Genomic DNA, 144,179 nt, shown 5'->3' with positions numbered 1-144,179 from the left:
TGATCAAGATTATAGCCTAGCTGATGCATTGCTCATCTCTGTGCTGTTCTACGTGTTCTGTATTCAGCAAGGATGGGCACCCACATTAAAGGCTATTCTGGGTTAAATCTGAAGCCCTATCCTGCAGAAAACATTTGATAAGTGGATTTCTTGCACGCTCTCAGAAGGACCGTAAGATCTACAGGCTTTTGGCAAAAGTCCCAAAACTGAATGCAGAGGTCATGTTTTATGTCAGGATTGACAGCTCACATCCCACAACAAAACTTGATTTCTTCATGTTTTTCTCTCATTTCACAGACAACTAATTTTGTGGTAGAAAGGTCTGGAATATCATACTGAAACCTGTTCTGCCTGTCAGCTGAGCTGCTCAGTCTCTGATTGCTATATATCAGAGAATATAATAGCAGCCACTCCCACATAAAATAAACTGTTTATTGTCTATCAGAATAATATTTAAGCCCTTGTGAGGCACAAGGATTTCTATGGTCTAGTTCTGCATCTCTTCTTTTGACAACTGATTTCAGTGTACTCATGCTGGTGCAAATAAGATCAGATCTTTAGTGTAGAATGATTTGAAATGATGCAGGTTGTTCTTATATTTTTGCTCTTTGGCTGAGCTCTGTCTTTAGATGTGGGCTCTGCTGCAAAGATGAGGCTGTGTCTGCACATGTTTTCATAACTAGGTTGTTTTGTGATACTGGCAGTCTTAAAATAGCTGAGCAACATGATATCCTCTCACATTCTTTTCTGAAGCTGATGCATATGTAGTGGGATCACATATTTTTTTATATAATTTATCACTGAAGCAGGGAAACTGTCTGAAAATAATCTGAAGTACACCTCCACCCACACAAAAAAAAACCCCAAACCAACACCCCCCCCCGACCAAAACCCAATACAACAACAACAAAACACAAACCCACAACAAAACAACACAAAAACAACAACAAAAAACCCACTCTGAAAAATAGGGACGTTCCATGGAAAAAAAGGCAGTTCTGAAAAAATCCCCGAAAACCTTACCTCACTTGATTTTCTTTTCCCCACTGGAAATATTAAACCAGGAATTCCTAGCTCCGTTTTGCCTGGATGATGAGGGTAGCCAGATCTCTCAGATGTGGGCAGGTCTCCATTGCTGATACCTAGTAACACACCACTTGGCCCATGGTGCCAAATAGTGCAAGCTGCCACCCTTCATTTCCATGCTAAGGCAATTTACTCTGGTTTATGGCATGAAAATTTTCTTCATCAAATGTCTCAGTGAAAATGGCTACTTTTCTCCTCATTTATGGGGAGATATCTTATTTTCTAGAGAGCTGTCTGTAGCTTGGTGAACTGCACAGCTCTAACAGATGTCTTTTACTCCTTGACAGCTGTGATTCTCACAACTGCTCCCCTAGATTTGGTCTCAACATGAAAGTGGAAAATACTCTTCAAGGCAGGGTTTTTGTGTTCTTGCTCTAAAGCACTTTTTGTAAAACCTTGCTTAAAAAGTAATGTTTTGGTTTGGTATACTAGGTGTAAAATGTTTGGGTAAACAGAGATATTCTTTTTTCATACTATTCCTGCTGCCCACGAAGCACAACTGAGTTTATCCCCACATGTAGACAATTTCAGACTACCAGGATATTTTAGTTATGACATATGAATATATTCAATGATTGATTGTTTCACAGGCATTGAGTAACTGATTCAGTTACTGCTAGAAATGAGCAGAGGCAACAAAGGACATATGAAGTCTTTTAGCTATTAGCAGTAGCTACCTTTGGATGATGCTCTGTTTGCATATTGTAAAAAGTCTTCTCTTTCTGATAACTTCATCTGGCAGTATGTGTCCTCAGAACTTGCTGAGAATATGGTGCTCAGTGTGCGAGAACCATCCGTGAATCACTGGCCTGTGGCCGGCCTTCGGCAGCCGAGACACAAGAACAGGCAATGGGAACAGGAACTTTCCAAGATAAAAGGGAACAAGACTAGTTACAATAGAGCTCGAGGGCCAGGCATGCTGCCAACTGCCCAGTCAAGGAGGGATAGAGGTCATGAAGACTATGATAGGAGGAAGTAACAGCCCCGGAAGAGAGTAGTGACCCCCGGAGTGCTCCTGGCACAGGCACGCTCCAGTCCATCATCATGCTGCAGAAGTGCAGACGTGAAAATTTGGAAATCCCTCCTTCTGGTGTGTGATGGCCACATACATCAGAATGAGACTGCAAACTCCCCAGATAAAATGCCTGAACCTGTGTGCTGGGACGAGGCACTCAGAACACTGAGGACCACGTTGCCTCTGCGGCGATGCCCGCTAAGTGTTTTGCCTGCCGAACCTCACCATGACCAGACTTGGAGCTGGACTCCTTGCCTTCCAAACACTTCTTCTGGGATTGGTATGTACCTTCTCAGCTTTGCACTGCTTTAGCTGAACATATCTGTAACTAATAGCAGCAGTTGCTTAATAAACTAATATTTTCTTTGAACCTACCTGTGGGTGTGCCACTTTTCTTTATCCTGGAATTCTCAAACCCTAGAACACTCAGATATACTTAAAAATCACATTTTTTCAAACTTGTCAGAAGAAAACACTGGACAGGTGTCTTAAAAAAAGGAGAGGGAGGAGTAATGGAAAAAGTCACATTGTGTTGTCTTTGCTTATACAGCAGAGCCTGTAAAATACTTAATTGAAGTTCCCCTTCTATGTTTTTGGGTAGAGAAAAAGTTGCAGGCAGCATGAGAGGAAAAGTATTTGCCTTTGTCCTGGCACTCTGGACATATAACAGTAGCACAGTGTTAGAGCAATCATAGTACCTGCACCAGAGACTAGGTTTGCAAAAAAGTTTTGAGGGACAGAACACCATATGTCCCCTCACATATCCTGTGAAGAATCAGCTGTACATAGAATTATACTTGTTTTATACCAAGTCTTTTATCATGCTTCAAAGTCAAAAGTTGCCAGTAGTCCATAAGATACAGTAAAATATCAATGTCCTTCCCTAATAATTGCATAACGTTGTCATCACACATGTGGAATGAGGTTTACTTCCAATTTAGTGTGCCTTTTGCTGGACAAGTTGTAAGTTCTAAGCAGTTAAAAATCCTCCATGAAAGAGCAATTTATCTGTAGGGAGTGTGCGACCAGCATGCCATCATGAACTACTTGCTTGCATTGACTGCCAGCAAGGCAAATAACCAGGTATGCCATCTATCAAAGCAAAGACATAAACCTGGAATGGAAATTTTATTACTTGAAAGGATGAGGGGGATAAAAGACTCTCAAGAAAAATGTGTGATGTAAAATTGAGAGACAGTTTACTGCTAAGAGTCGGTAGGGTCTTTAGGAAATATTACAGAGAACACAGAAACTGAAAAGAACATTACTTTTATCTGAGGGCCTGATGGGCAATTTCAAACAAGGTTTCATTTTCTTTGAAGATTTATGGTACGTTTAAAGAATAATTGGAGACCGAGATGCACAGAAGCTTGGGTCTGTCTGTGATTAAGCAACAGCTGGGCCAAAGGAATGGCTTTTTCTAGAAGTCTGAAGGTAAACAAAAGGCTTCTGAGAAGCCATTGGCACCCCAAGTACCACAAACCTGGAGTGGAGAACTGTGGCAGGCTTTTTTTATCTTTGTTGCGGGTAATGGAAGAATGCTTTATAGACTATTTCTTAGCACTTTGCATGTAAAATAAAACATGAACAGGAATAGTAACAGGAGTGGGACCTGGGTTATAGCGTTCATTCATCCTTAGCATTTATTTCGTGCTTCACCAGAAATAACACAGGAATAAAAATCCCTTTTGTGCTCTCCATCTGCTGAAGTGCAGGAGCTTGCCAGGTTACTTCCCTTTTGAGGAGCAACTGAGGGCATGATGTTGGTCTGTGTCTTTGGTGTAACCCATTCTTACTACTTTGTTTTCTAAGAAATGGTATTTCCTTGATGTATTTGCTGCAGAGTAATTACAGAAAATTCACAACACACTTATTTTTCAAAGACCAAATGATTAGCATGAATGTTAAGAAAAGGACTTTCTTACTCTAGTGATGTGAGGTGTTGACATCACTACAATATCATACCAATATGATATCAAGGCCATATTAACATAAAAGCAACATCATCCTAGTTCTTGTGCACTGCTGTTCCTTAATCTAAATATGCTGCTTGGCCCTGTTTTGCTTTGACTGTGCACAGCATATTTCTCTGTGAGTGACCTTCCCCAAAGGAGCTCACTGCAGTTTGGTAAAACTGGAGGCTGATTACTTCATCCTCTAATTCAGACATTTCCCAACAAGTGCTACTGTCTCATAAGCATACAAGAGGGAGACACAAAGGGCAGGGAGACTGTCATGGTTTGAGAGCCCCAAAATCCAATTCCCTAGTCCAAACCCCCTCCCACATCTCAACCCAGTGTGAGATGGGTTTCCAGACACCACACAAGACTTAAAATGGGGGGAAAAGGGAATATATTACAATGACTGTACAAATAAATACTACAATACATTATATACAATCTTAGCTATCTCTACCATGACATAAAAGTATTTACAATGGATCAAATCTCTTCTCCCCTCCAAATAAAAGTCCAGGAGGGAAGAAGGAAATGATCTTTTCTACTTTCAGAGCAGCATTGTCTTCAGAGTAGCAGTCTATCTCTCTCTCTTCTGTGCAGCAGCTGTAGCTGGATCTCTGCCAGTATACACAGGGGGTATCCAAGCCCTTGTGGCCCATCATCTAAAGTGAGGGTCTTCTCTTCCATGGGCTGCGTTTCCCAGGACAAGGGCACTTCACCACGTCATATCACAAAGCGCAGGGGTCTTCATGACGGTCCTTATCTTCAGGGGATTCAAGTTCCCTACAGAGCTCTTAGGCTCTGATCTCAGGCTGCTAGCTTAGCTTAGCAGCAGCGGCGAGGGGGGCCAAGGTCATTCCCTCTGCATTCTTTGTCCGTCCTGGTCCAGCTTTCCAGGATGCTTTGAGCTTCTCAGCTCCTCTCTGCAGTGCATGCTGCACTTCACCCCTCCCTTCTAAGAGGTGAGGGGTCTCCAAGGAGTTTGGGGGGTTTTTGGTTTCAGTTCTTACCCAAACTCTGTCTCTCTGCTGCTGTCTCTCTCTCTCTCCCTCTCTCTCTCTCTCTCCTTGCAGGAGTTCTCTCTGTGTCTCTTCATGCTTGTTTGCTGCTAGTTCTCTCTTACCCCTTGGCTCTCTGCCACAGTCTCTGGACGCTGCTTCTGCTGCTGCTCTGTCTCTGCTCACTCACGGTGGAGAAAACTTCTTTAGCTTTCTAGCCACAGGTACTTAGCCCAGTTTTACACTGTTCCAAGTCCCTGTAGCCCCCCTGCTGGGGGCTGGGGGGGCCAGAGCCACCCAGGGGGCTCCTGCTGTTTCTCCTCATGGCTCTACAACATGGCTACTTCTTCAACAACAACAACCACAACTACCTTCTTTTCTATTCTGCTTGTGATATATTTATATTTTGCAGAAGCGCTCATTGGTTCAAACTTCAAGGGAAGGGTCACCACCCCCTGGGGTTTTACCATTTTATAACTTCAGGGGGAAAACTGTTTCCCCTCACCACAGGGAGGGATGCAGCAATTACTTTCGGTTCCTACTTTTCCCCCTGGCTATACCTGGCTTAGGTGCAGCATTCATCCCTAGACGCAGTAGCTGTCCTGACCTCAAGCCATGCACCTGCATGCTCTTTCAGGGTGTTCCTCAGTGACAGTGCTCACATCCTGCACACACAGAGCACAATTGGCCTCTATGCTACCCCAGAGAGTTTTGAAAGCTCTTTGCCAGCTGATGGTTGCAGATTAGCTGAGCTGCTTTGGCAACAGCTGAAGGTGGGGAGAACATGTCTGGGTGGTTTCCAGGGCTTACAAGACTCCTGGCCCTGGGAAGGGTTTGAGCTCTGGCTCTGCTGCCTCCTCTACCACAGAGAGTTATTGCAAAGGTTTGAAATCAGTGTCATAAAAAATGTTCAGGCTTGGGAAAGAGTTTTGAGGTCAGACCTTAAAGGAGGGATAATGCCCTTTTCCCAAGACTGTTGCTTTCCCACAAGTGCCTTTACATAACTATTTGATGCTGATGCTGATAAAATAATCAAGGTGTTACAGGCAGGCGGCATTTGAGGATAAACCTGTCAGCTGATCTGTGAGTGACTTCAGTTGAAAGCTGTGTCATGGTGGGGTGAGCTGTACAAACCATGCTCCAGAGCCAGCAAAACCCACCTTTTCGACATAGAGAAGTGTTACAGTGATTCACAGGACCAGAAGTAGGTTGTGACCTGAGAATCACTTTTTTAAGCAAAGCTCTCAAAATGTGAGCTTGCTTCATGGAAAATCAGTGTGGATTGGTTTTTCACCTCTTCAAAACAGCTCATGATTTGATCTATTAATACCTGTGTGATTACAGGAAGAGCAGTACTCTGGTTGGGGCTGCAGGAGCACTGGGCAGGGGTATCACCCCTTCCCTCAGTCAGTGCAGCCCAGCCAGCCTTCCCACTGTGGGGCACTGCCAGTACCCACTGTTGCCCTCCCCAAACTTGCTGAGGGTGTACTGCATCCCAGTGTCCAGGGCACAGGTATACTTTACTATTGCTAATCTTGACATTTGTTCTTTTATTTTTTATGTATTTTTTACTTTTAAAACCACCTAAATCACCTAAATATTTAAAAATACAAGTAAAGCTTATTAAAAAAAAGAAAGCTTAAAATTAAAGGCTATATCAAACTTTGATAGCTTCCCTGCAAGATATATTTACTCAGTTTTAAGTCTCAGAGGCTTTCATTAAAATTTTGAGATAATGACATATCTCCGTGGTGGGTACTTCTTTATCTGTAGTACCCAGTGTAACTAAGCATGGGATAAAATTTTTATTATCACTATCTGTTGTGGGTTTACTTGCTTTTTCCCCCTGGAGCTGAAGATGGTCAGTTCCAGCGGCGGCTGCAGGTGAGGGGGTGGCCAGGGCTGGGACCGGGCCCCTGGGCAAGGTGTGCAGCAAAGCACAGAAGAAATTCCAGCCACAGAGACCACGTTGCAGCCTGTGGTGGTTTGGAGCTGGCTCCCTGCTAGGTCTCTAAACCCTGCTGCTAAAGCAGTATATAAATATATTTACGCTTATATTACATTTATATACAATTACAAAAACTATATACACATAAGGAAAAAAAAAAACCGTAACACCTGAAAACAGAAAGGGAAAAGGGACAAAACAAACAAAAAACCAAAACAGGTATACACACTCAATGAAGAACTGGTCAAAGAAAATCTTAATACTTTCCTTGAGATAGCACAATCGTGCCCAACGCCGCTGCCAAGATACCGGACCCTGGATCGGCAGAAACAACAGGCCCAACTAGGCCTCAGTTCCCCCACAACAAGGGAGACTGGCTGGGGGAGTCTGCTGTCTGCTAACCTCATGGGAAAAGAGAAAGAGGCTTCTCTCTCTGTCTATTTATATGTTTGATTACATAAAGGAATAGGATGGAACACTTCTTTCCTTCCTTCCTTCCTTCCTGGTTGCCAGGAAGGAAGGCCTAGACTCAAAACCATTACATAGCCAAGCTCATGCTGGAGCAGGTGAATGCATGAAGGAGACAGTCATCCATGGGAGGCCTAAGAGGGAGTGAAGTCCTTTGGAGAATTTGCAACTTGGAGAAAGAGAGAGAAGCCATGCTGAAGCAGGTTATTCTGGGTAGGACTTTAATGAAAACCATCGGGGTATAGAGACTGAGCCGAACCCCAGAACCTGCAACCTGAGGGAAGTGTGGACCCAATGTGGAGGGGTCCCCCGAGAACTTACTCCCCTGGGAGGGACCCTGTGGAGCAGGGAAAAGACTCAGAGCTTTAGCTTCCCTGTAACCTGTGGTGAAGATCATGGTGAAGTAGGTTTGTCCCCCTGCAGCCCATGAAGGACCAGTGGGGGCAGAGACCCTCTGCACCCCAATGGAGAGAGACTTTAGCTATTGCCCTGAGAGTAAAGAAGAGACTTCTCCTCCTGCACTGATGCAGGAGGGCCGAGGGGTGATCAGAAATTATATTTAAGACTGTTTATTTTATCAACATTCTTTGCAGCTTCTTTTTCACCTATTAGAACAAGTAAATCCTTGGAAATACATAGGATCATTGGAACTTCATCACAGAAAAAGTTGTTTAAAATTGTCTTATTTTATTATTCTTTAGTTCCTATCCTGTTAGCAATAAATTTTGATATCTTTCCTCATGTCGAGTCTGTCTTGCCTATGTGAACCTCTCTCACCTTTTAGCAATTCTGTGGGTGGGTTGAAAATCCAACCAGAGTAAACCCACGACAGAGTGGATGCATTAAGGAGACAGTCACCCATGGGAGACCTAAAAGGGAGTGAAGTCATTCGGAGAATTTGCAACTCTGAGAGAGAGAGAGAAGCCACACTGCAGCAGGTTAGAGTACAGCCTAAAGATAACCAGGGGAGGTGGAGTCCCAGAGTAAAATGCTGACTTGCTGTTGGTTGTTGCTGGTGATGTTCAAACGCAGAATGAAAGACAAAATGTGAAATGGTATTTTTGACAAAAAATAAAACAGACATAATAAAACAAACCCAAGCAAAACATGAAAAATGTCAATATTGGTTATCATTGAATCATGCAATCATAGAATATCCTGAGTTGGAAGGGACCCACAGGGATCATTGAGTCCAACTCCTGGCCCTGCACAGGACATCCCGAAGAGTCACATCATGTGCCTGAGAGCATTGTCCAAATGCTTCTTGAACTTGGGCTTGGTGCTGTGACCACTTCCTTGGGTGAGTTTTTGCTCAACAAAATGTTGTATAAATATTATGTTCAACTTCAGATAACTGGAAGGGCAAATTTTTCAGGAATGTTTGAGATAGAGAGCCTGGATATGATGACAGAAAAGATCCTTTGTACTTCTGTTACAGCAGCTTTTCTTGGGTCATTTCTAGCCACAGCTGGAACGTTTGGATGTGAGAAATATTTCTTGTACCACCATTCCTGGGCCATCAGCTCAGGCTGCACTTCAACAAAGCACATGCCTGGCTTAATTTCTCATTTCTGATACGTGAGGTATCTGACTGCTGGGAAGTGCCTCAGCCCTGGGCCTGCCTTAGTCCTGTAATCAGTGGTGTTATTCTTGGCCACACAGAGGGGAAAATCCCATGTCTCTGTTTGGATTGTGGGAGAGGAAACTGTGAGCAAATGAAACCTTCCTGTTCAAGGGGGACCGGAGACATCCCATGCTCCTCACCCTCCATCCTGGAGCAACCAGACAGCCCACAGCTTCAGGGTAACAGGTTGTGCTATCAAAACATGAGCTACTACTTGTCATTTATCTCTCCAGCATATTTTTAAGCTTCAGCCACAGTTAGTGTTCCACACTGTCTGGCTTTTAATCTGCACTTTTTGTCCTCTCCCAGGTGAGTGACAGAGGCCTCTACAAGCAAAAAGAAACACTGATTGCTTTGGTCTCTTCTGCTGAGCAGTTGCCTTTTAGCTTTGATTCCTTTTCCTTTTTTAAAAACAGTTTCTTTTGCAGTTTTTTTTTTTAGTTTGCACTGCACATTGGTCAGTCTAGTCTTCGCCAGATATATCCTTCCATCCCTCCTTCTCTCTCTTCAGCCTCTAGGCTTCACTGTCAATACAAAGCCATAGAAATTGACTTATCAAAATACACCTTCCCAACTTTTGGTAAGACAGAGAATGATCCAAGAAGTTTTTCCAGGCTTTACAAATAAGACGTAGTATGTTCAGTATGTCATTTCTACATGTGATTGCACAGATTTTCTGCTTTATCATTCAAACAAGTAAGAACATTTAAAATTCCTAATAAAATGCCTCTAATAAAAACAGAGAACATTTCTGGAAGTTTGAAATAGAATCATACCTACTGTTACTGGTCAGTATTAGTTTGTCTGAAGGGGGAAGTGTTTGACCAGTGATTAGGGCTATTCTTAGTGCTAGTTCTTACTCAAACTTGTAGTCAGTCAGGTAGAGCTGGGTAAGCACCAGTAAAGAGTTCCAGCAGATAACACAGAATTCATTCACAACTGTTATTGTTTCCAGTAGCGCTCACTACTTCATGGCAAAAAGAAACAAGGCTGAGTGACAGTTTTCATTTCCTGGCAGCGTGCAGGATAAGCTTATTTGAAAACAAACATATTTTTCTAATCCTTGGCTAAGAAAACTTGATATCTATTCCTACGCATGATGTACTTTCTCCAGCAGGCTTTCCTACATATGTTGCAGCCAGACCTGTTACTGCACATATTGTTGTAAATAGATTGTAGTGGTCTGGCTCTGTTTCTCTTTCCTTTTTATTTTTTCCTTGTTTCCCTCCACTCCCCTAGCTCCCCCCCCCCCCCTTTGCTCTAGTTTATATCTTGCCTGCCTATATAATAGCAAACTGATGCATGGAAAAAGAGGGTATATATATGTTTCAACATCGTCCATTTTATTTTGGCACTCCTTTTTGGATCCCCAGGGAAATTTGCTGTGTGATGACACCTGTCTGCACCTGAGAGATGTTGTATTTTCTACCACTGACCTGGAAGCACCAGGCAATCTGAAAAAGAATTCCTCCTCACTGCCTTCTATGACTAAAACTTACATTTTCATAGCATGACATCAGAACGTGTTTTACTCACAACTGGAAGATATCACTACGTGGATGAAAGCAATTTTTTTTCCTTTCCTCCTGAGAGCTGGGCTAAAATACCAAAACCAATGAAAAGCTGCATATAGAAAATAAGGAAAATTTTTCTTTTTGCAACAGCCTGTTCACCCAGCTTAATACATAAACCTGTGATAGATAGGAGGTTTTGTTTCAGATGCATGATTGCACCAGTAACATATGGCAATTTCTTAGTCTACTAGAAATGTCACAATTATTTCTTTTCTTTGTAGAACAGACCATCTTCCTCTGTCAACATGTTCCTGATTGACTATTTTATTAGCTTACGTTATTGTTACTTTGTACTTGATTGCTTTATAAGAAGCACATTTACTGTCTGACTACCTTAGAAATGTAATTTATATATTTTATTTTTTCTAATTTCTGTTTTAACATATATTTTACCATTATAATTATTTATTAGATATAAATATATGACATATTATAATAATATAAGTAGAAGAAATTATATATTTCTTCCATTTATAATTTCTAAGAAAAATACATTAGACTGCATTAGACTTGCAAGATGTGAGTACATGTGGTCACCCATGAACAGCACGAACAAAGGCAGTCAACAGTGAACTTTTACACAGAGTAAGAGCCAGACAGCTGATAGACCAACACTTCTGTGGCATTTGCTTAACAACGTGCTTAAGACTTGACTTTAGCTGCTATTGGTTTGGTGGAGAATGGGTCAGATGGCTTTTTCCATCCTGACTATGAGAAACATTTGTAAAAAAGTATTCTGGAATTCCACTTCTCTGGTCTAGATCTGAGGCAAGGTCCCAGCTACTGTCTCATGGGTCAGTTTGGGCAGGTCAGTGGTACAGCACTGAGCAGGATGTCAAAGGCAGGCCTGTAGATGATCGTGTAAGTTTCCCTGCATGCTGGAGCTGATAGGAGACAGCACTGGCAGGTACTGGGGGTTAGGCCAGGCAGCAGTGCTAAACATTTCTAAATAAAATGCAGTTTTTTATCTGGAGTGTGTCCATCATGAGATGTGCTTAATGAATGAGTAACAGTGCTCTCTGCACTTTCGACTAGGTCATCAAGCAGTTTCTGGTGCAACAAGGACAGCAGTATTTAAGAGCTGTTGCCATTGAGTTATCACGCAAGGCATACTGGTAGCTGGGTGGTCCCATTTCAGCCAGAACACTCTAAGAATTTGAGGATTTGTGGGATGCCTGTGCGTGTATGTAAATGCCCTTCTCTAATTCTAACCATTCCCCCTTCCCCCTTCTCCACCCACCAAAGTTATTTGTGGCAGCTGTTAGCACAGAAAGGGACCACTTCATGAGCTGAAAGCACTGTGTGTATATTCAATATATATATGCAGACCTCTCTTCTGCATACTCAAGATTTTGGAGGTCCTACATCCCTAAAATACTTGTGGGGTTTCTATAATGGAAAATGAAGCATGGTTAAACTGGCACAGGCTTATACTGAATATTGCTATGTTACGTGGCAGTTACTGGTACCACACGTGTGGGTCAGTGTGCCTGGTTGTTCCTTCTGTGTGCAGTGTTGTAGTGGTTTGAACCAGGTTTTCCCCCCGAAGCTAAGAAAATGGTAAAACCCCAGGGGGTGGTGACCCCTGGAAGTTTTGAAGTTCTGTCCAATCTGCGCTCCTGCGAAATGTAAACATACCACAAGCAAACAGAAGAGAAAGTCAGTTGTAGTTTGGTTGTAGAAGTGGTAGCCATGTTCTGAGGCCACGAGGAGCAGAGGGCAGAAGCCCCCTGGGGGGGGGCTTTGGCCCCCAGCCCCCAGCGGGGGCCTCTGGGGACCTGGAACAGCATAAAGCTGGGCTAGGTACCTGCAGGTGAGAGCTAAGAAAGTTTTCTCCACTGTAAGTGAGCAGAGACAGAGCAGCAGCAGAAGCAGCGTCCAGAGACTATGGCTAAGAGCCAGGACAGATAAGAACTGAACCAAACAGCAAACGGCATGCACCGCAGAGAGGACTCTTGGAAGGAGAGCTGAGAAAAGAGAGTCAGCAGCAGAGCTACAGAGTTTTGGGGGTAAGAACTTAACCAGACCCCCCAAAACTCCTTTGAGACCTCCGAGAAAGGAGGGAGATGGACTCCTATTAAGGAGAGGAGTCTTGGACATGCAGCACTAGAGAGAGAGAGGAGCTGAGAAGCTCAAAAGCGTCCTGAAGCTGGACCGGGACAGAGAGGAATGCAGAGGGGGGTGACCTTGGCCTTTCCCCCCCCTCGCCACTGCTGCCAAGGTGGCAGCCTGAGACAGAGCACAGGAGCTCTGGTAGAACTCTTGAGGCAAAGGCTTTCAACTGAATGCTGCCCAAGATGTTCTGACTCAGGGGTGAACCCCCCTGAGGAAGGGACTTTCATGAAGATGCCCCTGCATTTCGTGATATGCCTGTGGTGAAGCGAGTTTAGTCCCTACTGGCAGTCCACAGGTGAGACCTTTGCTTGGAGTTGAAGGAGAGCCAAGAGGAGTGAAAGGACACCCTCTTGTGTCTTGAAAGACCCTTCGTTTGGAGACGACGGGCCAAGGGGCTTGGAGATCCCTTTGTGTGTATTGAAAAGAAATCCAGCTACAATAATCCAGCTATCAGCTGCTGCATGTGAAGAGGACAGATGACTGCTGCCTTATAGAGACATTGCTGCTCTGAAGAAGGGATCTGTCCTTCTTCCTTCCTGGACTTTTATTTGGAGGGGAGAAGAGATCTGATCCATTGTAAATACTTATGTCATGGTGGAGATAGTTGTGATTGTGTGTATAATGTATTATAATATTTATTTGTACAGTCATTGTAATATATTCCCTTTCCCCCATTCTGAGTCTCGTGTTTTGTCTGGAAAAAACCCACATCTTATACTAGGTTGAAATGGGGGAGGGGGCTTAGACTAGGGAATTAGATTTTGGGGATCTCAAACCATGACAAGTGGTTATCCCCTAACAACTAGCATCCCAAGTTGTCATATGTTCTGAAAACACATTTCAATGAAAACATGAAAAAAGCTGTGTCCTTCCATGGATAATGAAAAATTTAAACATAGACTAAAGGAACCTCTAGACTGGCAATTGCATCAGCAGCTGCTGACCCTTCCAAAGCAGAAGCCTTCAGATCAGTTCTTCAAGATAGGGATATGCCTTGCATTGTAGCTATTTGTGGTTCCAGGCAATGGGAGCAAAACTGTGACAAGTGAGCATATGATGTATGCAGGATTCCTTTGTTCTTGATTTTTTTTTCTTATGAAAAAATGAATATAGAGACTGAAAGAATATGCATTTCCATTAAAGAGTAGAAGCACAAAACCTGCTGGCCAGTGTGACTGGGTGTAAGAGAGGGAATCAGCACTGCTTTTGTCTTCTTTGGTAGTAAGCCATTCCATGAATTTTGACATAAGTTAAGTATACCTAGAGCCTTGGTCTAAGGCGGCTCATCGAAGCTGACCATGGACTGTGGTGCTGTCAGATGCCCAGTGCCTCTACTGCCTCTTTGCTTAACAGAGGACAACCCCATCCTTGGCTGTTCCCTGAGGGGGATCGTCGTAGTTTCCTAATGGCGCCTGTGCCCTTTCCTCATCTCTCTGGGAGCTAAAGCTTGTATGAGCAGCTGTGAATTGCCCCCCTGCAGACAGCTGTGCTCCGGAATGTCTTGGGCCATCCTACCCTGGCTTCAGTTGCTGCCTGTTACTCTTTGCCCACAGCATTTGGAGGCCCCTGCACTTTGTTTCTCACTCCCAAAGTGGTCACAGAGGCGATGCTCCTGAGTCCGGGCTCCCTCACCAGGAATGGTCCTTTCCACAGGAAGGGTAGGCAAGGCCCAACCACAACCTGTGCCAGACCAGCCACACCAGGCAGAGCCGGCGTCGTGTGCCAGTGCTGCTGCAAGGATGTGGGTGGAGTGAGAGGCTGTGGCTTGCCCAGGGAAAGTCCTGAGCCCCACGGGGGCACCTAACACATGTAGCTGATGGCTTGGGCTGTAGGCAAACATAGTGCTGTGGGATGGAGGATCCATTCAGAGCGCAGAACTGCCGTGGGAAGGAAATGCTGGAGCTGCAGTGCCTGGCCGTGGGGCGGATGTTCTGTGGGAAAACCTGCTCATCACTGTGATCTCTGGGGGTCATTGTGAAGGCTGCCAGCTGGGCTAAGCTGCCACTTCCCCAGCCTCACTTGTTTGCTGTGATGGTGATGCGGAGTGCTATTGCTACATGTAAACAATGCCTGGATTCCCAAAATCACAAATGTATTGAATTAATTAATTTGTAGAGCATCTTCTTGTGCCACCCTATAAGGGCTGGGAGAAACCAATAACTTGCTGATATCAGCCAAGGTTTGCCCTCTGTGTGTGAAACCAATATATATGGATATTAACAGTGAGTACCAAGGAGGAGGGCAGTCAGGCAGGAAAGTCTGCCCGGGGGTAAGGAGAGAGCAGTTACAAAGGGGTGTTTGGTCTGGGTAGCACCTGGGGTCCCCAGTTCCTGCTGTTGGTGACCACATGACCAGCTCAGGCACCTGGAACGTGCTGGAGGTTTCTGGAAAAGAAAAGCTGTCAGGGTTACAGGGATGTTACCAAGGCATGTTTAGTAGTAATGCATAAGGACTGGTCCCTTTATAGTTTGTTGCTGTAAGCAAATTTTATCTTATGTGTTTCCCCTTGAAATCACCAAGTCAGACAAGAAAATAAAGCTCTGTAGTTCACAACTGCAAACCTGTAAATGTTACTGAAAAACCAGCACATGGTGGGGGCTGTCGCCAGTGGAGGACTGTCAGTCTCCACTGACCTGGGCGTAGTCGCCTGCCTTTCTCAGCATTGTTCCTCCTGCACTTTGAGCTGGGGGGGAGGGGAATTCTCACCCTGCAGCTCCCACTGCCCGCAGCCCCCCGCTTGCCCCTCCTACCCCACCCTCTGTGCGAGGCTGGCTGCCTTCGGTCAAAAAATCTGCTGGGCTTGGCACAAACGCCTTCTAATGCAAATATCAGAGGACTATAGAAAGCCTCTCTGTTCATGTCGGTTCTTCTGAGCCTCGCTTTCAAAGTGCTGACTGTGTTGGTTCTTATCGTAAGTCAGTCTCAGCAATTAACTTTCTTTTGATCACTTGGGCGTGTGCTTTTTTTTTTCTTTTTAAGTGCACTTTTAATAGCAGATGAATGTAGTGACCAAATACACAACCCTGGGATTTTTAATTTAAAGAATATGCTACTTAAGCAGATGTTATCAAGCTTCTCCATACAAAAATATAGTTTTAAATTACAATTTTACAGATGAGAATAGTAATGAGGATTGTTACCTTGAAATAGGCAATTTAGGTGTGTAAGAACATGCAAAAATTGGCATGCAGATTTTAAATATGGTATGTTAAAGTCTGATGTAGTTTACTATGCTGTTTCACATTAACAGCTGTATGAGTGATTGATGAACTTTTTTACCTACACAGGTATGGCACTTGGATGCTGGTGCCCCAAATGTGTAGCTAAGTAAGTGTAGGCCAGTTCTGCACCTTGTTTCTAAAGACTTTTACTCCTGGCAGCCCTGTGCAGCCATCAGTCTCTGCTATTGAGTCCAAACAAATACAAAAGAGTTTTTTACTCATTAGGAGACAGATGCTCAGTGAGACTCACTCCCTGAGCTTTTGTGCCCTGGACTTTTCTTTCTCCCTTTTGACAGCACTGCACATCACAGAATGCTGCTGTACTACTCCAAAGGCATTCTGCTCCATGGATTGCTGAGTAAAATGTGAGTGAATCTATAAACAAAATTAAAGCTTTGTTTTAATGTGAAGTTTATCTCTTGCTAATAATGTTTGCCTTTTGCAAACTCAGCAGACTAGAGCATGTCTCATTGCTCACAGTAGTCAGGATTGTCAGTGGTTTGTTTTGTTGAGCAACATTACATTTCTGAGGTTACCCCTCATGAGTAGCAAGACAGGTTTTTTTGCTGCAACCATGAATATTGAAAAAAAAATCCTTCTCAATCTGGTGATTTAGATCACAACCTTGTTGCAGCATGCATGCAGGCTGCATGTTTAAAATAGCATGTGGCAGATGTGTTGCTATAAAATTTTTGATGAAGAGGTGACCAGAATGCTCAGCTTTTCATGCTGTCAGTGACAATGCAAGGATAGCACTTGCATGTGCTTGTACCTACCCCAGTTGGAATTCTTGAATACATTCGCTTGATGATGTTTTTGATATGTAGATTAGTATTTTTGTTATTTGATAAAGACTATACATAGTTCAGACTTGTATAATTAAAAACTAGGGTTATTTATGTATAGTACTTCCAGTGTCCTCTTTTGAGACCCTTAGGTATGATCCATAATTGCTGAGGTTCAACCCAGACATAGTTCCTCACTCTGGTGCTGCTCACTGCAAAAGGAGGTTTCTGTCATGCAAAACTCAAGGTTTCCTTGGTGTAGGATCTCTCTCACAAGCATGTAGTTTGTAGCCATCCTGAGAAAATTGCCTCTCTTGCTTTGGGTAGCTATACAAATCTCAAAATCTAATTTCATAGGTGGTGGCGTCTCACAAGTGTTTTCTTACATTGTGGTAAATGCAATTTAACTTAAGACCAGAAGAACTTCTATATGAATCAATTGAAGGTCCAGCCAACCCAGTGTCCTGGATTACAAGTAGTTACAAGCAGTGGCTTGCAAAAGTGCTTAAAGAGAAGGATGAGGAACAGAGTTGCAGGAAGCGATTATACACACCTCCAGTAACTGATAGTTTAAGAATTTTTTGTGTTAAAGTTTGGGTCTGGAAAATTGTATCTAACAGCCACCAGTAGGTTTATCCTCTACAAAATCCCCCCCTTTTTTTAAAATTCCTTTTATGCTGTGGCCTCCACAGCTTCCTGTGGTAATGAGTTCCGCACTCCAATTAAGAAGCTATGTGGAAAAAGCATTTCCTTTCCTTTAAACTGGATAATTTCTTTAAGTGCCTCCTTATCTTAGTATTGTGAGCAGTCACGAAAAATCATTATCTACAAACCTTTCTTTGTGTCATTTATCATTTTGTAGTCTTCTACCATATTCCCTTCGTATTTTGTTTTTATAATATTTTATTTGATTTTCCTGTCTTTTGAGCTTTGCCAAATAGTTCTCTTGAAGAAACCTTAGACTAACTTGCTTTAATCAGAATAACAAATTAGAATGGTCAAATGAAAAAAAAAATTATTTAGTCTCTTCTTTTATAGAAACTCTTCCAAACTTTCATCATCCTATACTCTGTAGCTTTTTTGGTTCTACATATACAATGAGGTGGGTTGGTATGAACATTGAGCTCTGATGTTTTTTGTGTACCAGCTTTCCTACATGGTTTTAGCTATCACAGTTTATGCATATCTACATAAGGTTATGTGTTCAATCATGTATTTTACACTCACTAGAATTTCATTCTTTTCTTTCTTCAGGTCACTCTGCTGTTCTCTGCTTTGATATTCTTCAGCACATCTCCACAAGCAGTTTTAAGCTGGGTAAGCTTATTTCAAATCACTTTGATTATTTTGACCAATTCAAGTCAAAAAGACTGTAAATTGGCCTCTCTACTGGTTTGCTGAATGTATCTGGGCAGTAGTAACATGTATGATTTAAATCATTAGTTGTTACCTTTTTGATACATCCTTCAGATGTAGATTTACATGAAGACTGTGAAGTCTGTGCTTGAATAATGCAATCATCTGCAACTTGCCTGCATTGTTCAACCAGGTCTTAATACCAGTTACTCCTCGAGCGAGTCAGAGAAACCATATGAATGTGACTTTCCTCTTACCAGGCAATCCAAGTGCAGACAGGGAAAGAGTATGGCGTCTTAAGTAAGAAAAGTGTCTTATAATCTGTATTAGTTCCCCTAGCATAGAGGAGGCACACCTCTGCTGTTCTTGCTTAAACTGGTTTTGTAGTCACCTTTCATGTGAAAAGGGTTGTTTTCCATAGCTGGGTTAGACTGTGTATCATTAGGAGTTGATGTATATACAACTGGCCAGCCAAAGAGGAGGAGCTGCAACATAGCATGATGACTCTGGCTTTTTTATTTGCTTGTTTACAACTAACTTTTACAACCCATCATTATGTTTGTGGTTGAATTTGGAGAGTATGGGTTTTAAGTTACTTACATTTATTCAAGTGGATGAGAGGGCACGGAGGGCATGTCCTTTTCTGTGAAATGTTACATTATCCTGGAATGGGTAAAAGGAGTTCTGTCAATATTAATGCACCTATCTTTGCTCTCCAGAGGCTTGCATGCCTAATACATCGTTAAATCTAGTGAGAGAGAGGTACTGGCTTTTCTCTTTTTGAGAGCAGCATATAAGAGAAGTGATTCTGAACTGTCAGAATCATTCTGTGACAGCATGTACTGTTAGAAGTTACTATCTTTCAGCATTAAAAGCAATATAGAAAGTACAGCAGCCTGAAGAAAAGGTATTTCAAGATCTTTTCCCTTCTAGTGGATAATATTTACTTTGTTTTAGTTCAACAGGTTTTTAGAGATCATTATGTTTAATTACAATGAATGTAACTCTTGTACTAACAATGCTTTCAGATTGAAAAAAAAAAAAATTACATTTTTTACCATGACAGATTATAAGTGAGTTCACTTATGTATAAAAGTGGAGGATCAAAATCTTTCAGATCATTTTTCTGTTCCCAGGCCTATGTTAAACACTGAGAAATATAGGTCTGTAAGCTAAAGAAAACAGTATCAAACACAAGAAGTTTGAAAAATCCAGGGCACAGCTCTTTTTAAGGGAATGATTACAATTATTTACTAAGAGCATGACAGAAATATTGTGACTTATGTAGTACTGGTGGACATCACAGAAAAAGGTGATTTTTGCAAAAGAGATTTTAATGAAATCAGAGTGGTACAGATTGCGTTACTTTCAGCTAGGCAGGTTTTCTAGCTGGCCTGTCCAGTACATGCATAATTTGCTTCCAGTTTTTACCTTCTAGAGAAACCTGTTGTTCACTCCTTCTATGATCCTAAGTGTATCTGCACTCCTGGAAGTACTGGTTGCTAAGAATAACAAGAGAAAACAGAGCCAAAGGGCATGATGTGTTAATTGTTTGCAGAATGTTCCCGGTGCAAATTTCCTTACTTCCTCCATGAGCTGGAGCTTTTTGTTAAATTAATGGAAGTTCTCCTTGCTATTTCCATAAAATGCAGGTCCTTTATCTGAACTGAAACTCCTTTGTGGTTGCAAGGTGTGGGTGGCAGAATGCTGAAATGCCTTTCAACTAATCTTCCCAGAATTCTGTTTATGGCATGATGCAATAGACACAGTTTTGGCATTATACTGTCAGCACAACTGTCATGTGGGAAATCTCTTTCTAGAAATATATTTATGGGAATGGCATAGAGATAGCCCACTGGTGCTTCTGTGATCTGAGGTCTCCTTTCTGTTAGCCATGGGTCTGCTGATGAAAAAGATGACAAGAGAATAAAGGTGTGAGAAGTAAAATCTTTCAAATCAATGGTAATAGGGGCCCTGCCAGCTCCAGAGGGAGGATTGTGTATTTTACATAATTAGAAGAGATGAAGATGATGACAAATGGAAGGATTTTAATGGGAGAGAAAACCAATTGGTTTTACCAACTGTAAAGGTCAACTTAAAGGTCACCTCACTGATGAGATGCCTTCCTTGTAGTTTCTATCAAAGCTGAAAATTTATTTCTTCTAGCATTTTGGGTATGCTCCTTGGGCTCTCTAAAGCTGACAGTACAATAGTGTTATCAATGAGAACTCTGCAGAGTCCCAACTCTGTTAATTTTGCTCAGTATAAGAAAAAAGAAATTGCTTCTTGAGCCCATTCCTGAGTTTCATTTAGTTTGGTCCAGGCCCTCATTGTCAATGATGAGTGCCAGAGGCTCTGAAAGAAGTTGGCCTCAGTGAGAGATCTGAGCTAACTTCCCTCTCCCAGCAGTTAAACCTTGAATGTGGAATCATAACATTTTACGTAAGCTATAAAAATAAGTGCATTTTTAAAAACCATGGGTTTAGGTTTTTAATGTTTAGTTTGCTAAATACAGCCTGAAAATTTAGGGTTTATCAAGCAAGTACTTGCCAGTGAATTGTATTCCCACCCCTCACCGTTCAGTACACAGAAGTAGAGGACCTGTGACAGACCACCCACTGGAGATTCAACCAAGTGATGTAAAATGTGGCACAAGGAACTCAAACTCCATTCCGAGGCCATGACCTGTTTAGGGTGTGCTTCGAAATATGGCACATTTTAAGGCAATCTCATGTTGTGTACATATCATTAGTAAAGTGACTTCAGGCTCTTGGAAGTCATGAAGTTTGACGCCATGTCATTCAAGGTTTTTATTACTGTTTCCTAAACATTATTACTGTTTCCTGTACACTTTTTGCCACTGTCTTTTAAAGTTTCTTTTAAATATAAAAGAAACCTTAAGCCTTACTTATTTTCTAAGTCAGCTTGAACTTCAGGTACCAACAATAAAAACACACCAGAAATGCAAATCTTGACAAACACTATTGGCTGTCTCTGCCAGCTCCGTGCTCTTTGCCAGTGCTGCCTCAGTCAAGGACAGCTATTTGAACAGATCTCTGTGCTGAAATATCTGGACTCTGTGAGCCTCACCGTTAGCCTGTCTCGCATGCATGCTCATCCTGATTACAGCGAAGGCATCCTTCTTGTCATGTGTGCATCAAACCCTTCTCCTTACGTCTTTGCGGGCGTGAAACAACTGCCATTATCTGATTCTTCCAGAGAAATGAAGTTGAGGTGCAAGAGGGCAGCAGTCGTAGACATTGACAGGCCTGACAAGAAAATGTCTTAATGCAAACAGGAAATAAAACTGCATCTGTTAACATTCCTGAGGAAAAGAGTGTGTTGAGAAAATAGGGCTCAGAGGTAAGGCTCAGAGGCTAAGTAAATATTTTGTGGAATGGAGATGGGGATAGGGGGCTGGGGGTGGAAGGGACACAGAAGAATTGAGTTGCCTACACTTAGAGTATGAAATGAAGAATTTTTTTCTGTCTGCAACTGGCTTATATTTCTTTCTTTCTTTCTTCTGTATCTTCTTCTCCCAGATAAGGTGTTGGTCATATGGCTTCAAAGATTTTAGTGCACGCAACAGCAAGCCTGTGTTGGTGGTCTTGGTTTTCCACGGATTATTTACAATTTTGTGTAATCACAGTGGTTGATGGAGTGAGGAAAATGGGAGGGATGGGTGGTACATATATATTGCAATGTTGAAACTAAGTAAGGTATGACATAACTTCAAGTCAGTCAAGCAGGAATTCCCATTCTAGCTTGGAAAGGCCTAGTTTTGGTCCTTGTACAATCCTACATTGAGATAGGTTTACTGGAAAAAGAAGAAGGATAATTTAAAAATCAAATGTTCCTGTTACCTACAGTGTCTTTGTGCTGCACCGGTTTAACCAAGCTATGTTGATGTTACAGGTCAGTCAGTGCCCATCCTGGAATGAAAGTCTGGCAGCCCCTCTTAAGAATTAGCATTTCCTCATTGGGGATGAGAGACAAGGGTCATAAAGTAAAACGGATTTACCTGTATAGTTTATCTTATTTTCCTCTGTTATGTTTGTATGTATGTGTGGTACTGTTTATTTTGCAGGTGTGTCACACTGAAAGTTGAAAATTATTTTAACTATGGGTTAGCCTATTTGCATTGGTGTCTTTTAATTTGTGATCTTCAGTTACCTTTGCAAGTAGGTAGATTTAAGGTCTTAAAGATCTTTTGAAATTTTTTCAAGTTCTCTTCTTTATTCCTGTTCAATAACCAAGAAATATTTAGGAGTCAAAAAACTAAAATGTTGTCTTGTTGTTCTACACTGCTTATTTGGTACCTTGTCTGTTTGGTGTGTTTTTAAAATCTTTATGCCAATATGCTCTGCCAGCTACAAAATTGTTGGCATTCATTTAGTGAATACTGACGAATTTTTTGGTTGGCTCATTATCCTGTTTACACTAGAAGTGACCTACTTGGGTGGCAGCTGCTGTGTGTGAGAAGTGTGGACAGTAACTTACGCAGACTCATGGTGCATGGTACTGACCAGACATGGCCTAAAACCACCCTGAGCTGGACTGCTCAGCAAGAAGTTGTTGCTTCAGTATTTCAGTGAGTCCTCCCAGGAGAGGCAGGCATATGACAGATTTCCAAGACCTGACAAAACCTGTCCAGGAAGGTAATATTTGAGATAGACAGCTTCATTTGTGTACTTGCTGTTTTGACCATTCAGCTTCATTCAGAGCCCTGCAATTCAGTAGTTTTGAATTTCTAGTTTAGTATCTATTTTACTGTCTGGCAGAAATTATAGTTGGTCTCGGTGCATTTCAGGAAAGTGCTGTGGAGGATGAGAGGAAATCAATATTTTCATGCAGTAAATGTTTCTTTTGAAGTCAGAGCTCTAAATGAAAGTCATAGTTAAACCTCAAACACTGGTTTGATAACAAACTACCTAAGCCTATCAATAAATCAGCTTTTCTTCTATGAAGAATTTTTTCCCTTTGAAATTGTTTTACAAATAAGCTCATCTCATGAGATAAAGAGAGGATAATGTTTATGCCAAAAACTTCACAAGGTCTCCTCCCTGAGTGCAGATGAATTGACTAAAGTACCTTTAGAAAATGGATTTTATATGGAATATGAGACACCCCACTCTCACCCATGCTATTTAGAAACTGAAATCCTGATTTATATTCCAGAGTGACCTATGTGTTGGTGAGTGACCTTATTATGTTTGTTTTATTGGTCTAATGATCAAGGATCTTTTTTCCAAAGAGCTATAGAGCTCTAATAAAGAGCAATGATCTTTTTCAACCTCAGAGAATAGGTCAAAGAATGTTCTTTCTTTTACAGTTCCATGAGAGAGTGAAGGTCTATAATCTGGACTGTGCAGAAGTCCATGTGCTCAGAACAAATCTTTTGGCCCAAAACCTCTGAAAACTGTGCTGGACTAGATTAACAGAGAATATTCTCCGAAGCAAGGAGCAAATTACAGTTTTACCCTTAAAAATATCCCCAGACACCTGAAAAGGTCCCTAAGCTGCCTAAAAATCCAATAGGGCAACAATATATCCTATGTAAGGAAGATCTTTGTCTGTATGATATAATTCTAAATTAAATGAATTTTTCAAAGTAAAATCTTTTATATTAAGCACAAATCATTTTGTATTTAACAGCATCCAGTAAGATGCTGTCATCTTTTATGTAGGGAAACTAAACCCAGAAGAGATGGGGTGCATCTGTCTACTCTGAGAACCATACCAATGAGATCTGGCTCCATATTTTTCTATAAATGTTAAGACTGATTTCTTAATTCCAAATCTCTTTCCTCCTAAAGAGAAAAAGGCAAATAAAAAAATCTAATCCTTCCTCTTGGGCTCAAAACTGTGCAGCTGATTGATACTATTATGCTATGTCTGAGATATAAACTAAAAAAAGTCCCTCATGTAAAGACTAAAATTGTCTGATTAAGTCTTTAATGTGGTGTCATTACCTGTTAAAAGGGAAGGACTTAGGTTAAAGGCAGGCCTCTTATTCTGTGAATTCTTCTTAGAGAAATAGCTACAAAGTTATTTGTTAACCTGGCAACATCAAACACCCTGCAAGCCCTACGGAGCTCTGAGGATCTGCTTACAGGCAGAATCCAAGTGTTGGATTTATCCACAGCATCAGCCCCTAAGATGTCCTCAAGAAATTTTACCCTTCCCACAGGCTAGAGTTTGCTGTCAATTTTTGGTATTCATGTAAGTGCTTGTGGGAAGAGATATGCATGCTAGGAGATGACATTCTGCATTACTGAAGCTCTTTCAGTCTTTTTATAGGTTCTTCTGTCTCTTCTCTTTGGTGGGAAAGCTCCATTTCTCGTGTTGAATTTGCCCCTTAAGCTGTAGAGGAAGAAAGGCTTGTGATGGATAGAAAACAAGTAGGCAGATATGATTCTATATTTTTTTCCTATCTTGACAGTTTTTAAGTGATGGAACAAGCTTTAGGTAACAGCTGAAACTGAATGTTTGCTCTTTATATCATTATTGACTGGTAGTTTGTGACTTTGCAGGCATTATTCCACATCTCATTTTGAAGTATTTTCAAAGTATGACCTGTTTTTTAATGGTAACTCTTTAAGATATTAAAACATAAAAACCAGACAAGAGCTAACCAAATAGGAAAAGGACCTCTCAAGTCTTTTGCTATCCGATATGCCTTATTACAGGTCTATAAGGGTCTTCACAGTATTTTCTGCCATTATTGTCGGTAAAGTTTCTATGCAATCAGAACTGGATCTTGATACAGACTCTGCTTAAACACTCAATCCCAATCTCCTATCGCATTGTAGGGTAGGGTTTGGTATGAGATGCTGAGTAATATCCCTTTGAGAGTTATGCTGATAAAAACCAACGGGACTGATTTACAATCTGACTTTCCAAGAGGAATTACTTGTTGCATACTCTATTTTATAGTTTGTCCTCTTTGCTGGAATACAGAAGGATGAAGCCCAGCAGTCTTTAGCCTTCCAGTATCTTTTGGCACCTGGGAAATGCAATGTACTACCTAGCTTTCTGAAGCAAAAATTGATAGCACTGTGACTCATATCAGTGAAAGGTGCAGACAGATTCCTTTCCCTCTGGAAATATGAGTATGTTGTGTGTGTAGGTTGGAAAGAAAGGGAATGAGGACAGGGAGAGAGCACTGAACTCCTGGAGCCTGGTTCCTGACTTACTACTGAAGACAACTCTTGCCAGTATCAAGCTTTACAGTGAAGATTATAGCAAATGTTTGACTGATTGTTTATCTTAATTTCTTCATCTTACTGACCATTTAGATTTGCATTTGGAGTCTGTGCCCTCATGACTATCAGTCAAGTAGTTCACACCACATTCTTCTGTTCACAGCCACTACCATTGTTTCCTGAGTATGGCATTACTCTATTGTGAGAGTTAAGTATTTCAGACCTGTGTTACTGCAGATTAGCCACTTAGGTTCTGTTTTGACAATGAAATTACTAAGTTGACAGATCCCAGAAGAGAAAAGGCATGGGTAGTTTTAGCAGTTATAAAGCTAGGGTATGTACACTCAAGACTCAGAGCTTAGTGATTTCTGTGAGTACACTGAAGCAATCTTTTGTGCATGTGGGATTTGACAACTCTGCTAATTCAGTGTAAAAAACCCAGTTTTCCATTTAGCAAAGAAATCTCTCTCGGGAGAGAGCAGAACTGATATCAGTTTGAGTGGGATTTGGTCTCTTTTTGTGTTGTGTTTCAGTTCTCTGTTATGTTACATAAGGGATGTTAGTTAACTAGGTTGTGTTAAGTAGCAACAATAGTTCAAAACAGGCTGGGGGTGCTCCAGTGCAGATGGAACCAGCATATTTCTGAGGTCAGTGCATGAGTCTGATTGTCCTTTCATTGGTGCAAAAGTAATTTATTTCCACTTTTAGAAGAGGAGAGAGTAGAAGACTCTCACAGATGGGAAACTTTGTGATGAACTTGTTAGAATGGCTAGAAAGGATATTTCAGGCAAAGCTTCAGCATCAGGGAAGCCGCATAAATATTCTTGGGTTTGGGGAAGAGGAAAGACTGGTGGGAATGAAGAGAGAATACTTAAATGTTGTTTTGTTACTTCCTGGAAAGAACAGTTATTATGGTGTTGAAATGCTTCATTTGTGAGCTGAAAGTTGTGGACTATAATCAGTAACCTGAAATATTTTATATGTCTTGAATTTTGGTAGAGTCTCAAGTTCAGTCCTCACCTTGTTAGAAAGATTTGGTAAATGATATGTGCCCTGGATATAGATCCTATGTTTTGGAGTAGATTATCTCCTAGGTAGAGTAGGTAGAAAAGATAAGGAATATAATAATGAATATTCAGCTACAACCTCTGTGATAAAGATTGTTTTGGCCCATAGTAATATTAAGATCAAGAACTGTTTGAAGCCATAAACAGATTTTAATGAGTGTAATATGAAAGATTTGAGCTTGAGTTTCTAACATAAGTAAACATAAGCTCTTACACTACTCTCCATACTGAAAACCTGGAAAACAATTTGATTGTCCAGTTTATATGAAAGATTGTAATGGTGTCTACACACATTCAGCAGGCATAAATGAAAGCCAGAATTATTAAATTATGTATTTATATTTGCTGAAGTTATTTGCCATGTGTCTTCATTTATATTATGTAATCCCAGTATTAGGAAAACCCTATTCAGTAGCCAGAAACATACTTATTTTTTAGGCAAGAGAGCAAGCTGCAGTAATATCCATAATACATATATATTTGCCATTGTGACTAAGTAGTGTGCCAGTTTTCCTTCTCACACAAAAGCATTTTTTTTATTATCATGTCCACCCTTCCTTACAATTTGCCTTGCAAAATTGTTATGTTGCTAGCTGAAAGGACAAGGGGAGCTACAACTGCCCCGGTCAGCAAGGGAAAAGGGTAGAGCACTCCAGGACACCAGGGTGAGAATAGTGTTGTAACCTTTGTTATGGTGGGGGTGAAATGCAAAAAGAGGCCAATAACAAAATGGTTTCTGCCTTATATAAGGTTGGGTAGGGAAGGCACTGAAACAAAAGGAGGAGTTAAGGCGGAGCATGCAAATTATAACCATAAAAGGGGAACACAACCCTGTAGGTAAGGGATAGCCTTATAGGGACAATGCTGCAATGCAGCATACATGGACCAATTGGAAAATAGGGTATAAAGACACAAGGAATAGGGCACAATCAGGGTACAATATGAAAGGATAATAGAATAAACTAAAGAACAAGGGTGCAAATTTTGTGAAACAGTTCACAAAGCCCAAGTTTACTTAAATGATGTCTTCTTTCAATCTTAATGAATTTCCACTTCCAATATTGTGATGGGGGGAAGCAGTTTTTCCCCCTACAGTTATAAAGTGGTGAAACCCCAGGGGGTGGTGACCCTGGAAGTTTTTACATTTTATCCAATGAGTGCTTCTGTGAAATGTAAACATACCGCAAACAAACGGAAGAGAAGCTTAGTTGTAGTTTTGGTAGAAGAAGTGGCCATGTTGTAGGAGCCACGAGGAGAGACAGCAGCAGCCCCACTGGGGGGCTGGGCCCCCCCCAGCCCCCGGGTGGGGGCTGCAGGGACTTGGAACAGCGTAATGCTGGGCTAGGTACCTGTGGCTCAAAACTAAAAAAGTTTTCTCCACTGTGAGTGAGCAGAGACAGAGCAGTGGCAGAAGCAGCGTCCAGAAATGGTGGCAGGGAGCCAGAGAAGATAAGAAGCGACAGAGGCATTACAGCCAAGTAGGAGAGACATGGAGATGTCTAATGAAGAGAGAGAGAGAGCAGGACTAAACTCTACACAGAGTTTTGGGGGTAAGAACTGAACCAGACCCCTCAAAACCCCTTTGAGACCCCTCTTAAGTTGGATTGGTGGACTCCTACTGGATGGAAGTCCTAAAATGCAACATGCAGCACTGGAGAGAGAGGAGCAAAAAGCTCCGAGAGGAATGCAGAGGGGGGTGACCTTGGCCCCCCTGCTGCTTGAGGCAGAGCACAGGAGCTCTGCAAAGGGGCTTGGATCCCCTGAAGATAAGGACTGTCATGGAGACCCCAGAGCTTCGTGATATGACGTAGTGAAGTGACCCTTGTCCTGGTGAACACAGCCTACGGAAGAAGACCCTCGCTTGAAAGACGAGTGGCCGAGGGGCTTGGATATCCCTCGTGTGTGCTGGCAGAAATCCAGCTATCAGCTGTTGCATGAGAAGACGATAGATGACTACTGCCCTAGAGAAAACTGCTGCTCTGAGACTGGAAAGGATCTTTCCTTCTTCCCTCCTGGACTTTTATTTGGAGGGGAGAAGAGATTTGATCCATTGTAAATACTTATGTCATGGTAGAGATAGTTGAGATCGTGTGTGTAATGTATTATAATATTTATGTGTACAGTCATTGTAATATATTCCCTTTCCCCACTTTAAGTCTTGTGTGGTTGTCTGGAAAAAACACATTTTATACTAGGTCGAGATGTGGGAGAGGGTTTGAAGATAGAGAATTAATTTTTTGAGACTCTCAAACCATGACAAATATACAACCACACAATTTTCCTTCTGTGTCCAATCTTCATTTTTGCCCCCGGTTGCTGCACTCTGTCTTTGAAGAAATGCAGAAATGTTAACAGAAATAAATATCCATAGAACAAAGGTGTCACTGGAAAGACATCTTGTAATGTTTTAGATCTTGGAGGGTCTAATTTAAATAATAAGTAGATCAGAACTCTTTGTGATAACTACATGTATGATTTAAAGCGTGTAGGGAAAGACAGGTAATTAAAAAAGTAAAATAACTTGCTGAGTTTTCTGTGAGTTGGTGAGAGAGTGAGTTTCTTACTAAACTCTGAAGAAACCGGGTGGAGTGCTGGCCTTCTTGTATTCAGTGGCTCTATGGCTGTGGTGGGTTGACCCCGTTTGAATGCCAGGTGTCCATCAAAGCTGCTCTATCACTCCACAGCTGCTCAGGGAGAAAAAATATAATGAAAGGCTCATGAGTTAAGGACAGAGAGAGATTAATCACAGATTACCAACATAGGCAAAACAAACTTAACTTGGGGAAATGAGCTGAGTTTGTCACCAGTTGAAATCAGAGTAGGATAATGAGAAGTAAAACAAATCTTAAGAACACCTTTGTCCCACCCCTCCTTCCTTCCTGGCCTCTACCTCCTCCCTGCCCAGTGGTGCAGGGAGATGAGGAATGGAGGTTACAATCAATTCATCAAAGGTTGTTTCTGCTGCTGCTCAGGTAGAGGAGTTCTTCCCCTGCTCCAGTGTGGGGTCCCTCCTGCAAGAGACAGTTCTCGATGAACTTCTCCAGCCTCAGTCCTTCCCATGGGCAATGGTTCTTCATGAACTGCTCCAGCATGGGTTCCTTTGCATGGGTACAGTCATTCAAGAAGCCCTTGCTCCAGCGTGGGTACCTCACAGGGTCACAGGTCCTACCAGGAAACCTGCTCCAGTGTGGGCTTCTCTCTACGTGGGTCAGCAGGTCTCTGCTAGACGCCTGGTCCAGTGCAGGCTTCCTGTGGGGTCACAGTCTTCTTTCAGGCATCCACCTGCTCCAGTGTGGGTCTCTTCCACAGGCTGCAGGTGGATCTATGCATCCCTGTTGACCACCATGGGCTGCAGTGGCACAGCTGCTTCACCATGGTCTGCATCACAGGCTGCAGGGGAATCTTGTGCCTGGAGCACTTCCTCCCCCTCCTTCTCCACTGACCTTGGTGTCTGCAGGTTGTTCTCTCCTGTAATATCACTCCACTCTTTTCTGAGTGCAAGTATATCTGTGCAATAACTTCTTTTCCTTCTTTAATATGTTATCATAGAGATGCTACTACCATCCCTGATGGGCTTGGCCTTGGCCAGTGGTGGGTCCATCCTGGAGCTGGCTGTCGTTGGCTCTGTCAGACATGGGACTCGCAGCTTCTTAGAGAAGCCACCTCTGTAGCCCCCCACTACTGAAACCTGGCTGCAGTAAACAGGCAACAGATCCTGGGAATTGAAGCATATAAAAACAAAAAAAACAATACAAACCCAATAACAATAGTCCTGGTGGTTTGGCCTGTGCTCAAGAGAAAATGTGTGGGAAAATTAAATGATCTTCAGGTTGACTGAAGATGATCTGATGGAGAATAATAGGTAGGTAATTCAGTGATTAAATTCTTTATAAAACTTATGTTTTTCCACGAATTAGTTGCTGGAAGTCCATCACATGAGCACATTCCTGAGTTCTCCAGGAATGATTGTGATATGGTGACAGAATTTGGCACTTTCTTAGTGTGGCATTTTGTCTCACTTTTTAAGAGTGTATTCAGGTTTCCAAATTCATGGACACGATCCTGTCATTGGAAGCTGTCGCTGATAAATGGCAGCAGGTAAGCAAGGAAACATGTTCTGCTTTGATTACTACACAGGTTTTGTGGCTATAGCTCTGGAACTCATTCTAACTCCCCAAGAAGGCTGGTCACCATTTATTTTCTTCTTGTGTCAGGAACATCAAGCAATGAAAAAAAAAGCCTATAGGACTGGAAATCTTCAAATATGGCATAAAATTTTAAGAATCAGCTAATTTGTCTAAGAATGAGAGAATCATAGACTCTTAAGGTTGGAAAAGACCTCCAAGATCATCAGGTCCAACCTTTGACTGAACACCACCATATCAACTAAACCATAGCACTGAGTGCCATGCTGAGTAATTTCTTGAACACCTCCAGGCATGGTTAGTCCACTATTTCACTGGGCAGTCCATTCCAATTCTTGACAACTCTTTCAGTGAAGAAATTCTTCCTGATGTCCCACCTGAACCTCCCCTGGCACAACTTGAGGCCATTTTCTCTTGTCCTGGCATTAGCTGCCTGGGAGGAGAGACTGACCTCCACATGGCTACGACCTCCTTTCAGGTAGTTGTAGAGAATGATGAGATCTCCCCCGATTCCCCTTTTCTCCAGGCTGAACAACACCAGCTCCCCCTGCTGCTCCTCTTATGACTTACTTTCTAGATTCTTCCCCAGCTCTGTTGCCCCTCTCTGGACACACTCCAGCACCTCAGTGTCTTTCTTGTAGTGAGGGACCCAGAACTAAACACAGTACACAAGGTATTACCTCACCTGTGCCAAGTACTGAGAGACAATCACTTCTCTAGTGCTAGTGGCCACACTATTCTTGACAAAGGCCAGGGTACCATTGGCTTTCTTGTCCACCTGGGTACACTGCTGGCTCATGTTCAGCTGCTGTGACCAGTACCCGCAGGTCCTTTTGCACCAGGCAGCTTTCCAATCACTCTGGCCCAAGCCTGCAGTGCTGCCTTGGGTTGTTATGACCAAAGGGCAGGAGCTTGCACTTGATCTTAACCCAATTTACTTTCCAGTACCAAAATGATTCCAATGGATCATAGGACTTCATGACCCTTAATTCAGCAAATAGCAAACAAACAAACAAAAAAAGATATTTTGAGACAAATTTTTGTTTGACTCTGAATAAGCAGAATTTTCTTCCTTATTAGTGAAATATTGTAAATGCTTTATTTATGTTGAATTATTACATTCACATGAAGGTTTATAGGCGAGCTACAAAGGATTTCCAGTACATTCCTCTCTAAGGTAAATGAGTCATTTTGAAGAAATTTTTAATGAGTCACAAATACATGCAATGTTTTACATATGAGTCACTACAAAATATGATCAAATATTATTTTAATTTTCTTAAGCAGGAATGTTGCAAATATATGACTGTCATAGTGCATTTTGTGACACTGTCTTCTGGTTATTTACTACTGTTATTATACCTATTGCTAAGTGTAGATAAAATATTATAATAGATATGTCTCAAATTTATGAATAAGAAAATAATGGAGTTCCTAATTTCAGCTAGTTAGGACTGGGCTGCTGTTGTATGACATTGAGCAAGTTATTTCACATGCTCTGGTACCTTGTCTGTTTCAATCACCTTAACCTCTCTCTGAAATTCCAGCCAAAACAAACTCCATTATTTCATTTCAGTTTTAGGGCTTTATTACTACTGTCAAGTTTAAGAATTTGGTATTCCTTTTATATATAAGCCAAGAGCATTAAATAACCCCAGTGAATACAGTATTATCTCTCGAGCCCTCACTCCTTAAGATGATGATGTTGAAATGATTATAGCAGCCAGATCCAGGACTGACACAAGAAAGGGCTGATTTCTGTAGAAACTACATCCTGACATCCTCATTAAGACCTTCCTTCCTGATAGCCAGTGGTGTGTGGGACACCCTTTGTCCCCTTTCCTTGACACAACTTGTTGAAGAGGAATGTGAAGGCTGGGTGTGATCTTCCCAACATCAGAGTGAAAGGAAGTAACATACCAAACAGATGATGGCATAAGTGCTGCTGAATCTAATTCCACCCCTCTGGTCACTACTCAGCAATATTTCAAAAGGCTATCGTTGTAACAAAAAGCCCATTTAAGATCTGTCAGTATTAGAAGTGAAGATAGAAGGAAAACTAATTAAGAACTGAGTTTATTGGTATGCTGCATGTTTTATTTTACTGGATAAGCTGTGCTTAGGCACTTTCAAGTTCAAGAGGTAAGGAGACTTCTGCACCAAGGATATACTGGGAAGTGCTGATTACAGCCCCTCTTTATAGAGCTGGGTAAACCTGTTCAGCATGAATAACAGTACATAATCTCCAGACAGGCATTATTCTGAACTCAGTAGTGTGATTGTTCCCATTCCTGATGGTGCTATCTTTGAGGGAGACCATGGAAGTTGAGGTATTTAAATATTTTATTAACCCTCCCCCTGCAACTCTCTCACGTTTCTCATATCTGATGCTGCATTCATTTATGTGTGAAACACTTACAGCTACCCAACAGATAATACTTTTTGACACCACCTTCCTGGAAAGGAGTGATTAGTCAAACAGCACTTCTGATGCATTCCTAGAGGTAGAGGTGTGAAAGGAGAGATAACACTGTCTGTTTTTCTAGGCAGGTCTATCTCTGCATAGTTTTGTTGCTTTCTGACTGCACTTCACACTGCCTTCAAGTTTCCTTGGCATCAAGAATATCAAGGGGATTAAGCAGAGGCTTAAATGCATTGTGTGGGCATCAAATAAATAAGCATCTATGTCCTTGTGGTAAAAGGTGTGCAGAGCTGACCACTTGTAGACCCACTCCATGTAGTGGTGGTAACCACTGAGCCAAGGAACTTTTTTAAATAACTGTCCCTGTGGCATGTCTTGTCTTTATTGAATTATTGTGACAGTTACGGAAAGACCCCAAACCCATGCCTGGCAGTGTGAAAACAGGCTGCTAACTTAAGCATTTAGCAGTTGAAATTTAGTCCGTCTGTGCAATGGCAGGGGAGATATGTGGTGAAATGTGGTGAAAATAAAGACACCAAGAAGTGGTTGGGCCTCCATTAACTATCTCCTGAGAGAAGAAGACCTGATTTGATTCAAGCCAGTGACTTGAAATGATGAGCCAGTCATGCTGTGCAAAGAAGGAGCTGTTCACTACCCCACAACCACACACACATATTAGCGCCAAGTGCTCATTCACATTTGCTACCTTCTCCCTACGCTTTGGTACAGTCTTTATAATTTGTCTCTCTGTTTCCAAACACATATTTTAGGATCCTGTGTACCAAAGCTCAGAACAAGAAATCGTTTTTCACAGTGTTACACAAAAATCACAACAGTAGCTATGCATTTTATGACTGCTCCAGAGTTTTTTGAAGAAGGAAATTAGCTCTGCACTCTTGCACAACCTGGTTGTAATGATGATGCGGTGTTTATGAATGATGAAAGAAAATGATTTGGCAAAGAATTAAAAAAAAAGTGAAGATGAAAAGTACATTAAAATTTCCTTTTTAATCTTGAGAAGATGTATAAACCTAGCAATATTAAGATGATTGCTTTGGGTTACTATAATTTGAATATCATTTGATCTCAATTTAAAATATCTGCATATTTTTGTACAACAAACTTTGATAGCAAAGTCAGTGATAATGAGAGTTTGATGCTTTACTTATGGACACTTTTGCTCGTAGCTCAGTGATGCCACTCTGAGATATCTTGTAATAATTTGTCTGAGAAGAAATCACCTTATAACATTTAATCATTACTTCTTTGATGTGTGGTGTGGTTAACATGCTTAACATACCTGATTCAAATAACTTAGCCTTGATAGAGAATTATCTCATCCTTTAAGACATACTGATTTTTGCCACAGCAAAAAGAGCTTAAACTCTGTAATGCAAATATGTAGAACATGCAGATTTATATACCTACCCACAGATACACTAAAGCTTTTTCAAGAATCGGGACAAATAATGATACATAAACCCAAGAAATATTAATTAGAATAAACCTTTTGCAAACTTACTGGAAGAAATATAAAAAATAATACAATATATCATGAAGGTACAACATATTGTACAAGGCCAGCTGCAGGAAATGTATGGTGTATTTACTGTGGGTTGAAATTCCATCTCTAAATAACATGATTTTAAAATCTGCATTACAGCTTCATTTAACAGCTAAGGTGATGACAGGAACCATAAAATAGAAGGACGGTAAACAAGATAACAGGAGTGCTGAAAACACAGTGACAGTGGAAAAGCTTAAGGAACTACGGGTGAAAAGGTACAGGAGAAAAAGAATTACTGTGTTACTTCTGAGTAGTACATGCAACCCATTTCAAGATGCAAGTAAGGCAGCATTAAGGTTTTCTATTTTCTTTTGCACTGGAAGGAGTGCTCAAGAGAAAAGGAGTCATTACAGAAAAGCCAGATTAATTGTTTCAACTGGTACTGGCCATAGAGAAGGGGTCTTGCCCACCAGTCTCTCACTACAGAGGGAGAGAATATAGAGTTTTGACTATCAATTTAGAGGTAAATTTTAAAAAGAAAAGTTTTAGAAGGCACTGTTAAAATCATTAGTAAAAAAAAATAAAATAATATTCATGTGATCGAATGGAATTGGGTAATAATTACAGATGAATTCTGGTATAAATATTTACGTCACTTAAACATAGTTCAGTAGGCACAGAAGATAATTAGCATGGTGCTCATCTTTTAAAAAAGTGTAGAGAAATATCATTGGAGACATATACCGAAATGGCTGCCACCTATACCCTGCAAATTTATAACTGTAACAAAATAGTGGAACTGAACATTAACTATAATAAAATAGCAGAACTAAACCTTTATCACATATACCTTTGCTACCTTTTGGAACAGAAATAGTGTTTTTTACAGGTAGTGCCTTGCAAACCTACTAGAATTCCTTGATGGAGTAGAAAAGTTTTACATATGTAGATCCAAATTATGAACCTGAGTATAAATAAAAGGCTCTGACATGGTTCTTTCTGGAAGAATAGTGCATTCAAGTTCTCACAGGACAAGAGAACTTATTTTTTTTGTGTGGAAAAGCAACTAAGTACCAGATAAGAAATAAGAAGTAATAACAGAATCATCTTTCCCAGCAAAGATTGCTAGCAGGAATGAAGGTCCACCTCAAGCTTCTCTAATACTGACATGTGCTGACCAGCTTACTGTTAAATGATCTGGTATGAGTTGGCAAAGTTTGCAGATCAGACATAGTTATTAGGCAGACCAGTCATAAGATGATGCCACAGGGTTTCAGAAAGGTCTGAGAGCATTGAAAAACATGATGATAAAAGGGCAGATTAAATTTACTGCTAGCAAGTATGAAGTAATGCATATGGGAAAAGAATAGCTATTATTATGAGTTCACAACAGCCTCTAAATTAGCACTCTATAAGGAGTTTCTTGAAACCATTGTTTTGTTATGGGTTAAACCCCCAGTAATAACATCAGAAATTATTACTGTCTTCTAGTTATATGGTGTAAGTGTAAGCAGGGGATGGTTTCCAGGCAGAGGTATTAGCTTTGTCAGTAACACAACTGTGAGTGTTCTCAAATATTAGCACATAAATAGAGAAGAACAAGAAAAAAAAAAATCTGTCCTGTGCTACTGGTTTATCTATGCCTCAAATATTGCATGGAAATCCTTTTTCAGAAAAGTAGCAGTAAAAGTAGAAGATAGGTTGAGAAGGCTGTCAAGCTGAACAGATGTATGGAATCAGTTCTGTCAGAGGAGAAATAAAGTGGGGCACTTCATCTCAGATTATAAGAGGTAACACATAACTGTGAAGGACCTGATAGAAATGCTGAAGTGTAAAAATGGCACAGAGAAGGTGAGTAAAGCATAATTTCCCACAGTTCAAGAGACTGATAGCATCATGTAAAGCGTTATAATTAAATGAAATGGAAACTACTTCTCAAAAAAAATATATATAATCAAATTAAGGTGTCTGTTGTAATTGATTTGTTAAAGGTATAAATGGATGAAAAAAGAGCTTGGGCAGCTTCACAGATCATAATCTATCACTGGCACAACTTCCAGCTTGACAAGTCTCTAAATCACTAACTAAGAGAAGCTGAGAAGATATATCAGCAGAAAGGTCCTTGCCATATTTGTCATGTTCCTGAGCCCCAACTGCTGGCTACTGTCACAGTCACTGTGGTGGGGCAGATGAACTGGTGTATTAAGCCCAAGAAAGGGAATAATTTTAATATCCATCCCTGGTAGTGAAAAACACAGTCAAAGAGCCCTTATTCTGCCAGTATTTTAGCACTATGACTCATTTTTTACCTAATGCAATCTTCATGCCAATTAATCATAAGGATTTCTGAACAAATATTTGCATTTTAATAGGAAAGATAGAAATTTATATGTTGAATACATTCACGATTCTTCCTGTGCTCAGAGGAGCTGACTCACCAGCTGATGCTAATATCCACTTTGTACTTAATATGTTCGAAATACAAGGGTGTAAAATTACTCACATTGCCACTTCATTATTTTACATCCTACTGCTGTGAGTGAATAGATACAGAAAATGACAAATGACAAATAACAGAGAAGAGATTGTGAGACTTTTCTGTTACTCTTTCTAAAACCATACAGGCACAGGGACAAGAAGGTGTTGCTTTCATAGCAGATATTTTAAGAGAGAAGTAGCAAATATTTTTATTGGTAAATTTTAAATATTTGCCTTTGAAAATACTGAGAAGGTAGTTTAGGAGCTGGAAAGGAAGTGCAGCTTTCCTTGAAGCAGTATTTGTTTGCATTTGCCTGGTAAATCCAGTCTTTTTAGATTCTAGATGTCATGAAATCAAAAGCTGTGTTAATGCAATGTCACAATGCCATGCTAGAAAATCACTTTCTTAGTCACTGACCTTTGGAGAGGCAGTATAAGTGCTATCTCCTGGGAAAGTCATGAACCTAGAAAAGCCTGTTGTTTCATAGCATACCTCTAAATGGAAAGAACCTCTCTTGTACTTCCTTGCATGCACAGTGGTGTCTAGGATGGCATCTTTAGACCAAAGCACCTAATGGTCTAGCTATTGCATAAGGGACCAAACATGTCCAGAACTGGCCACGCTTTGCAGTAAGAGAAAGATGTCTCAGTAAGGAGGAAATTTCATTGGATTTGCTATTGCTGTGTACTCTGCAACATCATTTACATTGCATTAAAGAGAGCTGTGCCAAGAGCTTCTCCTTCTAAAGAGGGGACTTTTGGACTTTGCACTGGACTGAATAACTTTGCAGTCTTCAGAGGCTGTGCAGAATTACACCCGAAGTGTATAAATGAGAAATGCTACATACCTACATACATACTTAAATGCTCTCTCTCACTAGAGGGAACTATTGATGCCATCAAATTGCCTGCAGAATGACAGGGCACTCTGATGACTCTCAGTCTACAAAATGGCAGGGATTTGCTGTTGCAATAGATTAGGGAATAGCCTATTCTTAGGAAATACAAAAATCTCAAGAAAATCTCCTGAAAAATACAGTCCTTCTGGGAGACATGAGATGGTGATTCCTACTAAGACTCTATGGTAGAGGAAGATAACTCACTTGCGTACACCTGCTTGAGCGGAGGTGAGTTTGCTCCTTCCAGATTCCCTGCCTTTCCATGTTTACAGTTTTCTGCACGTGATGAGTCACTGAGTGCAGGGTTGCAGCTAACGACTGTAATGCATGAGGGACTTGTGGGAATCTTGTCTTCTTTCCAGGTCCATGTCATAGTATGTTAGGCTAAAGAAGTGGAGAGAAATGACCCAAGAGAAAACCTGTACTAGGGTTGCACCAGCTTCCAGCACCCCTGGAGGAATGAGAGGGTAAGAAGAGAAGCTCATGTGCCCTCAGATGATTATGAATTCTGCAGGTGTACTTTTTTTTTTATATTTTCTTATATAAGGGTTTTTATGATTTTATATTTTTAGAGCTCCTCGAGTAAGGGCTGTGATTTCATAATACTTCTAAGCAGTTTTGTGTAGTGCCCATCAAGTACACTGAAAGCTACTAGTGTTTGTAATGCTAGCATGTGCAACATGCATGTTGTAGAACCAGATAAAATTGTCATCTGCTTGCTTTGAGAAACCTAGGCAAAGACCTTCAATACCAGAAAATGCCTAAGTTTTAGTGTGACCTGAAGAAAGAGTCTTATGTCTTGATCTCCAAACCACAGCTCCTAGCTCCCATGAGATGGCTTTCGTGTTAATTGTCTCTGCAAGATTATTTCTCAGGCTCTTGGCACTTCTGTTGGCTTCCTTCACTTCTTACTCAAGCCTAGCATTGTCTTTTGGTTATTCCTGGTATTCATCTTCCTACTGCTTATCTTGGCCTCTATGTTTCTCAACCTCCCTCAACAGAGTTGGCATTACTACCTTCCCAAGCTTTTCTCTTAGAAGATCTGACAATTTTTTTCATCTCCCAAGGCACATCTATTAATCCCCCTAGCTGTTTGTTTATCTCTACTGAGTTTCTCACCTGTTCATTTCCCCAGAGCTGTTACAGCTCAGCCCTTATTCCAGGACACTTCTTACCCGCCCCCATACTTATTCTTTGCTTACTTTGTTATATATTCTATCTGCCCATGGATTTAATCTCTCATGATCCGCTTTTTCCTCTCCCAGATGATATAGTTATAGTGGAGTGTCTATGAGAAACCCTGCTTTGCCAGTTCTAGTCTGTCAGAGAAACTAGTGTAGCAACTGGGGATGGGCTACACAGGTACTTACAAGGTCTGCCATGTTCAGAGAGTCCATAGATGGTCTATCCAGGACAATAGATGGGCAATTAGAACACTCCAAATGTGGGCCATGAATGTCAGTAGGACAGGAAATGGGAGACTTTATAAAGTTTATTACTATAGTTGTGTACAGAGACTTTTTAAAATTTAAAGAAAAATAAGTGAAGGTAGATGAAATTGTATTTTCATCAGCAACATAAGATATCTCTAGCAAGGTTTCACATGCCACAGACAGCCTGTCCCAAAATACATGTCTGCCTGTATCCAGGCTTGCGCTTTCATTTGTGATTTCACTTGTGCCCTTCCACAGCTCCAGAGAGGGAGATGACTCTGCTGAGCCCAGTTCCTCTGGGAGCTGCAGATGCATGTGCCCTCTGTACCCTTACCAGACCTGTTGGTGATATTGCTTCTTCCATCTTCAGAGCTGTTACCCTTTTACCAACCACACCAGCATCTTTAGCACTAGGTTCAGCTACTGGGCAGAAAACCAACTTATGGGCTGTAAGTCTGAGCAACTCAAAGGCCTCTCCAGGAGAGTAGGCATCACTGCAAATCAACAAAATGCAAGGGTGAAGAGGTCGACTTCAGTCTTTGCCTGGGGCCTCTGTGAACTTTGCACCTTCTCTCACTGTTGCATTGCAAGCTCATGTTGTTCAGAAGAGGTTATGTACTGAACTGTTTCTGCTTGATGCACTGAGATCAAAACTCTGTTCGCTTTCATTTTTTTTCCATTCTGCATCACAATTCTGTGATCGGCAATTGTTTCTTATTACCTAATACAGTCTGTATTGAAGATAAAAGATCTATGTCAAGGACAAAGGCTGTTAGTTCTAGCTAGCTTCTTTTCAGACAAGAGAAAGGATTTTCTGCATCCTATATTTTCACTGTAGCATACACTGAGTCCTACTCTGATATCAGAGTTGATTGTGTTCAGCACTTGGAACTTGTGTGGGTTGTGACTTTGCTTATTAATGAAAAAGCAGCATCACAGCAATGGCATTTGTGCAGATGAATCCCTCTGCTATGATGAAAGAATTTATCTTCATATCCTAAGAATGCAATTGTTATGAGTCAAGTTCTGCTAATCAGAAACTATAAGCAGCCTAGCTCTGATGAGCAATAACAGGTGGGGGAATGCAGGTAATCAAAAGAATGCAGCTTTGCGAGCAAAATGCCTGAAAATATACAAATGCTTCTGGCAGCATATTCCCAGTGTTCATAAAAATAAGTAACTACAAATGAGTGTATTTTATTTTTATCATGTAGGAGTTGCAAAGCACAGTGACTCAGATGTACAATTAACAAATTTTATTATTGGAGACAAGAATAGCATGCAGTCACCCAACAAAATGAAAAACATTTGAATTCAACCTTTTCTTGATGTTCTCCTGCACATTGTCATTTCTTGCTTTGGGCCATGTCAGAAACTCTAAATAAACCTTTCCTGGAAAAGCAAGTTTTTTGTCTGGATAGATCTCCTAAATTAGAGGCAGAGCAATAAATTTCCACTTAGAGGCTTTGCTCCACCTTTTCTCTGATAGCAAGAGGCTAAGAGAAGTTACGGCTGAGAAATAAGCAGATAAAAAGCCAGATGGCTGAAGATGTGTCCCATGCATTGTGGCAATGTAAGCGCTGCTTTTACAGATAAAGTGTTAGCTGCAACTTGATCCTGTGATTTGTAATTTTGTCTCTTTGGCAATGCTAGGTGGACCAGCAAAGAAAGCAAAAGATCAGAGCAAAACCAATCTACAGCTGACTCTAGAAGGTTTTGGAGGATTTTTCAAGGGTCCTCCAAAACATTTTAAAAGACCTTGCTCTTTCTGTGAATATCCAAATTACAGAAGTCATGAAGTTATGATAATGCACTGACTTCCTTCATATGAAATGTAGGGGCTTTTTGCCCTTTAACAGCATTTTCAGCAATATCAGGGATAGGATTCGCAAATATATTACTCTAAGTTTGCAAAGTTCTTGAAATTATGAGTAAAACAGTTTGTTGTGGGTTGACCTTGGCCAGATTCTAGGCATTCACTAAAGTCACTCTGAGCTGGGAGAGGTCACACAGGCAAAACAGACTCAATGTGGGGTTAATACTAAAATTTATTACTAACAGGAAAAGATATAAAGAGTGAGAAATCAAACAGTCTTAATCACACTTTCCACCCACCCCTCCTTCCTTCCATGTTCTCCCTCCTCACCCTGCAGCAGTGCAGGGAGACAAGTCCACCCCTCGAGCAACAGGTCTTCCAAATCTGCTGTCCCATAGGTCACTCTTCCATGGGCTGCAGAGGGACAGCCTGCTTCACCATGGTCCTCATCATGGGTTACAGGGGGGTCCACAGCTCTGAGTCCTTCCTCTGCTCTGTGGGGTCCTTCCCATGGGTAACAGTCCTTGATGGACCTCTTCAATATAGGTCCACCCCTCAGGCAGTAGTTCTTCCATATCTACTGTCCCGAGGGTCACTTCTCCATGGGGTGCAGGGGGGGACTCTGCACCCTGATGGTCCTTCATAGGATGCAGTCCTTCATAGGGTGAGCTGTACTGATGTGGATCCCCCACAGGCCCATGGGTCCTACCCAAGAATAACCTGCTCCAGTGTGGATTTTCCTCTCCACAGGCCACAAGTCTCTTGAAGGATTCCGCTCCATCCTGGGCCTTCCACAGGTGTAATAGCCTTCTTCCATGAATCCATCTGCTCCAGCATGGGCTTGGCTGCACCGCAGTGGGCCACCCCAGCCTGGGCCATGGCTCAAATCAGCCGAGGGGGAAGGGAGGGCAGTGCCCACCGGCAGGGACCACTCTGCTGCACTGGTCTAGCCCGTAGGGCAACCCACCCCCACCCTCACAGTTCACCTTGGGAGCTTTGGCACTGTTGGTGCTGTTCGGCTCCTCGGGCAGGATGGGCTCCAGCACAGGCTGCTTGTGGGGTGGGCCCGGGGGGCTGCGGGGCTGCTCTCTGCGGGGCTGCACACCCTGGCCCCAGCCCCAGCCCTGGCCCTGGCCCCAGTCTCTCCTTCGCAGGGGCGTCCGCTCAGCTCGGCTGGCACTGCCGAGAGCAGTATGGGCAGCTCGGCTGGGCCGCCGCTCTCTGCTCTGGGCTAGGTCCCGAGAGGCCCGGGCTCGGCTGCCGCTGCCCCACCCTCCTCCCATGGTGGGGGAGGTGGTGGGGCCACCCAGGAGCTTTGATCATCTCTCCCCTGGCTGGAAAATTCTTCTGCGCAACAACCTTGTTCTTAAATATGTTATCACAGAGGCGGGATTATTGGCTCTCCTTTGGCCAGCAGCAGGAAGTCCCTCCTGTAGCCAGCTATCACTGGCTTCCCGGGAGGGGGGGGGAATTCTAGCAGCTTCTAACCAAAGCCACCCTATGTAGCTGCCCCCGCTACCAAAACCCCAACCACCTCAATCCACGACACACTGAAAGATAATGAATTACCTATCTTTTGGATGTAAAGTGTTTCTACTTGTTCTACATATGCATATTAGGCAGTCACAAGGGATGGGTTAAAATTTTTAGTGATTAGTAATAAATCATCATCTTAAGCCATTGTTCAACAATTCAGAAAAATTGAACTTTTTTATGCCTTGGGGCCTAATTTTCCTCACTCATAAACATAAATTGGTCATCTTTAACGATAATATTAAGTAGACAAACTGGGCAACATAATTCAGTATGACATGAAAAACAAATTCCTCAAATCTATCCATTTCACAGTCCTTAGCTTTGCAGAGGCAGTGGCTGAACAAGCGTCTTGCTCGCCCTCCTCTAGCCACCCTTTGCCACAAGGTCTGCAGGTGTGGAGCTCCTCCAGCCCCTTTCCTCCCAGCAGCTCCCTGGTCACGAACAGGACTAGGGAAGTGATCATCCCACTGTACTCAGCACTTGTGAGTCTACACATTGAATCCTGCATTCAGTTTTGGGTCCCTCACTGCAAGGAAGACGTTGAGGTGCTGGAACGTGGCCAGAAAAAGCAACAGAGCTGATGAATTGTCTGGAGCACAAGTCCTATGAGGAGCAGCTGAGGGAGCTGGGCTTGTTCAGATTGGAGAAAAGGAAGCTGAGGGTGACCTTATTGCTCTCTACAGGGTGGTGAAAGGAGATTGTCTCTTTTTCTAGGTGACAAGTGACAGGACAAAGGAAATGGCCTCCAGCTGCAGCAAGGGAGAAAAGAATTTCTTCATGGAAAGGGTTGTAGAGCACTGGAACGCGCTGCCAAGTGAGGTGAGGGACTCATCACGCCTGAAAGCATTCAAAAAGCTTGGGCATATGGTGCTTGAGGACATGGTTTCAACATGAACATGTGCTATGTTGATGATTGGACTTGATGATCTTAAAGGTCTCTTTCCAACCTTAAGGATTCTATGAGTTTCAGGCAGACTTTGCTGGCCTCTGCTCCTTGGAGGTGGGAAATTTTAGCCAACAATGCAGGAAAGTATTTTAATGCTGAATAGAACAGCCTAAGTTTGAAGAGGCAGAGGTTTCATCAACACCGTTCTCCTAAAATCCCTGCTGTAACAACAAATTGAGGTCTCTTTTGCAGCAGCCTTCTGGAAATACCTGAGCTCCATACTCACCATACTCACTAATCTCTGTTTCTCAAGCACACACAACCAAAACATGCTTTAGTTCCCAGAAACAAACTCTCATGTCACGCTTTATGTTTCACAGAGGAGATTTCACAGATTTTGAAAGACTTCCAAAGCAGTAGAGTAGTCAGTTTGGGTTTTTTTCTGAACTCTTGATTGGAATGTCTAGACCAGGTTTCTACACTTCCCAACAATCATAAAATTATCTCAACAAAACACTGTACAAACATGACTCTCTTTCATCTGGAAAGAGGAGTCTGGAAAGCTGAACTTCTGTCTGCAACTTCTGAATCTCCACTTGCAATAAACACCATGTTTTTTGCTAGTGAGCATTGCAAATGGCAGAAGTACATAAAGAAAACTTGTACCCTGAACTTATATTGATCCAAATGTCTTATAGCAGTTTAAAATGAGTCCTGTCCTGGCTGCAGCACTGCTTTGAGAAATGATATTGAGCTTTGTGCATGATTAATGGAAGGAGCATCCAATGGTGCATTTAAACTCTGATGGAGGAGCAAAGAGGTAAATAAGGCTCATTATGCCTGTCAAGTAAAGGTAGTTGTTAGGGATGTGACAGGCTAAAACCAATATAGTCTACATAAAGAAAAAAATATCCTTATAGTTTGGACAGCAGAAAGTATTATTTTACAAGATTGCCTTCTTGTATCTGTTATCCCTGTTTTGGAGTCAACAATATTACTGCAATTTTTTCTTAATGAGTAGTTCAGTGTCTCCTGGAGTCTTAGAAAGAGCTTCTGAACACGTGAAATATTTGGTGCCCCGGTTCTCAAGAAGAGCATTTTTCTGTTTTGAAGAGCTTTGAGGTCTCAACCTGATAAATTCTGCAATTCTTTTTTCAAGAAAAATTTTTTCGAAAATCAATAATTCAACAAACTGGAAAGCCAGGCTGCCAGGGTTATTCAGCTATAGCTCTTGTGTTGGTCAGGCAGACTGACATGAGCTGTGGCATAGCTGCTTGGGCATGGTTTGCATATTGTCTGTGGTGGTGCAGGACCCATTTTGGGATGAAAGACTGTGGGGGTTGAGGACCATGAAGAAGAACAGTATCAGAGATGGAAGAAAGCATTGCAGGAATCCATAGAAGAGGAAGTTTCAACGTAATGGACTTTCAGCAAATAAAATGGACTGATGCATGAATGCGCAGGTTTTGATGTTTGTTGTATTCTCCTACTTTGTACTCCTACATTTTTATGAAAAATCCCCTCGGGTTGTTTACTTCTTTTACCGTCATGTTCTAATTGGTTGTTAGCTGCCACAGTGTAAATGTTCCATATAAGGTCATGCCTCTCCCCTTAATCCCTTATAGAGATGTAACCTCTCCTTGTTCTCCCTATTAAAGCGAGTTCCCTTCTTCTTTTTCCCTGTATGTCATGTTTACATCCCCAGTTCCAGAATGTTCCTTTCCTCTGCTATATAAAGGGGAAGCCATTTTAGTAAAGAGCTTGCTTACTCACTTACTCCAGGACCTACATACCTACAACGAACCCTGAGTGAGTGTCCCTTATTTCCCCACCGGGCCATAACAAAAGACCTCTCTGGGAGCCGAGGTGAAGAAATGGCTGTTGTTCAATTTTAAAACTAGCCCTAATGTGGGTTCGCTATATAGAGACATCAGTGTTGACATGTAACCTGAGGTGAGGAGGAAGGACTGCTAAATGCAGTTTGACAACGTAATATGCTCTTGTGTAAGCGAAAAGGAATATGTTCAACCCTCAAAAATAACCATGCAGTCCATGAAAAGACAACGTGAATTTACAAATATAAGTGAGAGAGCAGTTGAACTGAGGTATTGGAGTTGTGGCATCTACTTGAAGTTTTTTCTCTGCTTACTCTTGATCTTCCATTGAAATTTGCCTGGAGTGTGCACAGTGGGGCTGTGAAAGAGGAGATGAGCAAATCCCATCTTCCTGATGGAGGTGTCAACCCTTGTTGGGCTGTTTGGTGAATGGGTCTTCAGCTGAGGACTCCCACAGTTATTGCCCAACACAACTCTTATTCTGTATGTCTCTGCACCTGTTCTAACCCCCTAGACAACAGATATGGCATTGTCTCGTCTAGCAAATGCATGGCTTACCAGCACAAGGCAACTGGAAGCTGGGCAGCAGTGTACTCTGTAAACCATTGCTGGAGAAGTGCAAAGGGATTGCTCATGTGCCAAAAAATTCCAAGCATCCCAAGGAAGCTTCTCCAGCAACATGCAAGGACGCAGTCTCCGAGCTTATGTGCCCTTATTGTATGCACCAGCAGTAACCTCCTCGCCATTATCTATTTTTGTTGCATATGTGCAAGGAAATGCTCAATACCTTTTGAATATTGTGGTTTACACCAGCATTATTCACGTCTTTTCCCAGGCCTCTATAAGCTGGGAAAGTCACCTTGTGTCCAACCAATAGCGGGTGTATCCTGCTTTAGCTTTTGTCAGGGAGCCAGCATTTCATCTCTCAGCAGGCACATTGCAGTCACATAATGGAGGCAGGAACTCAGCTGAAATAAAGCAATGCTGAAAGCTTGTCAGAAATGTAAATGATATTGCACCTATTGTCAGTGATGTATCCTCCATTGTTCTCACAGTTGTTTCCCAGCTGAAAAAATGCTGGAGAGCCTGCATGACGAAACCAGAGACTGTTTACTGTAACATGCTCTGTCAGGAACAGCTAACTGATCTCATACTACAAGAAGCATACATCTGTGGGAAGGAAAATTGAGTACTGAAACCCCGTGTTCGTAGTGCTGCAAAGCTGCAGTCTCAAAGTTTCCTCTGGCTGTGTCAGTATCACAGGGAAGACTGAAAATGCAATTTACCTCAGTCAAGGGAAAGGTGGTTCCTGCTGATCTGTGCTGGAAGTGAAGGTAGAAGGATCTCACGAGGTTTGTTCCAGAAGAGGAAGGATTGCTCAGCATGGGAAAGAGAAAGAACAGGAATAAAGACAAGAGTCAAGCAAAGAAAAACTCTAACCCCAGGAAGTTCACAAGGGGTTTCTGCATAAAGTTTGTTTAGCTGTCATTAAATAATAGAAACCTGAAAAATGGTGGGTTTTAGAAACTGAGAATAAATACCTGGTATGTCAACAGATGAGTTACTGAGAGGTGAGATGCCTTTTCTGCAATTATGTTACTTTCAGGCACCTTGTTGTGAATATTTTGCTCTATTTCAGTAGTGTGATACAATCATTTCCCACAATGCTTATAACACAGGCCTCTGTCATGAGCACAGGGCTTGCTTGTCTGTATGAATTTGGCTGAGACTGACCACAGAAGAGAGCCTAACTTAGAATTTTCCAAATGTGAACTTGGAGGTGTTGGACATGCTTCTTATGCTGAAAAAATAGGAAAGTACTTACTGAGCTTACTGAACATGTTTTTGCAATAGTTCTTGTTGAAGTGACAAGTGTTTTGATCTTTGTGTTTTTAAACCATTTAAACTCAAATGGTTTAAAAACTCAGATTTCAAATGGGGAATTGCTTTGGAATAGAAGATAAAGATTTAATCTTGGAAATGTCACATCAGTTGGTTTAATAAATGTAAGTCTCTTAAATAAGGTTTTCTTTCAAAAATAGAGAGAGCCTTCAATAGCTGTTCCTTACTAAAAGTAGTTTCTGTTTTGATGAACCCTTGCTTTTTTCTGAGAACTAAAATATTTTGTCAAAAACATCCAATGTCTTGAAGCTACAAGCACTTGTGTTCACAAACACCTCAGATACTCAGTCAGTATGTCACAGAAGAGAAGAGAATAAGCTAGTAGGTCACTGCCCCTTGGACAATTTTTTGGCCTGTGGCTACTAATGTAAAAACATTCAGGGTAGTTGCCAAAGAGAGACAAGGGAGCATAACTTCCCAGTTCTTCTTCTTCCTCTTCACATTTGCACAGCACGAAAAATAATGCCAAGGAGGGTTTTTTTATTTCTTTCCCTTCCACTTTAAAAAAGTTTCTTTCCCTAATATTTCCCTTTTCATTCTTCCCCAAGTTTCTTTGTTGCCCTCTCTCTACTGGTTGGTATTTCAGTATATCTCAAAAAATTTAGTTCTAGCTATTTCATTCGGACAACAGCAGTGGTGAACTTAAATGCAAGTAATGACATCGTGTATGTACATCACAAAAGTACTGCTCATTAATTTTTAGAAGATTTCCCATGAGGTAATGGCATGAGTCAGCATGGAGTCTGTACAGCACAGACATAATGGAACAGGTAATTTGAGCAGAGATAAGCATGATTTGTTTTGTGTCTCTTGCCTTTGACCAGTGCTCTGATCATACCAAGTCTTTTTTTTTTTTCTCAGCAGTGCTGATTGCAAAAATGGTAAAACTGTAGGGATACATTTCCATATCTGCACATCCCTGGAAGAAATTGTAAGGACTAAGCCAAGAAAATTAGTTACTTTTAGGTACCTGCCAGACAGTGAGTGCACAAAGTCAAATTTGGTCTGTGGATAACTTTTAGCGACATTGGCGGAGGTGACTTGTTTGTTCCTCGTTTGGTAGGAGCTGGTCTGGGTATATGAAAATTCTTTGTTGTTAGAAAAATTCTTTTCTTCTAATCAGAAATACCTCCTTAATCTAATAATGCAACACATGCAAATATACTCTGTGTATCAGTCAGGTCTTTTCCTCTTTCCTTTTAACTACCTTTTGCCTTGCTGGGTTTAAATGGAACCAATCTCCTCTGAGACCACCTCTACTTTGGGCTCCTTGAAGGCAGGGAAACAAAATGCAAGGTCTTGCATTCACATCAGGTTGGTATTGGTCTTCTTGATCCCTCACCTTTCACCTTCCTATAACACAATAATAAAATATAGTAGCTATTTCTTTCACGGTAGAACTTCCATGACATTGGTTGTAAGCCTGAATAGCAGGGTCACTATGCAGACATGTACTTTACCTATTCATGTACATCTCAGTATTGATTAGTTCATTATATCACAACATTAAATATTTTTTTTTTATGTAAAACACATTCTTCTACTTATTTCCAGAACCCTGCCGTGTTACTTGGGTTCTAGAGTGAGTCACTTGTCTGTAATTTAAATTTTAAACGTGTCATCAGACAGCTGTTTAGCAATACCTTTTGCAGATATCTTTCTGCCTCCCTCTCATCTGCCTTTAATCCACTGAGTGGGTGTTTGCCTTTGATTGTAAGAAAGTTCCCAGATGTATCACCTTTCATTTCCAAATACCTGAAAGGTAACTTCCAGTCATCTGACCATTTTACCCATCCAGACCAAACTTAAGGCAAGATCTAGAAAAGGAGATTCTGCAGTGTTCCCAATGATAATAAGATTTTTTGGCCATTTATTGACCTAGTAATATTGCATAAGAAATTTTACAAGGGATTTTCCTTTCAGTTTGTGTGGATGAAATTGTCAGGTTGGGAAACTATAAATTAAAGAAAATGGGAGAGTTTACTTCAGTGTTTGAGCTAAGAAAGAAATCCTCAGTTCCTTGAGGAACTGGCAGTAAGTCAAATTGCTTAAGAATTTGCTTAACCTGACTTTTTCCACATTAAGAATAAATCATAGTTGTATTGGTTAGTTGAACATTATTTTGTGATTAGAACTTTTGGCATATAATGAATGGAAGAAAGGAGGGAAATGACCACACAGAAATGCAATAGAGTGTGAGTATACAGTAGCACTAAACACTTCAGGCTAAATGTGTCTGGGTTTGCATTCACGTCCTTGGACATGAACACATTCTGGTTAAAATGATTCTATTTACCTAAACTGAATGGAAGTCAATAATATTAATTGAACACATATGGAGTTTTGTTATATGAGCTAGTGAAAAAAAGGAAAGATAAAAAGGGCTTTGGAAATAATGTAGAATGATTCTAAATATTTTTCTCATTCAACAACAAATATCATCATTGAGTTCTCTCATCAAATTTAACTGAGCCCCCTCATGATCATGGGTACTGTGGAGCTGTATTTATAATGCAGAGAGTCCTGTTCAGCTCTCAGCCACCTTTTTGCAGCATTGTAGAGCTTGTTTTATGCCACAGTGAAACCAAATGTGACAGAAAAGTTTTATTGTGCCAACTGCATCTGTCAACAGGTGGTCCATGATTCAAATACTTAACATCCTTGTATTTAAAACCAAAACAGCTTACAAAGAGAAGAAGGGAAGAGCAAAAAAATGGTGACTTTAGCCTTCTGCTAAAGTCTGAGTGTTGGGATTTGTTCATCTCCAGCTGCTGTGCAATACTTTCTTCAGACTGGTAGACAAGGTGTTTTCTTCATGCTGTTGGGTCTGAATCCCAGGAGGGAATGTGACTGTGTAAAAAATCTGATCAGTAAAGCAAAACTCTTGAACCTGAAAGAACAAAGCCATGGGTATCTGAAGCACAAGAGCAAGCAAGGGGCTCTTTGAACCTAGGCACAAGACAGCATATGTAAGGAATTGCACACTCATGAATTTTGGACTTTTGTACTTTGTCCTGACACTGGAATAATTTACTAGCCAGAATCAAGGTTCACCCCCTCACTTCATGGTGAGCAACTCTGTGCCATTCATGGTGCCCATATGGTAAGGGGAAACTTTCTCCTCTCCTCATGGAACCCACATCTACTCCCTTGTGGTCTCAGAGTCTGCATCCCTTTGCTGTTTCCTTGCCCTTGCCCTCTGTCCTGAGGGAGCATAAGCTCTCCTTCTCTGCTCCACAAACAGCCCACCCCTTGTCCCCTCACAGTAGAAGTGGGGTCTATTCTGCCACGGGCATTTAAAAGGAGAACTGGCTCATGTCAGTGTGGCAGAGAGCATGTTAAACTTGGTTGCTCCCACTGTCTGTGTTTAGGAGCAAGGCCAGCACAAGGGACAGCAGACAAAGGAGCTGAACCCATGGTTGCACCAGGAGGAGTAGGACACATGCAGGTGATCCCAGAGACAACTGTGCTGAGCAGATGGCAGCACTCCTTTTCTCGGAGAAGCACTGACTGGTGAGAAAAGCCACATGGAAAATTATGCAAAGAGGTAGAGCGGCACTTTTGCAAATAAAATTGTGGGCAAGATGTTGTGATTTGCATTGGCCCTGGGCTGCACTGTAGGCTCTGTCTCACATTTTCCCATGAAAGTAATAAATCTAAGGAATTCTGCAGTGGCACTTACCTTATCATGAAAATGATAGAACAAATCCTAAATAAATGCCATCCTCTCTTTCTCTCTTTCTATATCTGCTGTGTAAAAAACATCAAAATGTAGTCTACAGACTGCTTTCCAAAAATATAAATAAAAACCACACTCGGGCTTCAGTTTTTAATTTATTGTTTTATTTCTTTTCTTTTTATTTGTTTGCTTTTATGTAAAGAAGGGTGAGAAAACAAAAACTGTGAGTCTTATATTAGGATATATCTATATGTTTTTTCTCTTTTTCACAGAAGTTATGAAATAAACAAAACAAGGTCAAATAAAGTTAATGAAATTTAAATTTAGCCCTAGTTTCTTCTAGCAGCATAGACAGCTTTTCCTTTATGCCTGTGGATTTTTTTCCTTAGAAAAATTAAGTGGTCTTAATAATTAAGTAAATCAGACAAATGTTCTTTAAATCATTGCAAGGGGTGGATAAAGAGATTTCCTCTTCGATACTGGCAGAAATTATTCAAAAGTTCAAGGGAAGAAGGTTCTACAGCTTTCTTGATGAGACAGTCCTGAAGCTCATTAGTGCTCATTGAGTCTTTCCTGCTCTTCAGGCCGATCCTTCATTTATTTTCTTATAGTGAGCTATTAATTTGTGATAGTAGAGTATAACAGGAACTAGTCATGTTTACAACAAGTCAAAACTCTATGCAATATTGCAATAGCTCCTAGTGTTTTCTGCTATAATAGCCAATAATTCTTGCTGACTAAATTAAATTTTTATCCTGCTCCATATGGCAGCACTTTCTTAGGAAAATGAAGTTGTTTTACTTGGCTTGAAATACGAGTAAAACCTAACAGAAACCTTTCCCTTTTTTCTCTGTCTAAGCCTACTTGCATGTGTAGTAATTCTGTACAAAGGTCACTTCCAATTTTCTTCACCCTGAAGGCTTCCCAGTAAAACCTCAGAAGATGTCCTGACAAGCTCCGCTTGACAACTTTGCCTGCAGTTTCACAGGGATGATAACACCACTGTGCTTGCCTGCCTGGGAACCTGGCAAAAGCATGGCTGTGCACAAAGAAACTCTTCACTCATTAAAACATACAGAAATGTCACAAAAAGAAGACTTTTCCACTTATTTCCAGGTAAGATTCTAGAGAACAGAGACAGAGGAAGAGAGGAGAAGACCTTTAATGCATTGTCTATTATAATAATGATTTCCATAGGACTTTAATCATAGCAAATATCGAGATTTTGAAGATCTTATGAGCTGTTTAATCAGGCATGCATGTACACTATCACCTGTTAACAGCATGGAAGTTGGAGACCCAACCAGTGTAGGGATGCAGAGTTTGTGAACAGTGGTGGTGTGAAGAGAAGTCCTATAGTAATCTCAGTGACATGGGTCACAAAAATGCTGGCACTGCTGTTGGGAGTGAAAGTCATCTGACTTAAGTGGAAATGCACTTACCTGTTTTCCAAGCCAGTTTGGCCTGGAGCTGTGTTCCTCTGCAGAGTGCACAAACCAGTTCTTCCTGTGTGAACCATCCCTTGGGAGCAGACGGGTCCTCACTATGATGACCCTTGGATCCCTGCCCTCCCGTCCCAGATGCTGTGCTCGCTCACCACTATCCAGCCTCTGGCTGTGACATACATGTCCTAGAGTTGGTTTTTTGCATTCTGTTTAACTCTTCTTTTCAACATTACCTCAGATTAATGAAAAGAAACTATGTCAGTTGGCACTTTTTAGCACACACTGAATGCTGTCTTGAATAGCTCCCATAATATTAATGTAAAATGTCTTTGTCCTCAGGGCATTTGCTATTACCAGAATGTTTCTCCCTCCTCCTGCTGTGTGAAGCTCAAAACTGCAACGTATGCTGCAAAACACATTTCTTTGTTTCTTAGCTCCTACACTCACATCTTCACCTGAGCTTTACCAGTGTAGCTAAAATCAGTCTAGGGCTGATATTCAGCTCTTCTGCAGGTATTCTGACGTGCACCTGGGTCTGTCTGGTTGAGTGCTCCTAGCAGTCTTGCAACTGGTTAGATCTCCCTGTAGCACTTGCTTCTCCTTCTCCACAAGTATGCAAAGAAATGCTTATGTCTTCAGGGTCAGGGATTTAGCAGCTGTGACAAAATCTGGTTAATGACAATGTGAAGTGGAATTTGTGCACTGAAGATACCTGGACAGCAGGCAATGAACATCTAGGGTGGTGCACATGCATGGTCCTTGGGACAACAGATGGTTTTTGGGGTGCCCTGCTCACAGAAGGCATCACCGCTGCTGGTGGCTCACCACTGCTCTTCTGCCTCATGTTCCCTCACAGAACAGTAGCCTGCTGCACATTTCATATGGTGCTCCCTTGCCTCCCATAGTGACCTGGAAAAACAGGTGGGGCATTCTGAGCAGGTATTCTTACCTAGTCCTTGTACCCACACACAAACCTCTCCACCAGCAGAAGACTGGAGGTAGCAACACTGGGCAAGGTGCTTGTGAGCCTCAGGAGGCAGTCATGTCTCCCACTGGTATGCCAGGAGTTGGCAGCATGAGTGATGGCCCTAAAAATCTTCTTAATTGGTTTTTCTTCAAGAGCAGTGCTCTGCAAAAAGTGCAGCACTGAGAAAGGAAAATCAGTGGGGGCCTGTGGTTGAGTTAGGGATTCCTTCGCACGTGTCCTCTGACAGAGGGCAACCACATTTCAGGGCTTTTATTTTTTTAAACCTCATATGAACACTTAATTTTCAGGTTTTCTGATGTTTTGTCTTTGAGACCTAAAGACTATTAAAGATATGGTTTCTCCTGCTCTGTGAGTGGTCACTAGCTATTTCAGTCCAGGAGGAAAAAAAGTTCCTTTAGTAAAAACAATGTTAACTCATTCTCAATGCCTTTTTTTAGCGGGTATCTAAAAACAAGTCCTAACTGTGGTCCCCTCAATATCTGGAAAAGTAATTGCTTCTTAACCTAGGTCCTTGGAAATAACAAACAATATTTTTGCTATTTATTTTTCAGCCTTTTGAAGGGTATTGACAGTTTTCTGTTACTAAATAAGAAGTATTTCCATTCAGGAGATTGAAAGTCAGGAATTGTACCAATCTGTACTCATAATAAAAATGAACAGTGCAAAAGAGATTTTAGCAAGTCTTGTAATAGCTTTAAGTACTGCATTTTGCAAAGCGGTGATTTTGCTGGTTCAGTAACACTTCATCATATATTGAAGAAAGTCAGTAGGGTAATACAAGGACAGATAACACTTTATCTTTGCAAAGAGGGTATGCAGGGCCCACAGAACTACTATACAACTGAAGTTCGTTAAGATTCGAGGAAATTAAAGCCAAGCCTCTGTTCCGAAGGGAATCCTGGAGTAAAATATTAATCTGAGAGTTGTATGTTAAATACACAGATAGCTGAACATGTTAAATTATTTTATGGAGTTGAGGTTTTTGAAACGACTTTTTATTTCAAGTAGTGGGAATATTGGAAAATCAATGCTACAAAGTCTAGACAGAATTATAATGATTTTGTCTGAAGTGTGCTTGCACCTCCTTTGCATTCATTTACAAGGAATGTGAAGACTGTTGACTGTATTGCATAAGCCTTCACTGAAGCACTAGGAAGTCATCTCCTTCCAAGTCCAGGAGGGCCAGAATCTAAGCCATGTCTGGTTGTAGCCATTTCCTGCTGAGGCTGATGCTGCTGAGCATCCTTCTCCCTGGCAGGATGCAGATGGCCCTGGCGATGGGAGGCAATGCACCCTCAGCATGTTTGGATGTGGCAGCCAGCTGGGAAGGACTGTGAGACACTGGGGAGCTGGGCTGTGCAGGGTGCCTGGGCAGACAGAAGAAGGGTTTGTAGTATTAGTGTGTTGATTGTATTTATTAAACAAATAAACACAACTCTTCCCTGTGAGCTTTTTTTGCTTACCCCTCTGACTAGAAAACAAACCCCAAACCCATGATTTAAGAGACCACTGACAGTGTAGCAAACAGTATACAACTCTTGAGTTCCAGTTACTGTTTGAAAGCTGACATAATGCAATTAGGAATATTTTAACCATGTGTTTGAATAAAAATGAGGAAAGTACATCTTAGAAGATATCTAGTGAGAGAGAAATTGTTCATTGTGAATTATTTGCTTGATTCTGTTTAAGAATTTATACTCATCTGAAATTTGGAATCAGAGGGAGCAAGGAAAGTATACTGTCATCCAAGATCAGTTTCTGTTACTGGAAAAAGCCTAACTGAAAGGAACTTGGAACAAGGAAAGCACTTGAAGAAAAATTATTGACAGCATAGTGATGATCTCTCTCTTGTCCACCCTTGTTTCACTATGCAATTCCATTAATTCCTGTGACATATCCTGAGTAAAATACCTTGTACTGTATTATTTTGACTTGCATAAGAGAATGAAGAGGTCAAGAAAAGGAGCATCCCACTTCTCAGCCTCCATTCTTCAGTGCATAATTGACTGTAGGTGTAATATGGGAATAACTCTTACCTTCCTCAGACTATTTTAATTAAACACTTCCATTGTGTATCTATGTGCATGTGTATTCTTTTTTATTATAAAAGAGATTTATGTGAATTTCAGTCATGCTGAGACCTTTTATTTCATCCATAATTAAATCAGCATTACCTTCTTCTGTTCTAAAACAATAATACTGTCCCAGAGCGAATATTTAGTTTTCAGTGTCAAGATGTGCGAAATCTGGTGCGGTACCAGGTAGGAGATGAAACCTGCTGTGGTTTCTGTGGTAAGTGTTATTCTCTTCTATGCATCCCCAGAGGTGGTGGGTTGTGCTAATTCTAGTTGAGGAGTTCTCTAGATCTACTAAATACTCTGAACCCCACTCTTTGCGCAATATAAATTTTTGCCCATGTTGAGATGAAGCATGCTATGCTAATTGAATTATCTTCAGCAAGCAGTTATGTCCCAGGTAAACGTGTATGGCTGATAGTTGTAAATTGCAATGTAATGAGCAAGTTTTGATAAACAACATGACTCTCCAAAAAGAAAATCAAGGTGAGAGATGTGTGTGGTTTATGGTTTACTTCTTTTCCTCCTGAAGACCTGTTCAGCATGTGGCAGCACAGGACTGACTTTCTGTGTTGCTGTGGTATCTACTTGGACCTGAAGGTAAGATATCCACCCGCAGCTGCTGGCAGAGAGGTTCCCAAATGGGACTGCTGTGCTTAGCCACAGTCAGTTATGGTTATGTTTGTATGGTGCTTCTAAGCAGTTTAACCATTAAGAAAATTACTAAAAAGCTCATGATAATTATACAGTTGCATAATATTTCTCATGTGGATAAGGTAATTCACTTTTCTTTCCTAAAAATAATTTTACCTTTTCCAATGAAGGAAATTATTTTATGTCAGCCGAGATCAGCAATGTAGAGCCACTGATCACAAGTTGCTGATTTAGGACAAATCCAGAAATTCTGGGCTTTTTTTCAAAGAAATATTTCTTTGACTGTTTCTTGCCAAGAGTAAGATGAAAATGAGTGTTTCTTCTTCCCAACCGCACCTCAGCTCCACAAAGGCTTCACCCTGTCCAGGAAGATGGTTCTCCAACAGTTCTTTTTTATTTGCAGAGCAAATTGTTTAGCAAGAAGTTTCTACTGTCTGCCCTCTTTCAAAGGGTGAGGGGAAGTGCTTTTTTTCCTTTTTTTTCCTTTTAAACTGATCTTATCTTGAATATCACAGATGAACTTGTGTTTCTGCTGACTTTCCACAAGAGACTTCCCTCAGCCCAAATACCCAGTTGTTTGGTAATTATGATTACTGGGCGTTACTTGAACAGTTGAGGAGGATATGGCCTTGCCAGTTGGCCTCAGGGAAAAGGCGGAGTCCCAGGTCAAAGGAAAATGTTTCTGTGAACATTTTTTTTTCCTCTGAGAAACTGAGGTTTATCCAAGCAGGCATGTTGTGAGAAACTGAAGAGGAAGGAATTTTTATGCCTTGAAGCAATTGCACAGAGATGACAAGAATGAAATAATCTGAAGGATGTCTAACTTTCTCATAATGTGCCCATGGAGAACTTGAAAGAAGGCTTCCTTCTTCCGAAAAGACCAGCCTGTGTACATCCAGCCATCTTACACTGATGAGCTTAAGTACAAATGTTCAATTCCTGTAAACTGAAGAATCTGGAAATAAGATTCCCAGTTTACAAGAATTGCAGTAAAAATGGGGAGGCAGCTGAGGTCAGAGCAGGAGAAGCCTGGACTTGAACTGTTTTACTGGACTTCTTGTTTGACTTCAGGGCCAAAGTCATGGCTTCTTCTGATGAAAAAATCAGCCAAACCTTCAAGAGCTGTCAGGACTCAGCAAGAATTCTGGATAAGGTTTTTGCAAGTGGTTTATCCTTTGAGTTTAGACTCTTGGTTTCTTGGGTACGCACTTGAATAGTTAGAATAGCTTTGTGCCTTTATTTTGGCATGAATGTCATCCGCTCTATTATCAACACCAACACTTCCTGTGATTGAAATTACATTTGGGACATTCTCAACAACACTAGCACTACCTTTAAATGTGTGATAATGAAACAAAACAGCAGTTATCTTTTACAATCCTTAATTCTCTTGAGTGAAAATAGCTAGGAAGCCAAAAGTACCTAAAATGTACAAAAATAATCCTATAAAGTTGTTAATGCTTCACTGCTATGATAGTTTGAGTCTCAGCTCCTATCCTTGCAACTGTTGTTGCTACTTACCATTATTTATTTATTATCTTAGGAGGCTAAAATGCAATTAAATCAGCAAACTATAATGACATCAGTTGATTTTGTTCAGTATATTTCTGGAAAATATACACTCTGCTTGCTTCAGGTAGATCTTACTGCGAAATGGATATTTGGGGTATTTTATATGGATTTCAGTTTCATACAGCTTTTTCTGATAATATGCAGCACTAATCTTAAAAAACAAAAAGGCTTCCTTATTTTCAACTGTACAGTGGTAACAACCTGCTTTATACTGAGTCTTGCCTGAAAAACATACAGTAGCTGGAGGCCGTGGAGATAATTTAGTGTGCTCCCTGTCAAGGATTTTTTGGCTTCTCTTAACAGTAATTAAGACTTCTCTTGAGGCTGTTTTAAACAAGGGGTTTAACATGCATCAGTTTTCCTTACTTTTCCTTGATTTTTGTGGGAGCTGGAGGTAATCAGTGCGTACCCGGGAGAGCTTTATCAGAGGCTGTTGATTGCAAATAGTGCAACATTCCTCTGCCTTGGGAACAATTACCAGCTTTGGGAGAGACCTAGACATCAGGAGAACAACAACAAAGGCAAGCAGTTGGTGTCAACTTTAAATTGCAAATGAAATTAATCAGACAGTCTACATCTAGTCCTTGAGAGAGATGAATACTAAACCCCATGAATCGTAGAAGTCCTACTGTCAATGAAACAGCACTGATGCCAAGAGCATGGCTGACAAAAGCCCTCGAAGTTATCAGCTCTTGCTAAAATGCTAATACTTTGGGGACCCATCAAAATAAGTATGCATGCATATGATGTGTGTAGACTTGGCTGAGCTATATCTCTTCTGAAAGGAACACCACCAGCAAGAAGGCAGAGAGGACACACACCCGAAATTCTTTCTCCCTCTTATTTTTATGCTATTTGTTATGGAAGTATAAGAAATTTCATAACTATCATGGCATATTGTGTAAGGCAGGTGCCAGTATCACAGCCTTGTTGGGTTTGGTTGGTTAAGCTGTGCAGTTCATACTGCTTGCAAATCTGCTCTCTTACGTGCTCATAGCAGTAGCAGAAAGCATTTACTTGAAGTTATTTTGAAATCTGCAGCTGAGCTTGTGCTTAGTGATACAGCCCATGATAATAATAGGAAAAGGGATGTTTACTGTAGACTATCAACCCCATTCATCTTGGCCCAGAAATTGCACAGGGTGCCAGCACTGCCACCAGTTCACACAGCAGGGCGGGAAGCCCTGCCCACCCAGGCAGGTGGGCAGACAGCCAGGCAGGTGGCCTTTGTCTTGGGGAGACAGGTTGAGCTGGAAAAATTGCTTAAGCAGACTGCACGCAAAATAGATGGTCTTTTCCTTAGAACTGGTACATGCACTGAAATAAGCAAGGGATTTCAAAAGCATATGTGAAGTTCCATGGAGCTGCGTAAGTGCTAGCAGAGAGTGTACTCTATGAGATCTAGTCCTGACAAATGCAGCTGCATTTTCTGGCAGATCTTGTCTTGATGGACATGCAAGTAAAATATAACTTTGGGCAGCACTGTGGTTTTTGTAGCACCCCCGATGTCTGGCACAGCAGCACAGTCATTTTAACATCTGAGCTGGACAGTCAGGCATTGTGAGCCCCTGAGTGTGCTTGTCAAACTTTTACCTTTTGCAGCTCCTGACAGAGTGAATGTATCTGTGAATGATGAGCTCTGAGAGGGCTCTCGGTACAAGCCCATCTCTAGCATGATGCCTGGTCTGGCTCCTAAGTGTTGTGAGAAAATTCTCTTCTATCAATTTATAGAAACGGCAAAAAAAACTTTCGCAGGACAAGGAAACTTACAGAAAAGGATCCTTTATTTGCAGCGCTGGGTGCAGTCCCAAGCCGCCCGCCTGGAAAAGCATGCCCCTCCCCGAGCCCGTGTCTTTCTTATACTCTTCAGTTACCCAATATCTTGAATATTCAGCAGGTAACAAGTATTTTACCTTAAAAGGGTACTTTTCAAACTGGCGGGTGGGTGTCACCCTCCCACCTGATTGGCTCCTCACTTGTTTGGTCCCACCTGATTGGATCAGGGCATACCCCCTGTACAGTTTGATTGATTGGTGACGTACCCCTCTGTACATGTACAGGGGGTCCCCCCTGTACAAAAAGACACGTGGCTGATATTGTATCCTACCTCGGCCGCAATATTCCCTTGGTGTACAGCCCTGACGGGGCCTTTCACCTTACAATCTTCGCGAGACGCCTGAAATAAAATTAAATGGGAGGTAAGAAGGAAGTCCCAACACCCCGTTTCCTACTTACATAACTTTACTTATAATAAAACCAGATTATTTTATTTCTCATAATCCCCCCTTTTTGTCTTTATTCATGGTTTTATTATAAGTCTCTTGTTTTGTTGATTGTCTTTAGGTCTTCCGTGTTCGTTCCCACTCAGTTAGTATATCTTGTGCCTTATTCATCTCTTTCGTTTGCTTGGCAAGTTCCCACTCCAGCAGTGCTTTCCGTGCTTTCTCCATGCCTTTCGTCTGTCTGGGGGTTGGTCGCAAGATCATGATTTTCTGGATTTCTGGGTCTCTAGCTGTAGTGGTTTTCGGGTCCATTGGCATGGCAGTTAATTGCATCCCTTGGACAACACTAGAAATTAATCTCATAAAACATGGGATTAGACAGGGTATGAACAACAGTCCAGAGACAGCACATAATAAAAAGAATCCCACTTTTTTCCACCATACCCCCCCAAAGAATTTAGCCCACCATTCTCCATCAACTATGGAGTTCCATTTTTGAACAGGGACATGGGTGATTTTTCGGATGTTGGAGGCTATTTCCATGACAGCTTCATAGTTATCATCAATTTGTAAGCAGCAGTCTGAGGTGTTGAATTTCCCACAGACTCCTCCTTCCTCTGCCAAAAGGTAGTCTAGGGCCAATCTGTTTTGGTATATGGCTGCTCTACTTTGGCGCTGTTGTTCAGCTATTAGTTCCAATCCCTTTGCGGTTTGATTTATAACTATTTCTACTACAGCTTGGAGTCGTATAATTCGGTTGAGCATATAAATGGGTGTACGGTAACCCCATGTACCATCTTGTGCCCATGTGGCTGGTCCATAATACTCAATAATTCTCTCAGGAGGCCATTCTTCCTCCCCCCATTTTTGGGTTCCCCCTATTGAGTGTTCTTTGATCCCAATGTAAGGTGTTCTCCCTTTTACTTCTCTTTTTTTTCGGTTAAGGGAGTCATATAACGGGACTCCCAATTCATCTCCACTCTCTAAGGGCAATAGGAAAAATCCAGGCAAAATTATTCCTATGGTACAACAACCGCTCCAATTTTCTGGTAGGACTGTATATGCCCTTTTTCCACAAATCCAAAAAAGTCCATTTGGTGCTTTCCAAAAATGTTTGGACAGGCTATCAGCATTTTCCCAAAATATTGATATTTCCGTTATTCCGGAAAAAGGGTTTACTTTGGTTTTATTACATTGATATAGTTTTTTGTTCGCATCCCACTCACAGTTGGGGCTCTTTTTTTCTGACCAATAGTTAGTTGGGGCTTGTGGGAAATACCCACTGTGAGTGGAGTTGGTTTTTAGGGTTCGCTTGCAAGGGGTTTCTCCGACTGGGTACGCAAAATGTGGTCCTGTTCTCCGTATACAATCTCTCCCTATTACTGTGGAGCTTAATATCCATCCTTCTGGCCTATTCACTTTATTGTGAGAAAATGTGTAATTTCCTTTGAGTATTTCTTGGGCATCCAGGCTAAAACCTCTCCAGGGCCATTCTTCTGCCATTAAAGGCCCTCCGCATACCCAACATTGACTTACTCTTAACCCTTTTGCAATTTTTTCTGCTAGATCAACAAATAGATTTTGTCCCATTGCCGGGAGCTCAAAATTTCCATCTATCTCCCCTGTCAGTTCAGAATATAGGTTGCTTAACTGTGACAGCGGGTGGTTCTTGGATTGTTTTCTCTCAGTATTTTCAATGATTTCTTCTATTATTATTTCAGGGGCCCCCCATTCACTAGTGATATCCCAGCAAATCCATGTTTCTTTTACGGGACAACTTTGTCCTAGTCGTGTCCCTTCTGGTCCTAAGTTTTGTGCTATCCCATAGCGTCTGTTGCCTATCACACAGGTTTCTAATTTTTCCTTGTCATAACAAACTTCGTTCACATACTCATGTGCCATAAAGATGGTTACCGCACCTGTTTCATAGTATGCCTTTTGGTAACATTTTTGGCAGTGGTCATTGGCAACAACCACTAGCAGGAGCGCAGCTAAGATAAGCAGAGGTCCAGTATAGCATATACTTCCACTGTCCATGCCTATCGGATTGCAGCCGACAGCAGGATGGGAAGATCTTCTTGTGGCAAGTATAGAGGCTAATCTGGTCTTGCCCTCTATTGCTCTCTATTGCTCTGTCTTTGCGCTCGAGTATAGCTTGGCACTTAATAGCACAAAAAATTTTGTTGGTTGGTTATCTATTTCCTAATGCGCAGTCGTTCTCTAAGAACTATGGGTCTTAGTAGCGGTAGTCACTCCTTCGTGCTGGGTCTCTGATTTCGTTTGTTGGGAGTGGTGTTCCTTGGCTGTTGTCCTCTCCTGGAGACTGTAAAAACAAAATTTTACTTCCGGGTTATTTTCAGTTTTGGGTACTCTCCTTGGCATTTCCACTCGGGAGTGGAGGAAGGGGGTGTTATAGGCCCTTTGACTCTTGTACTATGGGTCCACCCCTTCTCTATAGTTCGTATTGCTGTTTCAGTGGTTAATACCACTTGGTATGGCCCCTCCCATTCTGCTTTGAGGGGCTCTTCTTTCCATGTTTTTATCAAAACCCAATCTCCCACTGAAATGTTGTGTATTTTCATCTCTAGTTTAACAGTTTGGGGAAGTAGTCCCTGTTGCCTGAGGTCGTCTAACCTCTTGGCTATTGTTGTGACATATTCTCTGAGGTATTTTTCGCCTAGTTCCAGAGTTGGACTTTGGTGGGTTTTATGGCACGATGGATAAGGCAGCCCAAATAACATCTCATAGGGAGATATATTTAGGTCTCTTCTGGGGGCTGTCCTGATCCGGAAGAGTGCTAAAGGTAAACATTTTGTCCATGGCAACCCTGTTTCCAGGGTGATTTTGGTTATGGTTCGTTTCAGAGTTTGGTTCATTCGTTCCACTCTCCCCGAACTCTGGGGGTGCCACGGGGTATGATGTTGCCACGAGACCTGTAGAGCCTCGCACGTTAATTTTAAAATTTTTGAAGTGAAATGTGATCCCCGGTCCGAATCTATGGTTTCGGGTAGTCCAAATCTGGGAACCACTTGCTCTAATAATGTTTTAACTACACTTTGGGCCGTGGCTTTTAAGACTGGAAATGCTTCTACCCAATGGGTTAAGTGATCTACAATTACCAATAAGTATTTCCATCTTTGTACAGGAGGAAATTCGGTGAAATCTACTTGCATTCTCTGAAAGGGTCTAGTTGCAAGTTCTCGCCCTCCAAGGGGGCGAGCTCTTTGTACCCTTTTGTTTACTTTCTGACAGATCATGCACTGGCTTGTTATTTGTTTAGCAACAGTATACACCCCCAGGTGCCCGTAAGCTCTCAAAAATGTTTCTACTAAGGCTTGGGTGCCCCAGTGTGTGCTGTTATGGAGTTCCTTTAGTACTTCTCGTGTAACTGCTTCTGATAGTATCTGTCTCCCATCTGAGAGAAACCACTTTCCCTCCTCGTCTTTCTTGGCTCCCATTTCAATCAGTTTTTGTTGTTCAACTTCAGTAAACACTGGCTGGGATACTTTTTTGGAGCTGGTATCAGGGCCATAATTTTTGCTTCAGGTGTCCTGAGGCTGAGAGCGGCCTCTTGGGCAGCCTGGTCAGCTCGAGCGTTTCCCTGACAGATCATATCTTTTCCCCTTTGGTGCCCCTTCACATGTACAATGGCAATCTCTTGTGGTTTTTGGATTTCTTCTAGCAAGGTTTCTAGAAGTTCACGATGACTTAAACCTTTCCCTTGGGAGGTTACCATTCCCCTCTCATGCCAGATTTTCCCAAATATATGTGCAACCCCCCAGGCATATCTAGAATCAGTATATATGGTTCCCATCCCACTGCCAATTATGCGTAGGGCACTGACCACTGCATAAACTTCACACGCTTGAGCAGACCAGTCCTTTGGCAGAGTCCCTGACTCCACCACTGTGAGATCTTCTCCATCAACTACTGCATAACCACTTTTTCGTTTCCCTTCTATGATTTTTGATGATCCATCTGTAAACAAATGTATTCCTCCCTCTATAGGGATGTCTAATAAGTCTTCTCTGATCTTTGTTTGGTAATCAATAATGTCTAAGCAATTGTGTGCAGTTATATCATTCTCGGTATTCCCTTGTCCATACAAAAATTGAGATGGATCTACACATGAGTTAGTTGTCAGGCTTAAGTCGTCTTTTTCCATTAATATAGTTTCATATTTTAGAATTCGAGAATCTGTCATCCACCTTCCAGATTTCTGACTTAAGACTGCTCTTACTGCATGTGGAGTGTGTACTTTAATCTTTCCTCCAAATGTTAATTTTCTTGCTTCCTCCACCAGTATGGCTGTAGCAGCCACCGCCTGGACACAGGCGGGCCATCCTCTGATTACTGGGTCTAATATTTTTGATAGGAAACCCACCGGCTTTCTGACCCCCCCCCAGTCCTGGGTGACCACCCCCTTGGCAGTCCCTTCTGAGGCATTCACGTAAAGATCGAAGGGTTTCTTTAGATCGGGCAAAGATAACACTGGGGCTTGGGTTAAAATTTCTTTCAATTTCTTAAATTCCTTCACCTCTTCTGGGGAGTATTCTGCTTGGTAGGCTTTTTCGGGTGCTGTGTCATTTGTCAACTTTTCGTACAGGAATTTTGTTTTACTGCTATAATCTAGAATCCATAGTCTGCAGAATCCTACTAATCCTAAAAATTGTCTGATCTCTTTCTTTGTTCTTGGGAGAGGGAGGTCTAAAATTCCCTTTATTCTTTCTGGGGTTAGCTTACGTCCTCCATTCTTTATAATGTGTCCTAAGTACTTTACTTCTTTTTCCACGAATTGAAGTTTATTCTTTGATACTCTCAATCCCTGTTCCCCCAAGAAATTTAACAGTCTTACTGTTTCCTTCTCTACTTCTTTTTGTGTTTTTCCGGCCACTAGTAAATCGTCTACATATTGTATGATGACGGTTCCTTCTTGTGTATCAAACTTGCTCATCACAGTTTCTAGGGCTTGTCCAAATAAGTTGGGTGCTTCTGAAAACCCCTGTGGAAGTACTGTCCACCTTAGTTGTTGTTTTCTTCCTGTTTCTGGATTTTCCCATTCAAAGGCAAAGATGTCTCGAGAATTTTCATCTAATGGACAGGTCCAAAATGCATCTTTCAAGTCAACTACTGAGAACCACTCATACTCGGGGGATATTCTACTCATTATGGTATAGGGGTTTGGAACAACTGGATGACGTACTCTAACTATTTTGTTGATTTCTCTCAAGTCTTGGACTAATCGGTAAGTTCCATCACTTTTCCTCACCGGTAAGATGGGGGTATTGTATGGTGACATACAGGGTTCTAATAGGTTGTCACGAATTAATTTCTCTATTACTGGTAGAAGACCCTTTTTCCCTTCTAGGGGAATGGGGTATTGTCTAATGCGAATGGGTATATTGGAATACAATTCTACTTTGAAGGGCGGTATTTCCAGTCTCCCTCGGTTCCCATCTTCAGCCCAGACTTGGGGATTTATCCCTAAGTCTTCACGCAACACAAAAAGTTTGACTGTCACCTCTTCCCCTTGGGGTACTATTCCCACCCCTAGAATGCCCATTAGGTCCCTTCCTAGTAGATTTACTCCAGCTTGTGATGTAATTAGTAAATCTGCTTCAATTATTTTCCCATTTCCTTTTATGGTTACAGCTGGGGCTATGGGTACCTCGAACGTTTCTCCTTTTGCTCCCATTACTGTAACTGTGCGTTTAGAAATCTTTACTCCTGGTGGAGGTTGAATTATGCAAGTTCTTTGGGCTCCTGAATCTACTAAAAAGGTAGTGTCTTTCTCCTGGGGTCCTATCTTTAAATTTATCAAGGGTTCTTTTCTTTCTTCTGACCCCAGGAGAAAGAACCCCTGACTTTCCTATTCTAAGTCTTCTTGTAATTGGTAGACTTGGATGTCTTTCCGCTTCTTATTGCATTCTTTTTGTATATGGCCTTCTTCCCCACAGTAGTAGCAACACATTTGTCTTCTACCTTGCGTATTTGGGGTTCTTCCTTCAGTCTCCTTCCTGTCTGGCCGCTTAGTGAATTTGTTGACATATTGAGTCCTCTGTTTCCTTTGGTTTCTGGGTCCATGGCTATATCCTTTCTGGGGTTCTTCTTCTTCTTTTTGTTCTGTTGTTTGTTTATTCATCTCTTTAATTGTAGCCATCATTATTTCAATTTTATTTTTCTGTCTTTCCTCATCTCTTCGTACATACACCTTTTGGGCTTCTTTTAATAAGTCGTTCAATCCTTTCTCGTTCCAATCCTCTATCTTTTCTAATTTCTTCTTAATATCAGGCCAAGAATGTGTTACAAAACAGACCTTTAATAGTTCTTGTCCTGTTCGAGAGTCTAGTTGTACCCCTGAATATTGTTGTATATTTCTTTTTAGTCTTTCTAACCATTCTGACGGTGATTCATCTTTCTTTTGTCGATCATCAAAGGCTTTGGCTGAGTTCTGCCCTCGAGGGACCGCCTCTTTAATCCCTTTAATGATATAACTACGATAATCAATCATATTTTGCCTCCCTTCATCTGTGTTCTGATCCCAATTCGGGCGAGCTACGGGTATTTTCTGTTCCCCATTTTGACCATTTACTCCTTGGGGGTGTTCTCTGTTCCATACCCGGATTCCTGCAGTTTGAATCATTTCTCTTTCTTCTACAGTGAATAAACTCTTAATTATAGATTGCATTTCGTCCCACATGAATACATTTGGGCCTAAAAACTGGTCCAATTGTTCTGCTAACCCTAGTGGGTCCTCTAGTAACTTTTTCATTTCCTTTCGGAATTCCCTGACTTCTGTACTGGTAAGGGGAGCGTTTACATATCCTACCCCTCCTTGTGCTCCGTACATGGGAACTTCTCTGAGGGGATAGAGTTTTCCTGGTGTTTCTGACTCCTGTTCTTTTCTCCTCCTTCGTGTTTGAGGGGGACTAGGAGGAGGGCTAGGAGGGGGAGGAGGGAGAGGAGGGGGAGGAGGGGGAGGGGGAGGAGGAGAAGAAGGAGGAGGAGGAGTTCTGTTTAGATCTTGTGCTCCATTAGCTTGGTTTCTGTCTGGGTTGTATGGAGGGGGGTTATTTAAACACTCTTCTATTGGATCCCAATTTGGGCCTTTTTTCTTTTTCTCGTTTTTGTTTGTTTTACTGTTTACAGTAACTGGAAAGAGTTTCATGGGTTTTAACCAACATGCCGCATAAGCGCTTTCTTCTTGGTTCCATGGTTCCTTTTTATTGACATAGGTATTAAGGGCTTGACAAATCCAGTTGTCAAAAGAGCCAAATTGGGGCCAGATAAGGTAGTCTGATTTTATTGGTTCTTTTGTCCATTCATATATGCAAAATTGTATCATAGTTGCCTTATTTTTTCTCCGAGTCCACCTGGCTTCGTCCCATGTCTCTAACATTCTGCCTAAGGGGGAGTCTTGGGGAATATTAGGTATTTTTTCTGATTTTTTCTTTCCCCTCTCCTTTACAGTTGTTTTACTTCCCGTAACTCCCATTGTAATTAATTGATAGGATTATACACACTTTGCCAAAACTAAACAAGAAATACCAAACTTGAAACTTGGGAAAGGAAATACTTATCCCAGAGGTAGCGGAAAAATCTGCAGGGATTCCTACCTAGGGGTTGGCCGGGGGAGGACCCCTGCGGGAATGCCCCGCCCAGGGGTTGGCCGGGGGAGGACCCCTGCGGGAATGCCCCGCCTAGGGGTTGGCCGGGGGAGGACCCCTGCGGGAATGCCCCGCCCAGGGGTTGGCCGGGGGAGGACCCCTGCGGGAATGCCCCGCCTAGGGGTTGGCCGGGGGAGGACCCCTGCGGGAATGCCCCGCCTAGGGGTTGGCCGGGGGAGGACCCCTGCGGGAATGCCCCGCCTAGGGGTTGGCCGGGGGAGGACCCCTGCGGGAATGCCCCGCCTAGGGGTTGGCCGGGGGAGGACCCCTGCGGGAATGCCCCGCCTAGGGGTTGGCCGGGGGAGGACCCCTGCGGGAATGCCCCGCCTAGGGGTTGGCCGGGGGAGGACCCCTGCGGGAATGCCCCGCCTAGGGGTTGGCCGGGGGAGGACCCCTGCGGGAATGCCCCGCCTAGGGGTTGGCCGGGGGAGGACCCCTGCGGGAATGCCCCGCCTAGGGGTTGGCCGGGGGAGGACCCCTGCGGGAATGCCCCGCCTAGGGGTTGGCCGGGGGAGGACCCCTGCGGGAATGCCCCGCCTAGGGGTTGGCCGGGGGAGGACCCCTGCGGGAATGCCCCGCCTAGGGGTTGGCCGGGGGAGGACCCCTGCGGGAATGCCCCGCCTAGGGGTTGGCCGGGGGAGGACCCCTGCGGGAATGCCCCGCCTAGGGGTTGGCCGGGGGAGGACCCCTGCGGGAATGCCCCGCCTGGGGGTTGGCCGGGGGAGGACCCCTTTAAACAAAGATAGGGACAATATCACTGTCTCAGTCTTCACTAGGGACACACACAGCACGGCACGCCTCTCTGGCCCCTGCCAGACCACGCTTCACCCCCGTCTCCTCCGAGCACGTGCCACCCCTCCAAACAAAGGCCGCACGCTCAGGGACACACACAGCACACCCCTCTGCCCCTCCACCGGAGCACACGCCGCCCCCGTCCCTCCGGAGCAGGCAGGCACCTCCTCAAACAAAAGCAGCTACGATATCGCTCTCCCACCCGGGACTCACACAGCACAGCACGCCTCTCCGGTCCCCAAAGGCCGCAACGCTCGGGGACATACACAGCACGCCGCTCTGCCCCTCCACCGGAGCGCACGCCGCCCTGCCCCTCCGGAGCAGGCAGGCACCTCCTCAAACAAAAGCAGCTACAATATAGCTCTCCCACCTGGGACTTACACAGCACAGCACGCCTCTCTCGCTCCAGTTCTGCTGAAAACGTATCAAACCCCTACTACGAGTTACCCCAAACTAATCTTTTTTTAATTTTTATCCCCCCCACTGTGTTTTCTCCCCCGGGAGTTCTCAGTCTCACGTCTCACCAATCACTTCGTCTCTTCACTGGCCAGTCCTCTCGCGAGAGACGTGGAAACGCAGTTAGAAAGACTCCCTCTCGCTTCGCGCCTTTAGGCACGTCTCAGTCACTCTCACGCACTCTCCCGAAACCCAATTAGTCCCCCTCAGCCAAGGGACCCCAACTTGCCCCTCCGAGGGACTCCAATCCACCCCCTTAGGTTTAAATGACCCCCTTACCGGGTTCTTGTGATTCGTGTGTTGCCGCGGTCTTTTTAACCCTATATGCCGGCCGGCTCTTCTGTTTTCCTTGTTCTGCAGCCGTATTTCCTGGGTCCTTTTCCGCAGCCGCCCTGGACCGGGGGGTCTCGTCCTCGGGCCGCCAAGCTGGGCGGGGCGCGCGCCTCCCTGGATGTTGGCCCCCCAGCCCAAGGCTGCCGGGCGTTGGATCCCGGACGAGCCCCCAAATTGTGAGAAAATTCTCTTCTATCAATTTATAGAAACGGCAAAAAAAACTTTCGCAGGACAAGGAAACTTACAGAAAAGGATCCTTTATTTGCAGCGCTGGGTGCAGTCCCAAGCCGCCCGCCTGGAAAAGCACGCCCCTCCCCGAGCCCGTGTCTTTCTTATACTCTTCAGTTACCCAATATCTTGAATATTCAGCAGGTAACAAGTATTTTACCTTAAAAGGGTACTTTTCAAACTGGCGGGTGGGTGTCACCCTCCCACCTGATTGGCTCCTCACTTGTTTGGTCCCACCTGATTGGATCAGGGCATACCCCCTGTACAGTTTGATTGATTGGTGACGTACCCCTCTGTACATGTACAGGGGGTCCCCCCTGTACAAAAAGACACGTGGCTGATATTGTATCCTACCTCGGCCGCAATATTCCCTTGGTGTACAGCCCTGACGGGGCCTTTCACCTTACAATCTTCGCGAGACGCCTGAAATAAAATTAAATGGGAGGTAAGAAGGAAGTCCCAACACCCCGTTTCCTACTTACATAACTTTACTTATAATAAAACCAGATTATTTTATTTCTCATAGTGTGAGCATAGTGTTAGGGATAAAGGGTAAAATAATATCATAAAGAATTGGAGATTGCAAAACATTACTAAGCACCCTCCTTTCTCCTGGCTGCCAGTGTGTAAGTTCAGCATTAGGGTTTCTCAGATGAGTTACTAAGCAGGTGAGGAGAGCACTTACCCCTTGGGTGTTCAGTTGGGGTGCTGGTGCCTAAAAGCTGCAGGCAATCAGCAGCAAGAACAAGACTCTGCTGGAGGGGCAGCTTGGGGAAAATGAATTAAGCACCTCATCTGAAGGAGATGCTTTTTGGGGACTATTAATTGTACTTCTCAGGAAATTACTTTTCTAAACTATGCTATTAGCATATTAGCAGGTGGTTTGACCACGCCCTGTTTCCCAGTCTTTTCTGAGAAAAACAAGGAAACAGAAAAATGGTGGATTTGATCTGTCCAAATATCTCATGTGGGATGGACTCTTTTCGCTGTACTGCAATTATACATTCCCGCCTCTTTTCTGATGAGTGACACTAAGAGTAAAAAAATGCACCCATTTTCTTTAGTTTCCTTTCCACTTTCCTTTTAGTATTCTGTTCTGTGAAAAAAAAATTCAAAGACCTTGAATTTTTAAAATCAGGATTCTCTAGCCCTTCCTCTGGGTGGTTCTCAAGCTTTAGTTGTTCCATATAGATATTTTTTTAGATTCACTCGAATACAACTTTGTTTTCAGTCACTGCATGTTTATGGTAGTGTTATAACTGGATGAAACATAAAAAATGTTGCATCCTACTCCTGTAACTACAGAAATATTTTCCGATAATCATGTTCTTAGGTTGCCAAAAGCAATCACAATATCCCATTCCTTCTAATAAATCTTACATTTATTCCAATCAAATTAGCTCACCTCTTTGCACAGATCTTAATAGAAGGCAGTACAACATTTTAAATGAAAATTTAAATGATCAGAAGGAGAAATATGGATTATTTTTTCACAGATTAAGGGTATGTTACAAAAAATATTAAATTACATCAATTCTTCTATATTTTTCGACATACTACTAAAGAATTGGTTTTAATAATGTGGAAATTTTGTTGAGCATTGAAGAAATATATTTTATATTATACTCATATAAAATATGCCTACTCTATTATATAATAGACATACATTACTTTCAAAAAATGATGTGCTCGCTGATTGAAACTGTCAAATTTATTTTTGCTCATGTGCTTGACTTAAGATTTTGAGTAATTTTTTAAAATGTGAATCAAAAAGGGTATGTTTCTGTCCAGAAGCAAAATATATCATTTACAGAAGAAATTGTATAATTATGTACTCTCACCTCAGTCCATCAAGTGTTTCAGCAGCACAAGCAGGAAAAGCTTTAAATGATGGAGTAGTCATGTTTAAGTATTTTTTGTTCAAGAAATAAAGTCCATCTCTATTTTCAGCAGATCTCTAAAATGCTGTAAAATGTCACGTTTCAAGTACTTTCTGTCACAATCTATCATTGTGACAAAATCTGGTTTCTGATACTACCTTTTTACTGTACTGTGGTATTTTTCCTCCCAGGCTAAAACTTTGAGAAATAATTTTGTTGAAATTTTATTACCAAAAAATGTCAGTTTCATATGCAGGAACTTCTGAAAGAAACTGTCTGTTTATTTGGTGTACAGCAGGTCCTCGCTTGTTGCCGGGAGATATCCAAAATTGTCACTCTTCTTTGGAGAAGTGGAAGTCTGAAAGGTCTTAAACACACTTTGGCTTAGTTGTCATCCATTTGAATGCTTATTTTCACCAGAATAAATGAATAGGTAGAATGAAATTAGGAATGTTTCTATCTGACTCATTTATTATTTCAAATTGTACACATTAAAAGAATTAGTGTTGACTTACCCAGCTATATTGAGTTATTTCCCATTCTCCTAATGAAACAAGTATTTTATTAATCTTTTTCTCCCACTAAGTTTTAACTCTGTATTTTGGGATTTTTTTTTCCATTTTTCCTCCATGTCAAAATTAAAGATTTTCTGATAAATTCAAATATTCATTTTTGATTAATTAAAAATTTTCTCTATTCTCGTGAGGAAATTTGCTGAAGTTGTCCCAATAGAATCACTAAAAGTATCCATTTTGTCCACAACATTGCATTTAGGGTCAGTCATATCATTACCAGCTAGGTCTGAATTGAAGCTTGTATCTGAGTGGGAACTACTGACAATCTATCTGAGGGTAACCTGGTATGGATTTTGTGCATTTGCATTACTCCAGTACTACTTCAGTGTGGAGTCTTTCAGAGTGAAACACAGGATTACTTCCCTGCATAAGCTTGAGCTGTTATCTTAAGCAAAAGAGCATCTTTCCTTGTTTCATATCTAACTGCCTGCAGGAACTTAGTGTGGGAAGAATTTTGGAAATAAAATACATTATAAAATCAATGATTTTTGGTTTTCATCCTTTTCTTTTGTAAAAACTACCATGGAGAACAAAAGAACATTTCTAGAAACTGTGAAACCACCATAAGAGCTATTGATCAGTTTTGCCTTATCTGTCTGTCTCTCTCCCCAGCTAAGAACTGAGCTCAAGAACTTTCTTGGTATTGTTTCTGAGAAATGTTTAAGAACAAAATTCCAAGACTCATTGAATTGAATGTGAGTTTGCTGATTTGCTTCAATTTGGCATTTCCAGTGGCTTACGAATGTCCAAAGAGGAATTCAGACAGAAAGCACTTGCTGGTTTAAGAGCACTATCTGAGTTCAGGCATGAAAGTGTCTCTTCTTCAACTCCCGCAGTCTACACAAATGCTGACTTTGGGACTGGGGACTCCTCTCTACCACTGTGCAAAGCAGAGCTTTCTGCCCCAAAAACAGACCTAATGGCATTCACATGTCTCAGGCCACTGGTGTCTTAGCACACCACTCACTTCTGAGTGTTCATCACAGCAAGAAGACAGTGGCGGCTCATGACTGCATGACCCAAGTGACTGTATCCTGAGATTCGGAAATATCTTTGTGCTTTAACAATATGTGCAAAAGATGAAAATGAAGGAATTTCGGTATATTTGGATGGTGTAACATATGTTCCTGTAGGCATAAGCACAGCAGAATAGGTAATAGAGGAGAAACAGTCCAGTGTACAGATTCCATTATTCTGCAGGTATGGTGTGACCAATAATTGTTCTGTAGCATTCACATGAGCAGACAGCCCATCCAGAGTTGGGTGGGATGCCTGACTGGTGTCTGAGGGCCCCAGAATATAAACAAGGGAACTCACAGAACTCACAGGAATGCATTGCTAGTTTTGTTACCAAACTGCTCAGCATTGGTCTATAATGTGGTTTTGACCCTGGAAGATCAGCTGCTAAGGTAACGATGCAGAAGGCATATAATAAAAATTGCCATCATTAGTAACTTGAGTATCACACTGTGCTATGCATAAGAGCTGGCTTTCAGGCTTTGCTGTTCCATCTAGAAAACCAAAGACATTGATGGTGCAGATGTACTTGCAGGCCTCTTGAAAGAGCCTTCCAAAATGTTTTAGTGGGTAATCAGTCACAAAGGCAGATTGATGGATATGGGGCAGCACCCTACAGGGTCCTGACTGAATAAGACACTGGTCTGCCTGACAAGACAGAATTTTATTCTCACCTGATAATTTGACTGCCAAAAGTTATACATGCCTTTTGTCATCTAGGATCTCTGTGTTCCCTTTCTGCTGCTTCTGAAAGTAAAGCCACCCATGCAGATTCACTCACAGCGTTAGAAATGTGGTTAATGAGAGAGTGTGCCCCATAGATTAAAGTCTGGAGAGATGCAGCTGCAGTCCTGTGCAGAGGAGCGTGGACTGTATTCGACTCTCACAAATGGCTATTACCTTCAAAGCAATCTGGATGATACTTAAGGGAGAGCAGGGAAATTACTGATCTGTATGTGGTCCCATTTATTACACCTGTGGCAATTTCCATGATGTTTGTCTGCCAGTTTCTATGATGAGCTGTGGATTGGGAGAAACTTTATAACGTGGTGCCTTAGCTTGCTACAGGTGTTGGAATTGCCTGTTACTAACTCTGCCTGGCATATTTTGTCCCTCATGAGTTGTATAGATTGTGCTGCATGAAGTTTTGATGTTTATTCTGAATTAAGCATTGATTTATACATAGCTTTGTCTACTCCCTAGCTTGAGATGGTAGATGCTGTTGATGATTTCTGTTATAAATATTTGCTTTCTATGTGTTGGCATTTCCCCTTTGTTCCAGCTGGATTAGCAATCATAAGGTTTTTATTCAGCACAGAACATTATAAAATTACAAATATCTACAATGAGAAACTTCACATACTCATCATCAGAGCTGCCAAGTGCTAACAATAAGTGGGCGTTTTGGTCTCTTAAAATTCAGAACAGTGTGGGAGCAAATATCAGTATGCACAAGAAAATTAGCTGTGTTTGTAAAAGGGTATTTGGATTTTAGTTGCAATTGATAGACAGGAAAAGATACCAAGCAGTAAGGGTGACAGAGACCTGCAGCTTGTGTTCTCCCTCCTGATCTCTTTTTTTCTGCCTCTGCTAGTGCAGGCAGCAGCATTTGGGAGGGGAAGAATTACCCACATTCTTCCAGCTCCAGCGCTGTTCACAGCCCATAACTTCCATGTCTTCCTCTGTCTGCAGATGGTTCTTGGTTTCAGTGCAAATGGAAAAGAAGGAAGGTGGACGTCCTGGACCTTTGAATAAATATTTGAACAGAGAATTGTGAGATAAAAGCACATACAATTTTACCCTGAACACTGCGCAGTGCTGTGAGTGTAATAGAGGTCTGGAGCCGAGTATGAGGAAAATGTGGAATAAGTATAGAACTGGGGCAAGGCAGGAAGGTGTACTGCCTTGAGTATGCCTTTACAGGACCAGAAAGAAGTGCATTTTTAGTCTAAATGACAGTTACTGATGAGATCAGATCATGCCATTGATTATCAGAAGGCTGTCATTTGTCTAATTCATGAATCATTTTGAAAGGGACTAATTAGAAACTGAGTTAAAACATTCTAGGATATGAAAATTTCCATATATTTCTTTGTTTTTGCTCCAACAAAGGCTTTTAGCAATTTGTATCTACCTGATGAATTTCCACCATGTCACATCCTTTACAATAAAAATCAGATTCTATATTTTTTTCCTATAATTTTTACAAAAATCATGGTCTTGGTTTTGCCAGTGATGTATTTGAAGCAAGAGACAACTTTTCTTCCCTCAAAGGGAAATATGAATCTTGAAATAGAACATGCAAGTTTTTTATTGCTCCAAATAATTTCTGCCCCCATCACTTTAATTATTTGTGCAAAAAATTTTATACACCTCATCTCATCACACTGGCCTTTTTCAGCATGCTTTCTGCTCCAGTGCCTAGATAGGCATACCTCATGTCTTCTTTTGTTAAAAGAGTGCTTAAAGCCTCCTCCCTCTCTGTTTCTGATTGAGTGGGGAAAACACTGCTCTGACAGAAAATCACAACAAGATATTTTGGCACTGGGAGGAGAATGTGCAGATAAACTATTCCCCTCAATCTCCTTCAGCCTTGCAACCCCCATGTCCATTCATTATCAAAAGGACCCTGTTGAATGCAAATAGACATGGGGGTTCATAGATGCCTGTCTTTTTAAAGTTTATAGAGACATTGTGATGGAAATGCATATAAAAAATGAAATTCTTGATTTCATAAAACCATGGGTGCCCAAAGATGTTTTTTGCTATCCATAGAAACCCTGCAACACCCAGAATTCTAGCGTGGTGCTGGAAATACAAATATGCCATTTCAGTAAGTGTGGATGAGTACTTTAATATAAAAATCCTCGGGTCAGTATTTAACCAACAATAGCTTTGAGAGGCTGATTTCAGTGAGACTACATTTAGATGATTCTTTACAGTCACAAAAGAGATTAGAAATAACTATAAATATGTTGATGTGGGGAGATATAAGTAGTATAAAGTGGGCTTAAGCTGGTATGAAGAAAGAGAATAAGAACAAAAAATCCATTGCAGGCAGCAGAAGGAATAGGTCTGAAGGAAAATCCAAGAGGATGTCATAAGCTTCTTTAAAGCACAGCTGAAAAACAAGCTTTTAAGAGAAATGGTACATGAAATGCCCAACAATGCTGCAGTGAAGGTAATCTCTTTGTTCCTTGGTTTTACAGTAATAGAGTAGGAGAGGACAGAAAAACCTGACACTATTCTTATGATCTGGTCTTGTGTGGCAGCAGACATGAATGGTGCCAACAGAAGTGTCTGTAGGAGATCCTGCCCATACTAGCAGCACCAAGCACCCTTCTCTGTTTTGGTGCTTCCCAGTAGTGTCTGGTTTATGCACTTGTGTCGCATGCATGAAGCACTGGGTAGCCTTGCCCCAGAAGAGAGTGACTGGGAGTGGGTTGCTGCCTGAGGAGTGGCTGAAGCCCTCTCACAGCTTCTCCACTAGCTCTTGACCTGTCACATGATTAGATGTGACTTGGTGGCAAAAGAGTCTATGGGACATTTTGGGAAGAAAAGAAGCTTTCAGATGCGTAACTTCATCTGTCTGATAGGTTACCTATAGCAGGTCTTACAGCAAAGAGAGTTCACATGTGATATGTTTCTTGTGCTACAGCTTGTAACAGGTTATAAAAATGAAATGAAAACCAGTCTATATCATTATTTTTTACCACCTGGAAAAGGTCCTCAAAACAGTGTAATTTTTTAGTGTTGTGATCTAGCCATGAATGCCTAGTGGGATTTTTTTATTGTGCACTAACAGTCCATCACTTTTAAAAATCCATCTAGGAAAGTATGAAATTCTGAAACCCTCTCATTTTCAACTTGCTGACTGCAGTTGCACTCTCGGTGGAGAAAATTTCTGAGTTGCTGTTATCCAGATACACTCTATACAAGTTGCTCTGTATGTTGAGTCTTTGCTGGTTGCATAGCACTGATTATTTAGAAGGAAATTTTTAAGTAGGTGTGTATTTCTACCTTTGCCACTTTGTGTACAGAAAAAGCTTGTCATACTGACATCAGCAGTTCCTTGTGGAGCTCCTTGATGAACACAGCAAACTCCATTAGGAGTATGTTTGAAGGAAAAAGACTTTCATATTCACATTCAACCCTTATTTTTACTTTTCAAGTCCTCTGAGGTTTTTACATAGAATAAGGGTATGAAACATAAATTAAACTTTGGTTTGATAAAGTAATAAGCAAACTTCAAAGTTTGAGGAGTTCATTTCAGGCAAGTGTTGAAAACCCAAAGGTTGTCTTAGATCTTCTCTGAGCAGGCCTGGAATTGAATGGGAAATGTCTAAGAATCTACTTTCTTTTCCTCCTGAGATTTCATACATGCTGTCTTCTCAGCTGCTCAGGGAACAGAAAGTGGTTAAATACTCAGCAAAAAAATAAACTTCAAAGTACTGAATCTGACTCTTAAACCTCAGAAAAGGTTATTGGCTTTCAAGTGGCCATTTGAACCTGTGTATCTGACCCTAATATATATGCTGTGCAGCTGCCTTATTTCTGTAAGATCTTCTCTCCTCAAGACAAAGACATTCAAGAGCAGAAATGATAACTTTTACGGGTGCTAAACAGGGTTTGCTTTGCTTATATTTTCTGTTATTCTTTGCATTTTGCTAGTATTAGTTTAGCAGAGACTCAGGGCTCTGGACAGGCAGCTCTGTGCCATGCTGAGGGCACAGAGAGCCCAGAATCCACAGTTCAGCCCTGTTATAATGTAGGTGTGTGTGCTCCCAGCCTTGATCCCTGCTATTCCCAAATTATTGTTGGAATCTCCTTGACTGCTAGCAGACCTACCCGGTTGCTTTTTGCCTTGCCCTTGCCTGCAGCTCTTGGCTCACCAACCAGCAAAGTCTGTGGACCTTGTGTTTTCTTGGTTGGGCTGAGGTAAATTTAAGGACCAGCAAAGTAAAAAAAATACTGCCAAGGTTTCTTTCAGCTTTTCAAGTGAAATATCTTGCTTTGTCTTTTAGCAAATTGGTCTCAGTGGAATTTCTGATTTCCTTGCCACATGCATATTTTTATTTTAAATTGCTCTTGCTTTTTGTTTTTCTTTCTTTCTTTCTTTCTTTCTTTCTTTCTTTCTTTCTTTCTTTCTTTCTTTCTTTCTTTCTTTCTTTCTTTCTTTCTTTCTTTCTTTCTTTCTTTCTTTCTTTCTTTCTTTCTTTCTTTCTTTCTCTCTTTCTTTCTTTCTTTCTTTCTTTTTCTTTCTTTCTTTCTTTCTTTCTTTCTTTCTTTCTTTCTTTCTTTCTTTCTTTCTTTCTTTCTTTCTTTCTTTTGCTCTTTCTTTCTTTCTTTCTTTCTTTCCTCTTTCTTTCTTTCTTTCTTTCTTTCTTTCTTTCTTTTGCTCTTTCTTTCTTTCTTTCTTTCCTCTTTCTTTCTTTCTTTCTTTCTTTCTTTCCTCTTTCTTTCTTTCTTTCTTTCTTTCTTTCTTTCTTTCTTTTGCTCTTTCTTTCTTTCTTTCTTTCCTCTTTCTTTCTTTCTTTCTTTCTTTCTTTCTTTCTCTCTTTCTTTCTTTCTCTCTTTCTTTCTGCCTTCCTGCCTTTCTATTCTTTCTTTTCTTTCCTGCCTTTCTATACTTTCTACCTTTCCTTTTTTAATTTTTTTTTTTTTTTTACTGTGGACACTGGTTGAACCTTTTAACAGAAGATAAAATGGAAAAAGTAGAAACAACACTCATTTTCTCACAAAATGCAAACTTAGCTGAGAAACTGATTATTTTGCTATGTAAAGATGACAAAGCCTGTTTATCAGATGTAATGATGCAGTGTAGCTTTAGCATTATCAATAGTGAAATTATTACCTCTTGGGAATCATCAATCAGTGTAATATTTTTAAGAAGACTTTTTCTCATAGTTGGTCTGTTTTTAGTCTCAAAACCTCATTTTCTTGCACAGATGCATGAAATCCTTTCGTTTGAGTGATTAGTAGGGCCCAGCTCTTCTGTCAATGCCATTTCCTCTTACACATTTACATTTGTGCTTAAGGAATTCAAATATTCATAAACAGCGTAATTATAAATATATATATGTTATTATGCACACTTTGTAATTAAATTACCCTTACTTTCTAGAGAGTTCATTACTGCAGATGAGGAAGTAAAGACATGAGGAAGACACTGACTTTTTAAAACATCATTTACTGTTTTAATGATTCCCAGAATATGAGAAAATATGGCAAATTCAAACACAAGAAACAGATATGGAAAACTATAGGCTATGAATACTCAAGTTGCACTGGCATCTTTTGCCAAGGTCATATGAAAGAAAAGTCAATATAATTAGCTTTTTTAGCATCATGCTATGACTTCTTTGTGATTGCTGTGCTAAAAGCAAACTGGATTTACTTCAGCTCACTCCTACTGAAATGCTCCATCATTTTTCATTCTGTATTTTATAGCATACTGTAAAATCGGAGCAGAAGGAGCCCAAGAGTCCATCCTTTGCCTCTCGCTGGATCCATTACATCTCTGAGGGGCGTCTTCCCCACTCATTCTTACAAATATTGCTTGATTTCTCTAGTCACTGTAGGCCCTTTGTGTTGCGCCCATGCTCAGGTGCTTGACACTCCTGCTGCCAAGTGTCTTATTTGAAACTCATTATTGGCTTTAGGCTCAGTCCTTTCCATCCACTAATAAGCAGGTTGCAGATGGGAATAACAACAGTCTCTGCAGAATTGGACAGATGCAGTGGTAAGGTTCCAAAGGAAAAGGCTCTGAAACATTTCTTACAGAATAATTTCTGCATCACAAAGTTTTGCATTTTTTAAAAATATTTCTGTGGTTTTATCCATCAATCTAAAAATTGTTATGTCTTTGGAAGAGAGCATAATCAAATACTGCACATTCGGCAATATTTTACTCAGTCTCTTGAATTTTATGGCTGCTGAAGCTATTTGCATGACTTTGTTTTTTCCTTATTTTGTTAAATAGTCTGATTTTTCTTCCATATATTTTGTTTACAGTTGATGCTTTGTTAGAATTGTTTCAGAACTATCATCTTGAGTTCTAGTGATGCATCTTTTCTTCCCTTTAAGTAACTTTGTGAAACAAGTGTTCCAGCGACAAGAGTTTTCCCACTGTCTTCCTATGATGTACAATGGACCACAAACACTGTCACTGAGCATTTCTTTTCACTTCTGTGAAGGGGTGGAAGATTCTGTACTAAATTCTGCAGTCTGAATTCAGGGAAGTTTCAAGCAGATGAATCCAGCCATTTCCAATGCAAACATAACAAGCAAATGTTAAGATCTTTATTAAGATTATGACATCTTGTTTTTACAAAGAAGATCAATGTCAACATACATACAAATGCAACAGATTAGCCTAAAGTAGAAAACGTAGTGTCTGCTTTAACAGTGGACGTGTATACCTGTTTTCCAATTCATGCTTTAAGAAAATCAGGCTCCCAACCTCCTAAGAAGATTCTCATGTTCCCCTGTAACACTCTTAGTTGCATTGAGTTTTAACAGTGAGAGACAATGCATGTAATAAGTCGGTAGAGGTAGAAGGCTTGAATAACAGTATGACCTAATTGAATCATCAGCTTCTTATATGTTTCTGTATTTTCCCTTTTCTTTAAAGTTACTTGTTTTCAACTTTATTCAACTGTGTTGTTTTCAAGAATTCTCACTGTAAAAAACAGTGTGTCATCAGGTGAAGAAAGAAGGGTGGCTGTAATCTTAAAAAGCCAAGTAAAGTCCAAGTAATTTGAAATTTGAGGTTAGTAGAGCTAAGACTGTCTGTAGAATCACGGAACATGACCCAGGTGACTAAAACCTTTTTAGCTGTTGGGATCATTAATCCAAAATTTCAAAAAAGGCATTTGTGTGAGGATATGTGTACAAAAGAGGTTGAAGGTGAGAACTGTAATACAAAACAGGGTCATTATTGATTATAATTATAATTGTCACTCATATTAATTGGTTATCACCAAGAAAATGTTAACAACATGAGAATACCCAGTTGTGATATTTTGTGAAAGATGGAGAAAATTACTATCATTTGTAAAATACCTTTACATACCTATCTCTGTGAGCTTAGTGATAGTCACAGATGTCCCTGCAGTGGGTTTCTGCTTGAGCACAAAAATACAGAAGTAAACTGGAACACTTTTAACAATCAGTGGGAACATATCTCATTTTGGAGTTTTCACTGATCCCCCACAAGCTTTCAGTGGTGGGTGTATAGCGACATATCTGAGAGTGAGAATAGCAAAGACAGGAAAAAGTTACAAAGTCCTTTACTAGGGTATGGCTACTTTTTCCCCAAGATGTAACCAATAGCCTTGTTTTGTTATATTATTTTGATAATGAATTACCTATGCTATACTTGGTTTGGTCTCTTAAGCTTCTCTTTTGCTGACAATTCATGTCACTTAGGATGGAAACACAAAGAAATCATAAAATTCTGGCGGAGACAGAGTCCCACCATACCTAAGGTGAGAGCTTCTCACTTGGCCTCAAGTCTGGTACTGTCTCCTAAAAAAAACATTCCTAAAAGCTTGAACTTGGATGTACTCTGCTGAAATCAATAGACACTCTTCAGTTGAAAATTAGTATAAATGTTCCTATTCAATATCTGATATGTTTCATATTCCACTCATTTCACATTTTCCCTTTGAGGAAAAATTAATCCCTTTCCATTTCTTTCTGTTAATGAATTTATTTTAATATTAAGAATAAGAAAAGTAATGAAGCTCTTCTATTTCCTGCAGAATGATTAAAGATTCATTGGGGAGAGGGAAGCATTATGGAGCCCATGGATTAGGAGATCCACAAAGAAAATTAAAAAACAGAGTTGAAATCCCTAGTCCAATTAATATTTATATATTTTATGACAAAATGAACAATTCCCACAGGAGAAAGCCCTATTTTAGACTATTGATTAGTTTTGCAGAGCTGTTAATTCCCTGCAGGTATCTAAGTCCTTTGGACCTGCAATCTCCTCTCCTTGGATGAGTAAAGTCACTTCAAATTAAACAGTTTAGGTAAGTAGACTGCAGCAGATATGTCCTTTTGAGTTGACTTACCAGGCCAAGTCCAAAGTGGTTTCATAACATGGGGACTGCACAATTGTGTTGGCTGTGGTTGTGCTTTGAGCCTCCTTCTACAGGGACATGTGTAGACACTCTCTGCCCCTTACACCCCCTGGTTTTGCTCGTCACTCAGCAATGTTGAGAAGCATCCCAGGAAAAGCTCCTAGACCTCTCCTTAGGGTGCTTTGATGCTGGGACTAACAACAGCGAAGTCTGGAGCAGCTTTGGTGAACTGTGTCCCAGACAAAAGCCTCCTCCCCTCAGTTTTAGGACTGGTCTTGCTTCCCTGGTCTCTGCAGATGTTCTTTAGCCAAACACCACTCACAGCAGAACAGAGAAAGCGGGGTGGCTTCTTTCTTCTTTCTCTCACTCAGGGACTTGCAGAAGTACATAGGGAAGCAAAGGGGTAGTTTGAATATTAATTAAATAAAATTCTTCATTTTCTCTCCTTTTGCTTTCACTCATCTGTACAGAACCACAAAGAGAATCTTTGAATTGACGTATAAAAACCTCTTCAATGTCCCTTCATTTGTCTGGGTACCTGGATACCAACAACCCCCTCAGATATGAACTCTGAGCATTGAAATCTATAATAGCTGTTTTTAAATGCATGTTTATAACGTTACATGAATCTGAAAGGCTGCATTGCAGATTATTTTATTAATTTCTCAGTAAATTTGCCCAACTTGTGGGCAGAAGGAATTTTATTCCCTGTCTGCTAGCACTGAAAATCAAGGATCTGAAATCCAAATGAATGTCTTTTCTATCTCATTAATAAAGGACAGTACTTTGCAGACAGTACTTGCATAGACAATTATCTCTCCTTGGTATAACATAATACTTGAAACAGAAGATGATAGTCCATGCTCCTGGAAGTTTTTAGCTTTTTTTGAGAAAATATTTCTTATATTTGCAAGGCAGAGTGATGAAATACAGGTAAGAAGTGTGTTGGCAGAACTACAGTGTTGCTATTTTTACATAACCACTTTCACTGAATAAGATTTTTAGATTCCCAAGAGTGCATGGCTGTATGTACAGGTCTGAAAGAGAAATAAGTACATTTAAAACAGGCATTTAAGTCTAACAAATTTTTCTCTGCTTAAAATATCAAGAATGTAGAAAAACCAGGAATACAGCTTGAATCATGTTTTCAGCTCATGCTCTCAAATCTGTGTAGAACTTTATAGCTCTGAGTCAACTTAAAAGTTCCTGTTGTCCACACAATGAATAGATGCATGTGGGACTAACCTCTGTTGCACCATCTGGGATAGCTAGATATGATGTTGCTACACCAGATCAAAATCTAGCCCTTGGCATTTTTAAAAAAAAGAATGCGTATTTATACAGGCTCAAAAAATGTCTCTATAGCATGAATCACAACCTATAGCTTGATAATGACAAAATATCTCATAATTTAGCCACCATGAAACATTTGCCACCTTTATTACATGTTTTCTCATGGATTAAAGAGCTTCTGTGGTTAATATCTGAGCCTTGCCCCCTATTATTTGAAATAGTCAAAATCTGTGTGAAATAGTCGAAATCTGCAGCCTAATTTGTAGATTAAAAGTAATCTTGGACTTTCGCTGCTGCAAATGAACTTTTTATTGCTGTGGCAATGTCATTCCAGTGTACAGTGGGTGCTGGTAACAAGTCAGCACTGCCCAGCTGTTGCCATGCAACAGGATCTTAGATAACAGAGATATTTCCTGTTCACCAGGAGGTGCCATTGTTTGGGAACTGCCCATGAGGGCTGGCTTGTGATGCTACTCATTCCAACCACTTTTCAGTCTGGTATTTGAGATGCCGCTCATAGGCTGGGTCCTGCTCAAGGTTACCTCATTCTATTTCTGACTTTTCCATTGACTCAAGGATAAGGAAGTTGGTTGGTTTATTCTGTTCTTCCTTATCACAGAATCATAGAATGGCCTGGGTTGATTATGACTAACTTTTAAGTAGATTTAGTAGTTAAAATCAGTCAGTAATATTTTACTAAAAATATATCTTGTCTGGAAATACTAATCTTCCATACGAAAAGAATTTGGAGCTGTGAACCAATATTTTTGTTTACCACATTTTTTACCAGAAAAAGAAGGCACTTTTGCCCCAAATTTTTTTTCAGAATAAAAGCATTTATCTTCCAAAACAGAATTTTTAATCAAAGAAATAAATCTTGCAGGTAAGGTACTTCTTTGGGTTTCAATATCTGATTACTTATAGGAACTCTAAATGCTGCAGAAAAAGAAACAAAGAGAGTATAAACTTCCACAAAGGTTTAATACCATTCTGTACAAAATCACTGGTCATGTGTTTGTGTCTCTTTGTGTCTATATGAGTGTAATAGAATTTGAAAGCCCTCATTAACATCAAAACAGAAAAGGAGAAATACCAAAAATGTGGAGTTTCTGAGGGTAAAAGAACCATTTGCTTACACCTATCTAAAAGATTTATTTTGAGAGGTAATTTGTGAATGATTTTCTGTTGAGATATGTTCAAAGGGCCAGGGTCCTGATTACTGCATGCACTATTACAATACTACAACTACAGTAAACTATATGTTTTGGCTTTAAAATAATTATGATTTCAGAAATCATAACAGCATCTTTTGTCATCTTCAGCCCGAAGCAGGAACTGTTCCCCCCTCAATTATGTAATTGAGAAATAAGACCATAGATTTAAAAGCTGGTGCCTAGCGGGAAGCCAATTGCCAACGAGAAGTAGATTGCTGGTTGTCCAAAATCTACTTTTATTCTTGTGTCACTTTTGTCATCTATAATACTTTACTGAATTTCTAAGTCAGTGAAGTAATCTATTGGAAATCTATGCTAAGGACTCATATCCACAAGCTAACCTACAAAAGGAGTGACAAAATTAATTTAAAAATCATTAAGCACTTGTGTGATACTAAGTCAGACAATGGCTTTTTAGAGTGAGCAAGTTCAGTGGTTCTGGAGCTGTCAGAAATTTTGCTGAAGCAAGAATAGAATGCGATGATGAACTTAAGATAAATCTTTGTATTATTCTCAAAGAAGAAGTGACAGATGCCATCGGATTGACAGAGTTGGGCTGGATGGGCTGCCAGGTTCTGAGGCACATGTGTGAGATCCCCAACCCTCCCAGCCCATGGAATCTGGCTGCTGGGCATTCACACTCCTCCCAGTGCCATTGTCACTGCAGGGCGAGGTGCTGGCACGTGGACATTTTCCATTTGGGCAGGAACAGATATAGCTTATGCTGAAAATAGAACTGAGAAGCAATTTTTGTTGCAGTGTTTAATAGAGACAAAATATCTTTCTTCTAAAATTGAAGATTTCTCCAGGGAAATACTACTCAAGGAAACTATTCAATTTTCAATAAACCTGAGAAGTAATTTCTGCTATTCATTTAAAAAACCGGTTTGCATTGTTTTTTATCATCATACATAGTTTAATGGTCTCTCCCATTCTCTCTTCCACAGTTTAAACCTGTCTAAACTGTGTAGTGATACACTGAATGAAGAAAGCTAGAGGAAAATTGGAGCTAGCAGTACAAGCAAGTGATGTACAATGATGTGGAATTAACTTGAACAGTTCAGTAAAGTGATAATCACGAATGACTAAGTACATAATTGGTTTAAAAATGGTGTGATGTTCCCATATTTTGAAAACCTAGTTTTGCACAGTTTCTATTTTGTCACATTTTTGGGGTTTCAAAAGCCTTTTTTGTGGTACAAAGCCAAACTGTAAAATACTCATATGGATTCATAGTTTTAAGAAAGAATTGGTTAAGAGTTTAGAAGTCCTCTCATAATTAATAAACTTGCTTTTTACTACACTAATGTAAGAGCTATTTTTTTGGCTACTTTACAGCCAAATATTCAAGTGTCTTCAATTACAGTTAATAGCCCTGGGCTCTCTGGCTCCTCCTGGCAGCTCTGCAGCTTGAATGCAGAGATGAAGTAGTGAGTTAAATAAATCTAATTTGGGAACAATGTCATTCTGAATAACACTGGGAATAGAACTGTTTCTGTGGCATTTTGGCACAATTCACCTTTCAGCAGGAGTACTGAGTGTTGGTCCTGAAAACTGGCCTAAGATGGCATGCCTGTGTGAAGAGACAGTCCCTTTTTTAGTGTACTTTCCATGCCTGGCACATGGCAGCGTGCCCATGCCCGCCCTGTGCTGCTTTGGGGGTCCTGCTGCCCAGCTGCCTTCTGCCCAACAGCAGTGTGGCACATCTTGGCAGTGCTGATTTCTCCCAGCCTTGTGTTCATGGTGAAGACTTTCCTTCTTGGTGTTCAGTGTCCTCTGTGTTTTCTGTTACTCTGCACAAAGCATGGTTGCTGGCAGCCCGTGGTGAGAGCATAGCACTGAGACTAAACAAACACTTATTTACATGCCATGAGTACAGCATCCTATTAAACCCTTTAGAGGAGGAGTAGAACTTTTCTGTGTCATTTTAGATAATTGCAGCAATTCAGTAGTTCAAAATGGCTCAAAAAATATTCTTGCATTTTTCTGTAAAAATCTTAAAAGTCCATTTTCACATTCACATGTCTGAGTGGGAAGAAAATTATTTACTGAATTATTTAGTATAATTTACCAGTGTTGCTGTTGTATCTGTATTTGCTTCAGCCACCACTTCAGCTAGTTTTCTTGCAAACAGTAAGAAATGGGCTCTTATTTTTCTCAGTACACTGGAGCTGAACTTCTCCGTGGCAGTTTCCACTCTGTTTTATATTAGTATTGTGCAATGTCATCTTTATTCATTTATACATGTGTATAACACAATGGCTTTCTGTGAGACTGTGAGAGGAAGTCTAGCAAACACATAATTTTCTTCTCTCTTCAGAAATGTAATGGGAGAAGAAGTAGAAAAGGACACCTCAATGCTGACAGCTTAATATAACTTATGAAATTGCTTGTATTTTCCCAAAAGGGTATTAATTTCCAACACTTTATGTAGACCATGTAAACTCTACTTGACCCTTCAGCAGTCTGCAAATGCAGTACACTGTGGAAAAATACTAACTCCAGCTCATTAGAACAGGTAATTAGATGTCTATTCAGTGTCCAGTGTTATGTTTTATCAATGATGCCAGAAGCGTTGTATATTTTAAATTGTATAATTTCCCTAGTACATTTTAAAAGGTATCCTTTATTTTCCTAAAAGGTACAGCAACTGAAACTGCAAATAATGGTTAGCAGTTCTGGAAAATAAGTTGTCAAAATGTCCTTGATATAATTCTTAGGAGTCTTAAACTTGTGATTACAAAGATATGTTCAAGAATATAGAACTCATGCATATAAATGTGAAGTACAATTGGTTTTCTTTTAAATATTCATTGGTTGTTTTTTCAGATCTTCAGTACTGACTTACTTGAAAAAGGTGCCTGTCCCTCAGTTTTCTAGCCCCTAGAGTAACACTGGCTTTTGAAAGACACACAGTAGCAACCGCAAGCACAAGACAAGGACACGTTAATGCCTTAAACAATACATAGTTGTCACCAAATGCTCAGCAATTTCAGCTTGGACCAATTACATAATCAGGCAATATTCTTTTCAGAAATATTGACTATTGGAAATGCACATCCTACTTGTTAACAGAAAAACAAATCTGAAAATTTGGATGTGAAAGTGTAAGAAAAATATAAAATCCCTATGAAAATGTATGATCTGCTAGCTTGCTGAATAGTTTTACTCTTATTGCATTGGCAGCTTCTACTATTTCAGAAATGTGCCAGTCCACTGGTGAGAGCCTTTGTTAGTGTCTCCTATCAATTAATTACCAAATTTGCAGTCTTCTGAAACATCAGTTCCCTAAAATGATGGTGATTTCTCGGCTGAAATTTTTACTCTGAAAAAAAATACTGAGAGCTCAGACGCTGACACTGGCCCAAAGTATTGCATTGACTTTGAGGGAAAAAAACCCCACGCAGATGATTAACTATTTTACAGAATGTTCAGATAAGTAGTTTTGGCACAGTAACACAAAGCTGTGTGGATAAAGGAGAAGTATCATGCACAGTGACCTTTGTATTTAAACGGAGATGTGGATATGTCTGATAATACACAAAATGCTCAAATGCCTGTCTCCGAGCTTATAGTGGGGTGATTATGACACATTTTTTAAAAAAGTTTCTGTAAATTAAAAATAAAAAAAATCAACTATTTGTAACAGAGACTTGGTCAGAATATTTACAGAGAAATGCAGTGTTGTTGAAAGCACTAATCAGTGCAAGCTGAAATGCTTTTCTGAAGTGAGTACATTCTGGTGTGGTTTTGGGTGGAGAGGAAAGAAGAGTTGTGCTTTATTATCCTCATACCTCTCACAAAACCGCAACAATGAACACTGAATGACCCTCTGGCTTGTTTTCATACAGAGGCATGATCAGAATCAGAAAAAGGTCTTGTATTTGCAACACCAATTTAAAATACATCATTATGTGAAAATGCAGAGAGATAGTGAATCTGAAATAAACAGGTCTCAGCTGCTGACCAGGAACAGACTTCTCCAGTTGGTCTGTAAGATTAAGCAAAGGCAATACTGCTGCAAAAGAACTCTTGCTGCACAGAGCCCAAAACACCAGTTAGACTCAGCCCGATATTTGGTGACAAAAAATTTCACCATGAAGGAACCAGTTATTGGGGAAGGTAGCAATGTTTGTTCATGAAAGAAGTGATCACCCTCTTTTGAATGCTGATAATTTTTAACGTTGAACTACTCTATTTTTTTTGATGGATACACTTTTAAAACAGGTCCTACATAAGATTTTGTCCTATACAAGATTTTGTCAAAAGCTTTTGTCAAAATTTTGCTCATTTGCATTTAATAAGCAAATTATTTATTTAAAGAAATATAGTGAATCATTACCTATCACAGTCATTAATAAGAGCTGGTATAGTTCAAATATATAAACCCACATGCTGCAAAGACTCCTTCCCCATTTCTTTGGTGTTTTATTGTAACTTTCTTTTATAATCACTCTGAATTTATTGCATAACCATACGTTGTGGCAATGAAGTTCTGGTTCTCCCTATCTCATTTTAAATTTTAATTGTGTTAATTTCTAAACTGTTAAGTAAGTATTTAAATAGAGGTGGGACCCAGATGAAGTATTGAGATCTACAGCTGAAATTTTAACATATTAAGAGTATCATGGCATCTTGGCACTTGGTGAGGAAATTAAAAACAACCCAACCTCTCACTTACTGATATGAAATGAAAATGTTGTATCTCCTTTCATGCATACGAGTGCACCAACAAGTGAAAAGGTGTTAGTAAGGAAGAGTATTGAGCAGGGGGACTTTTATAGCTGAGAAAAACAGGAGGTATTTATGCATCATTTCCAATGGGTTCTAGAGAAAGAGTAGGCAGCAAAAGGACCATATGTTCAAAAAAAAAACAAAACAACCATGAGCTGTGAGATTTTGCATGGCATAATGGCAAGTGTGGGAAGGCATAGTTATTAGAAAAAAAAGTGAATAAATATTCACAGAGAAGAGTGAATTGGAACTGTTCTAAAGGTTATAACAACTCTCCTTAGGCTATTTGTTTTGGTTTCTCTCTGTAGCAATTTCCTTTCAAAACACAAAGTGTCATTTTTCTTGTTGGAATTTCATAATGTGTTGGACCCAAGTTCTTGTGAGACTCCCTACTAGGTCACTCACAACATAGGGTAAACCTGATGGAAAAGAGGTGGTTTCAGTTGACAGTACTTCTGAGTAAGTAATTAAAGTGATTCACTCCTAAACATTATCATTTTTGTTCTTTCTGCTGGAGGGGAGGATTGGCATGACAGTGTGCCGTGAAGGCAGAGTGACGAATGCAACTTCAGACTGTGTCACAATGTACATTCCCATCAGAGAGACAATAAAACACAATTTTCTTGCATGAATTGTGGATGCAAAAGCCTCAGGTTTTTTACTGACACAAAAGGATACAAGCTTAAATATTGAGCAGCTCTATTTAACCTGTGTGAAAAACTTTGCTTTCCTATTCCCATCCTTTGTGAAGACTTGATACTTCTTTGGCAGTCTTGCCAAGAAATGAAAACACAAATGATAGCAGGCAATGGGCAATGCAGAGTGTTGGTCTGAATGATAGTAAAGTATTGCTAGGCTGATCTGTACAGATTTGCATTGCAGTTACTTCTGTTTTCCTGTCTTTCAGCATTAATTTGGCTGTATACCTTCTATTTCTCTTCTATTCCCTATAAATCACTAGCTTTAAAATTCAAGGAGGGAAACTTTTCATGCCTAGCTTAAGATAGTAGAACAAAGCAAACTATGCTGTCCCTAGGATTTCAGTGCTTTTTTACTGACAAAATAGCAGAAACTAAACCTAGATAGTTAGTTAGCTAATTCAGTTCAGGAGAGGATATAAATCTATTTATGTAGAATTACATTAATGACCACAGCCTAGAGAAGCTCACAGAAGTACTTGTCTTCTGTGCAGTGAAGTCCCAGTCTTAAACTAGCCCTCCTGAATCCAAAACAAACAAAATATTACACCTTCTTTCCAAATCAGATTTTCCAAAATAGACAGCCTGTTTGTTTATCTGAGGTGCAGACCAAAAGTCTTTAAATGTACATTAATGAGAAGCTAGAACTAATTCTTCATGGCATCTTGACCTAACTAAGATAATATGAAAAAATTCCCTTCAGTGCCTAAATTGTATGTAGGTTAGACATTCATTCTCAGTCCTTCATGTCTCTCTGCACCGGGAAGAATAAGGAATTATACATGGACTTGCAATTTGAAGCCGAGCTCACAGAAGAGAGAACTCCTTTGATCCTTTACAGGTGAGGAGTTCTCACTGAGCTGCTGACAATTCATGATACATCAAGCGCTATGAAACACATCTGGCTCTTGCATAGGAATACTGTTTCTGCCAGCTGTTAACCTGGCTTTGATTAGCCAGTTGAACAGAAAAGACTGAAAATGCATCAAGACACAAAGTTGGTATCTGTGAGACTAAGGAATAATAATTTCTGTTCTAATTATATATCATGACTCGGTTGAAGTTCAGCCTTTCCTTGCAAGTCTTCCTTCAGAAGACTTATTTCTGAAAATGCTTCCAATACTGTTTCCTTCCACTTGTTGTTCCTTCACTTCAGGAAATATTTCTTGTGAAATACAAAAATCCTTGTGAAGATATGCTTCTGTTTAGTCTTACCTGTTGGAGCAAAAGAAGGATGCATAGTTCATACCATTTGCCTTATTAATCGTCTTTCAACAAATTGTAACTTGGTAAATATCTTATTTGATAAATATTTATTAAATATGAATGTGAGACTTTGAAAAATAGAAAGGCTTCCTACCATGTCTAGTGAGTTTTGATTCTGGCCTCTGGTTTCCCACAGGGTAGACACTGACCTTTAAGGCCAGATTAATAATAGGAACATACTTGCAGCTGGTCAGGTAACATTGGATAACGCTACCAGTCTGTTGTTCCAGCTACTTGACAAAACATGTTTGTAGATATGTTTCAGTAAAATAAAGTGCTGTTGGTCAAAAAAATCATTGCAACACACTTTGGGTAGTTTGACATTTTTGAGTGGCTCTTGTTCTTGACACATTAGGTTTTATGGTTAGTTTTCAATTTGAACTGTGGACTGAAGAACACATAGGGAGCTTTAATATTCCAACAGTGTTACTAGCTCTTCAATAGAAGTTCTGCGAGGATATATTTTGTTGACAGCCTGGGAATCAAAAGGCAGTTGTGTATAGTCTACTGTTCGTACTAAGTGTTCCTCTTGTAATACCAGTACATTTCCCACCCTGGGACATTTCTTCCGGCATCATCATCATGGCTGGGCTTCACGAACGAAGATTTGGGAAGGGCTCTACCCACATTTGTTGCAAGTGAGTTGGTGGCTAAAAAGGCCAATACAAGACAGGCATGTCCGGTTGCAAAAGGCACAGCAGAAAGATTCCTTAGGTGGTGTATTCTGTAAGGCACGATTCTTTCTGCGTTGTCTTTTCTCCTCAAGGGTGATCCTGCATGCGTTCTCAAAGGCATCAGCAGCATTATAGATGGTGTGTCTCCAGACCTCCTGATTGGAGGCCAGAGCAGACCAGTTATGTTGATCAATATGGCCAAGGCTGAGATGTTGTTTCAAGGAGTCCTTGTATCTTTCCTTCGGGGCTCCTCTCTTGCAGCAGCCAGTGGCAAGTTCACCATAAAGCAAGATCTTAGGGAGGCAGTGGTCCTTCATCCTTGAGATGTGCCCTGCCCATCGCAGCTGTGTTCTCAGTAACATGGCCTCAATACTTGTGATTGCTGCTTGTTCTAGAACAGATGTATTGGTCACATAATCTGACCAGGGGATGTTTAGGATTGTATGGAGACAGCGTTGATGGAAGCGTTCTAGGAGTTGCAGGTGGTGGTGGTAGATGACCCATGATTCAGATCCATATAAGAGAGTAGACAGCACTATGGCTCTGTAAACACTGATCTTTGTACTTTTCTTCAAGTGTTTATTTTGCCATATTCTTCTATGGAGTTTTCCAAAAGCACTATATGCCTTTGCTAACCTGTTGTCTATCTCTCTGTCAATCTTACCATCTGAGGAGATGAGGCTACCTAGGTAATTAAACTGCTGGACTGATTTGAGCTCTGATTTGCCAATGGTGATATGGGGATGATGGAAGACTTCCTGAGGTGCAGGTTGATAGAGAACTTCTGTCTTCTTTAGACTGACTTCCAGCCCAAAGAGCTCAGCAGCATCTGCAAAGCAGGATGTTAAACGTTGCAGAGCTGCTTCTGTGTGGGCCACAAGGGCGGCATCATCAGCATAAAGCAGCTCCCGGACAAGATGGTTTAAGGTCTTGGTGTGGGCCTTCAGTCGCCTGAGGTTGAAAAGGCTTCCATCAGTACAATATCGAATGTAGATACTGTCCTGATCATCGAGGTCTGCCGTGGCCCTTTGGAGCATCATGCTGAAAAAGATTGTGAATAGGGTTGGTGCTAGAACGCAGCCTTGGTTCACACTATGAGTTATTAGAAAGGGCTCAGAAAGTGCATTGCCATCTCTGACTTGGCCGTGCTGATGCTCATGGAGTGAGATGATCATTTTGAGGAACTTGGGGGGACAACCTAAATGTTCCTAAATCTGCCACAGACCTTTTCTGCTCACAGTATTGAAAGCCTTGGTGAGGTCGACAAAGGTTACATAAAGATATTTGTTCTGTTCCCTACACTTCTCTTGCAGTTGTCTGAGAACAAATACCATGTCTGTGGTACTCCTGTTGGCTCTGAAACCACACTGACTTTCAGGTAGAATTCCTTCTGCTATAGCTGGTATTAGTCTGTTCAAGAGTATTCTTGCCAGGATTTTGCCAATAATGGAGAGCAGAGTAATACTACGGTAATTTGAGCAGTCTGATTTAATACCTTTCTTCTTATACAAAGTGATGATGACTGCATCATGAAGGTCTGATGGTAGCTTGCCTAGTTCCCAACAGTGCACCACAAACTCATGAAATTTAGCATGGAGTGCAAGGCCCCCATGTTTCCAGACTTCAAGTGGAATTCCATCAACCCCAGCTGCCTTGCCAATTTTCACCTGCTGTATGGCCTTGAGGGTTTCTCCTAAAGTTGTGGCAGTATCCAATTCATACTTTACTGGTTGTTGTGTGATGGACTGAATTGCTGAGTCTTGGACTACACGGTTGGTACTGAAAAGAGTCTGAAAGTGTTCAGACCATTGATTCAGAATGGAGGTTTTATCTATTAGAAGCGTTTGACCATCAGCACTGAGTAGAGCACGTGGAACCCTGGGCTGCCGGGTGGCTCCTGCGCCTCGCAGGAGAAAGGAGAGAGAGGGGGAGCCTTGCTGGCGGGTACTGCGCCCCCATGGAAGAGGAGAGGGGAGCTTCGGAGCACACAGAGGTTTTCTGTTCCAGGTTTGGGAGGGGGAAGGGGGAGAGCGGGAGGGGGGGAAGGAGAGGGGAAGGGTGTCGAGCAGGCCGAGGGGGTCCTCAGATTGGCGGGAGGGAGAGCAGGACAATCCTGTATGAAATGTCGCAGGTGAGCAGTGCGCCTGAAGATACGTGGTAACACAGTGGGGGAAGGATAAGGTCAGGGTGGATAGTGGGTTCTTTTGGAGTGATGGGGGTCCCTGCCAGGCTGGGGCCTTGAAAGGCACCCCAGCCTTGGATGGGTACAGGGGCCAGAATGGTTGATTTGTTTATCTGTTTGTTTTTGGTTCACCTGCAGATAGTGCCCCGGTTCGGCATGTTCTGGATATATTTGTTTTGCTCTGTTACATCTTCCAGCATAAGTATGTACCAAAATACTAAAGCAAAAAAGAATACAGTGAAAAGACTCAGTAGAAACTTTCTGATGAACTGGCGACAAATATATGATGGCAGATTTTGATTTTAAGTCAACTTCATATAACATCGCAATGCTTAAAAATACCCTCTCAGATATGGGCAGGCTCTTCTAAAGTGCTGACAGAAGAAAATCTTGTGGGTGAGTTGTTTAATATGATGTATTTGTACCAATAAGTCAGGATTATTTTTAATGGAGAACTAGGGCCTTTCGTGTATAATTTGTAATGGAGTATCTTTCTTTTGAAATGTCAATGCTTTTTTAAGTGAAAAAAATAACGAACCTGCATTGAAATAATGTAGCTGGATATGCTTCAATGGTGACTCAACAAAGCTACTTTCCAGTTACATCATGTCCTTCTTCTCTCATTGGCAACAGATTCCCCACTGGGATTTCAGCTTCCATAGCACAGCAGAAGCTGAAAGGCTTTTCCGTATTTCCACATGTTACTCGCGGGAAAGCTTATGAGTTACCATAGGGCACAGAGTCTGAACTGGTATATGAAGCTTCTGTAATGTAACTTATATGAAGCACCCAAGAAGTTTGCCAAATAAAAATATTTGGATTTAAACTGGAATGTGTCAGTTTTTGAGTTGTCATCAAAAAGTTTAGGATTTCAACAGAAATAAAATAACTCAAATACTCACTCCAATGCCATCAGTTCTTTTCTTTATATATCACAGCAGCTTGCTGTGGTCCAGGCTGGTAGCTCTGTGCAAAAGGGAACTAGGGACATACCGTTGACTTACCAGATGTGTGGTATTTCTTACTTACTATTACTACTCTGCTCTTCACCACTTAATAGGACATGGTGTTAATTTGATCCTGACCAGTTTCATGTACACACAGCCTGTACAACTTTTACTTTCTATTGTGACTTCCTGAAAAGTTTTGTTACAGAGGATACAAAGTTCCTGCATGAAGATCTTCTGTAAAATAGACTAAGTTATTTAGCTGTAGCTGAAGCACTTTTTTTTTACTTATTAATGAGAATATTTTTAAGTAAGAAATGTTAATGATGGAGGCCACATATGCAAAAGAGATTCTCTGGATAACAGCTAGTGCTAAAGATGAGATTAATCTGATCCATTTTAGAAGTTAGATGGGATAAGTTGTGCCCTGCAATTGTTTCTTTTTTTACACTGAGTATAAAAGTACAACTATTTCAGATGTAAGCCTCTGTATTTGCTCAGCTGAATCCCACAGTTATGTGTGAAGATTTAAGATTTCATTTAATAGGGAATGGAAGAGAATAAGCTTGCAGGGTAGCTCTCCCTCCCTCCCTTCCTCCCTCTCTCTCTCTCTCTCTTGTCCCCCTCCCTCTCTCTCTCTCTGTCCCTCTGTCTCTCTCTCTCTCTCTCTCTCTCTCTCTCTCTATATATATATATATGGAGAAATAATAAGCTGAGGAGTGATGTGGCTGTAGAGAAAGAATCAGTAGCTTTTCTTACAAAAGAAACTAAGCTAAAACCACATTAGCCAGATTATGAACAGCTACCACTAATGAGCAGTCACATTAGCTATTACTAACAACAGTGGGAATGTTTCTCTGGATAACAGCTCACAAACTGCCACTGAGATTTAAAATGAATTTTGGGGAGTAAAAAAAAAAAAACCATAGATCTGGGAAAGTGAAAGTAAAACGAAAGAGGAGAAAAATGGGAAAAGTGATAGAGGAGGAAGTCTGAACAAAAGGTATGATTAAATGTTGATTTTTCCCTCCTAAGACCCTTAAAAGACTATGAGGCTCACCTGAGATGGGATGGGAAGTAAAACGGAGGTAGATTAATTGAAATTTCATGATTACAACATTTTGCAAGTTATGCAAATTATCTATTATTTACTATTATGTGTAATATGTCTGTTACAGGAGGTATTGTGCTCACAGGCCGTTGTGCTGCTGGGGGACTTCAACCACCCCGATACCTTCTGGAGAAGTAGCATAGTGAGTTGTAGTAAATCCAGGAGACTCCTGGAATGAATGGAGGATAAATTCTTGACTTAGATAATAGACAGCCCTACCAGAGGGATGTGTTATTGGATCTGTTGGTCACCAGTGCAAGCGAGCTAATTGGGGATATCAAGACTGGAGGCAGCCTGGGCTGCAGTGATCATGCACTGGTGGAATCTGCAGTCCTGAGGGATGTGGGTCAGGTAAGGAGTAAAGTTAGGCCCCTAAACTTTAGGAAAGCAAATTTCCAGCTCTTCAGGGAGATAGTCAATGGGAGACTGGGAGACTGCCTTTTGGGGAAAAGGAGCGGAACAGAGCTGGCAGATTTTTAAGGAATTCTTCCATGGAGAGCAAGAGCTAACAATCTCCAGGAGTAAGAAACTGGGCAAGAAAGGCAAGAGACTGGTATGGCTGAGGAGCTACTGGAGAAACTAAAGAGAAAGAAGCAAATGCACAGGCAGTTGAAGCTAGGACAGGTAACCTAGGAAGAGCATAGAGATGAATTTCAGTAATAAAGGGATGGGGTCAAGAGGGCCAAGGCAAAGATGGAATTGCACTTTGCAAGAAACAAGAAGGGCTTCTACAGGTAAGTTAACCAGAAAAGGATGATATCAAAGAAGGAGTACCACCCCCTGTTAAACAAGGCTGGAAAACTGGTAATAACAGATGAGAATGCTGAGGTACTCAACAACTTTTCTTGCCTCAGTCTTCAATGGCAACATCTCTTCCCACATCTCTCAAGTGGATGGACAGCAGAATGGGGACTGGGGGAGCCAAGTCCTTCCCACCATAAGTAAAGATCAAATTCATGACCACCTGAGGAACCTCAATCAGTACATAATGCTGTGGGACCTGACAGGATGCATCCCAGGTGCATCCCTCTCCTGAGGGAATTGGCTGATGTAGTTGCCAAGATACTCTCCATGATATCTGAAAAGTCATGGCAGTCAGAATTCCCAGGAGGCTGGCAAAGGGGAAACACTGTACCCATATTTAAAATGGGTAGAAAGGAGGACCCTGGGAACTACTGACCTGTCAGCCTTACCTCTTGTAACTTGGAAGATCATGGAACAGATCCTCCTAGGAGCTATGTTAAGGCCTGTGAAGGACAGGGAGGTGATTCAAGACAGCCATCACAGCTTCACCAAGGACAAGTTCTGCCTGACCAAGCTAGTGGCCTTCTATGATGGAGTGACTACATCACTGGACAAGGGAAGGGCTATGGATGTCATTTACCTGGACTTCTGTGAAGCCTTTGACACAGTCCCCCACAACATCCTTTTCTCTAAATTGTGGAGAGATGGATTTATGGATAGACTGTTCCATGGATAAGGAAGTGGTTGGACAATCACATTCAGAGGATAGCGATCTATGGCTCAGAGTCCCTACAGACACCAGTGACAAGTGGTGTCCCTCTGGCGTCTGTACTGGGACCAGTGTTATTTCATTAATTAACTTCATTAGTAAGATACTTAAATGGGATTGATTGCACCCTCAGCAAATTTGCAGATGACCCCAGGCTGAGTAGTGCAGTTGACAGACCTGGTACTATCCAGAGGGATCTGGACAAGTTCAAGAAGGGGGCCAATAGAAATCTCCTGAGGTTTAATAAGACTGAGTGCAAGGTGCTACATCTGGGTCAGGGCAACTCTTGGTATTAATACAGGCTGGAGGATGAACAGATTGAGAGCAGCCCTGACGAGAAGGAGTTGTTGTTGGTGGTGGACATGACCCCAAAATGTGCACTTGCTGCCCAGAAAGCCAGCTGTATCCTGGGCTGCATCAAAAGCAGGAGGCCAAGAGGTTGAGGGAGGTGATTCTGCCCCTCTCCTCTGCTCTGGTGAGACCCCATTTGGAGTACTACATCAAGCTCTGGGGTCCCCAGCACAGGAAAGACATGGAACTGTTGAAGCAAGTCCAGAGGAGGGACACCAAGATGATTAGAGGGATGGAGCATCTCACCTGTGAGGAAAGGTTGGGAAAAGAGGAGGCTTTGGGGTGACCTCCCTTCCAGTATCTGAAGAGAGTCCACAAGAAAGATGGAGAGGGACTTTTTACAAGAGTATGTAGTGATAGGACAAGGGGGAATGGCTTTAAACTGAAAGAAAGTAGGTCACCAGGGACAGCTTCTCTTTACTGTTGTTTCTCTTCATTCGTCCATGGCCCTTGAACACTTGAAACCATGCAAGACATTAACTGGAATGGAAGGAATGCAGAGGTCTCCAGAGTTTGGAATTTGCTATCAGTAATTGCTGCACTTAATCTATTCACCATTTCTAGGAAAATATGAATCAGGTCTGTGCAGGTATAAAACAAGAGCTATTCAGCTAAATGAAGTAGTGCTGGTGTAAGACCAGCAAGATGAGGCCCATGATAGCAAACAAACTTACTGATCTTGGTGTCAATTGAAATGGGATATTGGCAAATGTCTTAGTAACTGACAGGTATAAATTCTGTGAGGTGTAGCAGCATAATAGTAGTTCTTATTGAAAATTGAATGAACAGTATTCATGAAAATTATGTCATTTATTAGCTTTTTTGCTTGCTAAAAATAGGTGTTACTACCTTGCTCCCACTGGGTAACAAAACAGGCTCACAAAAGCGAAACGAGGACAAGTTGGGCTGCAAGGATTCTTCAGTGGCTAAGTCATTTGACTCTGCAGCCAAGCTGCCATTTAACTGGACTATGATCTCTTTTTAGTTGCACAAAAATGATTGCATCTTCAGCATTTAATTACTTTCTCAAAAAGTCAAAAGGGGCTTTAGAGACAGCATTTGATTTCTAGCAAGAAAGAAAAACTCATGAAAAAGTTTTAGCTCTGCAACTTATTCTTTTCTGAGTTCCTTACAACTCTTTCTTCCCAGACTAAACATAATCATCACGTTTTTTATCAATATTGAGCAATAGAGAAACATTTTTTGGCATAGTTTTTTATTTTACCAAAAATTAATTTTTTCTTTTTCTGATGTTTGTTTTAATCAATTACGATTTTGTTAAATTTTACCAAAGAAAAGCCCCCCTGTTTTGTCTCTTAATATGTTACCATGCGAAGAGCTGCAGTCTTCATTAGACATGGATTCTGAGCAGACTAGAAATAAATAAGTAATGGAAACTATGTGGAAGCAGAATGTAACTATGGGCCATGAACTTCCATGACTGAGTGCATGGATGAAGAGATTTGGTTTTTCTAGTCTATGACATGAGTTTCCTGCTACTCCTCCTTTAGGCCATTTATTTTTCTCAGGGATTTGGAGGAGCTGCAGACTTTGGCTTCACAGATCTGCGTAACCCAACTGCCCATAATCAAACCAGTTGGAGTAGAGAGGAGTAAAACCCTTGAAATGAGCATGAAAATCTAGTTAGTGAGAAAAATAAAGGACCAAAGAAGATACAGATCAACACAACACAGAGCAGATGCTTGAATGCTTTCCTCTTCACTCAGTTCTCTGTGCATAGGATGATTACTACCAAAAGGATATGACTCTTCAGACACTGTAAAAAAGAGATAAGATTTCAAGAGTGTTAGAATCTTTCCCTTCCATTATATTTAATGGAATATTTTAAATCACAAGAAAAAAGTATGTGTGCAGTTATAATTTCATCTGATAGTTCAAAGCAGGTATCAGTTTTATTTGTCATGGCAAGGAGGAGAAAGGAAGTTGCAAGCAAACGTGAAAGAGAAGGAACATACAGTAGCCTCCCTGCAGATGAGTAGAAGAGATATTCTCTTTAGGGGTCAGAAACAAACAGAAAAATAACATAGCTCAAAGTAAACTTCCAGCATTTGAGCAGGTGCTCAAAGAAACAAAGATGAGTTCAAACAAAAACTCTGAATTAGAAGTTCACTGTGGAGTGTAAATATTGGCATCCAGAATTTCACCTACACTAAATAAAACATGACAAATATTATAAAACTTCAAACAGTACACCTTTCATCAAGGCTGTTGAAATTAATGTTAACATTTGGAAGGAAAATTAAATAATAGACCAGTTATTAATGAACTAGGTGAATATCAGTAATTCAGTTTGTTTGATTTGTTTGAGAGTATCAGCAACATTGTGTGATCTTTAGCTACATAAATTATGTAATAACTATACAATAATATTTCTGATTTCATGGTTCAATCAGCAGTGATCACTTTTATCAACATCTCATAGTGTTGAACAATTTTTCACCAGTGTTCTTTACAACACAGAGGAAAGATGCCGTTCTAGGTTATTTTCAGCTTTTATAAAATTGAATATCTGATTTAGGTTTTATTTGTGTGACATCCCTCAATATTATGACAGTCTGGGGACAAAAACAAACTACAAACTCTGCTTTTGATAAATAACCAAAATCGTATTTCACCTTCAGTATATGTAACTGGCGCAAAAATAAGTTTATTAAAGAAGAACATAAGTAGAATCTCATTTTTATGGTACTGACTGGTCCCCTTCTCAACTTGACTTAGCTGTGACTGAATAATTTTGCAGGTATGTGTAGCAGATAACACCACCCTTTGGAGAGGTTGTGTGTTTACCAGGAAGAGGAGATGGGATTAAAGATTGACCTGTTTTGCTTCATTTCCCTGGCTCTGAGGGTAGGAAAGATCTTTAAAACGTTGCCTTTCCCAGCATGGAAACATGATCACCAGTGCTCCAGGCCTGTTGGCCCCACAGGATGAGAAGGGGCTCTGCAGGGTAATGGCTACTGTTTCATAGGGCAAGCCCCTGGACATGCAAGGGCAGTCTCAGTGTTTCAGTGCCACAGCCCACTTGCATCTCAGGGCTTGAGGAAAGATTATACTTTGTATAATGAGGTGAGAGGGTGAAAAAACAGAATTAATGCATTGTTATGCTCCTGTCTCTGTGGAGAGGAGGATTAACCTCTATTTTGACACACTTCTATTTTCTTTTCGAGACCACGTCCTCTGTTTCCACACAACAACAGCAGCTGCCCCTTGATCCTCTCAATGACAAATTAAGATAAAGTGATATACTGCCAGTCACTGAATATATCATCTGTCTTAGGGAAGTCTGTAACTATTCCAAGATTTAAAATTGTTTATTGAATAACTTAGTAAATATTGATAAGCAACTTTCAGCAAGTAATTAATTCTGAAAACCTGGACCTTGCTTGGAAATCCGTATTTTGTTTTTTATTCACTGGATGGATCAGGACAGAATATATGCTGAAAAAACAATTCTAAGTGATTCTAAAATCAACATTCTTTTGAAAATAGTCTCCAGTATTCACTTAACCGCTAGCTTTTGCAAATGTTTCTGCCAGTAAATTGATCCAGTAGTATATTTATAGAAAGCTGATAACACTGAATTTTTTTTTTATTTGGGGTGAAGATCCACAAACATTTTAAAACAGGTACCTAGTACCAATTGCATTCTAACTTTCCTTACAGAAAAAATAAAACAACATGCAAAAGGGAGCATGACTGAGTGTGAAAGTTATGTAGTGAATTTCTCACATGGGAGCAATTCAAGCAACTAATAATGTGGTTGAGAATTTTTTCTAATGAATTTACTTTCTGTCAATTTGTTTGAAAGAATTTCGAATGACTGGTCCAATTACTGTGCAGGAACGTGCTCAGCCATTGCTTGATATGGTACTTGACATAGTTTGAGCACATACTGTGGCATGTATTTTTTATTACTTAAGAATCTGAGAAGGACCTAAAAATAATGAAGAAGGAATGTATTTATTCCTATGTTTTTGAGTGTTTGAGAGTTTTCCAAAGTCTTATGTTCAGAAAGGAATCCTGCAAAGCATTATTTGTATGTCTTATTAGCACTCTGTTGAGAGATTCCTTTAAAATATAGCTCAGATTTTATATCTGTGAGCAAGTCTGATCTGGCTTCCCCCCAAAATCTCCAACACTCAGCAAAAAGCCCTTCCCCTCCCTCCCCTTTTCAGCAAAGAAAGGAAAGGAAAAAAAATTATAGAAACTGAGAGAAACTGAAACCAACCGAATTATACCAAAATATATGTGTATTTTTACAAAAAAAATAAAAAAATCCAAAAAACCAACCCACTACAATCCGAGAGACACCATTTTATGGTCTGACTTCCTGCCCAGGATTTTCTTGAGAAAATTATTGCTCCTTCCTCACTAAAGCAGGTTTTAGAAAAATCTGCTGCAATAAGTGACAAATGTATACAATCAGATTAATCACTGATGCTTTCTTAAGCAGGTCATTTAAGTCCAACAAAATGAAATTCATGAGGAAGGGAATCAGAAAATTAATTTTATTTTTTACTAATGAAATCTCCATTTTTAATATTTTTATGTAAAAATCAAGATAGGCAATAGAAATCAAACTGGTTCTTCTACTTTTCCACTTTCAGTAAGCTCAAGAGGTCAAATTTAGGGTATGTAACAAACTCCCTAATTCTCCTCTTAGAGCAGAGAGCATACACTTTTCTACAGCCAGCTTAAGCTCTCATAATGGCTGTAGAAGTTAGAGAAAAGAGCACATTCAAAATCTTACACGCAGTATACAATTATACCCAATACTTTTTCTGTCCTTTAAGCAGGACTGTCCTTGAACCTTATATTACAGATCAAAGACTGCTAAAAACATAACCCTTTTTCATAGATTTTAAAATCTGAAAACAGACTCCCTTTCCTGAAGCATCCAGAAAATCATTTGCAGAAATTATTTGATCAAAAACTTGTAAATCAGTATGTATAAGAAAAAAAATTGTCTTGAATGAAATAACATATTTCAACAGAAGTATTTTCCTGAAAATTCTCTGAATAGCTCTTACAGTATGTCTATAATAATAGAGCACTGCTACTAGAAATCGATTTAACTAAATCAATAAACTTAGTATATGAAACCTGCAAGCAAAGTGAAACATTACACCACTGGGAAATATTTTCTGAGGCATTGGATAATGAAGAAGTTCCCTTCTGACTGTTTTAGGGATCATTTATATTACTGTTAATGATACTAGACAGGCTTACTTACATCTTTGGCCAATGCGATCCACACTGTGTCTGCCTGTAACTTGCTTGTTCTTTAAGAGCTACGGCTTGTACAGCTGTCTGAGCTACAGACAGCAATGTATATTTTGAGAGCTGATATTCCTTAAGTCCCAAAACCTAAAGTTACATAAGAAAGTGAAAGCTACACATTTTTCACCAAAAAGGAAATTTATTTCTCTGCAAATTGTGAAGACAAGCACAAAACTGAAATGCACCAAAAATACTCTCTAGCCAATCTCCTCACACCGACCCCTCCAGTTTTCAACGTATGTGTTTCTGAGGAGCTTTGGCTTACTCTTGGAAGTCTATGTCAAAGAGGGTCTCCAAAAAACTTCTGAATAAATGCGCTTTTACAGAGCTTTTGCAGGATTTCTATACCCTCTTGGAATGATACGATGAGAATGGAGTTTTGATTCTGGCCCATTTACCAGATGGTATAATTCAGAGTGCAGAGCTTATGCTTTGAAATGTAGTAAATTGCAGAAGTCATACATGAGGTAGGCACAGGTTACATTGGCAGGGGGCTTTTTTATGCTGGTTTTACTTAGCACAATCAGTTTTCACTCTACAATCACTTCCTTAATATGAAGGCATGTACTTACCTACCCCCACCAAGGCATCATGGAGTACATTCTCCTTTTCATTTTGGGGGAAAAAAGTCACAAAAACAAAAACAAACTCCCCAAAACACAACTAACTGTTTTGGTCCTAGTTAAATTAAATTGTAATTAGCAATATGTTTTGAGCATTTGGAGATGTTCAGGATACTTAATATCTTGAGATATTCAGAATCTTGCAGAACTCCTTAGTTTAAGGAGAAAACACCATTTTGGTATTTGACAGAAAAAGAAAGGAGAAACAAGACGTGAAATGTCACACTGCCTAAAATAATTCAGAAATCTCCAAAAAAAGAGTGAACTTAATAAAGATAGAGAGGATAGCATACTTTTTTTCCTAAATGAAAAAAATACGATTCTTCTATATATTTGAAATCTTACTTAGAAATTCAGCAGTGCTATTTTATTCAAAAATTGCAGAGAAGGTCTGCAGGATGAAGAGGGGTCACATATGGAGAATTAAAGTGGCTTTAGGATTCGTTTAAAAGAAAATCTGACTCTGGATCTCAGATTACAGTCATGCAGCAGTGTGTGCTGCTTGCTGATGAAACCAAAGGTGTGGAGTTCTGTTTGAGTTACCAGCACATTAAAAGAAGTCAGACATAATATAACTATGCAGTTATAAATGCTTTACTGGGCAGGGACACCAGCAGCACAAGCAGTAGAGAAGGAAATAAAAAATAACATAGTGCAGATGTGCACATTACCAGATTAAGCCAGACACAAATCAAATGAAGACTACATTTTTGCTGTCTGCGTTGTAAACCAGATTAATTAATTCATGGTAATATTTGAGCTGTCTTGATTCATACTTGGTAAAAGTACTGGAAAGACTGCAATTATAGTTGGAAAATAGAAAATTTTCAGAAAATAAAAATTCTGCTTCGGCAATGACAAATCCTAAATTCATAAATTTGAAAAAGAACAAATGTAGAAGCTAGGGGCAAATAGCTGCTGCCTTTTTGCACCTGAGCTTAGATACTATTTGCTCCTTCCCTTAATTTCTTTGGAGCTAAACACAGACTCCATTTCTAAAAAAGTCATCTTAAAAAAGCTTGTTTTGCTGACATGTTCCTCTTGAAAGAAAATATAATCACTGCTGTAAAAAGTAAACCAATCAACTAAAAACATTACCCTAATATTTGCATTATCATGGCTATGGCTCCCCAAAACTTTCAATGCAGAAATTGCTGAACATCTGATTTTTGTGCTGATGGGTCCCCGTGGGCTCAAGGGACAGCAGGGCCCACAATGGTCAGAGGAAAAGGAAGTCGAATAGTCTTATTTTCTCTATGCTTTAGCAGATCAGTATTCAGTGGGGTTCAGATTGGAGGAATCCTTCAAATGAGGAGAAAATACAAAGAAAATGAGCAGAGAAGACCTTTAAAAAAACCCAGAAAAATGAGAAGAGAGAAAACATTCAAGATAAAGGAAAGTCATGATGAATTTTAAGAAACAGCAGTCAGTCACTAAGAAAGACTGGTTAGAAGATGAGATCAGGAAGAAACAATATTCTGTTTCATGTGTTTCCTTCTCTTACTGCTGAAATGGAAGGATGAAAATTAACCTGTGATTTTTTCAAAAAATAGATGGGATAATGCATGGAGATTGACAGGCTTAGTAAGAGAACTCTGGGAATAAAAAGGGTTAAGAAGTGAAAGAAAGATGACAACATGCAAAGAATACTTCTCTAGTGGCAAAATAATTTGCCTGTATGCCCAACCTCTTGTTGACATTATAGGAGTGTAGGAGCTGAAGGGAACCTTTTCTGTACACAGAATGTATTTTGCATTACTAGACTAACTATTCTGTGTATTGAACAGAAAGCTTTTGGAAGAAAAACATGTAAGAAGAAAGAATTGGACTAAAATTAATAAAAAAGGGGCATTGAAAATTTAGATGTTTGCAGGACCATACTGCACATACAGATATAAACAGATGCAACACTTAGATAAATATGGTTCATCTTCCCAAAATGACCTGTGAAGAGCTGAGTATATAGGAACCAATTAAAAATAAAAATTGTTGGCAAATAAACTAAATGAAGAAAATTATAATGCTTTAGTGGAACAAAACAAACACTGCAGTAGCAAATATTAGCATTTTCTTAATATACAGCCTATTCTGTATAGTAAACTAAAAGTACTACTGTTTGTTCTAAACAGCTAAGTGCTATTCTAAACACCTAAGCACTATTCTTCAATAGTATAACATTTATTCCAAACTAAATAACATTTTCTAAGGGAAAACTTTACTCACAAACATGGGAGAGGGAACATAAACAAAAAAATAAACAGCAGAAATCTTTCATTATTTGTACATTGTTCATTCAGTTGTAACATCTTTAGCTCAGAATCTGAGAATAATAGAATATTGGAGCATGAAAGGGACCTTTGGAGGTCACCTTGTAAAGCCACTTGAGCAAGGCTGCCAGGAGCAGGTTGCCCAAGACCATGCCCAGATGGCTTTTGAAGATTTCCAGGAATGGAAGCTCCACAACCTTCCTGAGCAATCTGTGCCAGTGCTTGGTCACCTTCAAAGTAAAAAAGTGTTCCCTGATATTCAGAGGGAATATCCTGTGTTTCAGTTTGTGCCCACTGCCTCAGGTCCCATCACTGGACACCACTGGAAAGAGCCTGGTTCTGTCTTCCTTATACCAGTCCCATTCTTGTTTTTTCCTTTGTTCCCAGATTTGAATAATAATTTTCCAAAACGAATATGTACTGTTTTGTCCGTCTTTGTATCTTGTTCACTTTGATTTTCCAGATTTTTTGCCCTGAAATTAGTTTTTGAAGAGTCAATTTTTGCTATATGCGTCTTGCATGATAGTATACTATGCATAGCTATGATACTCCTAAGTTAATATTTTCAAGAGGTTTTCAAAAAGACTCTGTTTGGATTGTAGGATCTTATAAATGTTCTATGAATGAGTTTAGCTGTTGCTTAATATTATTCGTGCTGCTATTAAAACTATAAGCGCTGGATTCTGGTACACTGATTCTTATTTTTAATAAAATACAAGTTGCATCAAGCAAAAAAAAGTTATTTTCAAAGCAGTTCTGCAGTTTTCTTTCTGTTGAATGATGATCAGAAGTGAATCACTGTGAGTAGGGAGGAGAAGGAGGAGGAGAAAGGGGAGAAGCTGAAAGCAAACAGGCTAATTCTGATTAGACTTGCAGTTGAAATAATATTAAATTAGCCTGCAAACATCTTGGTTGTTTTTAGAAACAAATGTTGCAGTACCGGAGAGTGTCATTAACATTGCTGTGGACTGCTTCAATGCAATCCATTGTTGCCTAAAGAAAACTCAGGGAGAAAAAAAACTCCAGAGCAACTTAATTTGGAGGTAAGGTAAGGTAAGGTTTTAATGATACCTCTCAGGCATTGGGGTTATGTTTGGGATTACAGCCCCTAGGGCACAGGCCCAGTCTTTATCAAGGGGCAAAACTTTCCAGGCTTCCTATTCACAGATCCAGTTCCACCCTGAACCCTGGGGAGGAATTAATCTCAAGGGGAACTGTGCCACCCTTGTCACAATTTCTCGGTTTATGCCCTCTTTAGACTTGTCTTTATCACAATAGGGAGGGAGAATGATTTTTCCTGTAGCATTAACAACCATGCAGGGAACAACATAATTTTCTTGATTAGAAATTATGTTACTTAGGGCCACAGGATAATAGGCTTCTGTAAGTGGTTTCCAGATTCCTGGGAGTTCTACCATAGACCTACCAAAGTCTGTCCCATTTAGCAAAATGCCAATTAGGGGCCAGTTGCTACCCTCACTGTCAATTGCTGGTACTTGGGTATAAATCCAGCAGTCATTTTTTTGAAGGATTTTATACACATTTTGGTCTAGGGCCACACACAATTTTTGATCCCAAACTCGATCCATAGTTATCAATTGTACGGATAAAATACACAGTAGGATCACTCTATGCCACATCCTCTTTATCTGTGTCAGGTTCTGATTTGCTGGTTATTTCGGGAGCTGAAGCTTTCTTAACTCTGGAGTAATGAAACCAGGGTTCTTTGCCAGCAACTTTGACGATGGTGAGGGAAGTCAGCAGGACTTGGAATGGTCTTTTCCACTTGGCTTGTAGAGGCTCGCTCTTTCACCATTTAATGTAGACCCAGTCTCCTGGCTGGAATTGACAAGCAGGAGTGTCCAATCCTATGGGTCTGGATAACTTGGTGAATTTCTGGAGCTTCTGTAAAGTAGAGTCTAGAGCAATTAAATATTTTTGCAAATCAACTTTCCCTCTCATGTGAATGTCCCCTGGTATGTGTAGAGCTTGGTGTAGTCTTCCATATAATATTTCACAAGGATTTATGTTATCTCTCCTCCTTGGTTGGATGCAAATCCTCAGCAGAGCTAGTGGCAAAGCCTCAACCCATGACATGGATGTTTCTTGACAAATTTTACCAATTTGCATTTTAGGAGTGCCATTAATTTGTTCTACTTTGCCGCTAGCCTGAGGTCTGTAGGGAGTATGTAGGTCCCAGACAATTCCCAGGACACCTCCTTCACTACTGTAGCAATGAAATGTGTCTCTCTATCTGATGACATTCCTAGAGGAATCCCAAACCTTGGAATTATGTGATTAAGCAAAGCTTTTACCACTTCCCTCGTTGTGTTAGCACGACGGGGTAAGCCTCAGGCCATCCACTGAAAGTGTCAACCAGTACAAGTGTGTATTTGTACCCCTCCCTGGGTGGTAACTCAGCAAAATATATTTGCCAATAATCTCCGGGTTGGTCTCCAGCCTTTGTTACCCCTAGCACCACTCTCTTAGTTGTATCAGGATTATTTAGCCTGCAATTTTCACATTTACTTAACAATAGATTGCATGAGTTCAGTCATACCTGTCCCTATCACTACCTTCTTCAAATGTTTTAAAAGGTTTTCAGTTCGCCAGTGGGTAGCCTCATGTTCCTGCAGAGCTATCTCCCTAAGCAGTGGGGGTATAATTAAAACCTGTCCTGTAGGTGTAATAGCCCATCCACCATCTCTGATTTCAGCTTTAAGGGACTTAATTAGCTAATTGTCTCTCTCATCATATTATGGGGTGTACCCTGTCAAATCAATTTCTTTTTGTGGTATTACTGCTAGGATGCCTTTTTCTGCAACCCCTTTTGCTGTCTGGTCAGCAAAATGATTTCCAGATTTGGGAATTGTTTTTCCCTTCTGATGAGCTCTGCAATGCATGATAGACACTTCTTCTGGCTTCCAAATGCTTTGCAGGAGTGCATGGATTTGGTCTACATGTTTAATCCCACTGCCTTGGGCAGTTAATAGTCCTCTCTCTTTCCAGATGGCTCCATGGGCATGTACAACACTGAATGCATATCTAGAATAAGTCCAGATATTTACCTTCTTTCCTTTGCTCAGTTCTAGAGCTCTTCTCAGTGCAATCAGTTCTGCTTTTTGGGATGACACATCCGCTGGCAAGGCCTTCACCTCGATTACTTCGTCCTTGGTCATCACTGCATACCCTGTCATGTGCTTACCATCCCACATGAAGCTGCTTCCGTCTGTGTACAGTTCCCAGTCTGCATTTTCCAGAGGCACGTCCTTCAGGTCTGGTCTGCTGCAATAGGCCTGGTCTTCTGGAATAGGCCTCTTCTATGATCTGCAAACAGTCATGCTAAGGTACACTGTCAATGTTGAGGACAGAAACATAGCAGGATTTACAATAGATGTTGTTTTCAGGGTAACGTCATGCTGTTCCAACAGCCTGGTACTCAAGCATTCTGCTAGGGTACAGCCAGTGCCCCCCCTTTTGCTCAAGCACAGTTTGAACTGCATGGGGTACATACACAACAATGATGTGTTTCCAGGCTTCCAGGCCCAAGGGTGAGTTTCCAGGCTTCCTTGATCAGGATAACAGTTGCTGCAACAGCTCTTAGACAACCTAGCCATCCTTAGCTAACACTGTCTAGCTGTTTAGAGAAGTAGGCCACAGCCCTTCACTGGTTTCTCAGAGTTTGTGACAATACTCCCAGAGCGACATTCAGTTGCTCGTGTGTGAACAGTTCAAAAGGCTTCATTAGGTCTGGTAGTCCCAGTGCTGAAGCTGACATTAAGGGTTGTTTTAGCTGTTCGAATACAGCCCTGGTCTCATCTATCCATGTCACAACTCCTTCCTTGGCCACTTTTAGGGCTTCATATAGGGGTTTGACTAGTAACCTATAGTTAACTATGCACAGGCGACACCATCCTACCATTCCTAGGAAAGGCTGCATTTCTCGTACAGTGTGGGGCTCTGGGAGATGATAGGTGGCTTCTTTCTGGTCCATGCTGAGCCATTGGCATCCACGGTAAATTTCAAGCCCCAGGTAGATGACTATCTCTTTTGCAATCTGTGCCTTCTCTCTTGAGACCCTATACCCATTGAGCCCCAAAAAGTTTAAAAGACTTACAGTGAGCTTGATGCATTGGTCTCAACTTTTGGTGGTAATTAATATATCATCCACATACTGCAGGACAACTCCTTCTGGCTGCTGCCTTCTCCAGTCCTACAGTTCTTTTGCCAGTCGACCCAATTCCTGCTTTTTTAAGGGTGTTTCAGGGCCAGATAAATGGTTCCAATGCTGTAAAATTAAAGCTATTGGGGATCCCTTAGGGACCTATCCCTTAAACTGTATGCAGCCCACAATAAGTAACAGACAAAGAAAAACTTTCTGGCACCGGGATTTGAACTCACAGTCTCACAAACACTGTGTGAACTCCTTCCCTAAGCACCACCACTAGGCTTCAGGTAAGAACAGACAATTTTAGACATAGAGAGGCGTCCTCCTTTGGCCAACATGAAACACAAAATATGAAAACTTCTCCTGCCTTTACTGAAGCCTTACGAACAGTCTAACTGTTCGCCCCAGCAAAACCCTTTCACCCACAAATTGGGAAAGCACTGACTTTTTGTAGCCTTTGGGCCCAAATCCAAATCCCTTTCCCAGCCTACTGTATTCTCCTGTTTCTGGGGAAAACAATCCCCCTTTGCAGCTGCTAGCAAAAATACTTTCTCCTTACCTTACCTCCATGTGTGATTCTTGAGGTGGTTCATGGCCATACCCTTTATTAACCTTTTCTTTAGCACGTCTCCAAGGGACACCTCTGGAAAAACAGGGAATGAGTAATCTCAAAAACCTTCTAGTATCCTCAGAATTTTTTCCTACTGTTGCATAACCAGAGAAGAGACTCATTATCTGGAACTATACAGAAGAGAAGGCAGTAAGAAGATGAGTTGACATGACCAAAAATACATGTAATATTGGTTCTGGAACTGAACAAAACTTCTATATAAGCTGAAATTCATTCAGCACTTTGCTCAAAATAAAAATCAGGTTTGGAATTGTCAGAAAAATTCAAACTGGATTTCTTTCAAACTTGGATGGTGTCAACAGTGCATAAAAACAAACTTCACCTCAGGAATGGTATAGGCAAAAAAGAGGGATTATGAAATAGAAAAAAGGAAGCATATGGAAGTTAAATTTAGGGTACAGGAAGGATTCCCTCGTGTACCTTTCCATTGTTACTGTAAAAGAATGGAATATGAGGAAATGCACGTACTGAGTAACAATCACAATGATCTTTTATTTCTAGCAGTTCAACTTCAGCCTACACAAACTTTTCAGTGGAGAATAAAATAATTAGATATTGGCCACCTGATCATTATGTCTGATTAGCATTTATCTCTATCCAGCCTACAGGACATCTCAAAGTCCACACAGAAATGGGGACCAGAGCACTGAAAGAGTATCTCATATACCCTTGTTTCAGCTCCTCCACATCCCTGGAGAGCTCTAATTTAGCATCTAGAAGTCTCTAAAGTCTCCAGAGAAGAGCAACAAGGCTGGTGGAGGGACTTGAACACAAGTCCTGTGAGGAGAGGCTGAGGGAGCTGGGGTTGTTTAGCCTGGAGAAGAGGAGGCTCAGGGGAGACCTCATCACTCTCTAAAACTCCCTGAAAGGAGGTTGTAGCCAGGTGGGGGTTGGTCTCTTCTCCCAGGCAGCTATCAGTAAGACAAGAGGGCATGGTCTTAAGCTCTGCCAGGGGAGGTTTAGTTTAGATATTAGGAAGAAATTCTTTACAGAGAGGGTAATCAGGCATTGGAATGGGCTGCCCAGGGAAGTGGTGGATTCTCCATCCCTGGAGATCTTTAAGATGAGACTGGATGTGGCACTTAGTGCCATGGTCTAGTAACCATGGTGGTGTTGGATCAAGGGTTGGACTTGATGATCTCGGAGGTCCCTTCCAACCCAACTGATTCTATGATTCTCTGATTCTGCTAACGAGCATCTTCTCAATGTCTCCTCCCTTGCTGGAACTAGATGCTGTCTCATGTATTTCTCAAGTGGGTATCATGAATCCCTATTTCATGAACTGAACAGAGGCTGTAAGCCCTATGCTACCAATGGAAATGGGAGCAGGCTGCAAAAACAATTTTGGGAACCGCTACTTTTAAATTTAATTTTGCAGACAGGTTATCTTATCTATTCATTATCACACAGCATAGTATCTGTGCCTATATGCCACCTTCATTTAACCTCAGTGCCATTTTTAAAATGAGCAAGTGTGATCACTAATGGGGATAATCTTATAGCTGCTGTGAATAAGTAAGCATAATCTTGCAATACCTAGGCCAGATATGACAAAAAGTTAGGGATCAAGTACCATATGAATTCTAAAAAAAGTCACTGTAGATTCTTGCTGGTGTCAAGGTTGGGAGCTGTGTCAGTGTTTTACTACCACTAGGCATTTCTTTAGCAGAAGCAGAACTGCCTGGACAGTTCAATGTCCCATGACTGGGAGCACGTACACAGCACCATGTAGCCCTACTTGCACAAGGAAGGGTAGGATGTCCCTTTGATAAATTGAGAAAGCTGTACAATCCATCAAAATCCAAAGCTATTCCATCAAAGAAATTGGGAAGCTATACAATATCCCTTATCTAGGCAACCACTAGCAGAGGAGGTGCAATCGAAGGAAATGGCTCATGGCTTGGATGTATCATTACATCCTGATGAGGAAGCTAGAGCAAACCAGAAAAGCTTTTGATCTGCTATGAGGGAGAGAGCACACTGTGGTCAGTGGCTGGTCACCTCAGTTTTCTGAAGTGATAATGGCTGCTGTCCAACCTTGCACTGATGTTAGTTGAACCTGCAGAGGAAACAGGGGTCCACTGGTAACAACTCTGGTCTACTTAGATCTCGTAAATAATGCAGCAGAAATTTAATATGGCTTTTTTCATCTGTTCAAGAAAATGTGGCACGTATCTATCTGAAAATATTGGCATCAGAAAATCCCTGAAAAGTCGATTGAACCCACTGCTGGGAGATACTTCTATCAAATGCTCTTTAATTTCACAACAAGAGAAAGAAGGGAGACAGCAGAACTAAATTGATTCTGCACTGCTGAAAAAAACCATAGATCTTACTGGATAAAAATAACATGTTTTGAAATCACTTTCATGTTTTTAATTGCTATGTATTTATCAATTTGTGTGGCCAAAATTCTGTTCTGTTTGTGGCATAATTAACCCAAATTGTGTTATAATGTGATACTAGACTAGATTTTTCTTGTTTACAAAGCTGTGGATATTACTTCCAAATATAACATTACATCTAAGCTGTCTGTTTCAAATGAAATTTCAAAATTGCTAAAAATAATCCTTGTGAAATGAACTTAGTGAGGTGATCTTCTCAGAAAGTCATTCTGCTGCAAATAATTTTGAATTTAGTCCATTCAGCTCCTCCCCTGAGTTTTTATTATGTTATTATTCAAATGTTCTCTGTCTTGTCTACCTTTAGTGTCAATTTCAGTCATAAGGTTGGTTACATCAAATACATAAAATGACCAGAACTACATGCAAATCTGGTAAGACAAAACTTTCCTAATTAAACTTTTATCAACAGAGAAAATTAATACAGTCTTCAATTCCAGAAGGATCATGCAAGTAAGAGGAGTTTGCCTGCATTAAATCAGTAAAGTCATTATACTAGATTTAAAACTCAAAAATGCAGATTTGATACTGAAAATCACTGACACCAACAAAAAATACAAATTCCAAACAGTTTCAAACCTTCCTTTATGTACTCTTACTGAAAACTATATGCAGGCATGGCACACTATATAAAGATGCATTATTGTAAACATAAGTTTTTTGTTCTACATCTTCAAAATAACATAGCTGCATAGTTTAGATCTGCAGTTGCTAGGACTTCATGTGCAAAGAAAGGAAAGACGTCACAACTACTTTATCTGTGAAACTTCACAAGGGCGAAAGGCACATTTTGATAGGTTGTGAGACCTGGGCTACACTGAAAGGCTGTGCATAATGACTCCACTTTCCTGCATTCTAACTTACTTTACCCTATTTTTGAGACAAGTGCCTTTAAACGCTTCATCAGAGCAATGTGATTCTACTTTTCTGTATGCTTCCTTTACTCACATATCCTGCAGGCTAATTGTATTTTATCTCTGACAAAAGATGCTGCACATCACTTCCTTCCTACCTGGGGCTGTGGTCCAAGGCCTTCCAAGGGAGCAACACTCTCAACTCTCACCCAGAGAGGACACAAAGCAGCACAGTAAGACTGAAGGGAAAGAGGCTCCTGCTGCCAAGGGTCACAGATCACTGCTTAGCAGGAAACAGACGTTCTGCATATGACATCCTGCCAGATTTATTTGGCAGGTGGTGAGGCTGGGAGCCCACACTGCATCAGTGGAATTGTAGGGACAAATTTCCTCAAACGAATGTGTGCCAAGACACTCACACGCACTTACTGTGCCCTGAGTCTACTATTAAATCTGTCCTCTCACAAAAGACCAAAGTACAAAGATGTGTTTTGAAATTAGCTAAGTACCAAATGTGGTCTGGAGAGCATTTTGCAACTTCCTTCTGCTTTTTTTCCTTCATGTATTTAGTGTTTTCTTTACAGAAGAAGCAGTGAGTTTCATTTTTTATGCAGGTTGATTAAAGGTCATGTATGAATATAAATCAGTACATGTATGAGCAGGATTGGAACATGAACGTCCTAGTCTCATTTATTTACAAGAACCCTTGTTTGCTGTGTATCTTACACACAGACACATGCTGACAGTGAGATAACTGGCAGGCTAAGATTTGTCATCCATGTGAAAGCAGGCTTTTGCTATCTAAGTAACTCTTACCTACTCATACCATGGGAAAAGGGTATGGTGATCTGGTCTCCTGAGATGGGGAAGCTATTGTTTCCCTCATAAGTAGCAGAATCATAGAATCGTAAAAGTTGGAAAAGACCATTAAGATCATCAAATCCAACCATCAACATAGCACCACCATGATGTTCAGCATTAAACCATGTCCTCAAGTGCCATATCCCCATGTTATTTGAACACTTTCAGGGCTGATGACTCCACCAGTTCCCTGGGCAGTCCATTCCAATGCTCTACAACCCTTTCTGTGAAAAAAATTCACTAATATCAAATTCAAACCTTGCCTGGCTCAGTTTGAGGCCACTTCCTTTTGTCCTGTCACTTGTTACCTGGGGGAAGAGACTGACACCCGCCTTGCTATAACCTTCTTCCAGATGGTTGAGAGCTATAAGTTCACCCCTGAGCCCCGTTTTCTCCAGACTAAACAATCCCAGTTCCCTCAGTTGCTCTTCATAAGAATTATGCTCCAGAACCTCCACCAGTTCCATGGCTCTTCTCTGCACTTGCTCCAGCACCTCAATGTCTTTCTATCAGTGAGGTGCCCAAAACTGAATACAGGATTTGAGGTGCAGCCAAAGAACTCATCACTGAGAAATTGTATTAAACTCATCATAGAGAAATTCCCAATTTCCCTTTCTTTTTGCTTCATCCATCTTCTGAATTGGAAACTGACACCTACTTGAAAAGACTCCATCAAAGACACAACTGCACCTTTTTCGTAATTAGAACAAGTGGAGAATTAAACCCTTCAACTCAGCTGCTCCCCTCTACTAGCACCTGTCAATGTGGTGTCTGAAACATTATTCTCTTTACTGCTCTCCAAGCAGTTACTTGGAGAATACAGTTGAATAGTTAAGGTGGCTGTAGGAGATAAAAGCCTTCAGATATGAGAGCTTCATGAAATATATAAAGACAAAAGGGAAAGCTAAGAAAACACTGAAACTTTAAATCATGAGATGCCAGACAGAGAAGTGGGTTTGCTCAACCCTCACATTATCCCATTGCATACACACATGATGAGATAAAACCTACTTCAGGATTCAGAGAAATACTATGCCTTCTTTGTAGCTTCCCTCAGTTATCAAGATTTAAGGACCACTTTCATCTCTTATGGGGAGTTTTTGAAGCCCACAAGTGCTTTGCTTGCTTAAACATCTCCCTTAAGGGTTAAGAGGAGAAATAGTAAAGAGTGACTTGGAAATAACCAAAAGCAGGCACCACACTTGGATGCTGCACACACAGCCTATACCATGGGTAGAATATCCTGCTGAGGCAAAACACAGAAATAAAAGCTGTCCTGAATAGTAATATAATATGATGGTTTCCAAGAAGCTTGTGCCACTTAAGAGAGGTAAAGTGGGCATTTTTTAGTAGTGAACAGTTACACTTCATACTCAGGGAATAGAAGTTGGGATAAGTCCTTTGACTTCAAAAGAGCTAAATTCATTTACACTGGATTAAAATCTAGTTTACTGTTATTTTCTGTTTTGCCTGAACAAAAATAATTTTAGCTGAAGGAAACTAGTTGATTTTTAGCAAAATTACCATAAGAGAACAATACAAACCTGGCTAATGTCTTCATAAAACCATTTTGAAAAATCAATTTCTCATGGAGTTTGTGTTTAAGATTTTTCAGAGCTTTGTTTTCTGGTTTCATTACTATTACAATGCAACAACAGCTGGGACTTTAGATAGTCTCAGTGAGTGGGTTTTTTAAATGATGTTTAGATATTTGACTTAATTTTTCAGAAAACAGGGCTCTGTCCCAAAAATTAAAATTGCTATTTTGTAGGTTTTGTTTTGTTCCAACCTAACAGGAAAGATGAAAAGAAAGAAAACAGCAAGACTGACCATTGATGGAAGCTAGAAACCTAAAGAGTTATTTCCATTCTCCCAGATGCTATTATCCTGTCTTGAAAATTTAGGATTCTACAGTGGGAAATGCTACAGACAATAACTAGAATCAATCCTGTATTTTACAATACCTCATTGCCAGTGCAAGTTGTCAGTAACCGTCACTCAGCATATACTTACATTCTGGCACATTTTAGGATCTCAGAAGTCGTGTTTAAAAAATGGCCCAGTAAAAAGGACAGAAACACAAGCTATTCTATAGTGTCCAGCCAACAGGACTATATTACTTTGGAAGGAACTTTATTAGCGATGAGAAAGGCACTGAGCCATTATGCTAAATAAACAATCCATAAGGAATTTCCAGAACTAGCATGAGATTATGATTCAGGAGATTTTTTAAAAGAGACAGAAAATCTTATTGATCTCTTGTAGACAATGTGCTTTGTTCTGAAGTTCTCCCCTTGAGTCTAAGGGAGGGGGACATTGTAAAACTTCTTTGTGACCCCAGTGAAGCAATGAAAGAATACAGATGTTCAGAATACGTATCCACAAATGAGACCATCAGCATAAAAATGACCAAGTGTCAGAATTTGTGTTCTCATTTTTGTGCACACAATCAAACATATTTTGTATTAATTCATAGATGGGGTGAAAGAAGAATGAGCATAATTTTCCCTGATATCCCCTATATCACAAAACACTAAATTTCTCTCCCTTACCCCTGCTCAGAGCAAAGGATAACTTGCACTTCAGTGATATACAGCTTGTACATGTTAAAATAAATGCCAGAAAAACAGTCTGTGTTTGAAGGTGACAAGAAATGAAGCATTTATCACTTCATTTGAAACTTGGCTGCAGTGATTAAACATTCTCACTGTTTAAAATATGAGTTTAATGTTCAAAAATGTGTCTGTCTTTAGCTTATGTGGGTTCAACTCCCAGTCACTGTTTTGTCTTATACTGTTCTCCTGGCTTTGATGGTGGTTGATGCAGCCCTGGATTGGGTTTGCCTGGGATTGACATCACACAGATAGGGCCACAGCCGATTTATTTAATTGGAGGTAGGACTGGGTGATTTCCTGAGGTCCCTTCCAACCAGCATGCCTGTGATGAAAAGGTATCAGTATCCGCTACGTTATTACAATGAAAGATCAAATACACAGCAAATAAATTTCACTCTCTTGCTCCTCTGACTAAAATTCTCAGCCTTACTCTGACACCTCCTCATAAAGATTTTGCCAGAAACTTAGACTGAGACATAGTAATTCTTTCTGAGACACTCTGGATAAAAATTCAAAAATTTAAATTAAATTCACTTAAATTCAAAACACAGACTTTTCTCTTCCCCCACTCTAAACATAAGGTGTGCATTGTCACATTTCCTGAAACTGCTAGATTCTTTTTGCAGAGCACCTTTACTTAGCACCGTCTGTATCAGTCTTTCTCACAGAAAAGCCCCCAACAAACCAAAACCAAAACAAATCACATTTTCCTGCTTTAAACAGTACGTTATCCCAGTGCAAATATTCATCAGGAGATGCTACTGCAAAAATATATTGGCCGGCCATATTGGTCATGCCACTTCTTCCTTTGTCCACTTTCTCAGGCACTCTCTTTTTCAAAAACCATTTTTCTTTATCTGAGCTATGTGCCCTCTCATGTTAAGTCTATAAACTCTTGTAGGTAGAACCCATCTTGTTGGTCACAGGTGCTATTAGGCACTGTAGGTAATGTGTGTTTAGCACTTCTGGCATTGCTATATACATAATAAAAAAAAGATGAAGAAATAAAAGACAGAACTTATGACATGGATATAGTCCTGATTGACAAGTTATAGTCATAGAATCATAAAATCATAGAGTGGTTTTGGTTGGAAGCAATCTTACAAATCATCTAGTTCCAATGGCCCTGCTGTGGACAGGGGCACCTTACACTAGACCAGGTTGCTCAAAGTCCCACCCAACCTGGCCTTGAACACTTCCAGGGAATGGGCATTCACTTCTCTGGGCAACCTGTTCTAGTGCCTCAGCAGCCTCACAGTAAACAATTTCTTCCTAATATCTAATCTAAACCTACTCTCAGTTTAAAGCCATTTCTCCTTGTCCTATCACTACATAGCCTTAAAAAAAAGTCCTTCTTCAGCCTTCTTTTAGGCTCCCTTTAAGCACAGGAAAGGTGCTATAAGGTGTCCCTGAAACCCTCTCTTCTCCTGGCTGAACAATCACAGCTCTCCTGCTGTCATAGGAGATGTACTCCATTCCTTTAATCATCTTGGTAGCCCTCCTCTGGACTTAGTCCAACAGGTCCATCTCCTTCCTGTGCTGACGACTCCCAAGTGGGATGCAGTATTCCACGTGCAGTCTCACCAGAGCAGAGTAGAGGGGCAGAATCACCTCCCTCAGCTTGCTGGTCATGCTGCTTTTGGTGCAGACCAGAACACAATTGCCTTTCTGGGCTGTGAGTGAACATTTCTGGGTCATGTGCAGCTTTTCATCCGCAAGAACCCCCAAGTCCTTCTTGGCAGAACTGTTCACAATCCCTTCATACCCCTGCCTGTACTGGTATCAGGAGCTGCCCTGAGCTGCACTTGGTCTTGCTAAACCTCATGAGACTTCTGTGGGCCCACTTCTTGAACTTGGCCAAGTTCCTCTGGATGGCATCCTTTATTTTTTGGAGTGTCAACCTCACCACTCAGCTTGCTGTCATTGGTAAACTTGCTGAGGTTGCACTCAATCCCTTTTTCTATGCTATGGGTGAAGACATTAAATAACAATGGGCCCAATACAGACCCCTGAAGGACACTGCTTGTCAGTGATGTCCATCAGGACACTGGACCATTGCCCACTACCCTCTGGTTGCCACTGTTCAATCAATTCCTTATCCATGGAACAGACTACTCAATTTTTACATTATGTGAATTTTGATAAGACTTTATAGAAGTCTTGTTGAAAGATCCTACAGATATCATGAGATATTTGATATCATGAGTCTCATACCAAGTATGAGACACCAAGAGAAAAGTACCAGCTGAACTGTCAATAAATATGAAAGATAATCATACGCCAAGGTTATTGGAAGCCAGAAAGTCACAACAGAGCTTATTTAGCTGTACCTGTCTGATACTTCTCTGGGAGGAATGAGAAGAATAGGAAAGTGCTGAATGGAGGAGAAAAGGATCATAAAGCAGCAGTCATAAAGCCTAAATAATTTTGGAATTTGAAGTAAAGTCTAAAATATTTTAATTTTTTATTTTTCTGACCAAGGAGAAGACAAACTCTGTATTGTCAGCGGTTCATGTTTATATTTGCATGACTGTTCCATTACTGATCCCAGAAGTCATAGCATGGTTTAAGAGAGAAAGAAACAAAGCATTGTATGCTGTAGTGATTCCCCTGTACACATAGGAGTCATTTTTGCATTCTACATTGAAGTTAATTGTAGCCCACATACTATTTAATCAACAGTCTCAGCAAGCTTAAGGAGAATTAAAAAGCAATGCAACCATTGTGCTTCATAGTATGAATAGCATTTGATGATGCATTGCAGAAACAGCCCGAAATAACATGATACAGGATGTTTCACAGAACAGATTGCACCATGAACTCCAGCTTCCAAGCTTAGGAGGCTGCAGTTCAATCCTTATCTCTCTGCCTATGTTCCCTATAAAAATCATGTGGGTTTGCTCTTTCTATTTCTGTTTGAAACATATAAAGACAACTCAACTAAAAACAAGAAGTAGGTGGAAGTCTCTTGGCAGCAGGATGAGTATGTGCTAGAGGCAGACCTGTGTTGGGGATCAGTTGTGCTCACCTGGTTGCTGGTACCTTCCATTCTGCCCTACAATATCCAAGCAGTAGACTCATGTGGTTTTTCTTTTTAAAAATGTAATGCATTTTAATTTTTTTTTTAATCCTCTCTTAAAGTGTGTGTGGGGTGGTTGTGAATGGCTTTGGCTTTCCACTCTTTTACGTGCTTTAAATAGAGTAACACATAATGTTGGCATTTCTCGAAGATATTTTTTTCCCCATTTGCTGTCCTTGTTTTTGTATGAAATGCCTAGATGGTGGTGAGGAGAAGTCAGTCTGGAAAGTCGCCCCTAATATATGTGTAGGGCATCCTTATATTTTGATATAAAGAGAATAAAGTAAGATTCAACTGAAAAAGTGATTTACCATAACTGGACATAAACACGTGAGACAAATTACAGTATTTGTGGCATTTAAATGAGGCTTCTCTGAAAATTAAACTAAATTGACACAGGTCAGCCAAATGGTATCCTCCATCAGCCCACAGATGTGGGCTCCCAACAGCAGAGACAAGATTGAAGGCTGCTTCACTGAGACTTAGAGCTTCACAAGGGACTGAACAAGTCCCAGCTCTGCACACCTAATTCAGATATGCAGTGCGGCACAGCTTTATAAACACCATACAGGAGCTAGCCAAGAACCCTTTACGTCTATCAAGCTTATAGGTCATCATAGCTGGGCTTCACGAACGAAGATTTGGGGAGGGCTCTACCCATGTTTGTTACAAGCGCGTTGGTGGCTAAAAAGGCCAGTACAAGATAGGCATGACCAGTTGCAAAAGGCACAACAAAAAGACTCCTTCGATGGTAAATTCTGCAAGACACGGTTCTTTCTGCATTGTCTTTTCTCCTCAAGAGTGATCCTGCGTGTGTTCTCAAAGGCATCAGCAGCGTTATAGATGGTGTGTCTCCAGATCTCCTGATTGGAGGCCAGAGTAGACCAGTTATGTTGATCAATATGGCCAAGGCTGAGATGTTGTTTCAGGGAGCCCTGGTATCTTCTCTCTGGGGCTCCTCTCTTGTGGCAGCCAGTGGCAAGTTCACCATAAAGCAAGATCTTAGGGAGGCAGTGGTCCTTCATCCTGGAGACGTGCCCTGCCCAACACGGCTGTGTTCTCAACAACACGGCCTCAATACTTGTGACTGCTGCTTGTTCTAGAACAGATGTATTGGTTACATAATCTGACCAGTGGATGTTTAGGATTGTATGGAGACAGTGTTGATGGAAGCATTCTAGGAGTTGCAGGTGGTGGTGGTAGATGACCCATGATTCATGTCTACAGAGAGTAGACAGCACTATAGCTCTGTAAACACTGATCTTTGTGCTTTTCTTCAGGTGTTTATTTCGCCAAACTCTTTTGTGGAGTTTTCCAAAGGCACCATATGCCTTTGCTAACCTGTTGTCTATCTGTCCATCAATCTTACCATCCAAGGAGATGAGGCTACCTAGGTAATTAAGGTAGCTCAAGTCCAGCTGGTAATTAAGTCCAGCTCAAATGCTGGACTGATTTGAGCACTGATTTGCCAATGGTGATATGGGGATGATGGAAAACTTCCTGAGGTGCTGGTTGATAGAGAACTTCTGTCTTCTTTAAGCTGACTTCCAGCCCAAAGAGCTCAGCAGCCTCTGCAAAGCAGGATGTTAAACGCTGCAGAGTTGCTTCTGTGTGGGCAACAAGGGCAGCATCATCAGCATAGAGCAGCTCCCGGACAAGATGGTTTAAGGTCTTGGTGTGGGCCTTCAGTCGCCTTGGGTTGAAAAGGCTTCCATCAGTACGGTATCGGATGTAGATACCGTCCTGATCCTCGAGGTCTGCCGTGGCTCTTTGGAGCATCATGCTGAAAAAGATTGTGAATAGGGTTGGTGTGAGAACGCAGCCTTGGTTCACACTATGAGTTATTAGAATGGGCTCAGAAAGTGCATTGCCATGTCTGACTTGGCCATGTTGACATCTAATATATTGCTTAAAGGCTTTAATAAAAATGGGCAAGTTATGAGCCCCTTATGAGATGTTTTGAGAACTTGAATAAAATTCTTGACCAGTACCTTAACAGATTTAAGGTGACAATGAATAAGGGAGCTTGCAAACTTCTAAGCCAGGTGTCATTCTGGATGGATTGGGTTTCAGTACATTTCCTAATACGTGACTAACTCTGTTTTGGGAAAATTTGTAGGACACTGACTAAACACTAAGAAATAATAATTTAGAGGAAAATAATAAACTTGAAACTGCAAGTATAATAGGGAAATATTGCTGGCAAACACACAATAACAATGCAATTTTGGAGGGAAGTCTAAAGTAAAAAAAAATCAGGAGCTGCAATTTACTATGATAATACAAAGAATGTCCCCCCTTGTCCATCACACACTGTTAAGACAACAAAGCCCTCAGCAAAATGGTATTTCATGCAAAGAAATGTAGACACTTTAGAATCTATCCATCTGTTATTAAAAAATGATGCCCCTTACCCATTTTAACTATATTCTATTTACACAGCACTTACATTCATAAAATGCTTCTCTATTTGGCATACTCTTCAGTTTATGCAAGAGACAAGTAATCTAAGCAATTGCATTGGTTCCAGTGTAGACAAGATTTGCTCAATAACTGATAGCTGAGATGTAATTAGGATTGCATTGGAATTTTCTAGAGAGATCAGAATTAAGGAGTTGGTTTTCTATTATAACATTTATGCATCTAATATAAATTAATAAGAGGTAACAGCATTAATCATCTCCTGTCTGCAGGTCTTACACACATTAATGAAATAAGCTAAGATAATGATAGATGACTTTATGAACATTTTGACACAAAAGACTAAAATAAAGCAAGATAGTCTCTGGACCTGGGAGGGAAACACAGTACTTTCCACGAGAGAGGTGCAACGCAACAAAGATGAAAGCCAAGGTACACCTTATGCACTTCTGCCCAAGATGAATGAAGCACATGCCAGATGGTTTGAGAACCTATCTGAAGTGATAAAAGACTTTCCACCACAAAAGCTATGAATAGCACCAGAAGCACAAAGAGAGGGCACAACAGCACCACCTTGTTATTTCATTTTTCCTTCACATAAAATCCAGACAATAGAAGCATTCTGGATACACGCTTTATTTCCCTATTTGCCTTTAGATATACATGTGAAGATGTTGTTTCTATCCCTTCAACAGAGTAATGTGGATTGATTTTTATGCTAATAATATTTAACATATCTACCAGACATGAATTGTACATTTCCTCACTTGACTGATCTTTAGCTCTGTTAGGAACAGAGAGAGATTTTAATCACTTCAGTTCAGACAGAAGAAGGTTAAGACAGCAAGGAATATCAAGGAAACAAAAGTCTCCAAGCAGATGAAACCCTGGTACAATTTATTTAATTACTTATTTGAAAAGAAATTAGGAGTTCTAGGATACATCTGGACATTACTGCTTTAAGTCAATATTGTCATTTCTGTTTGTACCAAGACAGGCAGACAAAAATATTACTAATTTGAAGCATGCTGAGAGATCACTTACTTGACAGGTTAAGGCAGTTTCCGCCCAAGACAAATTACCAGGAATGCATGCAGTCATGATCCAGCTGCATGCTACAGACTCCTAGGCCTTTATACTTCTGTGTGCATCTCCCCAGTATGGGTCCTGAACAGTTACAATAGATAATTTGGTGACTACCAGATCCCCAGTACTGCAGCCAGCATTCCTGCTAATATATATCTGACCTATCTTCCCAGAGGGACCCTCTGGAGAGCACAGCTCCATGTTGGGCAGAGAAAACATTCCCATTCCCAACTTCAGCTCCTAACTTTCACTTCCCTCCACGGATTTTATTAAGAGTCAAGAATGAAGATAAGAATGTCCATGTTTTTGGTGAATAAAAGACATAGAATGAACAGAAATCAGAGCCAAAGGGCTATGGTTGTTAGTCACTACTAATTATAAAGCATCTACAACATGTGATTGCTATTTGCAATAACTTGCCATGCAAGAAAAATATTTTCTTGAGCTGCCTGTGAATGTAGCAGTGCTAGTAGGGCATTGCAAGTCATTAAGTCCTTTGCTCACAGGCTATAAGGGAGCTTGGAAGATAATTTTATTTTCAGATGAATTTAAGATGGGATGTGTCTTCCTGAAGCAAAATCTTCCTCCCAAAGGTCAATCAAGGTAAGAGACCTAATTTCATGTGCTAAGTGGTGCTTTGTAAACTAAAAAACTTTGGAAGCAAGTGATGATTTCAAGGTAGGGTAGGTACGGAAAGTTTCATAAGGAAAAGAAAAACAGCCCAAACTACTCTCCTTCACAGTGCACTCTCTGTGTGCCACATAGTCCTACACAACAACAATCACATCCCTTTACACAGGACTGGGAGGATCACAATGTGGCGGGTCCCATCAAGACTGAGGTTCAGAAACATGTAAATTTTAATTAAATTATTTCCTCAGCTTTTACAGTGGAACCAGTTTGAGAGACGTGAATATGCATGGGTAGATTTATTTATATTTAGCCCAAAGCAGTGTTTGACAAATCAAGTAACTTGCAAAAAGTTAGAGTCAAAATATTAATATTTCATTAAAGAAAGCAAATCATCAGGTGCATATTCTGCTCCTACCATGTTGTAAGTTGTTTGACTGGAAGAATCATATATAATTGGTGCAAGGGCCAGTTACATTAATATTGGTGTCTTTAGCAGCAGCTCTTTGTTCTTCTGCATAAAAGTGTATAGTAGATGACAAAAAATTCCAGCACATTTATAAGCAAATTCCCATATACAAAATTGAGTTTAACTTACCAGAAAGTGACAGTCCCATGGATTTTGAACTCCTGTAGCTACAGTTGCCTTTTCTTAAAGAAACTGTGTTGATGAATAACACAGAAATATTCCATCTTTCTTATACTTATTATTTCTTTTTAATGTTCAATAGAAGAGCTATTTGTATTCCAATTATTTTCTTACATAGAATTGGATTAAAATTGGAATTTCAGCATCTGGGTTGTACTGTCATTTTCAACATCCTGGAAGTAGTGTGAAGACATTTTGATCATACAAGATCTAGGTATTGCTCCCAAGCTAGCAACTTATTGACATAAACTGGAACTCCAGACGACTGAGTAATTGTTTCAGGCTGCCTGCAGAATTGAGACTTTGTTTGTAAAATTCTCAGTATTTGCAGCTGAGAGGAAAAATCTGAAGAGTTAAAGCCTTTTCTAGTTTTGCTTTTCAGCCCCAGAAGCAGCAGTTTGGTGTAGATATATACAACTTGAACCAGTGCCTTTTCTCTGCCTTTTCTCTACAGCCGTTCTGCACCAAGAGCTCTTTTCTACAGTTTGCCATCTATGAAATAAATGCATGCTCTATTTATAAGCAAATTTTCTGTGACCTATGGAAAGACATTTAGCATTTCCCCTTATGTTTTAGCTTGTTTAAATCCCAAGAAAGCTATTTCATTTTCAGCCATTAATGCCTTTTTTCAGCTCACATAGATATTCATTAGCTGGCTACTTTTTAAAGTGATCATTGACATATCTGCTTAAGATTCTACCAGTTAGTTCGGAGCACCTGCCATCCTGAAAATATCCCATACATTTTTCAATAACTTAATAGCTTTTCTTTATTTTTGTAGGTGATTCCCTTTGACTCATAAAACAGTACAGTATGTTTAGCTTGTGAAGAGAGACTGAAAACTGAAAAGGAATAAAAGCAAGATGAGACTATTATTTCTAAGGAAACTCTGTTCTGGCTTTTCCGATTATTTTTTTAAAATTAGAGATGACATTCTCTTTTCCCAGGTAATACAACCAACTTGTCTGGTTTAAATTTCATTTCCATCTATCATTATCTCCCTGCTCCTACTTTCTTTGTTTTCCCTCAATGAAAGACAGCAGAAATTCAATTTCAGATATCTCAAGCATACATTTTCTTCCTTGTAGAAATTGGTAGTATAAAGCTTCAGGCCAAAAGTACTCAGCATCCTAGCAATAACTGCAACATTGAACACAAACTTCTGCTCAGGGGCCTCTAAGAACATGAGGCTCACATCTTGACTTTCAAGACCAATAACTTTTCACCAGAGCATGAAACAGAAGCACTGAACACCTTTATGGAAGTCATAAGACCCCCTCAGGCATTTCAGCTACTGCTAGACTGATGCTTATTTTTACCTCTAATCCTTGCCAACATTATTATGAAATCTTCCAGTACCAACTAAAAGAGGCCATGTATGAACCATGAAATACAGAGTGACTTTGGCTTTTTAACACTGAAGCATGTAGAAAGCACTCAAACTACAGTCAGTGCCAAGAGTACAAAATGCCTGAAGTCAGAAAAATACAGTAGTTAGTTACGTATTCTCGTGTGTGGGAGAACAAACATCTGATTGACGTGAGTTAACATTTAGGAGTATTCAGATGGAAATATGTTGGTAGGAGGATTTATTCACGGAGAAAGAGAGATTGCAATTGTTTTGCTGCAGAATGTGGAACCTCCTTACTGTGGAGAGGGTTAAAAACCAAAGGGAGGAAGCAGACACTCCTTCATCATAGGCATTCTCTGAGAAACTTTACTGACCTCAGCTATCAAGATAAGAACTAAATCTGGGGCAGACAGAGAAATCCAGAGGGTGAAATATTCTACTGCCTGGAGACAATAGGCATTTCTGAAGCGTCATATAAACTTACTGTGACAACTTTGCCTTATTGACACCCTTTCCTTATTAAGAGAACGGCCATTTTCAGCACATTTTTTCCCACATGAGTCAAGTGACTTACCTTGTTAACTTCAAAAAAACACACAGAAAAAGCCATTTTCTCAGTAAGCAAATGAGCTTATAAACTATGAGTTCTGAAAAGTGGTTAGTATGCAATGGATTCTCCCACTCATGAGCTACAAACACACTGCATACCATCAAGCTCTTTTAATAATTTTGTCATCTAAATATTTCAGAAATGTTTTTAGATTTCTGCAGTATGTTCAGCTGTAAAAGTTGCATGTATCAAATACTAACAATAGACTAAGCTATGAATCACCCCAGGAAGAAAAAAAAATCGCAAGAATAATGTTGAGTCATATTTGTTAGAATATATCAGAACAACCAAATGCAACCCTATCCCTCAGGGTTCTCAAACTAAATATCTCAGTGCAAAACTCCTGAATTCAGTGGAAATTCTGCCAATTTTTACCCTACTTTAAAACTCAAAATACCTTGAGGCTGCAGCATTTTTTCAAACAAACAAAAATATGTTTATGAAATCCTACTGCAGCGCTTGATGAAAAGTTTTATACTCAGTGCTGACAGCCTTTTGATTTTGCAGGCTGAAGTGGACAGGGAAGGAGGGGCTATGATCTAGCATGTTGCATGTGATACTAAGGACTCAGCTCCAATTTGAGTCTTGAAAGTCTGCAAATGGTGTCACACTACTTGAACAATAGATGTTAGAACCCTTACAAAGAGGTTTCATAAACAAGGTGCTCATTACTAGGTTGCTCAGGGATAGCCAGTAGGAAAATCTGATTACACAAACAATTCTCACATCAACTCACTTTTGTCAGTATGTAAGATAGTACCTCTGCCAGGTCATGATCTGCAGCTGAGAACCTTCCTCTTTCCCCTCGAAGCACTGAGAGAGGTCCATTCTTTTCATTATTATTGGACATTCTGCTTTGGAATTCACTATGCTTCATTCTGCTTAAACCTGCTCTGCTGCACAGAAAAAAGATTAATGATTTTTTTGACAAGAAAGAGAAAACAAGTGGAGGCTTTGTTCAATGGCCAGATAATCATCACACTTACCAGACGGGAAGAGTTCTTATTTCTAAAATGTTTTAGGCATTTTATCTAGTGACCTTTGATCAAGCTGCAGGAATATGTAGAGCAGCCTATATCCTGGTACCTAGGGCAGCAGGACAGATGTGAGTTTGAACTCCCTCCAGCAGAGGATCAGACTGAACATGGAAGCATCACAATGGCCTCAAAATTTCACCCAATGTTTTTAATGTCCCACCTCCTTCAAATTCCACGGCCAGAACACCATGTTATCAGTATCACTGCGTAAGCAAACATTTTCAGCTAGTTAGATCTCTCAAGTTTATTTCTGCAAGAGGCCTCGTCTCTCTAGTAATATCAAAGCCCCATCACTTGTAAGAAATTATCACAGTTATGGGAAGAGAAAGTAAGAGCTGAGCACAAAGCACCAACATGTCACTGCAAAAACTACCCAGAATTATAGCTCCTCTTAAATTAATTTTCTTGTATTCAGGTAAACATAGTCTAGTTAGAGTTTTAATAATTGTATTGAGAGCTTCTCTTTCCCTACAGAACATATACCTCCTCATACTCTAATCTTAGTACTTTTTCCTTCATTTCTCATTGAACAGCTGCTGTTGGAGAGGACAGTCTTGAAAAGGCAGCAGGAATGAAAGTACTGGCATCACCAACAGCCTAACTAACGTTCTAATCCTGTATTCAAAACTATATAAGGAGAATATTGTTCTTTGTGACTTCAGGGTAGATATTTGCAAGAATGAAGGGCATAAGTCTGCAATATATCATTCCAGAGTCCAGAGAAGTCAAACCTACTGACTTAATTTGTTCATCTACAGGCTTTAACAAGTATTTAAGCAAGTTTTTAAATTACTAAAAATCAATTCCGAGAAAAAAAATTACCACTTAATTTCATTACTGGTTTCAAGCTCTAGCTCATGACTGGAGCTTGAAAAATAAGTACAGAACATTCAAATGGTTGTCTTCAAAAACGTGATTATTGGATTAAACAAACCTAAATAGAGTTAACAAAGAAAAAGAGGATTAATTAATTGAGGCAAATTTAAGTGAGAGGAAGCTTTCTTAAGTTACAAAAAATCCAGAAAAAACCCACAACCTATTTTACCTTACAGCAAAATAAGTTTGGTAGCAAATGATTTGTTGCAGATTTTCAGCCCTACTTCCCCTCTTCTCTTCCTTCACAGGCACACAATCCTGGCAAGTTTATTTCAAAGTAAAGAGGCAATGTTTTCTGTTTCTTTGTCAGGACATCAGTGGTTCACAGTTTCTATTCCAGGAACCTTCCTGAACAAATTTACTGTGAAACAGCAGCACTTTTTTACTTTGAAACAAACTGAGAAAAGCAATTACATCACAGATAAGAAAGCCTCCTTCTGTTAGTATGCATAGCTGCAAGTGTTTGCTTTTAATAACCAAACAGCAAGACGGTTAAAAGACAAATTTTCTAATCAAATTCCTGACTTCTAACTTTTGAGTGCTTCATCCCATACATAATGTCTTCCAAAGTTTCTCAAATAAGTGATAAAGTAGCACTAGCCCTTACTTATTTAAAAGTTGATATTTCACAGACTGTTAACTCCTTGCGCCCATTAGGTTGTGTTTAGGTTTACCTGCTCATATACAGAAAGTCCTGTTTTTCTAAGTCACACTGGATTTGTGTCTGTCAATTCCTCCTCATACAAATGAGGAACAGCAAGGAATTGCTTGGGAACAGCAAGGCATTTATGTCAACAAGTGACTGAAGTGTGAGCTCCTCTACACCTAGAAATACTGCAGTGAATAACTATAAGAGCTAGTCTGAGGAAGCAAATTCCATTACATGGACTGCTTGAGAAGTTGTTTTCCAAACCAGCTTCATCGAAATTTTTTTTTTCCTGCTTGATTTTTTTTTTTAAAGTCAAACTTTGGACTGGGACTCCTGTTCCACAGCATCAGCAGACTCAGCCTGCCTGCTGTGCAAATACTGAAGAGCCCAGTCTCACCAATCTGGATGGCAGCCCAAATTCCTCAGAAACCCCGACAGGCAGTCAGCCCAATGAGGGAACACAAAACTGTCTGCTTCACTGCCTGGCATATTGAAACTCCAGTGGTTGTCATCCAGGAGATTCAGCAGATCCATTCAACAGACCTACAAACATAAGTGCTGGAACTGCTGACTGCAGGGTCAGTAATAGGCTGGAGATGCTCCAGATCCATTGCCTCCGGGCAGTCCAGGTCTCACATAACTCCTTGATGCTCTTACAGATAGATGCCACAGCAGAAACCCAGAAAGAATTCCAGCAGTCTCCAGAGAAACACCATCTCTGCTGACATTTCCAATTTCATAGACTCAGCAAGTGTGAATAGGATCAATTTTTTTTTTAATTACTACAACACAGTGACATCAAATCTCACATCATATATTTTTATTTTGTTGAACCACAGTCCATATTCCAGAAAAGATCTGGCTCAAAATTACTTCAAAGGCCAGTAAATCAGAGTACTGGGTTTGCACATGGCCAGGTTGTGGTAGCAGGGGGAGCTAAAAGGTTGTGTTGTGTGAGAAGCTGCAAGAAGCTTGCTTCATGTCCAACAGAGCTAATTTCAGTTGGCTTCAAGATGGACCTGCTGGTGACCAAGCCCAAGCCCATCAGTGATGGTGGTAGTGCCCCTGGGGCAATGTATTTAAAAAGGTGTGCACAACCACAGCTGGGAAGAAGAGTGAAAAAAATAACTCTGCAGAAATCTAGGCCAATGAAGAAGGAGGGGTACCAGAGATTCCCCTGCAGCCTGTGATGCAGATCATGGTGAGACAGCTGTGCCTCTGCAGCCCATGGAAGACCATGGTGGAGTTGAAACACACCTACAGCCCATGGAGGGCCCCCCACCAGAGCAGGAAAATGCCTGAAAGAGGCCATGATCCTCTGGGAAGCCCGTTCTGGAGAATATTTCTGGCAGGACCTGTGAACCCACAGAGAGGAGTAGGTTTGCTGGCAAACTTGAACTTGAAGGTCCATGGGGACCTTCAGCCTGTTGCTGAAGGACTGCAACCTGTAGAAGGGACCTACACTAGAGTAGTTCATGAAGAACTTGAGCCCATGAGAGACTCACCTTGCTTGTTGAGGACTGTGTCCTGTGGGAGGAACGCCACACTGGAGCAGTGGAATAGCATGAGAAGTCCTCCCACTGAGGGGGAAACAGTGGCAATGACAGTGTAATAAACTGTCTGCAGACTCCATTCCCTGTCCCTCTGCATCACTGAGAGAGAAATTTGGAATGAAGTTGAGCCCTGGAAGAAGAGAGGCATTTTAAGACTTGGTTTTATTTCTCTTTAGTCTACTCTACTCTGATTTGATTGGTAATAAATGAAATTACTTTCCCCAAATTGAGTCTGTTTTGTCCATCATGGTAAGTGGTGGGTGTTCTCTCCCTGCACTTATAACTAAAGTCTTATAGATTATATATATTTTCTTCATTTCCGGTTAAGGAAGAGGAGTGATAGCTTGATGGACACCTGACATCAAGGGTCAACCTACCATAGTAAGTTCCTTCATATGCTTTTGTTTTTGTGTACCTGTAAGAGTTTTCAAACTCACTTCTCTAGTCACTGGAGTCCTCTGCTTTTGCATAGGAAAAAATACAGGATATATAAAAAACCTGACTGCTTTCCCTGGCCACTTCAATGAGGTTAGAGGGGTATATCTTGTTGACTTTGCATGGTTTAACCCCAGCCAGCAACTCAGTCCCACACATCGTCTCACTCACTCTCCCTTTGGTGGGATGTGGGAGAGAATTGGAAGGGTAAAAGTAAGAAAACTTGTGGGTTGAGATAATGAGAGTTTGGTAATTGAAATATAACCTAATAACAACAACAAAACCAATAATAAACTGCAACAAAAGGAAAATAACAAAAATTATTTGCAAGTGATGCAGATGAAAACAGCTACTCACCATCAACCAACAGATACCCAGCCAGCTCGTGAGCAGTGGCTCCACAGCCAGCTTTCCCCCTAGGTTTTAGGCTGAGCATGACATCATATGGTATGGAATATGTCTTTGGCCAGCTGATGACAGCTTTCCCAGCTGTGTCCCCTCCCAGCTTCTTGTGCCCTACAGCCTCCTCACTGATGGGACATCATGAGAAGCTGAAAAGTCCTTGACTTAGGCTAAGCATTGCTCAGCAACAATTAAAACATCAGTGTGTTACCAACATTATTCTCATCCTCTATTATTAACTGTATTCCAGCTGAAACCAGGACACCATGAAAGCAAGTCAGAGGTGGAGTACACCCTTCCACAGCTGTCCTCTCACTTTCCAGGTTCTTTTTTGTTCCATAGTAAAAACAAATGCTGTGTCCTTTGGTCATGTGAAAATAGAGATGTACAGTTTTTGATCAGTTTTCAGTACACGTATGAGAGACAAGATTCAGTGGGAAAGCTGACGTTTTTTGCTGGAGCCAGGTGTTGCAAGATGGGGAAAAGAACCACCGTGATCTTTAACCAAAATCACAATTTCAGCACCATACAGCAGTTAAGTCCACACAAAGAGTCTGGAGTTACAGTATCTATTTGGTGTTGTGAGAAAATTCTCTTCTATCAATTTATAGAAACGGCAAAAAAACTTTCGCAGGACAAGGAAACTTACAGAAAAGGATCCTTTATTTGCAGCGCTGGGTGCAGTCCCAAGCCGCCCGCCTGGAAAAGCACGCGCCTCCCAGAGCCCGTGTCTTTTTTATACTCTTCAGCTACCCAATATCTTGAATATTCAGCAGGTAACAAGTATTTTACCTTAAAGGGTACTTTTCAAACCGGCGGGTGGGTGTCACCCTCCCACCTGATTGGTTCCTCACTTGATTGGTCCCACCTGATTGGATCAGGGCATACCCCCTGTACAGCTTGATTGATTGGTGACGTACCCCTCTGTACATGTACAGGGGGACCCCCCTGTACAAAAAGACACGTGGCCGATGTAAATTTTCCATCTATATATTGTATCCTACCTCGGCCGCAATATTTCCTTGGTGTACAGCCCTGACGGGGCCTTTCACCTTACAATCTTCGCGAGACGCCTGAAATAAAATTAAATGGGAGGTAAGAAGGAAGTCCCAACACCCCGTTTCCCACTTACATAACTTTACTTATAATAAAACCAGATTATTTTATTTCTCATAGTGTGAGGCTTCTTGGGCTCAGAGTAGATCACTTGATCTAACACAGCAAGAAAAGGAATCCTTGCATTCAAGGCTGATAGTGCTCTCACAGGATGAAGACTGCCCTATTGAAGGAAAAGAAAAGCTGTAACTTCCCACCTAACAAGTAGGTCTCAATGTATTTTAGCTTCAACAAAACAGCATATTTTCATGAAGATATTCTGTCAAAGTATTCTCTCTAGTTTAAATTGTTATGCTTGCTGTCACATCAAAAATACAATTACAGTTAGTACCTGTGCTGTAAGGCTAGTTCCTTCAGTATAAAAGCCTTACCACTGGAGGCAGAACTGCTGTCAGAATTAGCTGATTTGATACAAGATAAAGTGACACAGGAAAGTGACATCCTAAAAACACAACCTTACAGCAGGCTCCATTTTAAGGTATTTGACTTTGAGCAGGTTTTGTACATGAAGTGCTCCTGTAAAATCCCTTACTTTGCTCTCTTTTCTTTAGCAAAACATAAAGGAAGCTGGCTAGAACCTGGAGTTTACACTACTGGCTTTCCCACTGCCTATGTAAAACCAGATTTCTGGTGCAATTTTTTCTACATTCCTTTGAATATAAAGCTTCCACATTAAATAAAAAGAAAAAAAAAGCCAAACATATAAGCAAAATGAAATTATGGTGTTATGTAACATTTATAGTATTTTGGAGCATGAAGTAACTTCTAAGAAGTAATATTTCATTAATCACAGCATTTTCCCCTTTGAAAAAAGATGGAACTAAAGCCTTTTTTCCTTATAAAACCCCCAAATTAACATAAGCAGTATCTACTTCCCCAAAAGAGGAAGAGAATATACAGCATAATTGTTGAGAAAAACAAGAAAGGAAATAATATAAAATAAGTAACAAAAACCTCATCCACACTTCTTGGCTTCTCTTACACTTAAAGATGAGGAACAAACCTCTCACCTGCAGGTATCCCCCACTAAAGCCACTAAGATGCACTGCTCAGAGTGGGACTGGGGACAGGTCCCAGCTGGGACACACAAGTTTCCCCCACACCAGTCCACCGACCACACATTTCCTTTAGCTGAGACTAGTAGTTCCCTCTGTGCCTGAGCTGGCAAACTACAGAAAGGACCAGTCAGTCACCCGTCAGATTAGTTTACTATCTCTCTGCTTAACTGTGGCAGTCTCTGGAGTCGTTCATCCTGCATTCATTAATATTAACTAGCTAGCACCAGGGGGAGGGTCCAGGAGATGTGTGTGTGACCCAGCCCACGATATAAATGGACTGTCCTGAATTGTCTACAGGCTTAGGGAGGGAAAAGTTAAATAAGAAAAACAAGGTTCTCCCTCAGAGGTATTCCTAAATGAGTGTTAAATGAAGGTGTTACCAGTGCTTATGCTGTTGACAATGAAGTGGCCCTTGGGATAAGGCACGAAGAAAATATGCTGATGACTAGGTGGTATTTAAAAAAGCCTGAGGGACTTTCTGAGAGAAACACATTCATCCAGTATCCTAGTCAAAGTCTATTTTGGGGATATTCATCATATGTACAGAAACATATACAGCTTCATCTGGAAGAGGCTGGTATTTTGCCCTCCCTTCCCTTTCCGATGGAGGTAATGGCCATGTGGTTAATTTGTTGCACCTCACTTCTTGCTACTGTTAGTGACAAGTAAGACAGTCAGGACTAAAGACTTTAAAGTACTCACTTTCTCTGACATCTTCCTCTGATTAGTGTTCTCTCCTTTACTTGTGATTTTTTTACCCCATCTTACTCTCCTTTTACTGGCGTGTTATTTGCCTCTTCTTCTGTAAACTGCGTCCTGTCATTGCCAATTTGATCTTACGTTGTCTATCCGGTGATCCACCTAAGGCCTGTCATATTTCATTTCTTGCTGCCTTATGTGGCATATGCACATTATAGGCAGATATTTTTTGTCTGTTTGTCCTCTGCCCAAAAAAGTCAAAAATAGGCAAACATGCAAACCACTTTACGAGTTCATATTACCATGTGAGAAAACCAGAATTTCTAAACTTAGACTCCCAGTAAATTTTAATAACTTAAACTCAGGGCTGTACTAAGGCAGACGTGCAATTTCCCCCCCTCTCCAGTATGGGTAGTGTGGAGTGAGCTTACATCAATAGTGTCATGTTTGTATTTGCCTGTATGGTCTTTTGTACATATGAACCCTGGACCGCTCAGAAAAATCTCCCCTGAAGCCGAGACTCCATCAACAATGGAATAGTTGCCTTTCTTGCCTTATATGCACCCTTATATGCAGAATGAACTCAAGCCTTTTGACTACTCCTACCTGTAGCATAAAATTGACTTCTCCCTTGTTCATGATCACTGCACTTCCAGATCCTTTTGTATGGTATCTCTGCTTACCTGAGTCTTGTCTTTTGCAGTTATTTATTGGCTGCTTCTTTCTATTGTTAGTATTTTGTTATTGTCTTGGAAAATTTCGTACTGTATGTAAGGTTTAGGAATTATTTTCATTTTTTTCAATACTATTTTGAATCCTGATCCTATTCTCCAGAGTGTTTACAAATATCACCTTTGTTTCTTCTACTACATATTTTATGGCTGTATTCTGTCTTGCTTTACTCATTTGGTTATGGAGTCTTCGATCACTAGGAGCTGCTGTTCAAAAAAAAAATAAAAGGGAATAAAATATTTCTCACAAGGTCTAGATGAATTTTTTAGTAGTTGAAAGGTCTGCAAATTGTGTATGATTGCAATGTTACATTTTTCCTTGTATTTAATTTGCCTTCTCGGATTCTCAAAATAATATTAGGAAGGTAAAATATGCATTGCTTTATATGTGTTGTGAGGTTAAAGAACTGAGCAAGTCTGTCAGGAAAAGATGTTTTGCATTTTCTGACAACAACTGCTAATTATACTATGGGTATTTCATAGCTTGTGCATTGAGCTTTTTTATATTTCTGATTCTTTTATGTCTCTCCCTTGAGTTCTCCCGATTGAATAATCCAGATAGTCAAGTGTCCTCACATCTAATGTCTTCTCTAAAAATCATCATCTCAGCATCTTGCAAGATTAATTCCCTAATACACATTAAAAGCCAACAAAAAAATCCCAGTCAGACCATAATAGCATGGTATATGTGACCAATAAGCACTATTACATGGGGAAAGCCTAGTTACATGACATGGAGAGACATGAACCTCACTATTGGTGGAGAAAGCCAGCTAATCTCCTCAGAGGTGCTTTCATTTTCTTTTGCACAGTATTTCCATGTGTATTCAGACTGCCTGCACTGCAGACAGATGAAGATTGCTGTAATTTATTCTGACGTGGCAGAAATAACCTCATCACACAGTAGAACTTTAATCTTCAAGGAGCTAGGACATTGGCCAAGACCCATCCAATCTAAAATTAGAGATTATATGGGTGAAGATCCTATCTAACTGAAACCCTTTCTGGGCTTGGAAGTTATGTTTAACTTATTTTTCTGCCTGTACATAGCACGGGGCTGATACAATACTAAGACATATATTACTGCCTGATAATTCATGTTAAATAGACTGAATCTGAGCCTAAATCTTAAACATTTTTCTGATTATCAAGTAAATGTAATGATGAAATTGCCCTTGCTCCCATGGTTAACAGTTTATGATAGTGTGTTTATTACTGAGTAGCTAAGAGGATGTAAATCCTAATTTTTATAGGAACGTTCAGGAAGAAGGTGCTGAAATTCTACATGAATCCTCACTACTCAGAAATATTCTAGATGATTTTATATGGCTTGTCTAATCACCACTGCAACTACTTTCATGCAGCAAAGAGCTGTAAAGCATGATGGCAATAGACTAATTTTGAATCCTTTAGTCATCCTAAAAAAATTCTCAATTGCCTTTCATAAAACTCAAGGAAATTGAAACACTTTGACAGAATTCTCTCAGCCTTTGGGCGTTTGAGACACTGAGAGTTGATAAAATATCAGCAAGATACCTAACATCAAGACACCGATTTTGTGGCAAGACCAGCTTTTAGTCTTTTCTCAGAAGATGCAACACCTATGACAGAAAGGAAAAAAACTCAGAAAAATAAGTAGGGAAAGAAACAGAGAGGAGTCAGCATCTTATATATTGAAAGAAGGAGTTTTTCTCTTAATTCTCAAGCCTACTTTAACAGAAGATCAGACTCTTTCTGTGATTGTAGCTATGATTTATGTATGTACATACAGCTTCACTGTATTTCTATCTTCTCCTTAACTAGTGTGTACTGGATTTTATTGTTTATTCTGTTGCTAAAAATGTGCACATTAAACTCCTGAGTATACTGACACTTGAGTAAAGAGTTCAATTCAAATTCCATTACAGTTGCCTAAAAATCCACATTAGTATTTGCCAAGAGCTGAGAATAGGACGGTATTCATGCTTAAATGCACGCACGCAGGCATGGTGGGGAGGGTTCCCTCCTTGAGGTTGGACAGGATGTTATCTTGCTTGAAAGAGGAGGGAAAAGAGAATAGTTGTTGAAAACTGGAAAAACTAGGAAAATTATTTAACAATAGAACTCCTGAGCAAAGAGAAGGCTCTACACAATGGACCTTCTTAGTAAATGGGAAGGTTTTAGAGGTTTCTGGCCATGCTAAATTCCTCCCCCAATTCCTTGGGCAGAAATCCAAAACTGACAGGAAGGCGCATTGGTTGTAAGTGAATATCAAAGTAGACTGAAATCTGTGACCCTTCTGAACTCTATAAGCACCTCTTTAACTTGTAAATTGGAGTTTGGAGTTACAAGCATCACCATAGCATACTTAGCCCTTGATCAGTTTGCAGGGAATTTGTACCAAATCCCTGTTCATGCTGACTCCAGTGAATGCTGTATGGTATTTTAAATGTCTATGTTTACACTCCTTACTGAAAGCTCTGCAAGCTTAATGCTTGAGACTTTTTTGGCTAACGTACTTTGTGCTCTTTCTCACTGACTGTCACAGAGGATGATTTGAGGTGGTGCTTCTTTCTGCCTTTTTTTGGCTTAGAAGGATGCAAAATTATTGTGAATATGAAAATGTTTTGTTTAAAGAGTAGAAAAAGATGAAAATACAGTAAAATACAATGTATTCAGATTTCATTACACTTTCTGTGCACCCAGCACTGGCTGTGGATGCAGGACTGCAGGCCATGCCTTCACATGAAATCTCATTAACCTAGCATCTGCTTGTATGATGTGGTCTCTGCAGATGCATTACTGCTATTTTTGTACTTGTTTCCTCTTGACTGCAGCCTGAAATCAGTAAAATTTCAAGCAGTTGCCAAATGCAGTGCTTGTTGTGGCAAATTCTCTAACTAAAATATTTTATTTTAGAAAAGTTCCCAATGTTTGAACATCATCCTGAACTCATCAAATAAATGAAGAAACCTGACAGTCTCTAGTCAGTTGAAATAATGCATTTTGACAAATTCACCTTTAAAAAGGTTTTACATTTTATCTGGTAAAAGCAATGTAGTAGCTTTAACACATAATCAAAATGGAAAATTTTCTAATTTGAAATGATGTTCTACTCTTTCTCATAAAAAAGTCCCATTTTGAAAAATGTTTGCGCCAAATCAATAATTTTTTTGTTTGTTTTTTTTAATCAGAAAACTGTTGAAAAGATATTTTGCAGTTGTCATTTAGGGTCCTAGAAAGGGTGTGGTACCTGAGACAACAAGTTACAGGATTTTTCTGACTCCGCTGTCATGGCAGAATTGATGGGATAAGGAAAAGGAGAAAGTGCCTCCTGTTTCTTGGGACAGCATGCAGGCTAAGATGTGTGCTAAGCATATAATGTATATATAAAATAATGAAAATTTATAACAGAAATACAAGGCTATAATATGCAGAAGAAATCCAGTTTCCTTTATGACTATACTATGGCCAATTCTCTGTAAACATGTTTTACAAAAGTCTTTATTATAAATTTTAGTTCTGCACAAATGCCTCCACACATAGAAAAAAATACTGTTGGCAAGTTTTCTTTCTCATTCTTTTTTTAAAGTGTGGGTAGACATGTGGAATTCTCTGAGGCTCCATTCCAAATGACATCATCTGCTATCAATGAAACATGAAGCACTGGAACCCAACAGTTTCTTGACAGATGCTACCACATCTTGTGGGAAGAAACATAAATAAAATAATGCAAACTACAGCTTTCACATTTAGTGAAGATTTATTGTTTTGAGCCTGAATGAGGACCTTGTCTGCTGAGAATGACTCAGTGGTGTCTGCCAGATCTACATCTGTGGTTCCTTGGCACTGGGAAGTCCCTCAATTCTTTAAGTGGAGTTAAATTTGGGGGAAGGAAGCATTTCACTTTCCATGCATTCATTGGCCCAGATTCACAGTTTGGTCTTGAAGTAGACACATTCTTTAGTATAATCTAAAATACAGAGCAAGATCCTGTTTAAAATTAGCTTAGGGCCAAAAGCACAGGCTGCTCTGCACACAGATTACAAGTGTGGTGGGCTCTGGGTTTGAGTCTTTCGGGTTTTGGGTGTTTGATAAAGCAAAGACTCAACTGAAACTTTCCCAGTTGCATTCAGAACATCTGACTTTTCCCACCAAATTCTTTGAAGTGCAGGATGAAGTACAGTCTCTATGACAGCTTTCCCTCTCTGCTGCTTTTACAGCTTCACTCCATCACCCACTATCTTATTTTGTGAATATCAGCAGTCTGAAAGCTTGAAGATCTCCTACATCTCTTACTAAGGAATGGTATCAGAAGGTTTACAAAAGGGGGAGACAGACTCTTTTCCTTGCACTCCACTGCGTGTTTCATTTTCATCCAGCTAAAAGGCAAGAAAAGAATTTGACAAGGTTTTGTTACTGTTGTTATTATTATTGATAAGAATTGTTATTATTACTATTATTATTACTATTATGCATTAGTATTATATGGTGTTGAACACTTTATCTATTATCTACCAGCAAGTAGTTGCATAAGCAATATTTATTTAGCAATAATGAGTTTCTTTGTAATTTAGGTTTTTTCTCTGCTTACTAGGAATTGCCCTGAGTAAACAACAACTTGTTTCCATTACATGTGTTTAATTTTAATATGCTCATGGGGATTAACAGCTCAGCAACTGATGAAAATGAAGTACTATAACAGACAGGGTTAAATCATGCAGGAAGACACTAATCAAATACTTTGCTTTATGCATGGAGGTGTATTTCAGAAAATGTATCCTCTGTCTAGCAAATTTGACCAGTTCAGAGATGTTATCAGGCTTGAAAGTGACCCTTACGATTTTCTAGGACTGCTTGATTTGAACTCACCTCCAATTGTATAATGTCATAAATTACATGAACAATTGCCAAGGTCACTTCAGATAGCCTTATTGCTTTTTTTATTCAAGAGATAGCCCTTCAATAGTGAGAAATATGGTATCCAGGAATTCCAGCTTTCCCTCATGTAATCTCCTTTACAGAGCACAACAAAGAACAATTGTGTGAAGCACAATGACCTCAGATGCTTGAAAGATCTTAAGCTGTTTATGAATGTGGAGCGGAGAGACTAAGTATGCATTCAGGATGAGGAAACCTTGACCAGAATGAGGCATTTCAGTTGGGAATTATTTTTGTACGAGGAAGATTTAGCAGATAATGAAAAGTACACATACTCTGATAGACAAGCCAAAGTCAAGCACACTTATTTTTGAGTTATTCTGAGAGAGCATCATATCTCTTCAGAATTTAGTGAGAGCAAACGTGATGTACAGTGTATATGTCCTTGAGAAAATTCACGTTACTGTGACGTCCTTATACACCTGCATGAGTGGAAATCTAAACTATTAAGGTGATTTCTCTTAGCGGTACTGTAATTAAACCAGATTACTTTGATTTATGAATTGGCAGCTCTGTTTATCCAAATTAAAATAAGAACATACTATTTCTTGTTGGTATGTAACCTGTGTATGTATGTGGCTTCCTTTCTAGCAAGAGATTTCATCCAAATTATCCATAGCAAGTGAGCTGCGATGTGTCCATTCCCCACATAATAGGTGCTAATGTATCTATGATTTTGTGTATATATCCATGTCTAGATAACAATGTTTTCTACAGAATGACTACATTTAAAGGGGAATTCGTGGGCTGGCCCAAAAGATCTGTCTGTGTTGCACACATTTGCCACCCAACTGCTGTCAAATAAAAAAAGTAAGCAGGAAACAATATGATTTGCAATTGTAACTATACTTCTATGACTTACAGCATCTGCAGTCAAATGTGTTATCATCCCTGTTGTACTCTATAAAAAGCTGCCTCTCACGTACCATTCACGTGAAAACTATTTCATGTCTGTGAGTTTTAAATCAAACTCATTATTTTATTCGGATTACCAGGAAACAAGAATCACCAGAAAATTTTGCACTGCAAAGAGATATACACACTGAAGGCCAGAAAATATTATGGGAATGGTTTACCCAGGAGCAAATGTCAGAGAGATTGGGAAGTGAAATAATAGATGCTTGGGAATGTCAGTCCAGAGAAGAACAAATTTGGATGTGTCCTTACTCTCTACATTAACAAGGGGTCTTCAAAAAGAATATATTGAGACAGTAATGTAGATGCTGTATGCAAGAGCTGTATATAATTGAAATAAGGGAAATACTGAATTCTGAAGTCACAATTTCATGTGGTATTTTGTGGATTATATAAAACAAGTCCACTGGAATTTGTTATGTCAAAGACACCTAAGAGAGTGCAAAAGCCCTTGAAACTACATTTGGTTAATACCAACAGTACTTTAAAAATAGTATTGGAAGTACTTTAGAATACATTGCAAGCTTTTGAATGGAGTGATGTCAATTGTTCACTTCAACAAATAAGAAATAAACTTTCCTGATGCTTTCCTTACTTTTTTTGAATAGAAGTGATGTTTAAATACAGAACTCATTTTTGTATCATTGCAAAGTCATTAACAATCATGAAGTTATCATATTCTGTTGTTAACTTCTATTGCGCATGGAGTCCTCCATGAAGCACCATAGCTAAGTTAAGAAAGAGAAGGGGTCTTTCAGAACCTAGAAAACAAAAACATAGGAACATACAGCAAACTCTACTAGAGACTCCAGAAAAGCACCTGGTAATCACAATTGCTACATTTCCAGTAATGCCTAGTTCAGTGTCAATCTTAACTTCATTTAGGAGCAATGGCTGTAAAGTCTTAAACTCCTACTACGTGCATCCTTATGACCCTACAGAGACATGCTTACTGGATAATTACTGTCAAATACAAATCTCAGTTTTCAACAGAAAATTGTTATTTTAAATTGTATTTTATTTTCAGTCTATTTTTGCGTTATTCTGTTTAATCATACAGCATTCCAAAATAAGGAGTGTGTGTTGGTATATAGTGACTCCACATAAGCCTTACAAGACACATACATTTTCTGTTGTGCTTTTGCTGAGATATCAAGGACACACACTGTACAAGGATTTAAATATTGTGAGTGTGGTCATATCCCTCATATCTGAGAAATGAGAAAATTTCTCTAAGGTTATGCTAAGTAGCCTGGACACAAGATGAACAGGTATTTAATAGTTAGTGTCTGTCTAGTGCTGAGCTGCCATAGGCACAGATGCACAAAGATGATGAAGTAAACTGTACTCCAGGGGAGCTTAGTTTAAGCTGTTTACTTTCCAGAGTTTAACACACATGCTAGGGAGCAAGTCCTCACCTTTTCATTTGAATTAAGGCATGTTATAACTAAAACTGTTAAAAAATATAAACTGTCATTTTCTTCTCTTCTCCTCTGAAACTGTATATTTTTCACACAGCTCTTTCTGAAATTTCAGTAAATGCAATCAATAAAACTTCTAAATACCTGACAAGACACTTAAACAAGATTAGTGTTCTATGCATTTCATGCTGCACTGCACACGTTTTGCATCCTCAGAAGTCTGTGTCTTAATGAATTCTCAAAGGAATAGGCAGATAATCAGGTTAAGACATGAGGAGATGGGAAAGAATTTTAAAGAACAAATAATCTTCTCACTGCACACCACTTCTACCTTTTGAAGTATTATGGTCTCCATGACCACAGGATTTAGTACATTGCACTTTTTAATGTTTCTACTCAGTGGCATACAAAACCACTATAGTCCCCACTTTGCTTTCCAAGGATGGATACATAGAGATCTGCAAATGTAACTAAATACCTCAGTTTTGTTGGAAATGAGTAATCATAAACACTTTGGAGAACTTATCAGTTCTTCATACAGCACAATTAGGACCCCAGATCTCTTAGGTGGCAAGTTAATTCTTTACCAAGGGGCTATGTTGTTTTATTCCATGAAATGCCAATAATGAAGTAAAATACCTCAGAAGTCTTTCTCCAGCTGGAGAGCAAGAGGCGTGGCTCAGCTTGTGATAATACAATTAAATTTTCTTTCCTTAAGGAGTTGCAGCTGTGTCCATGCAACTTAGTGGAAATTGTCTGTGGTCCTTGCTAACCCTTGAACTGCGCCTGGGTGTCTGTGAGGACTGTAGCTGGTGTGGGTCAAAACTGGGCTATGGTGCATGCAAACAACTAAACAATGTTTATTCCCTGGTGTATTTAACGTGT

Source organism: Manacus candei, unplaced genomic scaffold, assembly GCF_025592945.1.
Source record: "Manacus candei isolate 608988 ecotype Guabito, Panama unplaced genomic scaffold, ASM2559294v1 h1tg000024l, whole genome shotgun sequence".
NCBI lineage: Eukaryota > Metazoa > Chordata > Aves > Passeriformes > Pipridae > Manacus > Manacus candei.
The sequence above is the reverse complement of the archived record's forward strand: the minus strand, read 5'-3'. Positions refer to the sequence as shown.